This window comes from Choristoneura fumiferana, chromosome 19 (genome assembly GCF_025370935.1).
Source record: "Choristoneura fumiferana chromosome 19, NRCan_CFum_1, whole genome shotgun sequence".
Taxonomy (NCBI): domain Eukaryota; kingdom Metazoa; phylum Arthropoda; class Insecta; order Lepidoptera; family Tortricidae; genus Choristoneura; species Choristoneura fumiferana.
In genome coordinates this window covers 8,237,084-8,381,262 of record NC_133490.1, presented here as the reverse complement: position 1 = coordinate 8,381,262, position 144,179 = coordinate 8,237,084, and the positions used below count along the sequence as shown (strand labels likewise).

General features: G+C 39.6%; 5 protein-coding genes across 5 annotated transcripts; 3 read left to right on the top strand and 2 right to left on the bottom strand.

Moving 5' to 3' along the window:
* The first annotated feature begins 38,787 nt into the window (after positions 1 to 38,787).
* Positions 38,788 to 48,500, top strand: vri (nuclear factor interleukin-3-regulated vrille). Its single transcript, XM_074102544.1, has 2 exons — positions 38,788 to 39,012; positions 46,248 to 48,500. Exon 2 carries the CDS (start codon positions 46,293 to 46,295, stop codon positions 47,406 to 47,408), a length of 1,116 nt encoding a protein of 371 aa, XP_073958645.1. The 5' UTR covers positions 38,788 to 39,012; positions 46,248 to 46,292; the 3' UTR covers positions 47,409 to 48,500.
* A 6,167-nt stretch (positions 48,501 to 54,667) lies between these two features.
* Positions 54,668 to 64,415, bottom strand: LOC141438557 (protein THEM6-like). Its single transcript, XM_074102411.1, has 5 exons — positions 64,267 to 64,415; positions 60,970 to 61,143; positions 59,775 to 59,989; positions 58,188 to 58,376; positions 54,668 to 57,439 (listed from the first exon to the last, which is right to left on the bottom strand). The coding sequence occupies exons 2-5, from the start codon at positions 61,133 to 61,135 to the stop codon at positions 57,308 to 57,310; spliced, it is 702 nt and encodes a 233-aa protein (XP_073958512.1). The 5' UTR covers positions 61,136 to 61,143; positions 64,267 to 64,415; the 3' UTR covers positions 54,668 to 57,307.
* Positions 64,416 to 66,192: 1,777 nt separating this feature from the next.
* On the top strand, positions 66,193 to 68,911 carry LOC141438801 (uncharacterized). Its single transcript, XM_074102773.1, has 2 exons — positions 66,193 to 66,432; positions 67,665 to 68,911. Exons 1-2 carry the CDS (start codon positions 66,246 to 66,248, stop codon positions 68,189 to 68,191), a joined length of 714 nt encoding a protein of 237 aa, XP_073958874.1. The 5' UTR covers positions 66,193 to 66,245; the 3' UTR covers positions 68,192 to 68,911.
* Positions 68,912 to 69,002: 91 nt separating this feature from the next.
* Positions 69,003 to 110,249, bottom strand: LOC141438616 (uncharacterized). The gene is made up of 18 exons (XM_074102482.1): positions 110,061 to 110,249; positions 108,137 to 108,176; positions 102,575 to 102,721; positions 101,526 to 101,760; positions 100,762 to 100,908; positions 100,142 to 100,290; positions 98,417 to 98,542; positions 97,162 to 97,350; positions 96,147 to 96,242; positions 95,507 to 95,683; positions 94,281 to 94,531; positions 93,640 to 93,803; positions 77,896 to 92,993; positions 77,548 to 77,712; positions 74,379 to 74,486; positions 73,493 to 73,628; positions 72,389 to 72,609; positions 69,003 to 71,607 (listed from the first exon to the last, which is right to left on the bottom strand). The coding sequence occupies exons 1-18, from the start codon at positions 110,201 to 110,203 to the stop codon at positions 70,630 to 70,632; spliced, it is 18,570 nt and encodes a 6,189-aa protein (XP_073958583.1). The 5' UTR covers positions 110,204 to 110,249; the 3' UTR covers positions 69,003 to 70,629.
* A 1,451-nt stretch (positions 110,250 to 111,700) lies between these two features.
* On the top strand, positions 111,701 to 142,614 carry RhoGAPp190 (Rho GTPase-activating protein 190). The gene is made up of 33 exons (XM_074102481.1): positions 111,701 to 111,811; positions 112,230 to 112,404; positions 115,822 to 115,934; positions 117,318 to 117,462; positions 117,787 to 117,989; positions 118,447 to 118,689; positions 119,039 to 119,139; positions 119,990 to 120,077; positions 120,567 to 120,694; positions 121,141 to 121,300; positions 122,674 to 122,783; positions 123,756 to 123,942; positions 124,240 to 124,355; positions 125,110 to 125,259; positions 126,036 to 126,138; positions 127,797 to 127,956; positions 128,922 to 129,028; positions 129,876 to 129,970; positions 130,874 to 131,029; positions 131,728 to 131,872; positions 132,796 to 132,902; positions 133,260 to 133,444; positions 134,058 to 134,208; positions 135,221 to 135,339; positions 136,065 to 136,142; positions 136,629 to 136,673; positions 137,895 to 138,004; positions 139,798 to 139,890; positions 140,651 to 140,749; positions 141,159 to 141,249; positions 141,606 to 141,717; positions 142,393 to 142,399; positions 142,480 to 142,614. Exons 2-33 carry the CDS (start codon positions 112,341 to 112,343, stop codon positions 142,612 to 142,614), a joined length of 3,906 nt encoding a protein of 1,301 aa, XP_073958582.1. The 5' UTR covers positions 111,701 to 111,811; positions 112,230 to 112,340.
* Positions 142,615 to 144,179: the final 1,565 nt, after the last annotated feature.

Below are 144,179 nucleotides of genomic sequence, written 5' to 3'. Positions count from 1 at the left end.
AGCACCTTATAAATATGATCAACAGCTTAAGGTAACTCCAGTACAGATGGTTCTTGCCAATACTTTTTGCCGGCCAAATTCTAAACTCTTTGGAAAAGACCAAGCAGCCTTTCTTCTGAATAACACGATTGTTTGTTCTCGGCCTAAGATGTTCTTTCGTAATTTGTAAGTATTCAGTTGACTGGCCGACTGACTCACCTACGAAAAGTCTACAGTCACCTTCGCTCTAAGTAAAATCAACATTAATTCAAATAAGCGTTTTTTTTGCATTAAAATGACATCTTGAATTGTCTACACGTTTACCAAAATTTATCAACGCGACAGTGAAATTTTATAAAATATTCTTCAATAATTCTGTAAAAATCAGGCGTAATTGCTATAAGCCTATTTACTTCATAATTTACTAGTTTTATTTATGTTATTTGTAACACATGTAAAATCCACTTATTTTTTTAAAGGAACTTTAAAAAAAGGGTACACCTTTACTTGTCCGAATTTCATTTGCCCGAATCCCATATGTCAAACAAGCCTTAAGGCTTTTGAATCACATGATTAGGTTAGGTTAGAGATGCGACATTATTATTAGACGACCGGATGGCCAAGTGGTTAGAGTGACTACGAAGCTTGAGGTCCCGGGTTCGATTCCCGGCCGGGGCAAATTTGTATGAATAATACAAATGTTTGTTCTCGGGCTTAGATGTCTTTCGTAATTCAGTAATAGATGACTCCGAATATAGAAAGTTTATTAAGACTATAATTACTGTTTTTTTACCAGACTACAATGACATCTTGACTTGTCTACGACGTTTACCTGTTAGCTCCGATGTTAATTTGAAAAGGTTTTGTAGCGTAATAGTTTTATTCCCCAAGCGTTTTTTTTTTCAGTAGTTTATTATAAACATTATTTACAATGATCCGTTGTTGACTACGAATCGTTTTGGGCATTTTTTGTTATTGTTCAAAGAAACCGCCACAGTGACACTGACAATCATTAAAATTATTGCCAGTGTAAGACATTAGTTCCAATGAAATTCCGCAACATGGCGAATAGTCATATATTTCTGGTCAGCCTTTAAATACGAACTTTTCCTAAAAATACATTATTCATTACTTCTGAACCTACAAAAACAGTGATAATAAAAAATCACAGAAGGTTTACGAACACTGTTTCTTATGCATATCTACAAATCTGCACCTGGAGTGCCGAAAACGCCGATGGGCGTCTAATTTTGCTTTCCCTGGATGCCGCTGACGAAGATGGGCGTCTGTTCTGCAGAAGCCTCGGCATCGCAGCCAAGTACGTAATCTGCACGGCTACTACGAAACTCGAAACTCGATGTTCGTATCGTACCGTCCCTCTTGCTCTCGTATTAAATAGTATAAGTATTAGAGAGACCGCACGACACGAACTTCGAGTTTCGAGTTTCGTAGTAGCCCTGCTAGCGCGCGGCAATGAATGGGTTAAAGGGCTTTACAGACTGCAATGCAGGATAATGAATAGATTTCTTTTTCCCTGAATGGCAACACTGGCATAGATAATAGATCGCTCGTTTTTGGCTCAAAAATCGATTTTGTGATTTTATTTTGCTTAATATACAAAATATACACACCCAATATTATATTTTCTCAAGTTTTTCGCGATTCCTAAGGTCAAAGAATCGAATTGCTTTAAAATTCTAGAGAAATAATGCGTTGTTTGGGAGAAACGTGTCAAAATGGTGTTGTAGAGAGCCATCCTGCTCTGTCTCGTTTTTTTTCCCGTTCTGGCGGTTCACTTTTATATTATAGATAAATATTAGTGAGATTAACTTTGCTATTTTTCATATCATAATTTTAAAACAATAAAATAACGTATCCTATTTTGTTAAAAACAGAAACGACTTCCTATAAAATACCTACCTAAAGAGGCAAATGTAAACAACATTCTGCAAGGAACGGAACGTTTATAATATTGTTAACTCAAGAAATATTCTGTACATTATTTATAGTTTTTAATCGCCAGTTTAGATCAAAATATGATGACCTTAAATCATATACAAATGGTTAAATTGTCAGACGTATTGCTAAGAAAATTGCAATTATTTTGAGACGCTCGATTTTAATGAAAATTTGCACTTTAAAGTTGAATATTTCGCAAACAAATCACTGAATTGAAAAATTGTCTTAGCAACCCCCCGGTTTTAAAAGACCTATCTAACGATGCCACACACTATAGGTTTGGATGAGAAAAAAAATCATCATCATCAAATCAAAAAGTCTCTTTTCATGCAACGCAATTCCCAAAAACCACACATCATTATAAATCTACGTTGGTCAACAAAATAAAAACAATTTACATATTTTCAAGTAAAAATGTTTTCTATTACCATGACATAAAGGCTAGTGCGAGTCAAGCTAAACACGTGCGCAGGCGCACGTGAAGTCATTGCGCAAGACAAGGTCAAATTATGTAACGTCTAATACATTGTCAACATGATATCTTGCTGTATACAAGTTTTATGCGTATATGCATTCGTATACATATTTCAGTGACGTCAATTTGAATATTTATTGGTTACGGTAACCGGTTGCAGAGATCTCTAAATTAATAAAAATATCGTTTTATCTGTTTCATGTTTCTGTGAAAATAATTCTGATAATCAGATGGAAGACGAAGTGATCCTATATTATGTTTTTTTTTCTTTTTGAGATACGGAATCCTGAAAGTATGAAATATAATTTTAACAAATTCTTTAATCTCTCTTAATGTTTATAATATATGATACCATTTAACAAATAAAATCGTGGTGGTGGTGATAGATGGGTTTGTGTGATTTGTGTGTGTTTTTACAGTGTGAAGGTGGAGGAACTGCATGAACACGCATATTTTGCATAAACTTAGCTATCATAAGGTCGCTGGTGAGCAAAGAAATTCTTTTAGTTCATTAAATAAAATCAAACATAGCTGTAATAAAAAACCAAACAATCAGATTAATTGAAATTAACTGTAAATTTTTCGTAGTTCTAGAATAAATAAATAGTAAGTCAATTGAAATGGCTAATATATCGCATCACAAAACATTCATGTTAGTATTCTGTATTATCTATAGAGCTATATATGTTTGACACCTCATAAAAGTAACGAATTAATTTTTAATAAAATAAATTACTTATTTCCACAAATATGCATTTATCTCAAAAATTATAAACTATAATAACTAAAACTAAGGCAAACCTAATGATAATTGCTAACTAACTAAATCCTAATTATGTGTGAAAATGTCTGTTGTGTATTTGTTTACTCTTAAAGCCTTTACGTCTCTCTCTACCAATTCGCAAATTCGGTGTAAGTATCTATTAAATAAATCTTTACATATTAAATGTTAAGCGACCACGTCTCATACATGTGGCTCTTAAGTAATTAATCACTTTTTATCAAGATTAATTTCGATTCCATATAGCAAAGTCATTGAATCAATAGGAAAATAAAACAAAACCGAATAAACTTTAAGAAAAACTAGCTGGTGGAGGCCTAGTTATGTATAGTACCAGTGGACGTCCTACGGCTGATATGATGATGATGATGATGATAATAAAAAACTAACATAACTAAAATAAAAACGAATTACCTACTTAAAACTAAACTAAATATAAAATAACGTTAACTACATAAATAAAAAGAAAACCGACCAAGAGCGTGTTGTACACGCCCAGGATAGGGTTCCGTAGCCATTACGAAAAAATCAAATAATATGTTTCTAAGGATTTCGTATTGTGTACTGAATCTTCCAAGTTTAGATATATTTTATAGCTTAGGCTGCTATTTACTCTTAAAGTACTAATAATTCTCAAGCAATCTTAGCCGCTACAATTTTCCTTATAAATTTGATATACTTACCTACTACCATCCTGAATTATTTCAAATTTTTCCACCCACCGGATTTAGATTTTAGAGGGGGGGGGGGGCACGCTCGATTTTAATGAAAATTTAATAATAATAAATATCATGGTACACTTGACACCAATTGACCTAGTCCCAAGCAAAGCTTGTACTATGGATACTAGACAACGGATAAACATACTTATATAGATAAAGACATACTTAAATAGATATTAAACATCCAAGACCCGAGAACAAACATTCGTGTTATTCACACAAATATCTGCCCCGGCCGGTAATCGAACCCGGGACCTCAAGTTTCATAGTCATGTTCTCCAACCACTTGGCCATCCGGTCGCCTAAACACTCGTCGGTGCACTTTAAAGTTGAATATTTTGCAAACAAATCACTGAATCGAAAAATCCTTTTAGCAATACCCTAATGGTTTTAAAAGACTTATCCAACGATACCCCACACGACAAGGTTGGATGAGAAAAAAAAACACCCCCACTTTACGTCTATGGGAGGTAGCTTTTTTGAATTTTTATTGTACCATTTTGTCGGCATAGTTTACATATATATTCGTGAAAAATTACAGCTTTCTAGCATTGATAGTCTCTGAGCAAAGCCGCGGACCGACAGACAGACAGACAGACAAACATGGCGAAACTATAAGGGTTCCGTTTTTGCCATTTGGCTACGGAACCCTAAACAGTATGTCGTACATAACATTATTACTACACATTACTATTACAGATTAGTATTATAGAGATCGCTTTTAAGCTATAAGACCGCCTATTGTCTACCCTGCATTTTGTCTATATAACTATTATTAACTTGTTGTACTGATTTGTTGTGCTCAATAAATAATATTTTGTATTGTATTGTATATTATATTTGGTTTATTCTAATTTTAAATGTCTTCGATTTTGGGAATAAATCGATCATTTCCGAAATCAGCCAACGATGACATCACAGAATTACCGGCTGTAATTTGGGGCGGGGATTCCCGCTATCAACGCATATCGATAACAATGCCTATGACGTTATGCAGCCGAAATTTAAAAACAACTTTACACGTTATCAAATAAATAGTAGATTGTTCAACAAGGGACTAAAACAAGCCATAATGGCACGAGATGTTATGATAGTTCGAGTGGCATTATGGTTGTTTAGTTTTGCGTTTTCACTTTGAATGCGAAGAAAAAACAATGTTCTGTTTAAAATTACAATATCAATTTTTAAAAACGTACGCTCGACTAATGGACAGGCCATCTGTTCAAAATTCGAATAGCAAAAAACGTTTGTTGCGTGGTTTTTTTTTCTTTTATTGTTCATGAAGTGCCGCTTTAAAAGCTTGCATATTCAGCCAACAGTTTCAAAATTGAAAACTATTTTAAAACTAATTAGACTTTGCATAATAAAATGAATTAATCCTTAATATAATTGAATAGATTCATACTACGTTACGTTTTTTATAATACTTTTGCACAGTTGTCATTTTGAGGTTTATTTCCACGCCCTAAAAATCCGCCATTCACAGACACTGTGTTGGCTGTTTGGGTTTCTAACGTTAATTTAAAAAAAAATACTTGAATCCCTAGAGAATAAAAAGGAGTTTTAGTCGCGATATGCAGAGACTAAAGTAACACTTTAAGAGCATGAGAAGTGAAAATAATATTTTAGTTTGCGTCTATTCTAAGAACTAAATGAAGAACGGGTTAAAGTTTCTGTTGTTTATGTGACAGATGTGTGATATGCACGCCATCTCTGTTTGATCAAACGAATCAAACTGTCATTAATTTTTTAACACTTTTTTTGAGGCTGTACATACAACCTGTAACAAACAGTGATGTGTGATTTTAGATATCTATTTAGTTCAAAAAAATTTCATGTATATTTTTTAACTTACTACCTAAATAAAAAACGAATTCCTTGAAACTGAATGCCAACGTAACGAATAACTGATAAAGAATGAAAGTTTTTTGGGTTTGTCCATTATATTATCTGCTGAAACATTATCAATTACCATCTTGAATATCATTAGGCTTGTTTTGTTTTAATTAACGTAAATACCCATTCGTGATTACAATGTCAACAACATTACACTTTAAGGTATTTTGACCCCGTGAATCTAAATATTCGACGCAGATGATTGGCGCTAACAAGTTTGTATTTATTAGGCTATTGCGCGATAAATAAATTCGTGTGAAGACATCATTATCTTTACTATCTTCAAGTAAATGTCGCACATGCCATTTGGTATTATGTCTTTTAGACATACCAAACAAAGGTTCTTGCGAAGCAATTTTAGAACAAAGAGTTACGAAATATTTGTTTTTTTATCGATCTGTGATAAACACTATCAGAGACTGGCTTAGTCACTCGGTTATTTTAAGGTCGCATATCGAATAAACACGACACGCTGCAATAACACTGGCCACGAACAAACAAAGTGGTCAACGCCATTCGACTGTTGAAAATAAAACAATATTCTACATTTAAAATTTAAAACATCAAATTTCAAACACAACCCAAGCCGACTTATCTTCAAAAATATTTTCAAATCGGTTTTAACACGTGAGTTGAATTGCCTACCATATCATTTTTTAAGCTATTTGTTTGTTAGTTATTATATCAAAGGATACACCGAACATGTATTCCGGTATAAGATAAGAGCAACGCCATAGGTACCTATTTCATACTCCCTTATCTCATGTAATCAACAACGTTCGATAAACAGAATAGGATGTGAAAAATATTCGTAATGAATCACGGTTTATCATACATTACGTCTTAATGAAAAAAATGTGAATATCTTATAAATAATCGACATTGATTCACGCGAATCTTCATTTCCGTTTCCCGAGAAACGTCATGAGTCATAAAATGGGCGCCAAAAGTCGACGCGACGCCATTACGTTGGTTTTTTTTTCTAATTCAATGTCAATGACGCGAGTTAGATGGTCAGATGCCGGTTTCTTATGTAACCTAACGTTTAGACTTGCGTAATACCTACCTATTTAGAGCATAGTTCTGAGAATCATTTAAGGTAAGCAAATTAATACTTTATCTGTATTGGGATTTGCTTGATAAAACGATAAGGAAACAATAGGTATATTACACAATGTTTTTCATAATTGTGTCTGAATGTTGCTGCCGATATCATTGTTGTTCAAAGTTTTTATTTTCTATAACATAAAAACGCTTTTTGTAAACAAAAATATATTTTAGTTAGAGATATTCGGTTCCCAGTAGTTTGCTCATTTTTAATAACAATAACATCCTTACCTAACTTGTTTTTCGTAAATATTATATTATCAAAAATATAAATATTATTTTTAAATGAATATACTTACAAGACTCAACTGTACGACATAAGAGAGTAATAAGTTTTGTAAAACAAATTGTAATTAAGTATGTGTTTTGTAAATTTTTAATACAACCAGCAAAAAACTGTACTTTTTGTTGACTTGTATGTCAACTACACATTCGTACCAAATTTCAAGTTAATTCAATCACTAAAACTCACCTGAGACGTTCATATAGCCGCCCGAGCTGGTACGGCGAGGGTGGATAGACAAGTCGAGGGGAAAATAGGTTTAATGCTCAAGTTTTACACTGCTTTTCACTTCGATTGCGAGGAGATGACGTAACAACAATGGAAACATGTTGATTTACTGGGTAACTTTTATTTTTCAAGAATATAATTATAAATATTTTATTTTATTGATTTATTTCCTTGATTTTAAGTTTTATACAAAATAAAAATGATTACAAAAATATATAGAAACTTTTTTGTTTGTGGCTGTTAACACCTGATTGCCTTGGTCTTAGACAAAGATTTTACTTTATGCACTAGAGCATAAAACAACATTTTATGTCGCCTAGATCCAACATAAACACAAATTTTACGAGCACGAGAAGTGAAAAGAATATTTGTATTGTATTGTATAATAATCAACTATCTTTTGCCCGCGACTTTGCTTTCCTAAGCCATTAGATTTGGCAGTAGGCTTATAATTCCGGGATTTCAATAACTTTACATGGGAATTCCGAAAAATTACATCGTGGTCCCCATTTAGGTACGATTTATGACGGACACCCATGGAAAATCATATCTCTAGTCTAAACTATTAAGACAATATCAGAATAAAAGTAGCAAATGCGTTATTCCACAGCTCCAAGTACACACACACACACACACACGCACGCACGCACGCACACATGACATCTTAATCTCCACACAATATTTTAAGCTGTGCCTATTATTTTTCAAAAATGGTTTACTCTTTCTCCAATCTACAGTAAGTACCTACAAGCTGATGCAATTTCAATACACATTTGATAATATTTGCAATGACTCAGTCATTTCGTTATAAAATCTACATCAAGAGATAATCATCGTACACTATTCTTCTACCTAGAAATGTTTAATTTGAAATGCATCAACTAGAAGAGGAAGTAAGTAATTTTGACTTTGGTTTAACTATTATTAAATTAAATTACCTACATCAAAGCGCATTACATTCTATTAAATAGTTATTAAAAATTAAATTACATCAAAATCGAAGGAATCTTTGTCAAAAAACACAATTGGTATTCAACTACAACAACATGAATACATAAAAAAATATCATGGTACAATACTCGTAATATAGGCGGAGGTGATGAGATGATGTAAGCCGTGGTGGCCTAGTGGTTTGACCTATCGCCTCTCAAACAGAGGGTCGTGGGTTCAAACCCCGGCTAGCACCTCTGAGTTTTTCGAAATTCATGTGCGGAATTACATTTGAAATTTACCACGAGCTTTGCGGTGAAGGAAAACATCGTAAGGAAACCTGCACAAACCTGCGAAGCAATTCAATGGTGCGTGTGAAGTTCCCAATCCGCACTGGGCCCGCGTGGGAACTATGGCCCAAGCCCTCTTGCTCTGAGAGGAGGCCTGTGCCCAGCAGTGGGACGTATATAGGCTGGGATGATGATGATGATGATGAGATGATGTCAATAGCTAAGCTAATTTGTTTGAAAATAGTAGCCATTTACTGATAATGGAAAATTACATGGTGAGTAATATTTTGGCAATCTATGTAGTTAGATTAGATGATGTCGCTCTCCAAGTATTTACGCAGGAAATTCCAATGACCTTCCTTCTAAAACATGTTCTTGTAATGTAACAATTTTTTTAGAAATGTACCCATTCAAATGATTGTCAGTTTTTCCTTCCTAATACAAAACAATGGTTTCCCCTTTGCTAGAAAATGTATTGCCAATATGTATTTTTTTCTTTGCCATTTTTTTCCACGAACCTAACCTAACTAATATGGCTCTATTACACGTCGTAGAATGTTACAGACATAAATGACGCTGTCTCCGTTTAATCCCATCCCACTATTCAAATAAATGCGAAAGTTTGTAAGTCTGTTTGTTTGTTACCTCATCACGTCTAAACCGCTGAACCGATTTACATGAAATTCGGTATACAGATAGTTTGAATCCCGGAGAAGGACATAGGATAGTTTTTATCCCGGAAAATTGCATTGTTCCCGCGGGATAGCGATAAACGAATTTTGCGCGGACGGAGTCGCGTGTAACGGCTAGTGAAACATAATACCTTAGCACCTTAGCAGAAAGTCCGAATATAATCAAATACAAATACGGGGAAGGCCTATGTCCAACAGTGGATGTCCTACGGCTGATGTGATGATGATGATGATGATGATGAAATACAAATGTAGTAAATACAGTGAAGAAACAGACCTTTAACCTTTATAATCAGAGCATGCTACGTGCTAGATATCATTGATAACATATTAATTACCTAAAACCGCTTGTATATACTCGTACCTACTTTTCGCCGACAAAGTCGAATTGCAATAAAATTAGATATTCAATAACAATAAGCTCCTATTACGAGTACATAAGGCTTAGGGGCGCCAATTAACTGCTAAGTTCCATTTTCATGCAGAAAAACCTGTCTTTGAATAAATGAATGAAAACAATATTTATTTTACTTTCTTTTACATCAACACAGTTCTTCACAGAGCCCTGCAGAACTAACATCTGGTAGCATATTAAATATAATGACCCGGATAACGCACGTCTTAAATCGAGTTTAGCTCGACATGTTTCGGGCTAATCCGTAGCCCTTCGTCTTCGGAGCAACGCGACTCAGCGGCTGCTGCAGCACGCGCACTGCTGAGTCGCGTTGCTCCGAAGACGAAGGGCTACGGATTAGCCCGAAACATGTCGAGCTAAACTCGATTTAAGACGTGAGTTATCCGGGTCATTATATTGAATATGAGTGAATCTCACGGTAGTTTTATGTTCAAAATCTGGTAGCATGGTGAACGATTGCGTTACTCTGAAGATGAGCTCTGGTTGAGTTCCAAAAGCATCAGTATAGTTTGGTAGTGGTGATCCCTGCAGAACTGTTTTCACAGTTTATCTACAGAACACGACTTACTTAGGTACTAAGGTAATAATGGTTGGTAACATTGTTAATGTAAGTTTGGACGAACAAAGGCGTATAGTTTTTCTTATAATATTAACTCACATTATTACGCATAATCTTGTATTGGTTGAAATGAATAAATTATTTATTATTATTAATTTTAGGTTAAGTTATTTGGTACTAAATAGTTTTTAGGCTTCTAGACTTACTCATGCTACATAACATGCGGCTTCATATCAAGAATGCAGCTAATATTTCGTAACGAGCCCGTATTGTAATCCAAATCATATGACGCAAAAAACGGTATGTCACATTACACACCTGTGTGTTGTGTTCCAAGCACTTTTTTTAGATAGGGTCAAATTATGCGGATTTAAGGTCACCTCCACACGATATGTCCTTCATGTTTGTTGGCCTGTAATTTAAAAATCCAATTGTGTACCTGCACTTTCTTTGTTATGTAATTTTTTTTGGGTTCATCAAAGAACGCCGTATGTTGTCTAGAGGTCGCTTAAAAGTTACTCGTTTAATGACGTCACTTTAAAAAATGTACTGTATCCGGGTTTTAGGATCCCTTTCAGAATTAATTTCATGATAGTTTGTTGCCTAAATCTATAGAATGTATGATCGGTTTTTTGGAGTATTTTTGTATTTTTTATTTCAACTCCAAATTTGTTACTTTTACGGGTATCCCGTGAAACCATATCGAACATACAAACTGAGACATGGATGCACAGAAAAATCAGAAAAAGAGACCAGCACTGGGAATCGAACCCAGGTCCTCAGCAATCCGTGCTGCGTGCTATAACCCCTACACCACTGCTGGACAGGAATCTAGACACGAACCTGAACTTTTACCTGTATTTTTAACTGTCCAAGGGCTGTATTTTTTGACCGGTAATATGATGAAACTTGAATTTTTACAGTGTTTATCTACTATGGCCGCTACAGCAGGAAATGATACTCGCAATTGACCGGTTTTGTAATTATACACCTGAGAGCGATATTTCTCTTTCTATTTAATATTATAAATGTGAAAATTTGTATGTATGTGCGAGCGTGCATGCGTATGTGTTTGGTATGTAGATAGGTGTACGTCTGGAATAATAAACAATCAAAATAGTTAATTTAATACAGAGTCATAAAAATTTGCACAGGTGTCTGTCATACAAGGTAAATGAAGAACGCGATGTAATTTTGGGAATAGGGAAATATGTATTGTACACAAATTTTCTCCTTAATAATTTAACGTGATACAAAACTAGAAAATACGGTAAAAATAATCAATACCTGTTAAAAAAATAAAAAGGATATGAGCGAACGAAGTTAGCGTTCCATCTAGGTATTTCTATAAAATGAAATTTTACCTACGCTATCTGTGGTCACCGTATAACGGCAAAGTCCATATCGGATCTATCCGTCTAATCGATAATTTAAAACGGCCATAATATTCCTAATTTTTTAGAAAATTAAAAAAAATCTTCCACGACTCGGTTCGGCAAGCGACAAAGATACAACTGTACACCGGAAATAGTAAGTTGATACAGAAGACACGAAGATATATTTGAAGAATTCAAAAAAATGCTTACATGTTCTCTTTTGTCATGAGAATTTAGTAAAGTCCCGAAATATCAAATTGACTGCTAGGATAAAGGTAACAAAGGTAACAACAAAGGTAACAATCAGTAACAGTTACCGACGGAACTGGACTTTGCTCACTCGTGACCTTACGTCTTATTCAATAAATTATTTAATAGCCCGGCTTGGCGAATGCTAATGAAATCCTAAAAACAAATAAAGCGAAGGAAAGTGTTACCGTGTGTACCCAGACATTCCAACCGTCTGTACTTTGTCGGGTCACGTCGTTATCACGCGCAAAGACCGCAGATAACAAGTTTTTCACGCGAAATTTTATCATAATAGGTATGCCCAATGCACATTACGCAATACGTAACAACTGCTACTCGTATACGCTCAAAAACGGCGTAAGTACAACATCTTTATGATTAGTTTTTTGGAATGTATTTTTTTTTCAACTCCAAATTTGTTACTTTTACCCTGGGGACCCGGTTCGATTCCCAGTGCTGGCCTCTTTTTCTGGTTTTTCTGTGCATCCATGTCTCAGTTTGTATTTTCGATACAACATCTTTCTCAGCACTTACCCCCTTTTTGCATGTGACAAAATTAAAAATAGGTGTCCGATAAAGCCATGTTGATGATTTGACAGTTTCGCAGCATTTTTTTTTCGAAATTTGGTTGCTGCGTTTATCAGTAACCTATGGCTGTGAAATGTAACATGATAAATTCAAGGTTTTATTCAAAGCAACACAAAACTAACTATGAAAGCGAATTACATGAATTTAAATGTTGCTATGCAATATTGGAATCGTGTATCTTTTACTCTTTTTTTTTTGTTTGTTCTCGGGTCTTGGGTGTTTAATATGTATTTAAGTATGTATCTATATCTATATAATTATATTTATCCGTTGCTTAGTACCCATAACACAAGCTTTGCTAAGCTTACTTTGGGACTAGGTCAATTGGTGTGAATTGTCCCGTGATATTTATTTATTTATTTACTTGTGCGGTGTGCCACTGTTACATGTGGTGTGTTTAAGTGTAAAAGTGTTTTAGTGATATCGCTTTTTATAAAACTGAAGTAGACCTACACACCCACCTTTCTATATTTAAATTTTAGTCTTTATCTGTCTTTCGTCACCACATTCTTGGTCTCAGATCGTGATAAAAAAAAATGTGACTGATAACTTACGGTATGTGGAATTGAATGAACAATAATATAATAAGCCTAGCGTTACGTCACGCAAAAAGAGGTCAACGATACTGTCACATATTATCTAAAATCGTAGTTAAGGAAACTGAATCGCGTACAAGTGTGGAACCTTGTCGCAATCAATTTCATGACGATTTATTTGCTCGATGTATGGAATGTCAAGATAACATTTACAGCGAAAAGGTTCTAAAATTGGTATATGATTGGGTTTTTTCGATTTTGTAAACATTTTTTGTAAAAGTATAATGACACTTAGTTTTAGTTTATTTATTGTAATCTAACTTTTATATTATTCTATCTATAAATTATTTTATAATTATATTATATTTGAAAAGGCTTTACGGTGAAACAAAAAATATAAAAATATCGTAAGCAAAAATTTACTTAAACGGAATTTTTACGGCTTTTTTTACTTTAGTTGTAGCGTTACTTGGACCAAGTCACACTTAGAATCCTGGTCATTTAAAAATATATTGTTTATGTAAAAGTTTGTGAATGCGTTCGTATGCATGTTACTTCTTAACGTTAAAACGGCTGGCCGGATTTGTATAAAATTTGTTAGCAGCACGTCTAGATTAACATATAGGCTACTTTTTATCCCTATCTAGGGGAATATCGGGATAAAGTAGTTTATTGAATAAAATCTGTCTAGTTAGGAAATACACTTCCGTATTTATTTAAATTCTGGAAGATCAATTCAAAAGCCGCACTTAAATGGGTCACCAGAATAACAAACATAAGTTAAACTAAAGTAATACTAACGAGAAGAAATAAATCATGTCATGAGACAGAAAAGGAAAAAAACCGGCCAAGAGCGTGTCGGACACGCCCAAAATAGGGTTCCGCAGCTATTACGAAAAAATTAAGTAATATTTTTCTAAGGATTTCGTATTTTATACGGAATCTTCCAAGTTTAGGTATATTTTATACCTTAGGCTGCTATTTACTCTTAAACTACTATAATTCTTAAGAAAACTTAGCCGTTATTGTTTTCCTTGAGAGTTTGATATACTTACTACCATCCTTTTTTTTTTTAATTTCCTCCCACCGGTTTAGATTTTATTATTTCACAAAGAATTACTCACTGATTCGAAAAATCGTCTTTGCAAACCCCTAATGGTTTTAAAAGACCTATCCAACGGCAACCCACACTATAAGTTTGGATGAGAAAAAAAATCACCCCCGATTTACGTCTATGGGAGGTACCTACCCTAAAAAATTTTTTTTAATTTTTTTATTGTACCATTTTGTCGGCATAGTTTACATATATATTCGTGCAAAATTACAGTTTTCTAGCGTTGATAGTCTCTGAGCAAAGCCGCTGACGGACGGACAGACAGACAGACAGACAGACATGGCGAAACTATAAGGGTTTCGTTTTTGCCATTTTGACTCCGGAACCCTAAAAATGAGATATCTAATAATGACGCATCAGAGAAGGACGAATTAAATATATCTCTTCTCTTTGGCTTTGCTTTAGACTAGTATTAAATACAGGAAGGACCAGTTATTTAAATAATTAACAGATTCTCATAATTTTACCGGGATTTTCAGAGCCATAGAACACCTTATTTAGTGGATATTCTTAGAAATTATATATTTACTGAAAATCCTATTGGAACAACAAGGAAATTCAAATATCTATAGGTAGTTATAATATTTGCGGTCAGCGAACTGTTTCAATTAATGAAACTAAAATAATAATAAATTACAGAGCTAGTTATCTTTGCCTGGAATTGTTTTAGGCGGCCAATCCTTAGTTAAGGAAAAAGAAAAGGAAAAAGTTTTGTTAAGTGCCTATTTTTTTTAAAATTATGTAAATATTATTTAAAACATATTTGTTCCATATTTATTTTTGTGATGGGATATCTTACATCAAAACAACGGTAAGTAACCATCACCACAAGGAGATAAAAAGGCACGTTATGCGCAAATAATAGTATTTAATGATGAATTAAACATTATACGTTGGCTTGTATAATACAATACAATACAATAACTCTTTATTGCACACCAACACGAAGCGTTGGCAGGCCTCCCACCAGGTGGACTGACGACATCGTGAGAGTGGCGGGAAACCGGTGGATGCAAGTGGCAAGTTGTCGTTCATTGTGGCGTTCTAAGGGGGAGGCCTTTGTCCAGCAGTGGACGTCTTCGGGCTGATGATGATGATGATGATGATGATGCACACCAACACAGTAAGCAGTACAGAAAACACAAGTATATACATAGAGATTTTCTAAGGTAAGCAATAGGCGACCTAATAGGAGGTAATATAAACACACGACGTTTACATCTTTGTAATTTTGTATATACATATGTAAAAACGTATTGGTATATTCACAATGACGTAGTACATACATAGGTATCTACTTTTATACCGACACCAGATTTTTAAGTCAGTTAAATTTTGGTACTTTACCCAAAATTCTTGTAAGATTTGTTTATACACGACGAGTAGCACTCAAACCACCTTAAACTCATATTAACGGATAACTCACGTCTAAAACCGAGTTTAGCTCGACATGTTGCGGCAGCCGCCGAGTCGCGTGCTCCTGAGAAGAAGGGCTACGAAATAGCCCGAAACATGTCGAGCTAAACTCGGTTTAAGACGTGAGTTATCCGTTACAATATCGTTTAATATGAGTGAGTCTCGCGGTAGTTTTATGTTCACCTTAAACTCTTTCAAATTCACTCTAATTCATCCAAACTTACTCAATCTCACTCAACGTCCGCATCCGTCTCACGGCTTTATATTCAATCAACCCAATCGATAAGCAAAATTAAATATTTATCAATATTTTTGTACTAATTTACTGACTGAACGGGATCTCCCCTATCTTGATCTGATAATATAAGTACGTTTAATGCATTTTATCTATTCTGGTGAATTTGTTAAACAAAACAAGGACGTAAAGAGAACAACAGTGACATACGAAGAAAGGAATTTCACGATAAAACTTACTTAACGAAATTCACATTCTGTTTAGCCAGTTGAAACCGGATATTAGCTACAAGTACTAGGTGATTTGGGTCACGATTAAGTTTAAAAAAATCTCGATTGCCACTTACAATTTGTCTTAAATTAAAATTTGGATTCATAATAACAACCAGATGCCTAATACCCTAAAACTCGATAATAGCACGCGACAAAAACCTAGAAAACCAATCTGAAAATAGTTTCATCATTTTCCCACTGCTGGGCACAGGCCCCATCTCATAATGAGCACAATACAAGCAACAATTGTTACGTGTATTGTGGAATGAGTGGGTTTGGGCCGTAGTTCCCACGCGGGCCCAGTGCTGATCAGGAACTTCACACACACCATTGAATTGCTTCTCAGGTTTGTGCGGGCTCTCTTTCAATTCTTTCCTTCACTGTAAACCTCGTGGGGCCTAAATTTCGAATGCGCCCCCGGGTTTGAACCCATATTCCTCTGCTTGAGAGACAATAGGTCAAACCACTATGCCACTTAGTATGGGTTTTTTAGCCTACGTACAGAAAAATATAGAATTTTTCTGAATAGTGTCAAGCTCAGTTTAGTAGTGTCAAAATTTACATTTTTGACAATAATTTACAATCTCCAAATTATTTTTTCATTACGGCGACAGTGTAAATTGAGATAACTTTTTAAAAAGTAACATTTTTAAACACAAAGCTGACCGGTATACTCGGTGTAAATTTAACATTTGACCGTGACCAGCAGGGCTACTACGAAACTCGAAACTCAAAGTTCGTATCGTACGTCCCTCTCGCTCTCGTATTAAATAGTATAAGTGTTAGAGGAACCGCACGATACGAACTTCGAGTTTCGAGTTTCGTAGTAGCCCAGCTGATTAGTCTTTAAGAACGTTAGAAGAGCGTAAGTCTTCAATAGTTACGATTCAAATTTCAGATTTACGGTTAAAATTATTAATTTATTGAAGTGTAAGTTATCCTTTATAAAATATACCTGTTCGTCTTCCATTGGCTCAATTTGTTGTTTTCCAAACTTGACTTTATTTTTTTTGCTAATAAGTTAAAACTTGTAAGTAGATGTTATAAATGATCGTTTATTTATTTGTTTAACATCTTTAGGCATGGTGACAATATGAATAACGTGTAGTTATAAAAACACATACAGTTTTATGCTCAAGCCGATATCATTCAGTTTTTACGATTCCGTCTCACGAAATGTGCTCTACACGTATCTGGGCCTGTACTACGAAGTGCGAAATGCGAACTTCGTATCTTGCCGTCCCGCTGACGCTAATATTATTTAATACGAGAGTGAGAGGGACAGTACGATACGAACTTCGATTTTATAGGCACGCCATGCACTCTTAACGATATCATCCGCCGGGCTCTCTCCACTGCCTCTGTGCCCACGACATTGGAACCTTCGGGTCTCTCTGCCACCGACGGAAAGAGGCCCGATGGTTGTACTTTAGTGCCTTGGTGTTTGGGCCGCCCCTTAGCGTGGGACGTCACCTGTGTAGACATATTGGCTCCGTCCCACGTTAAAGATTTTGCACGGAAGCCTGGGTCCGCCGCAGCAACTACATATTTGCGGCACTTGCAATAGAAACTTTGGGCCCATGGTCGTCCGACACAAAAAAGTTTGTAAAGCCCAGCGCCCAAGTTTGGCAGTGCAGAGGGGCAATGCGGCCTACGGCCTGGGGACGATGCCCCACCCAAGTGGGCGATCTCCAGGGTATTTTTTATTTGTAATTTTTAGTTTTGTACAATTTTGATTTGTTTAGTTATTTTGATTTGTTATAAAAATAAATTAAGGGTACCCTCCCTGCCCTTTGGATGCAGTTCTGTTGGTACAGAGCATACCTAGCAGTTCAGAAAAACATTTAAAAAGTAAAAGCGATCACTCTGAAGCGATAAAAAAGCTGTTTATTTTAATGAAAAATCAGCAGATTAACCACATTAATGTTAAATACTAAGCTTAATATAAAAAGATTTTTTGATTTAAGTATTCTATGTTTTCTTTATATAATGTAATCACAATTTTATAATTTTGACATTGCTATATCTTGATAAGTTCCTACCGTTCGTTCGTTGAAAAGGCCGTCTATTGCTTATAGATATCTTATAATAATATTTCTCCCTGGACCTGTTTTTATTATGTATTGTTTTCTAAGTGAAGCCACTTCCCACTAATATTATAAATGCGAAAGTTTGTAAGTCTGTTTGTTTGTTTATTACGTCTTCACACTTTAAACGCTAAACCTATTTAGATGAAATTCAGTACATAGATAATTTGAGTCCCGGGGAACATAAGATAGTTTTCATCCCGGAATTTTGCATAGTTTTCACAGGACAGTGATAAAATCATTCTACGCGAACTGAGTCGCGTTCAACAGCTATACTATACAAAAAAGAGTCAGTTTTGTTGTTGTTGTTGTTATTGTCAATAGACTGGACATAAGTATAGTCAAAAACCTGAGACCGAGATTCTTGTTTCCCTATCGGTAAGACAATTTACACATGCGATTATTGTGCCGCTTACATTGCAATATTAAAGAAACAAAACATAATAAGGCATGCAAAACAAATCACTATACAATCATAGATTCTCATATTATTTACTAAAACACGTTATTGTACTGCGGTCATTGTGTCGCGCAAGTATGTTGACTGTTTGTTTGTTTGTACTATAGGGATTAAAAACTATTGTATAAGGGTTTATTTAATTGTTACGGCTACTAGTACAACCTTGTGTTGTATTTATGTCATCAGTTCATCATATAACATACAACGTTCACCTGCACAGAATCAAGTCAAAATAACTTTATTCAAGTAAGGGGCTGTTTCACCATCCATTGATTAGTGTTAACTGGCGGTTAGGTGTGATGCCGTCACTATTTGTTTTGTTCGAATAGACGGAGACGGCATCACATTTAACCGTCGGTTAACGCTAATCAATGGATGGTGAAACAGCCCCTTAGGCTATATATAAAAAAATCTACCACCGGTTCGGAAAAACTTCTCATCGTCATCTCAATCATCTCAGATTTTAGCATTTAGGTTTTGGTTCCTACAAGGGCCCGTTGCGGATCGGAAACTTCAAACACCACGTGATGTTTATCTTCACAGAACAGCTGATGGTTTGGAAAAGTTTATAATTTATTTATGTTATTTAACTTATGGATGTTTCAGCTTCGCGTTTCAAATGAGCCATTAGTAAATTTTGTTTCTAAGCTTATATTTGTGTTCCATTGCGACAAAAGCGCTAAACATCTTCATCGTCAGCCGTAAGACGTCCACCGTTGGACATAGACCTCCGTGATAGACCTCCAGTTGCTTCCATTGTAAGCGGGCTGCATCAGGCGCGGTGCACTCCGCGGTATAGGTGCGATTCTGTAAGTACCAAAACACCCCACGCTGGCGTGGGTTAACTCACTAGGGCTACGAGCACCGCCCGGCATGCACGCTCGCAGTTTCGCTCGAACTAGTCGCGCCGTGTAACGCTACGTGTACCCGTGTGATTTTTGCAATGTGTAATTTAATTAAGATTGTCTTTTTTGAATCTTTTTGTATTTTTTGTTTCAGTTCCAAATTTTTTGTTACTTTTACGGTCATCCCGTAAAACCTATATCGAAAATACAAACTGAAATATAGATGCACAGAAAAATCAGAAAAATAAGACCAGCGCTGGTCTTGTAATTTAATGTTGTATTATTTTTTCAATGCTTTGCAACCCTATTTTCAACCAAGCGTTGTTGCTGAATAATAACGACCTTCGCGCGCAGTATTAGAGTTCAATGTTGCTTGGTGGTGCGCGGTGATTTTGCTAATAAAAATTACGTAGGCATATAAAATGGCGGCTTTCGTCAACATTAAAACAGAGAACCTTCTGTAATTGTACTATTATCTATTCTGTGGCTGCCTCCACCGTGAACCTGGTTATGACCAAGTCATCTCGTTGGCCGACGTAGGGAGGTAATTATACAATACAATACAAAACAAATACTCTTCATTATACACCAGAAATAGTAAGCGATACAGAAAACAGATACACAGAGAGAAAATTACAAGGTAAGCTATAGGCGGCCTTATCGCTTAAGAGCGATCTCTAAGAGGCAACCTTTTAATTAGTTATAACAGTGAAAAACTAATAAATAACTGTAACTCGGGTGTAATTAAATTCGTAAGATATAGGTATAGTAAAATGTAAAAAGTAACATCTGATTTGACGTGAAGTATGACGTGTTACAGGATTATGCAATAATAATACCTGTTACGTAATTCAATTTTATACAATACAAGGAAAATACAGCTAGTAAGTAGACCATTATACAGTTTCTAGTAGCTAGGAAGTTTTCATATGCCAAGTTTATTATATGACAACTGGTGCGCAGTAGAATAATTTTAACTTTAGTCTAGTCGTGGCATCTCTACATAATCATTTGGTTTAGAATTTATTTGATACTAGCTTGAGCTCTCGGCTTTGCTTCTGTTGCAGTATAAAAAAGGGTAGTCTTGTATCTCATGCGAATTTTGAAAAAATCTTTCCTAGCGCAACTTTGTCAGGTATACCTTTCATGACTGTCTTTCGCTTTAGCAGTTAAGGCTGTGTCTTCGTGTGATCTATCAGTCAATTATGTTACTCTTTTAAAGAAAACAAGAACTAAAAATTAGCAACATTATAACTAAGTGATTTTCAGGGTATTATTTTAAACTAAAAGTATTATTGCAATAGGCAACTTACGTCAATCCGACCACAATATTTTAAACAAGAGAAAAAATTGATAAAAAGCATGTGAAAAAAAGAATAAAAAAGCGTATTTATTAAAAGTATATTTATTACGATATTTTTACAATTTAAAAAGTATTGTTTTTGTGTTATAATTAACATAATTATGGTTTTTCTTTTTAACAAGATGAAAAGCATAAATGTGTGAATGAAGAAAGAAATATATTTATTTTTCAATGGCTTCTCGCACCCCAACAACAAGTAAAGCAATATCATTCATTTATTTACTGGATAAATAAATAAAATCACGCTAAGTGAACCCATGAACGTAACCGAATGTATAAACCATAAGCAATAAATCTTCAAAATAATAAAAAAGGGGTTATATCATTTTTGTCATAAAAACTTCATGCATGTTCGGGTTGTTTGGTATATTTCCTACTGTAATGTGTACTGTAAGACATCTTATGTAATGTGTTATTTATTCGCATGTTCAAGGTGAAGTGGAAGAATTCAGCATGGCTGTCAATATTGTCACAAATGCTGCTAGTGTGTGGCCTGAATATTATGGTCGCATATTTACACTAATTTAGGTATTTAGGCTACTTACTTATGAAACGTAGACTCAAACGTTACTCTAATTCAATCCACCCCATACTGTTGACACGTGGTGAGTCCACTTTAAATCCAAGGTTCGATTCTATTCGCATAAGTGAGCTCCTTTTGTTCTGCAACTTTTTAAAAACAACCAGTGTTCATTTTACTTTTTTCAATGTCATTTTCAATGTATGCAATACAATACTAAGTTGACAGCAAATAAATAATGATAATCATAAATTTATTTAAGATTGTTTTTTTTTTCTTATTTTTATATCAATTCCAAATTTTTACTTTTACGGTCATCCCGTAAAACCTAAATTAAAAATACAAAAAAGCAAAAAACACAAAAATTGCTCAAGTGGCTAAATAAGAAACAAACAAGCTGAAATATGTGGTGCATAGGGGAAACTTGTGTCTGTACCGTTGACCAGCAGTGGTGTAGCGGTATAGCACGCGGTACGGAATACCGAGGACCTGGGTTCGATTCCCAGTGCTGGTCTTATTTTTCTGGTTTTTGTGTGCATCCATGTCTCAGTTTGTATTTTCGATATGGTTTCACGGGATACCCGTAAAAGAAACAATTTTGGAGTTGAAATAAAAAATACAAAAAGACTCCAAAAAACGATATTTTCAATATAAATTTATTTGTCAAGCACAACAACAGATTTTATTACAATATTTCCATAGAACTCTTATGTCTTGCCGTTAGGTGTACAAATATTTTGATGACTTAATAAAATAAATAATTAAAACATGCAGCATTCATTAAAACAACTCAGTCAAAAATAATTTGTACAATAAATAGCAGTCTAAATAAATTAAAAACATTGTATGTCACTTCCCATCTAAATAAACAATTCTAACAAATTATTACATGTCCAATAAAAAAAAAAAACAAGGAAGTCAAAGTAGATGATACTCGGTAGGTACACTAAGCATATTCATTGAAAAAAAACATTAATTGAATAAAAGCATTTCTCGATTAAAATTTATTGTAAAACTTTTTTTAATTAGTAAGTTTTCAGAACTCTAATAGATGCTGGTATTCTATTAAATATTTTTGGTCCCACCCATGTTTGGTCCAATTATGCATTTTCTCATTAAAGCAGTGTTTACAAGCTATGGCTGTTACTTTTTGGTCATTTCGCCCTTAAAGGCCCCCGTACCAAGGACATTTCGCCCTTAGTACCTACCTACCAAGAGATAGCGATAACACCGCCATGTCTGACACACTGATTTAGCGATAAAACTTTAAAGATCAGTAAATTACCTAAATTCAAGTTCTTTGAAAATGTTACGAAACAAAAGTAGCTCAGTTACATGAGTAGAATAGAATCTTGAATTTAAGCCCCATGGAGTACTATTAGTTATTCTGTGCCCATGGTCGGAGGCACCCTGTAAATTATCTTTGGCAAGTTCTCCGCTCCGCTTCGCTCCCGCCTTAGCCTTCTGAACCTAACCAATCCGAGTCGCTTCTGTTCCGAACCGTCTTGCTCGCTCGCTTCGCTCGCTGGCACAAATGAAATGTCGCAATTCTAACCTAACCTAACCTATGTGGGTAAAATGTACCTAATTCAAAGGCTTGTTTGACGTATGGGATTTATCAGTATATAGTGTCGATACTCACCAATTACATGGATGGCAAATTACATTATGGCATGTGATACTTATGGCTTACAATAATTATGAAAATTGAAATTATTTAAATTAATATTATGGGAAACAAAGATTCTGTCATTTGATTAATATAGTAAACAATGAGTAGTGCAAATGAATTTATAAGAAACAATATTATGGCGGTTGAATATTATAGCACATGAAATTCGGGTAAGTAAAGGTATACCCATATTAACATTACACACTCATGCAAAATTACAACTTTCTAGCACTGATAGTCCCTAAGCTAAGCCGCTATATGGTTAGGTAAAGAAGGGTGAGTGAAATAGTCCATTCTACTAATCGTACTCATATAAAGACGAAAGTTTGTGTGTGTTTGTGTGTGTGTTAGTATGTAAGACGTGGAAACATAAAAAACAACTTCTCCAGAATGTATCCTTTCTTATCACACTAAATAAATCATCAGAGCTGTTTTTTATAGAAAGTGAAAAAAAAATGTAACATTTCGCAAAAAGCATCAGGTGTCAGACGATTGTTGGTGTCGCGAATCGGTAAGTATATTACCATGATAAATGTATTCAATTTATAAATACATTATGTATTTCACTGATGTATGTAATACGGGATGAATAAAAACTTTAAAACATAAGTTTCGATCTTGGCCTGCTTTGATTACCCATAATTTTGACATGAAATTTCGTTTTTATGTTTTGAAATAACTTTGTTTTTAGAACTCTTATTACCAACTGCCTTTACCAACTGGGGGCCTACCACGCTCTCTTAATACGGTTCAGTTTAGGCTCTAAATTGAACTGCATCGCTATTTCGTACCACGACGTTACTTTTGCGATTCAGTTCAACGCACGGTTCAGCGACAGCGATACAGACATTTTCATTCACTCACTTCAAGCGGTTTTCGTACCATGACGCTTAACTTGAGTGGGAATTGAATCGCTTCAGTGTCAAATTTAGCGATTCAGTATAAGTTACTCATTCTGGCAATTCTTTTGGAATTTTAAGTGTTTTACTTGGAATATTCTAAAATTTCAAGAACTTTTAAACTTTTATTCAAGTTTTATAACTTTTCATAGGTACTCACGACATTGTGCTTCTTAACTCCTCATTGATAAAATTAATTTTTCAGTGAGAAAAGAGACTCGTGGATTAGTGACAGCGTTAACATTTTATTTGTAATCAACACAACGGTTGTTACTTAAGAACACGGAATGACCTGGAGTTATGGTTCTCCAAAATAAAGAGGTTTTAGTATACAATATTTGGTTTGCATATAGCGGCATCCCCTTTGCGAGTTAGCGTTTCAGTTTCGGACCAGAGACAATATCGGTCTTTCATTCACTTGTAAACCATTGAGACTCAGCTCTGAGAAATAAACGTCGTGGTACCAATTTCGACGATTCAATTTAGGTGCCTAAATTGAACTGCTCTGCGTTTGGATCGTTTATGAAAAGATCATAGTAGCCATACAGTGGGACGTATAGCATATTATTGGCCGAGATTATGATGATGATGATGACGAATTCATATCCAGGAGTATAAATTCCTCGACTTTGCGGAATTATCATTGAAATCTTGAAATCCTGAAAATTACATAGTGAGCAGCCTTCGTTTACATGAACAACCTGCAATTTTCCATATCTCTTGACCTAGCGGTTAAGATTTCGAGCTTCATACAGATCCATACTAATATTATAAATGTGAAAGTGTGTGTGTTTGTATGTCTGTCCGTCTTTCACGTCGAAATGAAGCGACGGATCGACATGATTTTTGACATAGAGATAGTTTATGGGCCAGAGAGTGACATAGGCTACTTTTTATCTCGGTAAAATGCACAGTTCCTGAGGGAACAGCGCGCGATAACCGAATTCCACGTGGGCGAAGCCGCGGGTAAAAGCTAGTAAGGTTATAAACTGACCACTGCGCATTCCGTTGTGACACTGAATTATACGCACAATTGAGATTGGTTCCCGTATGGCGTAACAATATGTCGTGGTGTCGCAACAACTTGATTCCCATCCGAAGACATATCACATATAACTCACGCATCTCACTCTCCTAGTTGCCTGGCGAAAATGTTCTGTTCACGCTTCTGCAGGGCTACTACGAAACTCGAAGTTCGTGTCGTGCAGTCCCTCTGACACTATACTATTTAATAGGAGAGCTAGAGGGACGGTACGATACGAACTTCGAGTTTCGGGTTTCGTAGTAGCCCTGCTGCTGGTTAACTACCCACTCGTTATTACGGTTCAACTTTTTGAACTAAACAAACAAGTTAAAAGTCCATCGCGTGATTTCCAAGTAAATGCTCCACAATTAACTAGAAACCGTAAGTATATACGTAGCAAATATTTACGAGGCCCAAAAAACGGGGATCCCTACACTATCTGACGTCAAATGTCTAGTAAACAAAGTATTATGTCATAATTCCCACTACATGCCATATCACACGTAATCATTATGACGTGTCGTGTGCAAAAACCAATCATCACACGTTAGTACATCTACTACCGCTATCCCCTTTTCTCTATCGGCGCCGGGTACAAGCGCGAAAAGGATAGCAAGTCAGCTTCGAACGCGAGTCTGTGCTTTAAGGAAACTGGCTGTTAGAGCGATCAAAACAGGTAAAATGCTGAGAATATACAGCATTTTGATTTTTAATACGATACGTATACGGCATTATGATATGGCATATGCTCATAATAAAAATGCAATTAAAATCTCAAATTGAAACCATAAATATACTTGATTTTAAGATTGAATTTTGAACGTCACTTTTTTGACATATATCAAATATGTTATTAGTGAACTAACTACAATAATGTGATTTAGATTTTGTTTCTATTACTCAATACGAAATCCTTAGAAAAATATTTTTATATATTACTATATTTTAATATATTATTATTTTTTTACACGCTCTTGGCCGGTTTTTCCAGTTGTGTTAAATAAAGAGTTATTTTAGTTTAATCTTTACTCACTATCCGTAATATACAATACAATACAATAAAATGACTCTTATAGTACACCACAGATTAGTTATTCTGTAGTAAGTAATAAGAAAATATAATAATTAAGATTTAAGTCAACATATTCTACTAAAACCTATATTCTATTTAAAACCACAAATAAAATTGAATTAAATTGTAAATAAAATTCAAATTACAAGTGAAATAAAATCATAAACTGTTAAATCTATCTATCTATCTAATACCTTTAAACGAGCAATCCATACTAATAATATTCTAAATGCGAAAGTGTTTGTGTGTTTGTTTGTATGTTTGTCCGTCATTCACGTCGAAAGGGAGCGACGCATCGACGTGATTTTCGGCATAGAGATGGTTTATGGGCCAAGAGGGTTTATAGGACATAGGCTGCTTTCCCGAAAAAATGCACAGTTCCCGAGGGAACAGCGCGCGATAACCGAATTCCACGCGGGCGAAGCCGCGGGCAAAAGCTAGGTCTCGTCATGATCATCATCATCATCCCAGCCTATATACGTCCCACGCGGGCCCAGTGCGGATTGGGAACTTCACACGCACCATTGAATTGCTTCGCAGGTTTGTGCAGGTTTCCTCACGATGTTTTCCTTCACTGCAAAGCTCGTGGTAAATTTCAAATGTAATTCCGCACATGAATTTTGAAAAACTCAGAGGTGCGAGCCGGGGTTTGAACCCACGACCCTCTGCTTGAGAAGCGATAGGTCACCACGGCTTAGGTCTCGTATATATATATATATCCATACTAATATTATAAATGCGAAAATGTGTGTGTTTGTGTGTATGTTTGTCCGTCTTTCACGCCGTAACGGAGCGACGGATCGACGTGTTTTTTGGCATAGAGATAGTTTATGGGCCAGAGAGTGACATAGGCTACATTTATCCCTGAAAAATGAGAGAACAGCGCGCGATAACCGAATTCCACGCGGGCGCTAGCTAGTAGGTATATTTTAATCAGAATCTCGGAAACGGCTCCATCAATTTCGATGACAAATCGATCTAGCTTGGTCTTATCTCTGGGAAAACGCTTATTATAGAGTTTTAGGCCGAGCAAAGCTCGGTCACCCAGGTATTTCATCGTTAACTATAATGCCCAACGCTCTTTTTTATTATCTGTGTCCTTTTTAGGGTTCCGTACTCGAAAGGTAAGAAACGGATAATAATCATAGCTCTTTATTAACCTATGTTTGTTTTAATTAAAGCTCGATCATATTTCATATTTTATTTTGGCAAGTTTTGATTTTACAAATAACTTTGAATTCACCGATGCGATAATATTATAAGGTAAAATTAAATCATTCAATACTAAATTAACGGAGGACAAATTAATAAAGAAATAAGTCATTTCGATTTTCACATTTCACGTTACCGGTTGGCGGCAAGTGGATCAATATGAATACAACATCATCATTATCATCAGCCAAAAGACGTCTACTGTTGAGTAAAGAAAAAACAACAAAGTTTCTTGCGGCGCATTCTTCTTGGCAATGATGGTCTTTCCAAAAGCGCTGGTAATTTAAAAAAATACGTGTAAAAGTGCCCATTTTTATTTTATTAATTTATTGACATTATCTATAATAAAACAAATTCATAATAACAAATAATTATATTTTTGACATTGTGACATACAAATCTAGAACATGGCTCCAACTAAAATGAAGACAAATGGAAAGGATGTGGATAAAAGGTTGGTGGACGTTATTTTAAATTTTGAGGAAATAATGAAAGAAATGAGGGACAAATTGAATGGTTGCTATGACCTAATCTTATCACAACAGCACGAAATTACTAGCCAGAAAAAACAAATTGAGGATTTGGCAAAATACATTTACTTACGTGACCATGAAAAAAGATCACTAGAATATTCATCACCATCCACTAATGTCCCACAAATTCCTCAGAGATTTCAACTTTTGAATAACATGTCACTAAATGAGTCCGGTCCTCAGGGTCTGGAATACTTGGATAACACAAGTGACCCACATGACGTTCCCCATAAAGTAGTTCCTGATCGAATCTTGGTGACGGATGGCAAAGTGCAAAACGACAAGAATAAGCTCGCTCATCCTGAACTGGAGCAGCGCCGCGGCCGACCCCGCCGGGCTGCGTCAGCGTCTCAGACGGCAAATGTGAAGGATACCACAGGTGACCCACGCCGATGCATCGTGAAGGAAATTTTGCCCTCTGTGCTGGATGTCACGAAAACAACTTCTCAGAGTCCACCAACTGTAATCAATGCAGGTCCCCAAACAGAAGTACAGCCTGGCCTCCGAGCTGCTGCGCCGCGTCCTGTCAGCCTGCACGTCTTTAATCTTGGAGAAGGTACCACGGTGAAAGATGTTCTTCAGCACCTCCAGACCCAGATGAGCATCACAGATGCTCGCTGTGAGCAGCTGGTAGTCACCCGGGGCCACTACACTTCCTTCAAGCTCGACGTACCCGCTGACAAACAGCGACTGGTAAGAGACGTGAAGCACTGGCCTACTGGTGTATCGATAAGGCGTTTCAATATTGTTTTGCCAAAAAACTTAGAAAGTCCGCCGGCCAAAGCAAGACCACACTAGTTTCAAGTACGAAATTTAAAATAGTGCACCAAAACGTACGATCTATTTGTGGAAAAACCGCGTTACTAGATATCTTAGTAAGTGCTGAAAAGCCAGATGTATTAGCTTGTAGTGAGACTTGGTGCAAGAAAAACGAGATTGATCGAGTTAGGTTATGTGGGTATGAACTGGCGAATAACTACTGCCGCACAAACATCGCGCACGGTGGCACCGCGCTGTTCACACGAGTGGGTATTGTTTATCGCCAGCGAAACGACTTGCAAAGCCTTGCTATTCAGTTGCACTTTGAGATCACTGCCATTGAGATTAGTAATTTGAATTTGATTATTATTGTATTATATCGCACCGGAAATGGTAATTTTGACATGTATTTAAATAATCTGGAACTATTATTGTGTAGGTTAACTGATGAAAATAAGAAGTTTATTTTGGTTGGCGACCAAAATGTTGATTTTCAGTCTGAAAATATCCTAAGACAACGAGTTGAAGAAATATTGCAAAGTTACTCATGCACGAATTGTGTCACGTTTCCAACCCGTGTGACCGCGCACAGCTCGACTTCTATTGACTGTGGGGTGATTCCGAGCGCCTGCGCTCGCGTCACCGTGGCGGCGCCACTTGACACTTTTATAAGTGACCATAATGCGCAGTCATTTATCCTTTCTCTTGATTCACTGCACTGTAGCAAACCTAATAAATATATTGAAAAAAGATTATTTACTGACGAATCATACATAGCATTTTTTACGGACATTGAGAATTATAATTGGAATTTTATTTTTTTGACTTCAATTAGTATCAATGATAAATTTATTAGGTTATTTAACATTTTGACGCATTATATTGACATACATTTTCCCCTTAAAAAAATTTATTCTAAGCAGAAAAATAATGTTCCGTGGATGACTGAAAGCCTCTCAAAACTAATTTTAAGTCATAATGATCTGACGGAGATGAAACGTCAATATCCGGATTGTAAGGTTTTGATAGAAGGTATCAGTCACTATTCGGAATTGATTAAATCTGAAACCTTAACGGCCCGTCAACAGTACATTGAGAGTCGTATACAAAATAGCAGAAACCCGTCAAAGGAGATGTGGCGCGTTGTAAACGAGGAAATATCATCAAAACCGGGGAAACATACCTTTTTACTAAAAGATGAACAGGCCAATGAAATTCCTCCAAACAGAGTACCTGAGCACCTAAACCAACACTTCCTTACGGTAGCATCTAAACACACCCTGCGATGTAACACATGTACTTCTGTAAATTACTTAGTGAATTTCCTACACGATGTTAACATTCCAGACTTTACTCTACCCACAATAACACTCACAGACATAAACCGCGTATTGAGGTCGATGATGAAGACTCGCGAAACTCTTGATGTATACGACATCTCCATTAACACACTCCTGTGTGTCTGGCCGGTCATCTCGGGATTACTGGTTGAGCTCGTCAACAATATGTTTTCGAGTGGAGTTTACCCGGATGTATTGAAAAGCACGCGGGTGTGTCCTGTTTACAAGGGTAAAGGAGACAGATGTTCCGCAGATAGCCATAGACCGATAACCATAGTGCCAAATATCTCAAAAATTATTGAGTCGATTTTATCGGATAGCTTAATGCGCCATCTTGAGACAAATGACCTACTGACTGACAAACAATTTGCCTATAGGAAAAACAGATCTACTACACTAGCTGCGTATAAACTATATGATTGCATTACAACGGCTCTGGACGACAAAAATAAAGTTGCAGGTATATTTTGTGACCTCTCCAAGGCATTTGATGTAATAAATCATCAGTTACTGTTAGAAAAGATCAAACACTATGGAATTAAAAATAAAGCCTTGCAGATATTTAAATCTTTTCTTGAAGACAGAAAACAGACGGTCTCGGTTCAAATTCACGGAAAGAGGGTCAAATCTAGGCCGGGTAATGTTAATATTGGAATCCCACAAGGGTCCGCCTTGGGAAACACTCTTTTTCTGCTCTTTATTAATGATCTCGTTGCCTCTGTTGCTGATGGTCTAGTGGTGTTGTTTGCGGATGACACAACGGTAGTAGTGAGAGCTAGTAGTTATATGCAGCTCGAGGAAAGGATGAGTGACGTGTGCAATCAGCTGAGGGAGTGGTTTGCGGCAAATGGGCTTATTATGAACGTCACAAAGTCCAACGTGGTGCTGTTTAAGACCAGGAACCATGTTGAGACTTCTCATGTTCAAAGTCCACTGCCGCTGTGCAGTACGAGCAGGTTTCTGGGATTTGAAATTGACGCTGGATTAACATGGAAAGAGCATGTGGACAAGCTTTGTGAAAAATTGTGCAGTATCGTCTTTGCCTTACGAAAACTTAGGCCTCTTATGTCCGGGAAAGCCTTAATCCAAATGTATCATGCTCATTTTCATACACTCTTGTCGTACGGCATCATCTTGTGGGGAAATTCGACAAACTCTGACAGAGTGTTTAAAATCCAGAAGCGAGCTCTGCGCACGATGGCAGGATTAAGGCCTAGGGACTCTTGCAGGGACCAATTTAAGAAATTTGGGATATTGACGCATTATTCGCAGTACGTTTACGATATTATTATGTTTACACGCCAAAATATTAATTCGTTTAAACGTGTCAATATCCCAGGCAGAATAACCCGCCAGACCGGGCGACTGCAAGCAGTGCCGCGGCGGTTGGCGCTGCTTGATAAAAACCCGCGCGTCTTGGGCCCTAGGCTTTATGAACGGCTACCCGCGGACATAAAAAATGAATGTTCGGATGAGACATTTGGACGCACACTAAAAAAACTTCTTTTAGACAAGTCATTGTACTCTTTAAAAGAATACAGTGAGATTTTATGTTGACATCATAATATATGCATTTCATTTTTGTTTTTATGTACTTACCTTGTTTTGTACTCTTGTTTTTGTTTTGATATCATTTTTCACAGTTTTGTGAACTGAATTTTAATTTCATATTTAATTTTATTGTATTTTGACATTTTAATTATTTGATTGTTCGTTTGGTTCCTATTGCATAAATTTGACTTAGATTTAAGAATATTCTTGTTTTGCTTTTAATTATTATTATTGAATTTAATTCTAATTTGACATTTTAAATTTATTTATTTTTTATTATCGCTGACTATTTATTATACTTAATAAGATTTATTTATTTTTGTATACATTTGACGATCCTTTTGTGAATTTCTTGTAATTAACTGACATGTGCTTATGATGTATTTTTTCAAAAGGTAATAAATAAATCTAATCTAATCTAATCTAATCATTACCGCCTGTTTACTGAATATGGTTTGAAATTTTGATGTTTCATCGACTGCCCGTAATTTTCACAATTTCGTCAGTCAACCTAGTAGGCCTGCCATTGCTTTATTTTCCGTTTTGTGGTCGCCACTCAAGAATCTTTCTCCCCCGACAGTTATCGTAGGCATCGGAGTTTTCAACGCACGGTAAGACTTTAGCGGGCCATGGACTCGACATTGGCAATAAAATAGAACTCATATTCATATTCACTCATTTATTCAATACTGAAATGCCTTTATCGTGATAAAAAAATCGTGGGCAATATGTGATTCAAATTATAAATAAAATTATTATATTATTAATTATTATTTTTATTTTGTTATTGAATATTTGACGCTGACTCGTATAATCAAAGACAAAATTATAGGATTGTGATATACTCACTAGCAAAACTACCTCATCAATTTTAAATTTTTCATACAACTTTGTATGGAAAGTGATGCAGTATTTTTGCTTGTAGGTATATACCTACTCGACAACATTTTTGTCCTTAATTATAAAATTGAAATCACTACTTAAAGAAATGATTGAGTACGAGTATGAATACGAGTTTAATCTTATTGCTAATGTCGACTCCATGGCTCGCTAACGTCTCACCGTGCGATGATATGTATACCTATAAGGCCCGCTCATTTCCATTCAACTTGCTTAGTCTTCGAGATATGTCAGTGACTTTAGTTCTTTAGCGAATTTCCGTATTCCGAATTCTATCGCATACAGTTTAAAAATTAAATAATCAGTTCACTTAGGAAGCCTATAATTAAAAATTGAATTTTGTAACATCAGTTAATCCTAGTAATATTATAAAGTTATCATTTATTTCTACGTCCTGTTTTGTCCTGATTTCTAACTTTAACCCTTCGTACAACTAACTGCATTTTAGTCCCATCTGTCTTAATAAGCACAAATTCTGCTGAGTTCCCTTCGGCCACTTTGGAAACCAAAGGTTCGAAACCAGTTTAGAAAACCGAATTATTTTACTTTTTCGGAAACCTGGTTTCGAATGAAGAAAAATAATTATGTTTTCTAAACTGGTTTCACATAAAGAATATAGAATCATCAATAATGTTTTTCACAATCGCGTTTTTTCCCAATTTTAATCGACACAGAAACATATAGGTAGGTTTAGGTTATGTTAAGTTCACTTCGGCCTTAAGGGCAAAAACTACACAAAAGTAGGAGCTCCTGAGCGGAGCTTCGTCAACACTGTGTCTGTGTCGATTCTAATTGAAAAAAAAACGCTTCAGTAAAAAAACCAGAAGTCGATCACTAATCCTAGTTTCGTGCAAGAACAAAGTGTTCGTTCGTAACTGGTTTCGCATAAGAACAAAATAGTTTTCGTTCGAAACCGGTGTCGAACAAGACCGAAAAAGTTTTCTACCGAAACTGGTTACGAAACTCCGGTTACGTACGCGGCCGAAGGGGCTGAGTTAAATAAAAAAAAAGATAGCCTTGCATTTTGACGGATACACGTCTTAAGCGTACCATTAACCCCTGGTTTTTTTATTGTGGTTGGCAACCCTGTAGTACATACATTACTTTTTAAAAATGCATGGCTACTACGTCATGCGCACGCGAGTCGCTCCACGTAGAGCCTCTACGTCGTAGGCGCCTACGATGACTCATGTTCCTAGAAACCACGTGTTGTTGTTTATAATTGCATAATTGCATAATGTTTTTTTCGTTATCATAAAATTATGCGTCAAAGGTAATGTGTTGGTTGTACCAATTTGTTTATGACCAAAGAGTGGAAATTTTATTTGTTTTGATAAGAATTTTTCGCTGGTCGTTTTTCTTCTTTGTCGTGTTATTTCTAAATACATTTTACCTTTTTTAGTTTGCTGCTTAAGGTACTTTTTCTAAAATTGGGAAATTAAGGGGTTATTCTTATTCAGAATCACGAGTCTAGGCTAATAAAATGTTTATTTCTTTGTTTTTTTTTAATATATCAGGTAGAGCCCGCGAAAAATACGGAGGGGGATCCATTTTTTTTTGTAACAGTGAGAGTATTAAATGAAAGCTAATAATCAGCCCATTTCAAAAAACAATATACTCGCATACTTTTATATTACCACTAACACGTTATGCCTTTTTCTTTTTTTACTGTTATGTTATGTTATGGACGACGTCTGAAAATAAATTATTTTTATTTATTTATTTTATTTATTAACACAGGAATATAAAAAAGTATTAAAGAAAAAAAACAAAATGTGAATGCCTTAAAAAAACTAAAAAGGAAAAACAAGTTTTTATGATAACAACAAAATATTGAACAAAATCACATTCCACAGTGTCAGCGAAGCTGGTAAGTACTGGATTTTGTAATAAAATTAACTAGGCAAGCGTTATTTTATGAAGGTTCGTAGGTACCTATTTACTAGGGAATTAGAAAATAACATATAATAAACTTTGCTACCGAGACACTTCACTCCGATTTCTTACTATAGTGTCCAATTCTTCCAACACGAGCTAGCAGCTATCATAACAAGGTATACAAAGAGCATATAACCAATGCAGTTGAAATTTAATAATACGCCGTGGTGACCTACTTGTTTGACCGATTACCTCACAAGCAGAGGATCGTAGGTTCGAGTCCAGGCTCGCACACCTGAGTGTTTTGGAATTATATGTGCGAAGTTAAATTAGAAATTTACCATGGGCTTAATGCTGATGGAAGACATCTTGAGGAAATCTACATACCTGCGAAGAAATTTACTGGTGTGTGTAGTTCCCAATCAGTACTAGGCCCGTGTAGGAACTCATGGCCCAAGCCTTCTCATACTGAGAGAAGGCCTGTGTTCTGCAGTGGTACGTACCTAACTGACTGGACTGGACTGGGATGATGATTGATGGTGAATGTTAAGCCCAATGGCTTTTTATACAACAAAAAAGTATTGGTTGCGGTCCTCTTAGTCATATTATTATAGGATTACAGGAAATTCTCTGTTCTGTTGGAAATCTGTGTTCTGTTATTTTCATGTGTTTTTATGTACAATAAAGAGTTTTACAATACAATACAAAATCTAATGTTAGAAAAGTTGAGCTAAAACGATGCAAAGATAAAGCGAATGAGTTCCGGAATTAGATGCCTCGTACCTACATATTACCACTTCATCTGCATTATTATTATATACGTATATATATTAAACATTTGATACATACATAATTTTGACATCAGAATCTGTTAGTTATACAATATGTTTTAACAGAAGCGCCAAAGCTCGCATAGGTACTTTTCACTAGTCATATTTGTCCGAAATCCTGAAACCTTGAATTTTCCTGAAAAATTTAAATGGTCATCCTATAGAAAAGTATAGGTTAGGTTAGGTTTGTTTTACAACAATTCTGAACAATTATTGGATTCAGAGAAAAAAAGAGTTATGACAAACGATCATTCTCACAAACATTACAGTCGGACTTTCAACAAGCATGCGAGCCGATATGGATTTAATTAACCCCCGACGCAAAAAGAGGGGTGTTAGTTATAACTTATAAGTTTGATGCCAATATACATACTCGTATATGTGTCTGTTCGGGGCTCGTTCAACGTTTTCTAAGTTCGTTATGTATCCCCTAATAAAGTTTTGCTTTTCTACTCTGTGGGTTAATTCCTCAATCCAACAACATTACAGATAGGTATGATTTTCTTTGGAATGCATTTGCAATATCTACATCTACATTGTTATTGAAATGTTGTTATTCTATTGTTCAGCAACTAACATCGGGTGTTACTAACTCATTTATTGATATATTTTTTTTATACGACTGGATGGCAAACGAGAATAAATTATTTGCTGTTAGTGGTTTTAAATAGGACACTTTTGAGGTGTTTTCTGTTCATAAAAACTTTATTACCTACCTCATCATCCCAGCTTATATACGTCCCACTGCTGGGCACAGGCCTCCTCTCAGAACAAGAGGGCAAAGCTTGTACTATGGATACTAGGCAACGGATAAACTTACTTACAAGATCCGAGAACAAACATTCGCCCCGGCCGGGAGTCGAACCCGGGATCTCAAGCTTCGTAGTCAGGTTCTCTCACCACTTGGCCATACGGTCGTCAATAAAGAATTCATTTTGAATATATGATCACCTTCGTATAATTTACATTTATAATTTACTTTATTTGTCAAGTCAAGTGTGTGTGTGTGTGTGTGTATTTGTTAATCCTTCACGAGATAATATTCCTACGGGATCTATGTAAGAACCCAAAAATCATAACCGCGAAGTCTAGCGCTATGAAATTTATCACGGGTGTTTTTAGAAATTCCCACAATTTTTTTATGCGGTATCTCGGAATTTCAGTTCCAGGATTAGAACACGAAAAAAGCCGTGGTGACCGAGTGGTTTGACCTATGGCCTCTCAAGCAGAGGATCGTGGATTCAAACCCCGGCTCGCACCTCTGAGTTTTTCGAAATTAATGTGCGAAATTACATTTGAAATTTACTACGAGCTTTACGGTGAAGGAAAACATCGTGAGGAAACCTGCACAAACATGCGAAGCAATTCAACGGTGTGTGTGAAGTTCTCAATCTGCACTGGGCCCGCGTGGGAACTACGGCCCAAGCCCTCTCATTCTGAGAGGAGGCCTGTGGCCAGCAGTGGGACGTATATAGGCTGGGATGATGATGATGATTAGAACACCAAGCCATGGGTAAAAGCTGGCATCACACACACACACAAACATCACGCCTGTATTCCCAAATGGGATAGGCAGAGCACACGAAACGTTACCGCTTCGGAGCCACTTTTAGCAATTTTAGGTTTTAAGTTTGACAAAAACGGTACAATATAGTGACAGGTTGCTAACCTAACCTAACCTAAACCTATATCCTCAGTCGCCTCTTACGACATCCACGGAAGAAATGGAGAGGTGTAATTTTAACACGACACCACACGGGTAAGCTGGCATGCACCTAATAAAGGGGACGGATTAATCGTTATAAAAGTGAACGTATGTTTATTAAAAACTAATCTGTCCGTCGTTGTAGAATCTATCCTGTTCTAAGGATATTTCTCAAAATTAGTCCTTGTTCCATAAGTACGTCATAAAAGGAAAGTCTACGCATCATATTTAATAATGAGGGCTATCGCGTATGAATTCGCCGCTAGAGGCGCTAGTGTAGCGTGAGGTCTCCGAAATGTCAAATCTCATAGTTTTTGGTTGAGCTACGCGGGTTTATTTATAATTAGAATAATTTTGTGAATATTTTGCAATATCTGAAATTAATTATGGCAAATATGCGTTCCGGGGCAATGAATGTTTGTTTTGACATAGTTTTGTCTTTCGGAAACTTTGTCCTCCTTTTTTCCGAACAAAACGGGACTATGCAACACTGTGGCATGCTCGATATTTTTATGGTACGGTTTTAAGTTGTATTAAATATGATTTTAATCTAAACTTTGTTTTCACGCCCGTAATAACAGACTTTGAAAGCCATACTTAAAAACCTCACGCAACAGTGCGCCATCTAGTGAGACAAAAAACGATAGCCCTCATTTAGTCACAAATTGCTCTACATTGGTTGGACACAGCAGTTGAAATATCATGCTGTTGACTTGCATGGTATAACAAAGTGGCAATGCAGTCCATAGTTGTTACAGTCATTATTGTAATATTGCATGCATTTTTGATTTTACAACTTACATGTGGAACTTGCAAACATTCAATTTCAAAAACCTCGTAGGTACTTCTTTTTCAATAAACATAATTTACGTAAAATGTTTTGATAAGCAGGCCACGAGTAAAAAGAAATAGACTAGTAAACGAGATTGGTAATGCGGTGAAATTTGGACTCTCTAACGCCATCTGTTGATGGAATATGTAACTTAACTAAGGCTCGTCTTCTATTTTACGATGAAGTGTAACTAAGTATGTACGTAATTGTCTAATTTTTATATGGGTTATTTTAATTTTAGTTTGCTATATTTTGCTATTTTAGTGCAATTATTTTTAATATGGAGAAACTTTATATTTAATGAATAAATAAACTTAATTAAAGATACCATTGGACGTTTAAATGCAGGTACTCTCATATAAATTAAAGACAAAATGGTCTTTTTACGCATTGGCTTATATTTAATCAAAATTACGTCTGATGATAAACTAACTAATATGCGGTCTCGAATGGAAAAACCCAACACCTATTTTAGTTATTAAATAAATATTCCTTATTCTTATTCTAATAAATGACCATTCATCCTAAATAGGACATACATATATAGGCCAGTTTGTAGCATACAAAGACCAATGGGTAGGGAATTCCATTCCTTAGCTCCCCAAATAAAAACTTTATACAGACCTATTATAATACTCGTTCAGTAAATATTTCTATAGTTTCTTAGCACTTTGGACAGTATGGATCGGTATAATGTTTTTTTTTTATTTATATCTAGAGACAAGTGTTTTTAATAACACACTATAAAATATAGAGTCATATTATGACGTGTCGTCACTAGCTTCAGTTTCAATACTACAGGCAGCCTAGCACAAAAACAAACAAAATTCCAGAAGTCAACAAAAAAAAATATTTTTATTACTGATAATATCCAAAACTTTACCTGATAACAAAACCCACGGATCGAAGCTTATTTTTCTATCATTTTCATGACTTATTATTTATTATTACAACACACAGACACTGAACTGAACACGACCTACGAAAACTGAAACCGAAAAACCCCTTATCGAAGGTTCTCAGAACGCCGTGACAAACATTATGACTCAAGCGAATTAAAAAAAAATCGGGCAACTACTCAATATCATAGTGATTACCTCGTTACGTAAATATCACGCACACACGCGCAGTCACCACTACAGCGGCAAAAACCCACACAAAGGTTACAGAGGTGTGCGTGCAAGCGATCGAGTCGGCTGACCCCACTACAATATTCAGTCGAGCTCTAGACACGAAAGCGACAACACGTTTCAAAAGTTCTAAGAGCTGCGTAGTGAATTTCGTCATACTGTGATTGTGAAGTGAAACATTTTGTATTTTTCTGAAACTGTGAACTTCGTCCTGTGCGTTCCTTTGAGTGGATTTTAAAATTGTTCCCGCTATTTGGATACTTACGTTCAAGGAGGAATTTTTACCGCAAATATTTATGTAAGTATTTTTTTTGTTTTGATTTTGGAATAAATAAATAAAAGATGTAGGTGCCGGAAAAATAATAAGAAAGTGTAGTCGGTGTAAAATAAAATCTACCCTCAAAATTAATCTTTAAGAGAATAAAAAATACTTTACAAATTAATTATAAATCCAATAAAAAAAATAAGCTTACCTAAAATATCCACGATCAAATAAAATAATTTTAATCAATACCTAAATAGAATTTTTCCAAAAAAAATTTTTTCACTTAAAATTATCCAATTGGTTTTTTTCTCACGGACCCCTACCATATCATGCAATTCAAATTCAAATACGTAATGAGTAATACTTGACTCAGAATTTCCTGGTCAAAGAGATCTGACTTCATCACAATGATTCGGCGAAGTCATTGACTCCGCTTAAATTTTTGTTTACTCACTCCCGTGCCAACTCCGTATTAATGTATTAATCACAGGTTTCGCTAGAACGTTCGCTACTTCTGATAATCGATGCTACCTTGTTTTGCGAACACTTCCTCACTTGTTTCCACCATTATCTCTGTTTACGCCGAAATGTTTACAACCGACGCAGACGCTATTTTTATTTTTAATTGCGTTGTGTTTATTCAATAACGTGAATAATCAGGTTTAATGTCGCAATAACATGATAAAAATCGTTAAACCACAACTAAAATAGTCCGATACACATCTATTAAAAAAAAGTCATTGGCTGATAAATAAAACGTGAAAAAAAAACAATATCATTTTTTTAGTTTTTTAACTGGCAGGTAGATTGAAAAGTTGCCAACGAACTTTTATGAGACTGACGGCCAGTTTGAAACAATTGATCGCGTTCGAAATTTGAAATACTTTTTTAAATGGGTAATTGTGGCGTTGCCGGCGTGTTGCAAGCGGCGCTGTCGCAAGCCATTGTCGCAAGTGGTCCAAGGCTCTGCACTCGATATAATTTAAAGAAACATTAGCGATTTCCCGCGGACATCAGGAACCGATTTATATTATATATAACGTTTACGAATTATGTCGCAGGAAATGAAAGCTTTTCTTCGTGAAAAAATATTTTATGTCTAATTTGCAATTTAATAAATATTTGCGATAAATTGACAATGTGCTTGTTTCCAATAAGATTTTTACAGTTAGTTAAATAAAAATCCAATAGAAATAAAGAAAAACTTACGATAAATGCTGAAATATCAAAACAACAAATAAAACTTTTTTTTAAACAAACAAAATGATGATGATAATGATTAAATTAGAAGAAAGGAAATTGAATGAAGTTGAGAAAAGGACAAAAATTTCTTTAGAGGATTTCATTAACTCAACGATATTAGAAATTCTCACAAAGCAAAAAAGCCTTTAAAACCAAATGAGTTAATTTTAATCTATTTTTTAAGTTGTTCAAGCGTATGCTCCCGACACATTTAATTTTTGTAAAAAAAAGAACAGTGATGTCTTTTTAAATTTACCTTCAAACTTTTTTTTTTTTTAAAAAGACGTGGAATTTCACAAATCAACCTTCGCAGAACATAGCCTATTCATACGTTTCCAAAACAATAACCAGCCAGTATCATAACAGTTCGTTCAAAAGTCGATCGATCGTATAAAGGTCAGTTCGGTTCGGTCTATGTCACTGAGTGACGCAACAGCCCTATTGCACAACGCACAGCAACTAACCCAGTATTAGTGTGTACTCCCATTTACCCCTACATTTATCACTCACTCACATTTAGCTCTCACGCTCACGTTCAGGTTTTGACTCATATCTGATACGATAAAGAATTGTCTGTCTGTTATGATAATGTTTATTAGATGATGTAATCAGGAACTTGGCGCAAGGTTGTCCGGAAATGCTGAGGCCGTATGCATTTTTATCCGGTACACGGAACTGCGGATTAAGAAGATCACTTGTAACATAATTGCTGGCCTTGTGTCTAATTAGATGTGTTATTTTGTTTGTTTAGCTCACGAACTCTCTGTCCCAAATCCTCTTGGCACAGCTCTTAGACTTCCACAAACCTCCTACGGCTTTGTTATCTTCAGTCCGCGTACTATGATGAATCTGTTAAAAAAAAAAAGATTTGTTAGTAGGTATAAAGTAATCTGAACACACTTTCGAGTATTGATAATTTCTTACACTCTCCAGACCAAAAATAAGGTCTTAATATTGCTAAAAGTACTTGCACGTTTCGGCCACATTGCAGCGGCCGTGGTCACGAGTAGACCTTTCTTTAATCGACCATCATTTTGAAAAGCCAAAACCCCACAACAAAGGCTTCGTATCATCCAAATTACGTAAGTACGCAGCGCAATACTGACACGATAATTTCATTCGTGCGAGGACAAACGAAGATAACTTGACCTATTTTTTTTATCTCATTGTAACCTACTTACACCGCACGTGGCAATTGCGACGTTCGTATGTACTGTCCACTGATACGCATTACGAAATTAGGACGCAAAAAAAACATTCATACACTTTTATTACCACTTAGTGAGACATAAATTACGCTCGAACTAGGTCTTTAAAAATAACAGATTCTTTCGGGAACTTCGTCTACGTACTCGTAGCGCACAATGTCATGTCATGGCGTAAGCAAAACACTTGACTGTATTTACTTCGGCTATTAAGGGAAAACAAATTGTCTTATAAATCCTAGCCACATTGACTCACACTTTACGTTACTAATTCTTTTGGTAATTCTTAACGATTGTAAGCAATACCTGTAATACTTAACCAAGATGAGTCACTAAGATCACGCCTGTAGTTTCCCAGAACCCAACGGCGTTACGTAACCAGCTGAAATGGCTTTTCGAGGAATCTAGAGCAACAAAATAGGTTAAGTGTTTCTTAATAATGTAGCAATTAACTGCAGGTGTGTACTTGTGGAGCAAGGTCGGCCAAGTAGGACGCGGTATCGCGATAACCAGGTAAACAAAGATGAGGAGGAAGAGCCCTGACACATATGATACGAGTCCCGATTCGTTTCATTGTTACGACACCAGGCCTTGACACCAAAGCATTATCGCGGCGACCGATAGAGGCCGCCCCGAAATAAACCGATGTTGAATCAGGTCTTACCGCGAAAATCGGTCAAGAACAGATTCGTGGATATTCCGAGCGAGCCGACCTTCCGAGCTGACCTCCCAAGGAGCACGCAGGCATCGCAGGAAGCCGCTTAGACAAAACACGCGTCGCCGGCTATCACAACATTCGCAATTCAACATAACTTGCCCTAGACAATGACGATTTGGCGCCATCGGCAGCTGGAAGCAGAACCAGATTACCTCATATTTAGCCACTTCCTTATTAAACAAATTCCTTCTAACATTCTACAATTCAGAACTTTGGAGCGTTATTTTGTCGTGAAATGACGTTGGAAGATGGCGGTGGCCTACTTTTCGCGCGCAATAAACGGCGGGTGGAAAGTTACCGCTGTACTACTTTCTCTACTTTTTCCAAGATGGCCGCCAGTCTATTAGTTTTAAACGAAGGTCAAGAGCGTTCCTTATTGTTATTCAAATGAGGTAACGCCTTAACCGGATTAGGTAATATTTGCATTACAATGTTAAAATAAGATAAAGCTATGTAAATATATTGCGTGTTTAACACACAGCAAACAATCAATCTTTTTCTATCATTTTTCATGTCTGGTTTGCGCTGTACATAAAAACGATAAATATCGCCACGGTCAAGGCTTTGCGGGAAAATAACTCAATTGCATTTTCACGTTCTAAGGTCACGTTTATGTTTATACATGTAACGGTAGTTAGTGCCCTGTTGCGCAACGCAACGTGAGGATTGCACGTGTCTGTGGCCGCGTGACCGCTCACAGTTCACACGTGCTACTGCCGGCCGGTGCCTGCTATTGCCAACCTGGAGCTATCACGCATTTAAAGGGGTTACAACAAATTAGAGCATTGGTTCTTTGGGGTAATTACGCACAAATTGGTTATAACAAAGTAGAGCATTGGCTTTTTGGGGTAATTACGTTAAACGGGGTAAAACTGTGCTGTAAAGGGGTAACGAACTTTATGCCATGACTTTAGTAATAACGAATGCGATGTAAACTCACTGTACTTGTTTTTTAAAGAGTAAATGATTACTTGCTGAATTAAAAGTAGTAAGATAATACTTCGTCATTAAATTTCATAGGTTGTCTCTACCGTTTTCATTGTTCTAGTTGCAAAGTTGGTATGGCAGGGTTTAAAACTTCAGACACTTTTATCAGCGGTTCTTTTATAATCCCTCTTTGATCAGAAAATAACTTAAAAAAATAAACTTGTTTGTTTTAATTATGAATACGTCACATTGGTATTTTATACTTTTTTTATTTTATTATTTTTTAACACCAATCTGGTTTAATCTGTATGAGAATATCAGTGACATATTTCGCGAGGCTAACGTAACGTCACTCTAAATAAATAATCAGTTATCTATGTATGACAAAGAAGACACGAATTGCGTTCAGAGTTGACATTCTGCGTAGCCGTTTAAAAAAACAACGATTACCGGAATTCTGATAAAGAACACGCTTTGTTAACGTGCTTTTATACAAATAATACAATGATGTCCATGTACCCTTGGAAATGAACCGATTACGAATCGATCATGACATCACTCGCGTGAATAGACACTTAACATCTTCATTTACTGTCATTCATTACGTAACGTTTTAGTGATTAGATTACTTGACACTAATTAAATAAGTAGACATCGAGCGCATTACCATTGTACAGAAGTAATATCACAAGCGAGTTGATTCTATTAATACAATTTCAAAATAAAAGTGCCATTATTCACAAAGTCGTGAGCCGTGAATGAACTGTCATTTGTTGCCCAACGCAAGCCTTACAAAACTCCAAACTTAGCCTTGACTCTGCCGAAAATACCATTTGAACCGCTATTAGCGGTGACGAAACATTAATAGCTGTTTCGTAACAGTATTACATGTTTTAGACGTTCATGATGAGAATAAAAAACCGTAATCATATACCGTACGGGCCCAGTTTTCGGTTAACGGTAGAAGAAAGTTGATTAGCGATAACCGTTGTCAAAACCAGCCGGACTGTGTTGTGCAACCGTTAGCGGTCCGGCATTGACCGTGGTCCATCGCGGGTCAACAGTCTGTTCGCGCCTTTGCACTAACTGGCTGAATGTCGAATGGCGCCCTTTGCCTTCAACCACAGACAATTTTATGTGACACTTGCTTTTTTATGAGGACAGTGTGAATTGGCGCCAACATGAAACAAGCGAAAGGAACATGGCCGCTTTGGCATCTATTTATTTAAAAACTTCGAAGCTTCAAATGCTTACAAAAGTCTGTACTGTTAAAATTTTGTAACGGAATTAAAGAATCCGTTGACTATTGGTTACTGATTGGTGCTAAGTAGTAACTGCTCATCACGACCGCTCTTTAACTGTCTGCCTCGAAGCGTTAAGACCGAGCCACCGGGATTTTTTTTATTGACTTGCGGATGGTTACCGTTCGTATTAAAACGCCTGGAAATGTTTAAGCCTCAATCTGATTTGAATAGAGTCACTTTAATGAATTATTCATTAGTGTAATTGAGTTAGTATAAAGATGAGAAATTAAAACCGTTATTATATTGAGTTAGCGGAACGGGATCGCGATTAATTTGTAATACTGGTTTAATTGTACCTAATTGATTAGAATAAACTGAATCTAAATAAAAAAGAATAAATACATATCAATGAAAATGTAGAAACAGCAATCTTAACATAATGACAGTAAAAAAAAAAACTAAATAGATTAAAAAAGCCGTTGACTCGCTTTATTATACCAATAAAACTCTATTAATTAACCGCTGACATTTCGAGTACAATGGCGTGCAATTATAGTTGGCGCGATTTCGAACAGTTAGGTGTAACGGCGCGGGCGCAAGTGGGCCGCGGGTCAGCCCACTGACACCGATCGGCGCGCACTGTACATGGCTTTTTTAACGGATAAAAAATTGTGAGCATTGTCTTTGGTAGTTGAAAAATATTCACTGTGTTCAAAATACCTATTTATTTTTTAAGTAAGTATAAAGGAAATGACTTTATAGTTATTTTAGTCAGTAGTAAAACGCGACGGTTAAATAACGGAGGTTATGTAACGTCCTTTGAACTATTAATAAATAATTGATAATTGATGTTGATAATCAGAGCCGTTGAAACGTATACTTTTGTATTATCACCAGGCACATGTAAAAATCCGCTAGATCATGCAATTTTAGATGAAAAAGCATAATTTCGAATTAATAGTAAACTTCGCGTCGCCAGATCGACGCGTGCGGCGCAACGTGACTGTTTTTTTTTACTTTTTCCAACACTTCCTTGGCAATGGCAACGCAAGTTTGTGAATGGTGTAGCTTTTTAATTTTTTTCTCCTGAAAAAACCGGACGCGTTTAATGACTGCCACAATGGGCGATTATTAGTGATTCTACCATTGTTTTATTGGATAACACAGAAGCGATAAGCGTTTTGGCGTATAGTTTTTTACACTTCCTCCTGTTGTTTTAGCGTAATTGTTCAACAGAACTGAATAGCGCATAACATTCGCGATAGCAAATGAGAGTTTCAAATCCGACTCTAAACTAAAGTATGTCAGTTTATCGTTTGCGTATCAGCTGAGTTAATCGATGTTTATGCATGTGTAAGGTTAACGACATCGAATCAATCGATAATGAACTAGTAATAACAAAATTCTAACGTGGCTTTTTGGCCACGCTGAGCTCAACGTGACCGTGTTGCGAAATCTAAACACTTGCGGATACTTGAGGTGTAAAGTCTCCGTCGACTCCTGAGTCGTACGTGCTCGAAACGGCGAAGAAACTAGATCAGAACTCGGAAGCACGCTGACGCGGTCCGTAGATCGTCTCAGTGCAGTTCAGGCGGTCGACCTAACGAGTAAACTCATTAGTGAGTTAGTGCGTTCGACCTTAACGATTCGGTCCGGATATATCAGTTTTGTAACAAACGGTGTTACCTCTAAATCGGTTTGTAAACTATAAAGGTTAGGAAATACAATTTATTAATGACTCTAGCGAGCATGAAGGGAGTTAAAAGCGGACGAGTGGAGCAACACGGTTTCACAAGGGTGACTCCACGTGCAAGCGCGGATCTTACGACAGCATTTTTGCAAGCACCGTTTTGTAACCACATTACAGCAGTAATTGTTGCTGTTTAGACAACTGCAACGGATTAGACTGACCTTTTTTTTCTTTTGTTGCAGACCCAATTTGTAGACCCGTGCGGACCTAGCGCCGTCCGCCGCAACATGGTCGCTGAGTTCATCCTGAGCCAGCAGCAGCTCCTGAGTTCCGGAGCGCCAAACCTGGGCCCCGCCATGCCGCTCCGCCCGCCGTCGCAGTCCCGCGGCCGCCTGTCCGTGTCGCCGCACTTCCCGATGGACCAGGGCCCGCCCTCCAACGGCCCGCCGGGCGACCCCAATGATTACCCCTCAAACTACGACTACAAGAACCGCAAAGATTTCTTCGGCCAGCGCAAGCAGCGTGAGTTCATCCCGGACAACAAGAAGGATGACGGCTACTGGGACCGTCGCCGCCGCAACAACGAGGCCGCCAAGCGTTCCCGCGAGAAGCGCCGTTTCAACGACATGGTCCTCGAACAGCGCGTCTTGGAGCTCTCCAAGGAAAACCACGTCCTCAAAGCCCAGCTCGATGCCATCAAAGAGAAATACGGTATCTGTGGCGAGACCCTCATCAGTATCGACCAGGTGATGGCGACGCTGCCCACCTGCGACCAAGTTCTGTGCGTCACCAAGAGAAGCAAGCTGTCCAACGGCCCGATCTTCCCTACTCCGCCTCCCCCGCCGCCGGCATCTCTGCCGCCCGCGTCTCCGCCTTCCCCGGTTCCTCAGCGCGCGCCTGAACCCTACCAGGAGCGGCTCCCCGCGCCCGAGTCTTACTACCCCCACCCGGCACACTACGAGGCCCCTGGCGCCGAACGCTGTTCCGTGCTGAACCTGTCGCGGTCGCGCCGCGCCCCCTCCCCGTACGAGCTCTCCTCCCTTTCCGGCTCCGGTGATGAGAACACCGAGCAGTACGCGCCAGAGAACAACTGCCTGCCGCTAAAGCTGCGACACAAGAGCCACCTCGGGGACAAGGACGTGGCGAGCGCGCTGCTGTCACTGCAGCACATCAAGCAGGAGCCGGGCCCGCGGTCCTCGCCCTCGTGGGACGGGGAGGGCTCCAGCGACGAGCGCGACTCGGGCATCTCGCTGGGCGCCGAATACCGGCCGCAGCGGCCCGAGGACCGGCTCGGCGAGGAGGAGGACGCGCATTTGAAGGCCGAGCTGGCGCGGCTCGCCACGGAGGTCGCCACGCTCAAGAATATGATGCACCAGAATAAGGCGCGCGCGCACGAGCACTGAGCGCCCCCGCCCCGCGCCGCCCGCGCCTGACCGCGCTCGCCCCGCGCCGCCGCCGCGCCCCGCGCACAGAAGCCGGCGATTTCGTACAAACTGTCTTCTACCCTCACTCGTAGTCGAAGTTACCACGCTGTAAAGAGATGATTTATATATTTGTATGATACGCGCAGCTGCGGGCGACTAGCACGCTCCGCCTATTTGTAATCCTTCCTAGTAGATGTCGTGTCGGTGTAGTAGCTTGTACGTAGCGGCGATGGGAGACCCCTGCCTGAAGATATGAGACTAATGTTCGGTTTGGACTTTTCGACCAGATCAGACTTATCTACTCAGTGATAGATGTAAAACGAGTTGCATTTTTAGTGACGAGCTATGTTTATGTAATTTAAGTAAGCGCAGTAGATACGTTTCATCTTTTCGAAGACTCTCTAAGAGAATCGATGGCTAAAGACTATGTTCTTGTAAGTTAGTTGTAAGTTTGATCTAAGTACTGTAAGTCCAACAAGATAGTTATTTATAAACTTTTATTGTATAGTTTTTCTCAAATCGGAACGGATCGCCCGGAGTTCCAAACCAAAAATGTCTGAATAGCTGTCCTGATCGCTAATTGTAAGAACGCCTAACGTTTATCCTATCCTATTATATCGCAGATTGTATTGAATAATCAGAATATGATACCAGTGCCTTTGACAATACATACCTACCTATAATAGCTACCTAAAGTTATATAATATTTTTGTACATTTATTAAAAGGCGATTCCACTCAATACCAATTGTAATACAAGTCATTAAGTTCGGAAGGTTGACGAGCGGACTTCTCGACGCTGGACGCCTAGCGTTATTGTATATAGACTAGCTCGTTGGGAAGTTTCGTGAACCTTTTCGACCTCAGACCTAAATGTATTGAATCCTAAGAAGGCTAGTTGAAGTATTGCTGTTCGTAAGTTACTCCTAGTATTGCCCTAAGGGCATGTGATAGGACTGAGAGGAGTTAAACTAAGTATTTATTTATTCGGACCGCGAATTAAAAATTTACAATTTATTATCTTTGTATAAGAGACACATGCGATATGAATAAATTGTGTACATAACAATTATTTGCTGAATTTTATTTTATTCCTACCTCGAGAAAAAAAACAGGCTACTGAAAAATATGGGTTTCATTACCGTAGTACATATATTAGGCACTAATAAATATTATGGACCAACTTATACCAATAGGGAATATGCATGGAACACATATTTTCTCTTAAAAAATACAAAACTGGAAAATAAAACAAATGACGTAAAAATCATCAATATCTGCTGACAAAATTAAATAAGCAAGATAAGTATTATGAGCGAATGATATTCGCATTCCATATCTTTCTAGAAAAGTGGTATTTAGTTAGATAGTTAGGTATGGCTTTCTATGGTCGTCGTAGCATTCATATGACGTCATCGTCAGAGTCCATGACGGAACTCTTTGTTAGATTGTTTTTTTTTAATGCTTGCATCTCTTTTGACCTAGTCTTAAACTAAGCAAATCTTGTGCTATAAATAGATAGTAAAATACCATATATTAGGTACCTAACCTAAACGTCCAAGACAGAGCAAACATTCGTATTATTCATACAAATATCTGCCCCGACCTGGAATCGAATCCGGGACTTATAGCTTCATAGCCAGGCTCTCTAACCACTTGGCAAGAAAGACACTACATACCTACACTTACATACACAACATTTCACTATTGCGTTCATTAAGAGAAGTCTCTTCGTTCCAATCTCCATACAAACGTAAAACTAGGCAACAGAAATAGATGAAATTTTGTAAGTATGGACTCGACGTAATTATCTATGCCTGTGGTTTTTACAGATTTTCATATAAATGTGTAATATTTCAATTACAGGAGCTCAAAAGTCGACAAAAAAAAGATGTCAACTTTGCACGAGAATTGCAGGCTAATAAATAAAGCATTTTTACAAAAATCGAAAACCACAGGCATAGAAAATATACTTAATGCATATCTTGATTGTAAAATATCATTGATTTCTGTGCTGTACTTTTCGTATAATATGAGGACAACGAAACCCACAATTCAACCGCCCAAATCTTGAAAAGCCTACAGCTATCTCCATATAAATTACGGACGTCGTTGCGGAAGGCATGGGGGAGCATGGGGGGGACGGCTGCGAGCGCTTATGTCACGAGCGATAAAGACAGCAATATCCCAAACGAATACCTAACGCCGCCGCGCGGCCGGCAGGGACACTTCTCTTAAGTAAGAGGCAGCAGGATCAGCAAGGCTACTACGAAACTCTAAACTCGAAGTTCGTATCGTACCGTCTCTCTCGCTCTCGTATTAAATAGTAAGCGTCAGAGGGACCGCACGACACGAACTTCGAGTTTCGTAGTAGCCCTGCAGCGCTTGTGCTGGTGGAGCGCTACTGCAAACAAACAACCCACAACTGCCTACCCTGGAATCGAACCAATGCACGCCAATATAGTAGTGTTACACTACTACATTAACATTACCTGTAATGAGCTCCCGTTATTTCGGCGCATCTAATCGGCAGGCTCATAGAACCCGTGGTGGCCTAGGTGGTTTGACCTATCGCCTCTCAAGTAGAGGTTCGTGGGTTCAAACCCCGGCCCGCACCTCTGATATTTTCGTAATTCATGTGCGAAATTACATTTGAATTTTACCGTGAAGCAAAACATCGTGAGGAAACCTGGACACACCTGTGAAGTAATTCAATGGTATGTTTGAAGTTCGCAATTCGCACTGGGCCCGCGTGGGAACTAAGGCCCCAAGCCCTCTCATTCTGAGAGGAGGCCTGTGCCTAGCAGTGGGACGTTAATAGGTTGGAATGATGATAGCGACGCATCTATACGACCAGACGACCGGATGGCCTAGTGGTTAGAGAACCTGACTACGAAGCTTGAGGTCCCGGGTTCGATTCTCGTGTTGGGGCAGATATTTGTATGAAAAATACGAATGTTTGTTCTCGGGTCTTGGGTGTTTAATATGTATTTAAGTATGTGATCTATATTTATATGATTATATTTATCCCTTGCTTAGTACCCATAACACAAGCTTTGCTAAGCTTACTTTGGGACTAGGTCAATTGGTGTGAATTGTCCCGTCATATTTTTATTTATTTTATTTATTTATTTATACATACCAGTGATCATTTTATGACTGAAGAAATACATATTATCCATTTACATCCAAATCATTATATTATGTAGTTACATAATATACAATACAATACAATACAATAACTCTTTATTGTACAGTAAACAGTACAGAGAATACAAGTATATCATAGAGATTTTCTAAGGTAAGCAATAGGCGGCCTTATCGCTTCATCTCTTCCAGGCAACCTTTAAATGGACAGAAATAAGGAATACATTTTAGCAATATACTGTATAATCATTAATGCTAAACTAGCTGAAGCTTATCAATTTAATATTAGATTCAATTCAAAGGAAACTCAAAACTAATTATTCAATATTATCATCAATATATCTGGCGAGATAAGATACAAGTGTCACTTTATCATGACACGTAGGGATTCAATCGGCATGCTACTATCATACCGTCTGCCTTTATTCTCTTTATCAAATTTCATGCAAACTTATTTCGACTATAGGTAAAATCAACACTACAAGTTTAAAAGAAAGAAAAAAAGATTAAAATCACTCCAAATAAGTTTCTGCTAATAATTACATTTTTAATACAAGCTTTTTTTGCTGACTGTAGTTTTTGTTGACTGCACTTGCATTTTTTTTTATTCGACTGCATGGCAAACGAGCAAGTGGGTCTCCTGATGGTAAGAGATCACCACCGCCCATAAACATCTGCAACACCAGGGGTATTGCAGATGCGTTGCCAACCTAGAGGCCTAAGATGGGATAGCTCAAGTGCCAGTAATTTCACCGGCTACCTTACCATCCACGCCGAAACACAACAGTGCAAGCACTGCTGCTTCACGGCAGGATTAGCGAGCAAGATGGTGGTAGCAATCCGGGCGGACATTGCACTAGGTCCTACCACCTGCAAACTACCACTTGCATTGTCATCTTACTTACATAATGTATACCGAATTTCAAGTCAATCCGACCATTAGAAGTGGGTCAAAATGAACTTGTAAAATTTGACCCAAATTACCTTACTAACAAAAAGTTGGGAAACGCCCGACTTTGTCACTTCAAAGCTCAATATCTCAAAAACGGCTGAACAGATTTTGATAAAAAAATGTCTAAGAACCATCGCTAGAAAACCTGCTTTCAATTAAAAAAACGCATTCAAATCGGTCCACCCGTTTAAGAGCTACGGTGCCACAGACAGACAGACAGGCACACACACAGACACACAGACACACATAGCGGTCAAACTTATAACACCCCTCTTTTTGCGCCGGGGATTAATAAAAATCATGCCCTGGATTGATAAGGAAAGTAATGGTGCTTGAATGATTATTTTTTAAAGCTTTTTATTACTGACACAAAAAGAAGGGTAAAAGTTTACCCTGTAGGTAAATCAGCGACGTCGTAGCTCCGATTTTGATGTTTTTTTTATAGCTGTTTCGATGGAGCGGGTTCTTAGTTACGTTTGATGGAAATAAAAACAGTCATCTCCAAGATATTCAGCTTTCATTGGAGCCGCTGACAGAATCTCAGCCAATATTGAACCTAAAAGTTTTAAATCTTGGTCCCACTGCTTTTTATAGCCTAAAATGAATAAAGAAATTTTGACTTTGACTTTGAACAGCGTTTTATTCTTTATACATGCCTACGTTTACATTTCAACGTGTACCAACTTCAACAAAGCGACTATGAGCCGTACGAATATTCTTGTAATGACTTAATAAAAAAACATATCTTATTAGACACAATGAAATTGATAATGATACACCGATAGCAAAGTAATTTGAAGACGATTCAATCGTTGTTTCATTATCATAGCAGTAATTTATAATCCTTTAATAGCATTGTTATTAACGCTTATTGTCAGCTAGTTCTTACGCAAGTAAATAATTTGTTGCAAATATAGCGTTATGTATTTCGTGTTTAAAAATTATAATAATTATACCTCAATTAGCGCAATAATTCCAAAAATGCATCAATTTAACTATGTATTTAAATGGAAATGTTGTTTTAAATGTATCTCAAAGTATTCAATTTCAACAGTCGATTTGTGTCGTTCTATTATACAACAAAGAGTTTACATACATACAACACATACACAACATAGACAATTAAGTCGCCACAATTTCGAAATGTTAAAATGATGATGAGTCCGTACCTATGTCACAGACATGACGAAACTAGGGTTCGACTTTTATCCCTTTCAAAGTCAAAGTCAAAATATCATTATGCACTTTAGGCTATAACAAGCCCTTTTAATGTCAAAAAAATCTACCACCCGTTGGGGAAACCCTTGAGAGATTTTGGCAAAATACATAGTCACATTAGTCTGTTCGTATTTATTAATTTCTCAGAAATTGGTTGTCTGGAAGAGATCGCTTTTTGACGATAAGACCGCCTATTGTCTACCTGATTATTTTATTTTTGTAATGTCTCTGTACTGCTTTTGGTGATCAATAAAGAATATTTGTATTTTATTGTAATTTTCTATAGTTTGCCTCTTTATTAAATTACCACAGATAAAGATGATCGATCGATACGCGCTCAATAATCGTTACAGTGTGTAAAATTAAGACCACGTAAGCGAACATGTGCCCAATATGCAGGTTACCAGGTTATGTTACGCAACAGTCGTGCAAGGAGACATTGAATCTTGCAATGGAACTTATACAACAGACCTTGAAAGAGATAAGTTCTGACATAATCTGTTCGCGGACTGCGAATAGGGTGACCATTACGTATACCAACATTGTATTCTGTTTCTTTTCTTGTGTACAATAAAGAGTTTACATACATACTTACATACATACCCACTGTACTTTGTAGAATTTAAAGGAAAGCAGTCTCCGTGTTTGCAAAAGTGTCCCGTCGAAGTGTTAATTTTTTTTTACATTAACTGACCCATGGGTCAACCGCTATCTCTCCTGATGGAATGTGCAGTTGAGGCCAAATGGCTCACTGGTTCAGTAACAGCCTATTCACTCTAACCTTGAAGAGCCCTAGGTTGTACTCATCGGGAAAAACAGACGATGGGAGCGAATCCCATTCCTTAAATTATTTTTTATTCTTTCCATCTAATGTATTTTTATGTGTATCGAATATATGTAAATATTTTTTTCCTTCTCGCTCTCTCTCTTAGCAGTTCGCATAGATGTTGAGCATCGTGGTTTTCCATCATATTTCATCTGAAAGTTCGTATTTATCGTGCTCTCTCAAATAGTAGCCATCGTACAGTCGTACCGTACATTTTTCATTTTGACATTTGATACTAAATAATAAAGTTCCGTGTTAATGGAAGTGAAAATGTCACTCCTTTAATACAATAATTGCTTAGCAGATCTGACTATTCCCGATGAAAAACCAATATAATAATAATAAATAATAATCCATTTACTTTGAACTCATGTCCATAGATGGTTATACACATCTGTAAATAGACTGCGTTACAGCAGCAAGTGGGTAAAGTTTAAAGAGAGATTTTTGAATAGATGTGCCTGGGAAGTCAGTTTCAGTGACTTCTTTCTTTAATCAAAGTTCCTGACCAATTTATAAGTCGAACAGATTCCGGACTAAATGCGAAAGTACCTGAGAAATCCGGACGGATGGTAACCCTCTTCGCTAGTGTCATATTTATGTGCAAGTTTCAAAAAAGTCAAATAATGGCGACACTCATGTAGTACTTGAACTCGTGTTGGTTGTACAATCAGCCTCAAAATACATGACACTCCAATTTAGCACACCGCCGCAGTAGTTAATAAACATAATCGTCCTGCCGCCCAAATCAAATTTTTATTTTATGAACATGAAACTTTATGTCACTTATGCAAGATTTTGATATCACCAGATAGGAATTCAGGGGGCAACATTTTGTGACAGGTATAGTGCTCCTAATTATATCGCGCGCGATAAACGCAATTATCGAGGCTTTTCCATATACTAGTGATCGCCCCCAGCATTGAGCGTTTTTTTTTTAAATGGAATGGAAGTATAGCGTAAACTGCTTCAACTTTGCCCTCTGGCCCCAACATTGCCTGATTTGATTTAGAGTCGATAACTAAGCACTCCTATAGGTTTTAAACTTTTATCTACACGGGAATTATTATTATAGGGAATAAATTAAAAGATACAGTTCAATTCATTTATTTATTAAGTACATAATTTAACGTTCTTTATGTACATTTATCTGAATAACACAAAAACAAATGATTTAACGTTGTGCTTGAGGAACTTTTAAGGGTTTATTACAATCATGATTGTATTTCAATTTAGACGTAACTTAAATGTCTCAATTTGGATAGTATTTGTACTTGCAATTATGGATGCGGTTGATGTACGATCTGCAATTGTCGACCCGGAACGAACAATAATGTACGACCTGATAATTTATATACTACTGTATAGAAATTACATAAGGACAAGAATTATCAGGTACAATCGCGAACCGGCATAGTTGAGCATCTTTACTACTAATTTATTGAATCAGGCGTTACTCTGCTCCATATCAATGTACTGAAACAATCACTTTGCTCACCTGCGACCTTATGATAGCTACGTTTATGCAAGATATGCGTGTTCAAGCAATTCCTCCACCTCCACACTGTAAGAACACACACAAACCAATCTATCACCACCACCACACTACACGCGCCGCGTTTCGAACTCAACCAGAGCTCATCTTCAGAGCAACACAACCATTCACCATGCTACCAGATGTTAGGCCAGATGCTGTTGTGTTAGCGTGTGTTGAGTCGGAACTGCGTGAACACAGATTTTTTGCATAAACGTAGCCTCATAAGGTCGCGGGTGAGCAAAGTGATTGTTTCAGTTCATTCAACTTGCCACTGTTCGTAATTTTGCCGTGTAATGCTATTCTGTGGCCGTATTGCCTGTTCTCAATCCGCACTAGGCTCGCTTGGGAGCTACAGCCCAAGCTCTCTTACTCTGAGAGGAGGACTGTGCAAAACTTAACTTGCCAGGAATCGAGTGACTATATTTTTTGTCGCTAACACTAAGTATAGGCAGTATTAGGCAGTGCCACCAGAGCTAAGGTCACGCGCACAAGAACATGTAAGAGATCACCACCGCTCATAAACCTCTGCAACACCAGGGGTATTGCAGATGCGTTTGCCAACCTAGAGGCCTAAGATGGGATACCTCAAGTGCCAGTAATTTCACCGGCTGTCTTTCTCGCCACGCCGAAACACAACAGTGCAAGCACTGATGCTTCACGGCAGGATTAGCGAGCAAGATGGTGGTAGCGATCAGGGCGGACCTTGCACAAGGTCCTACCACCTCATTTCATTCATTCTCCTTTTATGCAATCAGTTCTTTTTGTAGCTGTGTGTACGTATCACTTCAACTCTCGTGGCACTATCTATACCTATTTTTTTTTACAATTCTTTAAAAGACATGATTTTAATGGCAATAACAAGGCTCTTTGTAAGCAATAACCTAGCTTGGCTAGCATTTATTTGCCGAATTACCAAAGTAAGGTACATTTTGATATTTTTTTATGATAATTGTATATTCATGGTATTTTTTTATTAAAAGGCAGTGAACATTTTATATCACACGACTATTCTAAAGGACACGGGCACCATGTTTTGAATTTACTCAAAAGTTGTAAAATATTCCATTTTCAATGGATCAATTCTAAGAGGGTTTCTGTGACAAGCTATAAAAGTTGAAAAACCTACACCTTTTTTACATAAAACTGACCGTGGTTGACCCCTATCTCACCTGATGTTAAGTGCAGATGAGGCCAAAGGTATCTCACAGGTTCAGTAAGAGCCTATTCTCCCTAGCCTTGAAGAGCCCTAGTGTAGGTATTTATCCGGAAATATAGACGACGGGAGCGAATTCCATTCCTTAGCAGTTCGCATTATGAAAGATGAAGCAAACCGCTTAGTGCGGGCTAACGGAACACTAACTACATAAGGGTGAAGACGCTCCCCCCCGTCTGGAAGTCCGTTGGCAAAATGGAGATGGAGGAATAAGATCATGTAATACCAGACTTCTTTCATTATAAAGCTCAAAATCTCATCGGCTGAACCCGAACTGAAACTTAACTAAGAAACATCTCGTCAAAATTGGTCCATTTGTTTGGGAGCTACGACGTTCGTTACAGACAGACACTGACACGCCATACTTATAAAAAGTAATGCCGGCAGTCTTTTAAAATAACGATCGTATACTTAATATATTTCTAGGTGTTAGTAGGTAGATACACAGAGAAAGAGATACACGAATAGTCGCAAATTTTTTTTAAATATTAATACGCTTGCTCATCGAACTCGTGTACAAGGCAAACACAGCAAACACTGCGAACAGACTTTACTTGTAAGTATTGAAATACTATCTAACACCCTCTAGAAAATACTAGTAATCTCTTTGTGATATAGTTATGGCTTATGACGAATACGAATTATGAGAAAACACCTAACTATAAACAATATCCACCATATTATATTTCACTATACTTTTAGTATAATATGATTGAAACGCATTTAAATTAGAGGCACCGTGGAGTACAAAATACATTAGAAAATAAACAAATTTATAAACATTTAAAAGAAATTTACAAATAAATAATTTAATGTGACTAGCACATTAGCATTATCACGATTTAGGTACTATATTGATACAATTTTGTGATTTTAGGATAACGTCCGCCGCACGCGACGATTGATCGTCGACTGGAGATTCCGCCTTTGCCCGACCGCCCCCACCCTCGCTCTGTCTCACTCACACTAGTCCGTTAGACGGGTATTCACTCGGCCGCCATGGTGGGGGGGTATTCGCCGCAGCCTATTTGAGGCGCCGGTTCGTAGTTGGTGATAGGCATGTTGGGCGCCCTAAGTCGTGCTGAACTCAGCTCGTTGCTTTGTACCCAGAGCTCCAACTGGAAAGTAAGAAAGGTTTCTTTAATATTTTGGATGCATTACATCTCAGTCTACACACGTCCTACTGCAGGATACAAGTGTATGAAGTTCCAAGTCTGCACTGGGTCCCCGTGGTAACTATAGCCCAAGTTCTCTCAATTTTAGAGGAGACCTGTGCACAGCAGTGGAATGTATTTACGCTGGAAATAATGGTGATGATGGTTTAGCAGTGACGGCCAGCAATCATTAGATACACGATTGATTTGAACGCACTAAAGAAGAGTGATAATCAAAATATATGTAACTACTTGCATTGCAAAAAATGTGACAATACAGAGGAAATTCTAACAAAAGTTTAGTTTTGACACAATGTTCTCTGAGTTTCGCTACAATTTTCTTAATTTCCTTACAACTGCTTTTTCAGTTGTCATTCGTTACAATTTTTTTCCTAAGTTTTCGAATAGAGACCGCGGATTGGCAACCGCAATAGCACATTCACCAATAACCTGATTGGATGGATGACCTGGTTAAAGTCGCGGGTTCACGGTGGATGCAGGCCGTTTCCAACCGAAGCAACTGGAGTTCTTTGGGGGAAGCCTACTTATATCGAACAGTGAACTCTTATGGCTGATGACGAATCTCTTATAAATTCCCCCAGAACACAATAACAGGCTGTTACCCGTCGAGCACTCTGTGGGCACACCTGAAAAATTGAGTTGGGAGATTCTCGACGAGTTAAAAACTAGGTATATTCTGCGATTTCCTTGCCTCAGGAGGCATCTTGCCAGGCTGCGGCTTGCAGCTGCCCGCGCAGTGCAACTGCACCAGCAGCTCGGCTATCGGCGCGGCAGCTGTGTCGATCACCCTCTGCCTGCAGACAGCCACCGCGTGGACGAAGCCCCCGGGACCGACGAACTCGTGCTCCATGAACACCGTTCTGTTGTCCCAGTAGATCACCTGGAATCGTGAAGGATTGAGATCAGGGATGGCGGGCATTGTTGGTGAATATGTAATTTTCATGAAAACAATAACATTCTGATTATGAAATGGCATCTAAGTAAGATTAAGTTTTTTTTTATTTACAAGCTTTTATTTTTAACCCCCGACGCAAAAAGAGGGGTGTTATAAGTTTGACGGTTCGACTAAGTCGGGGGTTTTCCAACTTTTAATTGGTTAGGTTATAAGTAGTTTCACCTATTTATTTGTTTCTTTGGGTCAAATCTTGGAAGCGAAAATTGACTCGCTTCCAGTAGTCCGATCGACTTGAAATTTGGCATACTTATGTAAATTAGATGACAATACCTATACCTATATCTGTTAGTGACAGCTTGGTGATCCTGCCAGGATCGTCTCCGCAGGAGGGAACTCCTCAATGGTTAAACAAAATAATTTATTAGGCATTAGATTTAAATGAAAGCATCTAGGCGTTAACTTTGAACATGAAACTACCACGAGACTCACTCATAGCGAATAATAAACGGAATCAATAGGTTTCAGCCCTTCATCTCCGAGCACTCGCCTCGACGGTGGCTAGTTCTAATGTAGCATGATCAAGGGAAACATCGTGAACAACCTGCCCAGTAATTCAATGGTAGGTATAGAATCACCTAACCTAACCAACAAAAAGTTGGAAAATCCCCGACTTTGTCACTTCAAAGTTCAGGCTGAACCGATTTTGACAAAACCTCTCTAAGAACCATCGCTAGAAAACGTGCTTTCAATTAAAAATGACCGCATTCAAATCGGTCCACCCGTTTAAGAGCTACGGTGCCTCAGACAGACAGACAGGCACACACACAGACACACATAGCGGTCAAACTTATAACACCCGTCTTTTTACGTCGGGGGTTAAAAATTCAGTGGTTTCTGAATTTCCATCCGAACTTGGCCCGTGTAGAAACTACACCTCATGCAGCCCCAGTTGTAGGGCTTACATAATAGACTGATGATGATGATACAAGAGTGGAGTTCCAAAAACCATAACTGACACTATGACAGTAGTACAGCTATATGTACTGAGGCCCTTGCACTCAGAGGGCCCTCGGATCTTATCCAACATACCTACCCAGCAAAGCATCTAATTTCAAAATGAAAAAAAAACCTCCCACGTTTCGTTTTTGTTGCCGTTGAATTAGTTACTGACTTTTGGTATTTTTTTTTATTATTCATAAAAAATAAAGTTTACAATAAGAGTTGCTTAGGAAGCAAAAAAAACGCACACGGTTTATCTGTCGCTGCGTCGATTAAGCGTGTGAGTAGCTTTACTTTCTATGCCCTGGTCAAAACCTGGAAAAATTTGGGATCCCGATTTCTTGCTCCAGAGTTTAGATTATCCAGCTACGCCACTGGACTGACCTTTGAAGTAACAGTGAACCTCGTGAATGGCTTCAAATATCGTCTATAGCGTATAGTAGCAGCGGCCTGGACCACCGCACCTCCTGCTGCCTTGATGTTGGCGTACAGGCCAGTCCGCTCGTAAAAGTCGGCCCGCGCGAAGTCCAACTCGCGAAGGTACCGCGCGTTGTTCATATGGTATAGAAGGGTGTCGATGTCGGAGAGGAGGCACCATGCTGGAAAGAGATAACACTTTATTCAACAAGCCTTCGGTGTTGACCATTTCTGGGTTGCCTGGACCTATGCTAGCTGGCGCGGGCGCATGCCTGCGGGTGCGGGTAGGTACTGGTAAAATTCGTCGCACGCAACTCGTGCAGTTGGTGCTGCTAAAACATACTATACTCCGGCACAAAATTTGGCATATAAAATTATCTAATTTATTGAATCAGGTGTTACTTTGCGGAGGTCCATATCAATGAACTAAAATATTTCCTTGCTCACCCGCGACCTTACGATAGCTAAGCTTATGCAAAATATGCGTGTTCATGCAGTTCCTCCACCTCCACACTGCAAGAACACACACAAATCACACAAACCCATCTATCACCACCACCACACTACACTGACGCGTTTCGAACTCAACCAGAGCTCATCTTCAGAGTGACACAACCGTACACCATGCTACCAGTTGTTAGACTAACCTATTGTGCTCCGTGCAAACCACGTCAGTTAGTGTAAGTCCTTTAGGACCTTTAGACAGCTCATAGAGCCACCCGGCATCCGACCCGCACCGCCTCACCTCGAGAGGTTAGCATTCTTTATATGGATTTGTATGGGCATGCGCTCGCTACGCTGCGTCAACTCCGTAGGTTATCACTGGATCGCCTCGCTCGCGAGATGTCTACGCGCTGACGGCGAGTGCTCCACTCCCTGCTCGCACGCTTGCTAAAACTACGCGGCGTCTTCTATCGTGGACCACCTGTCGACGAATGGACGCCGAACAACGAGGCGGTGCTGGTATGGTGCCGGGTGGCTCTAATGAGCTGTGACCTTATTCACCACGCGCCTAAATCTCTCATACGATCTATATCTTCACTCGCCGCTGTGCCTTTTTTGTCTTCGGTCCTCAGGCACAACATCTGTCTGGAGAGAGATCTCTCTTTTATACTCTCCCTCCCCCCTCCTTCACTATGTTTTGGATTAATTTAGTACTCACATTTAACCTCCGTGGTTTCCAGTAGGCAAGCTTTCTTCCTGAAGTAGCGGGCACGGGCCACAGTGTACGCCATGCGCGCGAAGTATGCCACGTCCACAGTCCCGTAGAGCAGCAGTACGCCGGCCGCCGCCGCTGCGCCCCAGCCGGGCAGGCATACTGTCCACATTATGTATACTGTGGCAGACGAAATATATAACATTACGTTTTAAACTTGGTGTTCATATATATAGTTTTTTTTTTAAAGAAGATACATTGAGATTTCAAATGTGCATCAAATTTTAATAACGAGTACTTAACTTACTTAGTATCGGTTTTGTTAAAAGTTGTATCATAATTGTCAATCTGTGAAGAATATTGTATCGACCGATAATACTATGTTGTATTGTATAGACCGGTTTCCAAGGAGAAGGTTCGTAACTTGGTACATACCTATATTTTTATTTGTAATCATTACCTACCAATTTTTTTACATATATTACCTAATACTAACGTCATATATGGAATAAATATCTTGTTTGTGTGTGTGTGTGTGTGTGTGTGTGTGTGTGTGTGTGTAGATGAACGAGCTATGAAACCTATCTATTATTATAGCTATAGACACGTAATATATAAGTAAGGAAGAAATGAATAACTATTTATTTATGTGTACCTACTATTTTATTTCACTATCTTTCAGAAGCCCTATAGTAATTGCGTTGTAATCAATTGTGTATAAGGCATCTTCGCAATGACAAACATTCTTTTTATATCTAGTAGTCTAACCTATATGTTTCTAACAGTATAAAACAGAGCATTTAATAGGTATAATACAATAAAATGAATCTATATTGTACACCACAATAGTAACCGATTCCGAAAACAGGTACCTACACCGAGAGAAAATTACAAGGTAAGCAATAGACGGCCTTATCGCTACCTGCTTATATATAAGTACCTACCTTGCTGAACACCGCAAATAAGTGAGACTACTAAAGCATAGGTATAAATACTTATACAATTTCGATTCCTAAACGTATTAACGATATAATGAGAGAAGTGGAAGTTATTTATGCGGAGGCAACTCCCTGTTTTTACAGAACCTGTGCCATACCTACTTGTAAACATTGACGTCACGTAAAAAAAACGGCCAAGAGCGTGTCGGGAACGCCCGAAATAGGGTTCCGTAGCCATTACGAAAAATTAAGTAATATTTTATCCAAGAATTTCGTATTTTGTACGGAATATTCCAAGTTCAGGTATATTTTATACCTTAAGCTGCTATTTACTCCTAAACTACCTACTAATATTTAACTATAACTTAACCGTCATAGTTTTCCTTGTAAGTTTTATATACTTACTACCATCCTGAATGTTTTCAATTTTTTCCACTCACCGGTTTAGATTTTAGAGGGGGGGACGCTCGATTTTAATGAAAATTTGCACTTTAAAGTTGAATATTTTGCAAACAAATCACTGAATCGAAAAAATCCTTTTAGCAACCCCCTTGTTGTTGTTGTCGTCCTATGGTACCCCAGTGGTACAAAGGGCCTTCGTGAGACGTGGCCATCCAGCAACCCCCTAATGATTTTAAAAGACCTATCCAACGATACATTACAAGATTGGATGAGAAATAAAAAACAAAAAGTTTTTTTTTATATTTTTATTGTACCATTTTGTCGGCATAGTTAACATATATATTCGTGCAAAATTACAGCTTTCCAGCATTGATAATCCCTGAGCAAAGCCGCGGACGGACAGACAGACAGACATGGCGAAACTATAAGGGGGGTATAAGGGTGTATTTTCGATATAAGGGTTCCGTTGTTGCCATTTTGGCTACGGAACCCTAAAAAGGCAATCCGGTGAAAATCGAGTTATGGAGAGTATGGAGACACGCCATTGCAAGGCAGTTTCGTACAAGTTTGTAAGACTGACACATTAGGTCTTTCCACCAGAGATGTCCTATGCAGCTATATGCTGCGAGGATGCGAAAGTTACACGAAACTATGTGGCCGTTTCCATTAATGCTAAGCTATGTAGCCGTTAGAGGAAGAAGCGCAGCTCGAGTAGTCGCACGCATCCATAGCACGCATCCAAAGTACGCATCCACAGCACGCATCTTTCCATATAAAAAACATAGCTTAGTTGAACCCGTTTCCACCAGTGCTATGCTATGTAGACGAATGAATATGATTGGTGGATATCAAACACATCTATAGCAACGTAGCGTAGCACATCTCTGATGAAGGCACCCTTAAGCCGCACGATCGTCAGTTAGGACACCTTTCGAGTTCGAGAATTTCGAGTATATGTTTGATCGCGTGTTCGTACGAGTAAAATTCGCGTTAACCTACGATGATCGCGCATGCGCGTTCTATTACGACGATGCCATAAGCTTACGTCTATCAATACGGAACTTAAGCTATCAACTAAGAAAATTTTAAAATCTCATATTGAATGATTCAAAAACGGCTCAATGTTTTAGAGGATTGCGGTCATTTTTAATATTATGATTTAAATCGATTTCGAGCTTCTCTAAAATCAAGGTACGCGGAACAAAACCCGGATTTAAATCAAAAACGGCTGAACCGATTTTTATGATAGCTAAGAACCGCAAGGAAACTCGATTTCGCTTAAAAAATCGCATCGTAATCGGTCAATCCGTTCGAGAGCTACGATGCCACAGACAGGCAGCCATTGGCGTTACATTTATAATACCCCTCTTTTTGTGACGGGCGTTAAAAACCAGACCTACCAAACTAACCTTGTCATAAACCTTGTTATTGGCAAATAAATAAATTAATTAAAGTTAAACGCCTGTGGCCACTTTTTAGCAAAGCTGCTGAAAATGCATTCTCAAAAGAAAATAGGAATTCATTTTATACTATCATTACATATTATGCAAATTGGTGGAAAAGAAGTCCAATTAGAAAATTATTTAAAATCTATAAATTTCTCGGATGAAAGTGGTGAAAACTTATTTAAAACAAATTTGGACCTACCACCCTACCAATAGGTGTATTTTTTTTCTGGTATATTTTCTTGAGGATCGAATACAGGATTCTAACCCCCCATAACCTTAGTAGAAAGAAAATCTCCAGAAACATGCCGTTCTTAATACCGGCACATAACCTTGGAAAGCATGGCTAATAATGGCTATACTTTTTTAAATAGTCAGGTCGTATAAGCACAATAAGTATCTCAAACTCCAGATACTAGGATAGATAGTCGGCACCGTTTGAAAAGCAGGTTTGAAAAAAAAACCTTACTATTTTAAGCAACTATTAACAAATCGATTAAAATGAGGTTAGTACTTACGAATGTTTTTAAAGCCGCATGTTTGAAAAACTGTTTAATTCACTAGAATCACGTCTAGACGATAAGAATTGTTAGAAAATAGTGATTTATATTTACGGCAAAATTGCAAAGGCAGTGTCAATCTGAATATTTTCACGTACAGTGGTTGACAGAAGAAGGCTGCGCGCGCAGCGATCGATAGAGCGACATAGTGACATAAGGGCTTAACACACGGGGACACTGGCAATTTGAGTTCTACCTCCTTCCATACGTGCCACTGCTGGCCACAGGAAGTCTAGGTCTAGGAGGGAATTCTATCACCTATGTTGTTAATCATATCAGCCGTAAGACGTCCACCGCTGGACATAGGCCTCCCCCATAGACCTCCAGTTGCTTCGGTTGGAAGCGGCCTGCATCCACCGTGAACCAGCTTTAACAGGTCATCCGTCTATCTCGTTCTTGGACGTCTTGCGCTGCGCTTGCTGATCTTCGGTCTCCATTCGAGAATTTTTCGGCACCAACGGCCAACCTGTTCTGCGTGCTATATGGCCTGCCCCTTGCCACTTCAACGAACTAATTCGCTTGGCCATGTCCACGTTCTTCTACGTATCTCATACGTATCTCCTCATTTCTTCGGTCCCGTAGAGAAAACCCCGGCATAGTTCCCGGAGCAACTCTGAGCCTATTCATAAATAATAAGACCTATAGTGACGCACGTCTCGGATCCATATGTCATCATCATCAGCCTTTGTCATCACGCGGATCCAAGCTGATTCAGAACTTCAAACTCACCATTAACGTACTTCACAGTTCTATGCAGATGCCCTCGCGATGTTTTCCGTCGCCGAAACACTCATGGCAAATTTCAAGTGTAATTTCGCACATAAATTCCAAAAAAGTGAGTGTGAACCCAAGTTCGAACGCGCGACCGTTGAAGCTTGTGGTAAAAAAAAACTACTCTGCTACTAAGTCTTCGATCAACAATTAGTACTAATTGTTGATCAAAGTAAAGTACTTGTAATTTTCTCTCTGTGTACCTGTTTTCTGTATCGCTTACTATATTTCTGGTGTACAATAAAAAGTCATTGTATTGTATTGTAAAAAAACTGTACCTACCTAATGGAATTTCCTACAGTTTCATTATAGTCTGTTTTTTTTTTTAATTCGTTGCATTCTTTAAGGAAGAACTCCGCGTAAGTACTATACACTATACCTATTTGCGACAGTAGGCGGACATTTTCGAGCATAAAATCTAGGTATTTTATATTGGACACATATTTTTTCTTTTGTCAATTAAACAAAAAAATATGAAGATATAAGTAGCTAGTTAAAGTTCCGCGACTTCCGCGTGACGTCGTTCGCAAAACGTGGCGCACGGCGTGACATCACGTGCCCCCGCTCCCGTACTATGGTGTGCTTCATCTTTGGCGTTTTTTGTTTGATTAACAAAAGAAAAAATACAAGTCCAATATTTTCTACGAGTATACGAACCGCAATAGAGTAGATTTTGTGTACAGAAACAGCCGTTGCCGAAACGAAATTGTTAGGTAACTGCCGGTTTTTGTAAACCGAAACCAACTGATTCGGAAGCTGTGTAAAGAATTTTTCTGCTAAGTATAAAATCATGTTGTTTCTGTAATAAATAAATGACTAAAACCGGTAGCCGGTTGTTTCGTTTCAATACGACACCGTTATTATTACGAGCTAAAATAAGTTGAACCGTCTCGTACGATGAAATCGCTTATAAACTAGCGAAGTCTTTCTATGGCACGGCCTTCAAGGACCAAGTTTAGTTGGTCGTCATAACACGGCATCGACGCCACCGACCACGATATACGGCACGAAGCGTTTGACCTCGGCTCACTACCCATCTCGTTCCCACGCTCAATGAAAAACAGAGAAGCAACACACGACACGGTCCGATAAGAAACGAATGCCCACGAACGTCAGTGACGGGACGACCGAGCGTGTGTAAACACAAGTTTTATTTTTTGCTTACAATGGGAAAAGAGTGTAAATTTGACGTGATTCAATTGATTCATGGAGTTGAACAACGGCCATGTCTTTGGGATAAGAGCTTAGAGAATTACAAGGATCGCGTAGAACGGAGGATTGCGTGGGAAGAAATATTCGCATCGCTAGATGATACGTATCAAAGTATGTCGCCTGAAGAGAAAAGGCAAACGGGTAAGCGAACTTGAGACTTGTTGCGTAGTATATTTGGTGCTTTTTTGTTCGACGTTATTTCGTTTGACGTTGTTTGTTCTCGTTGTGACGTGCCGTGACGATTTTGGTAGAGATATTTGCTAATCAGATTGAAATGTTAAATGTTCAAAAAAATCATAGGAAATGCAAACTGAATTAACTAGATTTCTTTCGAACTATCTTTTATCAGTTTAGTTTTTATTATGAATTATGTTTTTAAATATAAGCGGATTTGTAATTGTCAGCTGTCAATGTCATCTGTCACGGCTGTCACTGGTCATACGCTTTTTCATGTCGGGTGTGGTTAATTTACGCCCGAATAATTCTCGACCCGAAATGTGTAACCTTAATTTATGTCACTATAACGTCATCTTAGCCTCTAATTATTAGAGTCTAATACGTACCACTACAGGGCACTTAACAAAGGCCGTATTGCCTAATGTTTCAGGCGCTCGCGAACGCAATCAAATGACAGTTTTTTAAGTATACGAAATCCGTCAGAAACCTTAGGCAATACGTTCTAAGGTCTACACTCTCAGATTAGTAACATTCTATTCGTGTAGGTACTGTAAACAAATTACGTAAGAACACTAATTTACAGCAGGGCTACTACGAAACTCGAAACTCGAAGTTCGTATCGTACCGTCCCTCTCGCTCTCGTATTAAATAGTATAAGTGTCAGAGGGACCGCACGACACGAACTTCGAGTTTCGTAGTAGCCCTGCAGGATGTGTATTGTATGCACATTCCGGATCGACAATTATTGGGCGTACATTAACCGCATCTTTCTTGTCCATGGAATCAGAATAGTACCACTGAACTTTGCTATTTTAGTTCAAATTGCACCGTTTTAGTATTACGAGCATAATATACAAACTTATTGTCACGGTGAACTTGAAGTCGACGATTCCAGTTCTAGAATTAAGCTGCATCAAAGGACCTAAAAGAAACTGCAAAAAAGGCAAAGGCATCCATCCCATACAATAAGATCTAATGCCCGGTTCACATTATTCCAGTAAAATCGTGCCAGTAGCGATACATTGCGAGGTCACACTCACACACAATACAAATGAGTTAGGTGCACAAGATTGATCGAGTACCGCAGTGTCATGCTACTGGAATAATGTGAACTGGGCATAATGTATTCTTTTATTTATTACTTTCGAAACGCTCTGGTGTGACGCATTCTGAGCTATGAATCTATCTTTTTCCAGGAGAGCACATCCTAAACAAATGGGTAAACATACGGGATACGTTCGTCAAATCCCTCAAACCAAAAAAAGGTAAACCTAAAAAGAAGTACATTCTCTACGACCACTTGAAATTCTTGCTCAAAGTGAGACCAGAAGACGAAGCAAATTTAGAATACAGTACAATGGAAGTAGACAACGACGTACCTATAGCTGTATCCTACCTAAAGTTAGAAGCTGATGACGCGGAGCACAGCTACAATCAGCACAATACTAGAAAGAGAAAGAAAGTAAACTATGATGAAGATTATGTCATACCCCATAAGTCAGGGAAAGGGTACACGGATGACAATGGTATAGACTTTGTGGAAGTGGAGGAGTCCAATGAGAATGATGCGAGGGTTATGAATGAAGATGAGGCTTTTTTCGCTTCCCTGCTGCCTACGGTTGTGAAGTACAATGAGGACGAACGGTTGGAGTTCAGAATTGAGGTTCTTGGTGTTATGAAGAAGTTAAAGGAGAAAAGGAATTGGGCTGCGGATGCCGATTAGGTTTTTCATTTGAACTAATAATGTTAAGTTATAGAACAACATACTAATAGGCAACCTGCTAACCTCTTCCAAACGCTATTACGCACGATAAGATCGTAAAATGAAGCCAGAACGGTATTGGAATTTCGAAAAATTCGTTCTTATTTTCTACAGTACGTGCATGCATAACGTGCGTTGTGCGTTAATCTTGCGTTGATAGATTAGATCAGCTAGACAGTGGACAAACGATTTTATAAAATACGTACGTAATAAGTAATTTTTAATTTTATTTAGAAGCAACATTAAAAAAACTGTCTGTGCTAAAATTTTAAGCTTATTTAAATTATCGACGAGTTTTTTTGCTGACGGTACTATCATCGCGTTTATCACTATCACTGTCAGCATCATTGGTCAAATTTAAAGTTAATTGATTCACAGTAAAAGTTTAGCAAATAATTGTTTGCTATTTCTCCGAAATGTGTATTACTTAATCATTTTTGCGTTTTTTACCCGAAGCAGGTACTATCAGCCGAAAATGAGGTCTACCACTCATTCATAGGAACTTGTTTAAAAATTGATAGACCACTTATTTGGCTGCTTGTACATTGTTTTTATAAGCCTAAATAGGTCATCTAGTGTAGAACATAAAATAGTAGGAGACGGATGAAAAAGAACAAAAACTTTGCGTACCAAATTGTTGCCACATTCAAGTATTTTACCTCAAAAATGTGAGTTACGAAAAAGTGGTGCCTTCACTAAATTTCTACTATATATCATATTCTACACATTGATAATGGTTTACACTTTAGACGTTGAAATTAAACTCATAGAATATTTAATAGATAAGTTTTTAATTATCATTTTCTCTTTAGCATTTTAAAAAATAATGTTGACAATAATCACAAAAACGCAATCTGGTGATTTAAAAAATAAACGATGAAACCTATACATTAGTTATTAGTTTCATTTATAGCTATTAAAACTTTTAAATTTCTACATATTATATGAAACTATTATAACAAAACGGAATACTGAAAATCGTCACAGGCGATCACTGCCTTATAAAGAACAATAACAACTGGATTATACAAAACTTGAACCTTAGTGTTAGAAATGGCAGATTCTTTTACCAGAAAAAAAAATATGCCAATTTTTCAAAAGAAATACGCCTCAAGTCTGATGTAAATATCAAGTATTGCCATCGCTCAGACTCTAGCGCGGAGACTGTTGACTTTATCTAACAAACACTATCTTACGTCTACTGAAGTAACTTCCTGAACTATGGGTTATATTGAGTCGGACCCAGCGAGATACGCCAGTTACAATTCTCTATAATACGGCTGTAGTGACAGCTAACTTTACGTTTTAACGTCCTCGTATGTACAACGCGAACGAGCCCGGTAGCTGCGCATAGTAGTCGCTCCGCAAGTGTCTCCAAAGGGTCTATGTACAGAAGCGACCTGAATACTGGGCACGCGACCCGTACGGTCGGCACGAGCCCGGGGCCTGCCGTACCAACGTATTTCATACTATTATTATACCGGTACAATAGTGACTAGACGGTCCCCAAAACAAAAATGGGGGACAAATTATTATTTACACGTTTTACACTATGAATACCAAATTCACACTAACTTAACATTATATAAACGCTCAGTTTATTGTGTCACGGGAAACATCGCCGTCGGCGCAAGCGAAAGGGGAAATTGTCTACGGTTTGGCACCGATTAGTTTTTAGATAAACGAAGTCTCAAAAATAAATTGCAGTCCCACGAAAAAGTCCATCTCGTTACAAAATCAATTTGTGCAGGTTTCCCTTGGAAGTTGATAGGCAACTTAAGCTAGGCGAATATAATACAGTTTATGGAGTAAACGTGAAACGCTCAGAATTAAATGGCAACACGAAAGACACGCTAACACATCCCGGTTAAAAATGCCTCTATGAAACCTACGCGTAAAATAAAACATACATTTTACTGCGTAAGGAATAAATTCACAATGAGTATGGCGTGAGTCACTATCGGAAACGCTTAGCCTAAAATGGAGGTAACCTATAGAAATACGTTATTTTTTTATACAATACCATATTATTACAATATGTATACGGATATATTACATGAAGAAAAGTTTAACAATAAAATACAAAAGTCTCACATTTTATTCAGCATTCCCGTCAAATCGTTATAAAATTATGAGATACGTCTTTTGAACTGACCGGTGACAACTAAGCCTTCATGAAAATTATACACTTAACACCTACAAACGGGTCACTTTAACTTAAACGTAATTTTTAATTTAAACATCAACAAAATAAAATCACTTAGCGAATCTGCTGCGAACGCTTACTTACATTATAAAAATTATATACAAAACAATTTTTTAACAATTTCTTTATAATACACCTACAAAAGAGTCGAATCCTCGTCGTGTAGAGATCGTATTCAGTCTGCGCGGCGCGGTCAGTTGGTGGCATTGAAGTCGAGGGTGGGCTTCCGTTGGCGCGGCTTCTTGGGGCGCGGCGGCGCGGGTGAGCCGTTGCAGCAGTGGCAGCCGCGCTTAACCACGCCGCGGCCGGACGCGCGCCGCCGCACCTCCAGGCTGTCCGGGGACCTTTCCCCCGCCCGCGTCTTCCCGGACAGACTCCGCTCCGCCTCTCCCTCCATAGGATGGTACAGACGCTTCGGGGGATACGTGCGGAGCGGGGGGTGGGTGTCGTCAGCGGAGGAGCCGTCCGCGCTGCCGCTTCTCTCCCGCCCTCGCGCTTCTTTAATCACGGAGTCGAGTCTCATGTGCGTTCCGACTCCGCTAGAATCAGTCGAGTTAGTTTCGTCAAAGGAGGGACTCTTGCAGCATTTGTCACTGTCGCTGCTGAAGTCCAAAGGTCTGCGGCTCTCGGAGCGTTCGGAGGCCGAATTCGACTCCCAGAAGAGCTCCGCGTGGCGCTCGGGAGACGATCTGTCATCATCAACGTCAGCCATAGATTCTAAAGTGGCGTCTCTGGAGCTGTCCTCTGCTATCATTTTGGCGTCGTCGCCAGCTATTAAATTGTCAGGCTCGTCGATGAGGAACCTGGTGTCCCTTTCTCTCTTGTCGTCCTCATAGCAGACTCTTCTGATGACTTGTGTGGCGTTGCCCGAGGAGTGGACTATTGCGGACGTCGTGTTGGTGAGATGTAGTTCTCTGGAGTCTGTGAGGATGTTGTCGAACCTTGTCAGGCCGTCGTCTTTGACCAGCACGGAGGAGAGATTGACGTCGTTGTTGTGGGAGCTCGGCATGTTGATCATGTTTTCTATTTCGTATTTGACGCTGTCGGGCGCCTGCGAGATGACGGTGGCCTGCGGCGCTGCCATTAGGACAGTGGCCGGCGCGCTGTTCGAGTGGAATATCGTCGATGTGATGTGACGGCCTTTTAGGCCTGTTATCGTAAAGGGTTGAACCTGGAAATGACAATAATGTTTATTGCAGAGGTATGAGAACTGGGAATTTTACAAATGATTACGTCGAAGTGACTATTTTTTACCCGACTGCCCGAATGAGGGTTATGTTTTTTCGAGCTTAAAGGTTGTCGCACACGTAACCGCTCGGCGAATGTAAGAAACTCCATACTGTAACGTACACATATCGGCATCGGAACAGCATCGCCTCGCTTCGGCACAAGCTAGTAATCCGCAAGCGGCGCGCGGGCAACTCGCTTGCGTCTCGCCGCCGGAACGGGGACGCCCCACCGCTTGTCTCTCTAGCAGTTTCGCTTAAAGCGCGATGTCACCTAGCCGCAGTCGCGCGGACATCTCGGAGGTGCTGAGCCGTTTCCGTTACGTGCTTGCGTATGGTTGACGGCGAGCAGATGAGGTGAGGCGGCGCCGATCCGGTGCCGAGCGATTACGTGTGCGACAACTTTATGTATGTAATGAATGTCTATTTCATTGGTCCTCTCTGTAGCCTAAAATTCGAAAGTCGGTCTGTCTGTTTGTTCTCCACGTTTCTTAGTAGAGATAGTTTGAGACCCTGGGAAGGACAGTATAGTTTTATCCCGGAAAATTGCACAGTTTCGAAATAAACATAAACGAACTCTTAGCAGACGGGGTTGGATAAAAATATTTTATATTGTAACAATATGAGTATCAAACGAAGGCTAAAAATGAGCCCATCCCAAACTGGTAATTTTTGAGCCAGTCACGTTTTTGAATGAATCTAACTTCAGGCTGATGGTGAGCTCACCTCGGCATCAGTGGGCTCGCTATGGAAGGTCGTGTTGGGGTGCGACCTCGCGAACTCCTCCTGGTCCAGCGCTATCGTGGCCTGCATGCCGTCCCCGCTCACGGCCACTATCCCGACGTCGCTGAGCCCGAGGCTGACGTCTATTTCCCGCGGGATCAGGTGGTCCGTGGCGATCTGGTCGTCCATGTCCGGTTGCGGGATCGTGCTTTGGAGCGGTTGAGCTGGAATTAATATTTATAGTTTATTGAATCAGGCGTTACTTTGAACCAGTGAACTATAAACAATTCAAGGCTGACCAGAATTATAACAAAACCTCGCCATATTGCGGGAAACCAATAGAACTAAATTCAAATGTCATCTGTCTATTGTTGTCAAAGTTTAACGTTGTTTGCGCGTGGTATTTTAAAGTGTTATTTTGTATTTTTGTGCGTTAAAATGCCGAAGATTATAGCCTTGGAAGGAAACTAATTCACAATGTATAAAAGTATTTTTCATAGAATAAGTCAGAGGGATTACAAAATATTCCTTTATTCAGTCATTACAGTAATTAATATGACTGGTAGGTATCGTATAGCAAGTGTAAAGAATGTTGCAATATAAAACGTAGAAGTCCTGCCCTCGCGTAAGGTTTTTTTTATATTCCTAGTCAGCCTTTACTTTGTTCACTCGCGACCTTATAATAGCTATGTTCTATATATCCGTTTATATATCCGTGCAAAATTACACCTTTCTAGCATTGATAGTCCCTGAGCAAGCCGCGGACGGACGACAGACGACAGACAGACAGACAGACAGACAGACAGACAGACATGGCCAAATTATAAGGGTTCCGTTTTTGCCATTTTGGCTCCGGAACCCTAAAAAAATATACATATGTAGAAACTTCTTTGTTTGTGGTTGTTTACACCTGATTGCCTTGGTCTTAAACGAAGATTTTACTTTATGCCCTAGAGCATAAAAAGTAATTTTATGTCGCCTAGACTAGAAGATCCAGCATAAATACGAACTTTACGAGCATGAGAAGTGAAAAGTAAATTGTTTATAGTTCATTTACCACATTTTATTTTCCATGCATTGCTATTTCTCTATGTTGTTGATACTTACGCGTGTGCGAGTGATGCTGGTCCTGATTATGGTCGTGGGCCGGCGAGGCGGCAAAGAGGAGTTCCGCTTCGGGGAAGAGCTCCGATGCGGACGGCGAGTCCACGCCTAAGTCTTCGCACTCCTCGGACAAAGATTTCTGGAACAATTCATCAGCATACTAAGACAAAGCATTCGATTTGTTGGCAATTTTTTCTTAAACCCAGTTTAGATTTGTAAGAAAAACGGTACAAGTTGTATTACACTGCGAAGTCGTACAAGGAACGACTTTAAAGTGGTCATTCGAGCGCAGCAATGTAAAGCAGTGTTTTCACCAGAGATGTACGACGATGTGTTGCGAGGAATATGTTTTTCATTAAACAATGGAAACGCTTCATTTACCTCGCATCGCTCCGCTCGGCTGTTTCCACCAGAGAAATATTGTAAACAAGGTGACTGAACTGATGTGAATGTTTAGTGTATTTTGTTTGTTAAATGAACATCACATCACATTTCACCGCTTACACCAACACCTTCTGCACGGCTGCCTGGAACCGAAGCCCCTGCCCTTCCTCTTCTGCAAGGGCTGCTGCTGCTTGTTGGCCCTGGAGCCCCTACTGCGTCCAGCCTTCGTCCAGCACCGGCGACCTGCGCTTCGGACCCTGATCCAGGGAAGCCTTCCCAAGAAACGCCTTCCAACTTAACTCTTTCATATCCGCGACCCTCGAGTTTCTGATTTCTGTCAGTAAAGCCTTAGAGGCTAAATATACGTCTCACTGCTCTACCCTGACAGTGCATCACATCACATTTTTTCTCCGTGTACTTATCTGTTTTCTGTATCGCTTACTATGTCTGGTGTACAATAAAGAGTCTTTGTATTGTATTGTATCATTATAAATTAGCTACTTACTTGCAGTCGCAATTCGTGCTCCAGTATCGCATACTTGTGTCGCAATGCGGCAGCCGACACGTGGGAGAGCCGGTGCTGCCGCTGCGTGCCATCCTTCTTTTGTACTACCTACAAATCATAAGGACATTAGACGCTAAGCTATACACTTTGGTACTGCTACTTTAGTCATAGTTTTAGTGCCTGGCGGCTTTAAATTGAGTTTAAATAGTCCACTTTGGCCAACAAATAGCTTCAACGTAGCAAGTCTTTGTGATTCTCGTAGCGAAGTTGTAAGCAACAAAGCGAAAGGCAACCAGACAAAGGCCTTATGGTGTAACGTGTGGGCTCTTGCCATCGCTTTTTTCATCTCTTTCTGTCACCAATTTACACCGTTAGACAGAAAGAAATACTGAATGCGATAGCAAGCGTCCGCGCGTCAGGCAATACGGCCTCTGGCCCCTGTACCACAAACGTTACAACTGCTATAATTCTAAATAATTGTTACTTGTTTGTACGAGAAAGTCAACAATTTTGTCAATCTCTAGCACTTGTAATTTATTTGAATGAGTGATGAGTGTATCCGGGTAGAGTCCATTCATCGGAGCATTAGTTATTTTGTACACGTATACTAAATCTAACTAGGTCTCTACTTAATATTTAATGAGGGCTATCGTTTTTTGTCTTTCTAGATGGCGCCACTGTTGCGTTTGGTTTCTAAGTGTGGCTTTCAAAGTCTGTTATTACGGCCAAATCATATTTAAATACACCTTTAAACCGTACCATAAAAATATCGAGCAACCACAGTGTTGCGTAGTCCCGTTTTTTTGGGAAAAAAGGGATTACAAAAGTTTCCGAAAGACAAAACTGTCTCAAAACACAGACATTCATTGCCCCGTAACGCATAATTGTCAGGTAAAATGCAAAATATTCACAAAATTATTCTAATTATAAATAAACCCGCGTAGCTCACCCAAAAACTATGAGATTTGATATTTCGGAGACCTCACGCCACACTAGCGCCTCTAGCGGCGAATTCATACGCGATAGCCCTCATTATCGACGTGGGTGGACTAAACAAACCATTTTGTCTTTATCCAAGCGCTAAGCCCTCGTGTGTGAGCTGAAGAAGCTAACAAGAGGTGTCTATTTTGCAGCAAAAGCTGAAAGCCTTCGCATTAGTTTTAAAATCACATATTAGTTTAATTTTTGCAGCTTATATTACTAGATTTAATTAAGTTTCGACATTACCTAACGATTAATGAAAGATACCGTACAATGAAGATCTTTAGGCTGATTCTACTCGGAAAATATTTTTTGCTTTTAATTATGTGAGGCTCGGATAGTCTGCTTCAAAAAAAATTGTAAAAAGTAAATAAATAGTAGTTCCTAAAATTAATATTGCCGATTTTATTTATGTCCATTTCCAAAAATTTCTGCTTCTCGCTATGCCTACATATTCGACTGTTTCCAATAATGACCGCTTTCAAAAGCTAGAGTACTATTTATGGATAACATAGACAATATGCTACTTACTTGTCTAATTAAAAAGCAGACATTGCAGGAATTAATAAATATGACAATGCGTACATTTTATAATACAGACCATTCCGGGAAATAGACATTATAAACAACGGAAACTCATAACAGACATAATAGGAAGCACATTTTTCTGGAACAGACGTAGGTCAGAAAACAGACCATATGGGCCTTATCAAGGTTCATTTATTTGACTATGAATCAATCTAGAAAGAAGTTCTAAACTGATTCAAAGTGACAATGCTACTATAGGAAAGTACAACCAGCCTAACACAAGGATCATGCACGATTAAGATGCAGGATAACTCGACAATGGAAGACGAATCCGCGACCAACATGCAAAATAAAGACATTTAGAGTTGAAAGTTCTAACTAATCCACGAATGAGAAGAAGCGCAAACTGTGGTCTTATTATCCACCATCCCTTTCAACCACCATCTATTACAGTTTGACAGAAAGAGATGGTGATTGCGCTCAACAGGTGAGACAATAAGCCTAGTTCTGAACGGAATTTAATAAAAACAACATCTATTAAAATCAAGGACGATAACGGTAAATAGTTAAGTTCCTACAACCAATTTGATCGTAATGTGAGAGTATGCTATAAGATTATATAGAAGCGACATCTAAACTCTTTCGAACACGACTTCAATCAACCTTTTTTCAGACTGGACGAAATTTTGGCAGCAACTTTGACATTAAGTTGTCACTAGAACGGTCATGATTTAATTAGAATGTATTACAATAGTGATGCGTGAAATATTTTCAAGCATTTCATGCTCGTATTCGCGCTTATGTATAGTAAAGCAAGCTGCAGTAAGCTACGAATGTCGCGTCCAAGCAATCTTAAGGCAACTGACACCAAAACGAAAACGGCTGACAAAATAAATGGAGGCGTGCAGGGTTACTACGAGGCTCTATAGGGCTCCCTCAGCCGCCGCTTTACCATCGGAGGGCATTGAACGTCGATACACAAGTAAGTTGATTTTGGTGTAAGTATAGATACCAAAATCTTAAGTTAAAGCTTTCTGGGGACTGTAATCTTGGTGCAATCGAGATATATCACCGTTTTGAGATTGCATAGAATTACGTTACATTTCCCATACAATATCACGATAGACTGGCTTCGATTGAAAGGCTAATTTCAAGCGATAGCTGCTATCATTATCTCTCGCATAATAAGTTGGCCTGTTGTTATATGTAGCGCCTTAACTTGTTATTTACTTTACCTAAATAATTCGTTGCAGTTGGCAAAATAAAAACGTGGGTGAATCTAAAAATAAATCTAAAGTATTGATACTATCGACCGGGGAATTTGTTATGTGGCTTAAAGCAATTCTCGCTAAGAACAGATGGCTAGCTCATATTGATTATTATTGGACAGATTTAGTGAAACCGTCTCAATCAAAAAAAAAATATTTTAGATCAGTATGATATTCCACGTTCAATGCTGCACTGTCATACAAAAGGAAAGAAATTGTTATAAAATAGACCACTTTTAACGACGGCAAAATTTTAAGCACTCATGTGAACAATATTATATTAGAGAATAAAGTTGTAAAAAGGGGTCTACAAAATGCCCCTAGCTTGATGGTAAAAGCCGGCGCTGGGGAGCCCGCTCTGAGGGGTCTGCGACGGCTCTACGATAGATCACCTGGTAGGCCTTATCGTCGCAATCGGACGCGTCAATATCGTAAGCGCAACGCGGCGAATCGTCGTGCGAATCGACGGCGTAAGACTTTTTCGAGTCTACGTCGAACATCTTATCAAATATCCTTTGCGCCTCCATATCGGGACTGTATCGATCTGGGATCGGGTCCTGAAGTTGCAAAATTTGTGTCACACGGGTTTACGGTGTTGCTATAGTATACTCGATTGGAATCATCAGTTCGGTCTTAAACTCTAATTTAATTTTTACTGAAATTTTACATTTTCTTATCCAAAATACAATATCCACTGATAATTCCAAGTATAATAAAGATAAGATTAATGTAGAACTCACCAGCACGGTGCGATCCATGTTGTCAGTGCGCACGGTTTCTTCGTAGGAGTATTCGTGCGCATCCGCTGAGGAGGGGAGGTTCCAGGGCTCGGAGCCTTCCGGACTGGAGCCGCGTTCCGGCTTCACCTCGTCCCGGTCCGTCCAAGGGGAGCTAGTGGCTCGAGTGTCCACCAGCTCCGGCGGCGTGGGACCAGGCGTTGGCGAAGCTGTGCTATCCGGGGGTTGCACAGATGCCGCCGCCCCCGTCGCCAAGTTGAAGGCCTGAAGATTGTGCAAAGCGGCGGTAGGCAGCCGGACGTGACGGACGCCCGGTCGCGCCAGAACCGGCTTCAAACCCCCCGGCCCTATCAACCGCTGCAGCAGTAGAGCGTTCGCGGCGCCCCCCTCCCCACCCACGGTCAACAACTTCGGCCCCCGGTTCGTCACTATCGCGATCTGCTGGCCACCTTTCACCATAGAGACTGGTAAGATATAGTTCGCTGGCATGAGAACAGCTGTAGCCGGTTTTCCAGTCGTGCCCCGGGCCACGGTTATTGTTTGTCCATCGGCAACTATGACGTTCCGTTGAGGTTGAGGACGTGCTTGTGCCGGCAGCTCTTGGTCGAAGGTTATCTTTCTGGCTACTTTCCGTGGGCTGTCTTGAGGTGAGTGGCTGTCGAGACAGCTCTCGGTGCAATCGCCTTGCGAGGTGCCACAGCTGCTGTCTTCAGACCCCATGGTGCGACAAGTGTCTTCCCCGTGTACGGGGCTCATGTCGCGAGTTCCAGAGCGACGAGAGCTGGAACTCTTCTTACGCTTCGATGACCCGGGATTGGACGGTGGATTCGATCTCCTACGCGGTGCTGGTTTGTCCTTATCCGGAGAATTCTCCACCTGTTCTTTGTATTCGGCTAGTATATAAAGTATTCGTTGTGTTGTCTGTTCGTCTTCCAACGGTTTCTGAGATGACGTTTTTGGCGGAACTGAAGAAGAATTGAGTTTCAGAGTGTTAGGCGGATTCGAAGACGATTTAGGCCGCGATTTAGATTTAGAACCGACCTTTGCCGGTTTAGGTTGAGATGTCTCGGTGGGTGATGAATCCGTGGTAACCGTGTGTGCTATTTGTACGTGTGTGGACGATGTGGGCGAATCGGCGATGCCTGTGGAATCCGGAGAGCGTACGTAAGTGGACGTCGTTGGGGTAGTTACAGTGGCTTTTCTGTTTACATAAGCTACGTTAAGCGATTGGTTGTTACCAATAGAATACAACACTTGTTGCTGTGTTGATTCATTTGAACAGTTGCTTGAGCCCGTACCTTCAGTAGCGTCGGACGAATTAGTGTGTAGCTTGAAGGAGTTGTTATTCGTATTTGAGCTTGGCTGTACTGTACTTCTTTCTTTTACTTGCTCTAGTACCATGTCGAATTCGCGCAGTTGTTCAAGTGTCGATGAGCACATCTGAGACTCTGATGACGACGATTGACTTTCCGACGTTACTTTGATCGGGCGGCTTGCCTGTGCTTGAGGTAATCGGATCGTTTGCTGGCCGAGCGGTGGCGCAGCTGTTAGCACCAACTGCTGGTACACGGGTTGGTTCGCCCCGCCTATAACGTTCCTTTGAATCTGGAAAAATGATGGCCTAACAACTCTAGCGCCTGGCACCATCTGAGGAGCTTTGCTTAGCATTGGCAACTTAATTCTCATTTGCGTCAAAACTGGCTGTGGTTGAGGATTCTGTGCGTTTTCATTGGATGAGTTCATGTGACTATTGTTATCTTCCTGCGAACCTTCGGAATTGGCTATAGTCTGGCTTTGAGGCACGATCTTGATTATGGAAGGTTCTACTTCTCCTTGATTGGTTGTTTGCGGTTTGGGGGTGTCTTCGTTTATTAGTTCCGTGCTAGGAACTGTAATCAAGTTTATCGTCTGGCCTCCGCCGATGTTTACTGGTATTTGACGAGTGTAAATAACACCGCCATGCATTGTTTGAATGTTCATAGGAGAGATGGTTTGTTTGATTTGTTGCACCAAGTTTGATGGAGATTGTGACGTCACTGCTGGCTGCTTCCTTAATAGCAACGGCGGACTGCTTATTTGACCAATGTGCTCCAAATTTATTGCATTATCTGTTGCATGGCATTCAGTAGTTTCGTTGTTTGTGCTCACTGGCTGTATATGAGTATTAGAACTAGCAGATTCGCCTTGTTTTTGGTTGCCCTCCTGAAACACAGGTTTCCCAAAGGCTTGATTAAATTTTGGCAAACTTGTAGATTTTTCTATCGATGGTGTTTTACTTGACGAGTTCTGAATGAATTTAGCGTAGTTTTCTTCGTATATAGAACGTGACTTTATTTCTTGTTGGCTGGCTGCTTCTTTACTAGACGCTGAGCTTGTAGGAGACGGGCTGAGATCTTGCGATTCCGTCGGTTTAGCTGGAGGGGTCTGAACGTTTGGCGTTTCAATAGGTTGTAGTCTCAATACCATGCTTCTTTGATGCGGGGCGTTCAGTTGAATAGCTTTTCCATCAGCAGATTTACACACAAACTGCACCATTTTCTGTTCATTAGATCCTTGAACGTTTGCGAGGTTGGTTAGAAGATTAACTCGCTTCAAAAGCTGTCCAGGGCTTGCGTTCTTTTGGTTTCCAGTGTTGACTATGTGAAGTAGTTGATTTCCGCCTTGCTGGAGGCCCGTGTCGACTAAAGACAGACCACTGAAAGAGTTAGACTGCGATGTGAGCGTCCCATTCGAAGTCTGACCCGATGAACCTTTGTTTTGCACTATGTGCAACACTTGCGTCGCATTTGGATTGCTTATGACGGATTGTTGGGAATTGTCAACGAGGGTAATCTGGTTGCCTGACGCATTCTTGCCTTGCACGATATGTAAAACTTGGGGCCCCACCGGCGTTGATCCCGTCTGGTTATTTTCGCCAGAGCCAGTCTGATTTAACGGTGGAGGTAAGATTTGTGCCAGCGCTTGCTGTAATGACATGGCGTTGATTGATGTCGTTTTAGAGTAAGTATTGGTCGTCGCCTGGGTGGTGTTGACTGAACCCTGTCTTATCTTCTGGGAAAGTATGTTCACTAACGCATGCGCTCTGGAGTTGTTGATAGATTCTGGCGTGGTCGTAATGCCAGCTGCGTTCATGGCGTGTGCAATTTGATCAGTCTTTTCTGATGTGCCATTTTGTTGCCTTTGTTGTGTAAACGCTTCAGAACTGTTTTTCTCAGCCGCATCATAATTTACATTATTCCCATCTGATTTTTCCGTGTGATTTTCAAACGAATACTCTATATGTTCCGGAGTTGTATTGGTGTAAGTATGCACATCTGAGTTATCAGCCGAATTACTTCGTTCTTCGCAATCTGGCATTTCTTGTTTTATTTCTGGTCTTTCTTCAGCCTTTATCTCCATTTCTAAAGAAATTGTCTGTTCAGTTATTTCTATATCGTTTGCGTCATGGGAATCTTGGTTCATTACTTGATTTTGTTGAGCATATTCTTGAACTAACGGCAAAGTTAAATCAGCTGTTGTGAGTTCTGTATATTCAGTTTTAATTTCGGATTGCGAGTCATCGTTGGGGCTATTGTCTACTGAGCATTGGGAAGGGCTCGCATCTGACACTTGGGTCACACGCGGGTCACAAGTAACAGGGTTTTGAGCGGCTGCGCTCACAGGTAATTGGCCAACTTGCACTACTTGGACTACAATTTCTGATGGAGCTGGTCTGACATGTTCCAAACTGCAAAGATCGAAAGGAAAATCTTTAAGAAGTTTGTCACTGTGTTTCGATTTATTTTGCTGAATCCAGTCAGATTTCAACTCCACGGTTGTTTTCTTGAAAAATGACCGTACTTTATCCCGCAGTTCTATGAAATTTACGTATTGCCGTATTTTCTTTAGTTGATCGTCTGTGTTCGTTTTGAGAGTTTTGTAGTCGTCGTAATCCTCGGACACTAGGAACGGCTGAGATTGTTTTACGTCCGACAGAGTCGCAGCCGAAATATTTGAAACACCACCTTTCTTCAAATTTTGTATGACTCTGCCGGACCCCTCACCAAAACCCATATTGAAATTGGTGTCGAAAGCTTCATTTGATTTGTTATCCTGATGGGCGTCCGTTTTTTCGTATTGGTATGTTATTTCTTCAGCCAATGTCTGAGTAGCTGGGTCTGGTTGGTAATACGGAGTGGGTTGCAAATCAACGAATAGATTTTCGTCGGCACCATTTGTAGGAATTTCTGTGCAAGTACCACTAACAGGCCAATTTGATATCATATCGCTAGTGTCGATATATTCTCTAGGAAAAGGCCGTGCGAACGAAAAATTAAGTGAAGAATAATATTCCAACATCCGGTTAAATTCTTTAGCGTAAGCTGCATCAATAATATTTTTTGATGTTTGTATTGGACAATCAATATTTTTTCCTTTTCTGTACCTCTTTTCTATTATTCTTCGATCTCGGTCATTACACTTTCTGTATTTAGATTCTAAAACATTAAAATCCCTCATGTTTTTCTTACGTTTCAAGGATCCCTTAGAGTACGTTACTTTTGGTATAATAACGCAAAATTCAATATTGTGTAAATCTTCAGCCAAGTCTTTAAATTCATTCGTATCTTGACTTGAATCACTTTCTTGAAAAACTTCTAAGTTGTCACTTGAAATATTACTTGTACTGGATCCAGATTCGTTAAGGGTAAACACGTAACATTTTCCCATAATAGGATCTTCATATTCAATGCCTTTTAAAGTCACGCCAGAACCTTCAGTACTAACAGGTGAAACAATTTCTGGATCTTCTTTGCTTACTTCAAGATTTGAAGATGTGACATCTGTTTCAGACACTGTGGTATTTGTTTCATTTTCTGTAGTGATCACGGTAAGCCAATCATCTTCTTGAATAAATTCATATTTTAATTCCGGTTTTGATTTTATATGAGAAGAAGCGACGTTCGTGTCGTCATTACTACTAGACTCTTCTTTATCTACATTGACCTCTGCTTTTATTTTGGGACTGTTAGAGTTTTTTAGTTGATCACAGATACTAGTGTTGGCTTCGCTGACTTTTAAAGTATCATCGTCAGTCAAGACTTGACTGTCTTGATCAAGTTTACTATGATTATCACGTTCTTCATTATTTACTATGGGATTTTCTTTCCTTTTGGATGGTTTGGTATAATCATGGTAATTAAAAAATATTTCTTTGTTATCTACAACTAACGGTGATCCGATTGGAGACACATCACTTTCTGTAGTAAATTCACAACTGCTAACTTCATTCGTATTTTGAACAATATCGGTATCTTCCTCACTGCTTGTATCGACGATCTCGACTTCGCATCCTTCTTTAGGTATATCATCAGCTGAAATTTCACATAATAGAGTATTGATAGGTATTAAATTTACATTTGAATAATTTTGGTCAATTTTTTCCTCAGTTTCTAGTTTACAGTAGTGGATTTCCGTTACAGCTTGTTTAGATTCAAATTTTAGCAGTTCAGAGTCTCCTTTCTTTGATGATTGACTTATCAGTACAGGGCTATCGTCTGGTTGATTCTTCTCAATACTTATCTCCTGTATTATGTTACTGTTGGTCTCAAAGTCCTTATTTGTGGACTCTTTTTCAATATTATCTTCGCAAGGCAATGAATTTTCAAATCCCGCCGCATTGCTCTTAATTATTCCTAATTTCGAATTATCGATAAGTACAGAACTTGCAATAATATCTTTAAGTACATCAGATGCCATGTCATGAGATAGATGTTTGTCGGTATCACTAGCTATTATTCCTCCCTGTTTTTCGGCGAATTGACAGACTCCATTCACTATTTCTTCACATCGCTGCAATAAGCAGTTGATTATATCTTCTACTGTACTTTTGATTTCCGTATCCGTATGTTCAATTGGATCTGCTTCTACAGAGGGATCAGTCATTGACGTAGAAAGAACATTAGCACTTTTTGAGCGAGCGAGCGAGCTTTTTGGGCGAGTTGGATCAATACTTTCAATATAAATCTCATTGCAAGCATCACCAGTTTTTTCGATACAATGTTTATGTATTAAACTTGCGTCATTTGAAACAAGTTTATTTTCAAGGTCGGAATATGTTTTGGAGTAGTTTTCATGGGTCAACTTTATATTAAGATCTTTGATTGTTTTCTCAGATTGAATTTTAATTTCATAATTATCTGTGTTTGACTGTTCTTTAAATTCTTTTGTAAAAATTTCGTTTTCAGCCTCCTCTGTACTAGCGGCAACTTCAAGAGAGACGTTAGAATCGTTGGCTTCACTAACAGACGTTTGACCGACAAATGTTGCCTCGGATAGCTTTGTTTCTAAAATGTCTTCGGATGCCATTTTTTCGTTATGTTCAGCCCTATCTTCAGTACTATTAGTGATAGGTTTAAGTTCTAAAGTACTTAAGCTTGAGCCATTGTCTTCATCTTGGCTATTATGTCTGACTTCTGCTGAAGGAGAGTTTTCATTTTTGTGTTGGGTTTCTTCAGTAGACTTATTAGCTTCAGTTATGAATTCTGAAGTACCATTAATTCTAACATCTGTGAGATTTTGAGTAACGTCCAATGACATGTTGATTTCTTCGGATATGGCAATCTTTGCGCCGAAGAAATCTCCATCATAGGAATTAATCGCTTTCAAAGCTAACGTTTCCAATTTGGGTATTTTACTACTAACTTTGTCATCTCTTGTTTCAGTTTTTCTTTTCAGGTTATTAGGACTCTTTAATGATTTTCTTCTAGCCTCACAGGCAACATGTAACCGATTCACAACCTCAGGATTGTCTAGGCATTTCAAGGCTATGGTGACCAGTTTAGGTGCTTTAAAAATAAATACAGCGTTGTCTTCATCAACCTTAGGACGATAATAACATGTGTTTATAATTTCATCAACTTTTCTGACCTGGTGTTGAGAAATACCTGTAATTTCTTGAATTCTGTACGTCACTTTTGTCATCAACCATTCAGAACAACAAGTTATCGGTAATAATTCTACCTTTTTCTCTGAAATATCATCGTGTATGTTTTTATTATATAGAGATGCCAAAACCTCGAAAATTTCCATTACTGGTGAACTTCGACCATACCCAGCGTCCGTACTTGGTTGGCATATAGTATCGTCCCATAGATTTAGTATGGATAATGATGGGCAGCGAGATAACTTCGGAGAAATTGAGTCTTCCTCGACGTCAAAATCAATAAAATCTTCACCACAATCTACAGTTACTTCATCGGCTTCTTTTTCTTTGGGGTTTTCATTTAATTTTAAGTTGGCCTTTACTGGTAAAATATCACACCTTTTGAGTAAAACGTAACACTCTTTCGCTCGCTTAATAAGTGCGTACTTTTTGACAAGGTCATCACATTTTGATACTTTAACAAGACATTCCTTCATCAATAAAACAGTCGTCTTGATTGGGTCATCTTTGGATCCTACTTTCTGCTCCGCAACAACGTCTTGTAGCTGTTTGGTTTCAGCTACGCCGAGATCTTTCAACAACGCATTCTTCAAATTTTGTACAGCAACAATATTATCAGGAATCACGGTATTTTCTTTTATTGGTACGTTTTCATTTACCGCAACCCCGAGATCTTGCAGTAGCAAACTCTTGAACTCAATAATCTTCTTTACAGGTTCTGCGTTTTCTTTAGTGCGGATTTCAAAACTATCGTTTGAAGAGTCATCGATTTCAATGACTTCCGAGTTATTTAACACGGTCCGGTCTAGAGTGACACGTTTCAATATCAAAGGAATGGGCAAAAATTGTTCATTTGGATGTTCAATTGCCTTAAAATTAACTGTTGGCAAAATTTCTTTAGTACTAATCAGAGAAGGTTGGATATCTGGAACTATACAGTTTAAATTTTGTTCTTTCGAAAGCAATTTACTTTTAGTTCTGGCAAGTAATACATCAGTTCCTTGTGTATTAGTTGGTTGTTCATTTGACTCTAAATTAACTGCTGTTGCATTTTCTATTGTGTTGCTTGAAGGAACATCGCCAACTAAAGAACTTTTATTTTGTTCTTGCAAAAGTAATTTACTTTTAGTTCTGGTAAGCAAAGAATTTGCAGTCAATGGAAGAGAACGTGGCTTTGGCTTTGTTCTATTGCTTTTAAAAATATTATCTCTAGACAATTTTACTGTACATTTTTGAACAAACTTCTTTTGATGTTTGGTAAACGTCGCTATATTGATTTTCGTATTATACTTGCCAAATTCAGTACTGAAACTGCGTGTATCATCATCTTCATCATCACTGATTAAATTAACAGTATCAATGGGCGTGTCGTCCTTTTTCTTTTCTATAACGTCAATTCCGTGTATTCTAATGCCTAATAATTTATTTGGATTATTTTTAGGAGTCGTAGAAACCTGTTTAATATTTAAAGTATATCTTTTTCCTTCAGACAAACTTTGCGTAAGAACGTTTTTCATTGCAGGGTCAGCAAATAATGTATCATAATCAATCTGCTTTTTGCCAAACACTGTAGCTTTAAACACTTTTCCATTAGGAAGCTTTATTCTTACACATTTTTTATTTGGGTCATCATTGTTTTCTATTGGAATTTCTTCGATAATGTAGTCTTCTTTTCCAAATTCTGCCATATTGCTCTGTCCATTATTAGATTTATCTTTTAGACTATTAGCTGCTTTCTGGTTACTGTTATCATTTTTTGAAAAAACATTTTTTTCGTGAAATACAAGGTTTTCATTCACACTATTACCGTTGTTAATTAAATCGGATACTGTAGGAGTTTGATTTGACTCTACCTTTTTTAATTGTTCAGGATTTTTAACTATAGAAATAGTATCATTAATCTTTGTTGAATGAACGTCTGTTAATTTTTGTTCCATAAAGTTTGAATTTTCCTTTACCGTGATATAAGATCTGTTGTTATTATTTTTCACCTCCGTGGTCACTGTAGCTACAGCTTTATCGCATGTAATTTCAGCTAATGGTACAGTTTCGTTTTTATTTTTAGATATTTCCTTGGTTGGCAGTATTTTTGTCTTGTCTAAATTTTCTATAATATTTTTCGATGGCTCTGATGTTTCATCTTTACTACTTTTGTTATTTATAATGGAGTGGTTATTTTTTACGATTGCAACTGGAGCACCTTGTTTATCTCTGTTGTTATTCTCTGCTAAGGCTTGCTTATCATCAACTACATCTAAAGAACACTGATTTTCCGTTGCCTTTATTTGATTATCGTCGACTACAACTGGAACATGTTTTTTCGCTGCCTTCAGTTTGTCATCACCAAGTATAACTGGATTAGATTGTGTATCATTTGTCTTTAGTTTGTTACTATCAATTATATCTGGTTTAGATTGCCTCACATGTATCTTAATTTTGTTATCGTCAAGTAATACTGGTTCGGTTGGTTTCATCTTTGCTTTTACTTTATCATCAGTAACTACGACTGGTTCAGATGGTTTGACCTTTGCTTTTATTTTATTATCATCAACTGTTACTGGTTCAGTTTGTATTATATTTACATTCCTTTTCTCATCACCAGTTGTAGCTGATTTAGGTTGTTGTGCTTTTTTCTTTGGTTTGTTATCACCAACTATTACTGGTTCGGTTAGATTTGCCTTTGCCTTAAGTTTTTTGTCATCAACTACAACTGGCTCAAGGTCTGTTTTTGTAACATTTAGTTTATTGTCATCAATTACAACTGGTATGTGTTGGGTTGTTTTAAACTTTATTTTGTTTTCACCAACTACAACTGGGTCAGGTTGTTTCGTTTTGATTTTTAGTTTATCATTGATTATAACTGGTCCAGATGAATTAAGCTTAATATGTAACGGTGGAACAGATGGAGGTTTACAAATAGATTTTGTTTCAACAGCTGTTTTGACTATGGTATTATCCGATTTATCACGAATTTGTTTTGAAGGTTCTTTAGTATTAATCGACAATACAGTCTCGTTTTTATTTTTTATAGTGATAACGTTCGTTCGTTCAGAACTTGTTGTAGCCGATGTACTTTTGATGATGAGTTGTTCTCCGAGGTTATCTTTAAGTTTCTCTATTAAAACAGTTGGCACGGCTGTATTCTGGATAGGTGTCGCTTTAATTATATCCAGAGATGAAGGCTTCTCGTTACTTTGTTGCAGACTATTTTCTACAACAGTTTGTGCTTCTCCATTTTTTTCCGTGTTTTTGTCAAGATCTGGCTGAGCATTCTTTGTTTTAGGTGGTGTAGGTGCCTTCAAAATTTTGGAACCAGATAACTCGTTTTCAAAGTCAATTAATTCTAAACCTGGGATTTCTTTGCTTCCACTTTCACATACTTCTTGATTTTTGCTAGTGTCTAAACTTAACGATTTATTTGTTTCCGTGGACTCATCTTTGACTTTTTTATCCATAAGTCTTTTAGAAATGCGCTTTCGCGTGATATTATCTTTCGTGGTTTTTTCATTACTTTTTTGATGATCGCTTGAACCTGCAACTTTTGCTTCTAATTCAGCCACTTTTAGTTTAACTTTATTCCTTACGTTTTTACTTGGTGTTAATTTCTTTTTCAACGCATTAGATGATCTTAAAAGGATGCGACGGCACACTTTGTTATTTTCTTTCGCGCTTAATTTCTGGTCTGGATTTTCGATATTTTCATTATTTGTTTCGGATTTGGGGCTTTCTACGTTTGTCACCAGCGTATCTTTTTTGTCTACAACAATTTTTGGTATAATTTCGTGGTTCGATTTTATAGTACCATTCTTCGGTGTTACGTGTAGTAGTTTGTTTACATTAACTTTTTTACCCAACGGTGTGTAAGATAGGGGTATTGGTGGATGTCGAGGGTGCTTAACTTCCCGATTCATTAACGACTGACGTTTCATTTTCAGTCTCTCTTCATCTTGTTTCGTCTTTACTGGATTTCTATCAACTGATAATCTTTGTGTTCGCAAGTCCCTATCCGAAACGTCGTTTGTGTGATTTTCCTGCACTTGTGACAATACTTTTCTCTCATTGTTTTTATTAAGGGCCAAATCTAAATTAATGGATTTTTCAACTGTTATGTCAGAGTCGTGTTTAATTTTATCGTCTACGACTGGATTAGTCTTGTTTATGCCTGCTGGCTTTTCTTCATGTTTCACATGTTGATTCCCATCAGGCAATGCGCCTGTAACGTTAGTGGTTGTAGTCATCGCATTACCAATAATGACAGGGTTAATTACAGGTGCGGCGAACTGGGTCGTTTGGTACACGGCAATATTAGGCGCGGTGTTTACAGCGACAAAAGAATTTTGAGTAATATTGCACAGGCCTGCATTGACTTGATTTTCACGGATCTGGATCGTTGGATACGGATTGTAGACTAATTCTTGACTAATAAGCACCATAGGTTGTGTCGGCACAGATGTTATTATCAAATTCGTCGGTTCCATGCGAGTATTTGATGGAATATTGGCTATATAATGGCGAGGTTCAGTCTGATTACTAGGTGTATGTTGGTCATTCGTATTAGAACAGAGTACAGTCGGTCTGCTTTCTGGCAAATTTAAGGTATTAGATACAGCAGGATTGTATGTTATTACATTCGTATAAGATGCTTGGGAACTAGTGTTCACAGCAGTTCTTGTGCAATTCGTCTCCATTCTCTTTAAGTCAGACACAATATTAGACAATATTGTCTTTGAATCAACAACTCGGGGTTTCTCTTTTGGAATGTCAACTAGTTTAGTGCAAGCATCAGCATTCGTTTTCGAGTTACTGCAAAGGGCTTTAACTTTTGTAGACACAGCTGGAGCTCGATATTCCTCATCTGACGACAATTCGCCAATTTCTTGGCGCAAGTCATCATCCATTAATTCTTCAAGCAAATCGTAGTCGGAATTACGTATCCCGGATATGAAAGGGTCGTTTTGTTTCGGTAAATTCGAAGTAAAATGCTTATCCGGTACTTTAGTTCTTTTAGAAAGCTCAGGTGTCTTTTTAATAGCCTCATTTTCATTAGGCGTTTCTGGAGCTTCGGCTTGTTTTTCTATTGGAGGTTTGCGCGAAGACGAACCAGATCTAGAGCTGTGGTGCTCGCGTCTCTTTGAATCGGAAGCTTTGCTTTGTGAGGGATTAGAGCTAACTGCCTTTGTACAGCTTGTCTGTGAACTAGAACTACTAAGGGAATGTTTTCTTTCTTTCTTTAGCACCATATCTAAAGCGTTAGGGCCTAGTGGAGCAGTCGTGTGAGCTCTCAGAGCATTCATCACGCTCTTCCAATCCTGTTGATTGTCTTCAGATTCTTCAGAATCAGTGTTCTTCTTAGTGCCAGTTAAGAATGACGTTGTTATATCTTTGTCGTTCGTTCTTTGGTACGTTCGGTTAGTTGCAACAGGTACTTGTGGTTTTTCTACTTTTGGTTGTATGCGACTTGCAGGTCCAAGGTCAAATCGTGAGAGATTTGTTTTAGCTTTAGGTGCTATAAATGTTTGTTGGTTTCGCAATAACAACAACAAATCAGCATGTTCTCGGTTCACTGAGTTATCTGATGTTGGGTTAGTTACAGTACTAGAGGCTTGGCTGCTTCGTTTACATGTTTCTAACGGCTTCGCATCTAAAATACTAGTTAGTACAGGAAAATCACTTTGAATATAACTACTAGATTGTTCAGGTTTAGGAAAAGTCTGCATATTGACGTTGTTCACAATAGTATTTTTTTTATCCACTCTCGATATGCTCACTTCGTTCTTTATATATTTCGCTTTACTGATCTTGTGTTCAATATTGTTCTTATTTAGTTCCAAACTGAGAGCTACAGGATGATTTTTGAGCTTGCTTTCGCTTTGCTTATTTTTATGCATGTAACTGAGACGCGAAAATGTGTTCGGTGCATTCTCAGTCTTCTTCTGTTGTATCAATTGTTTGGCACTTGGAGGAGTGAGATCTTTTTTCTTAGCAGATGCCGATGTGTTAACAAGTGATACTTTAACTTCTTTATTTAAAGGTACGCTATGATCAGCTCTAGAGTTAACGCCGGCATTAATAGTCTTTTGCAGTTCCTTTAAAAACTCTGTAAAATTGTTATCTACTCCAGATTTAGACGCCTGTTGTTGTGCCTTTATATTAAGCTGCTTTGGTGTCGCGTCTCTTACGACTGGACTAGTTTTCACTGGATTTTGTACTATTCTACCAACTTGACATTGCAGTTTATTATCACTGGCATTAAAATTACACTGTACACTGGGCTCACCGGTATGCGAGCTCGCGTACGTTTTGGTATAACTTGTGTGCCCCAACCGTGAATCGTTAGGCGTTTGTAGCCACTTCGCATCATTCGCTCCATGATTTTCTGTACGAGTATCCTGCATTATGCTAGACGTGTGTTCCTGTCCGTGTCTTATAACTTCATTATTCAATCTTTGATTAACTTGAGTATTTACTTCTGGTGCCCTGGACTGATTGATTTGTACATAATCCTCTGGTACAGTATGATAGAATTTTATTACATCTTCTCTCGCTTTTATCACAGCAGCATGCTGTTGCAAACTGTAGCTGTTGAAATTTGGTGATTGATTTTGCACTACGTTAGGAGATTTGATACATGCGTTGTTTTGAGCCCTTGGCGAATGTTGAGAGTTCGACGTGGCATACTGACTGTAGTAATAAAAATCACTTATGTGTTTTTTACTCTCATCGTATTTCAGATCGTCGTTATTTGTCAGATTTTGCATTGATTTGTGGAATGGTTGGGTTGTGAGTCTGTTCACTGGAGTTTTAGGTGGAGAGATGTGAGGTGAGGTATATTGTCTATCGACTTGCTTCGATGGAGAAATGTAGCTAGAGTTGATGACGCTAGTTGGTCGCGGTTGTTGATTCGACATATAATTATTGTACTGCGACTGTTTTTGATGAGTATTAGGCATATAATCGCTCAACGCCTTGTGGCTTTCCCGGGACGTATTAGAATTTTGCACGACATTCTGCGTCGAGTTATGCTGAATATACCTCATATCCTGTTGCTTTTCTGCATTATAAACGCTCTGTGGACTCGGTAACTTGTCTGCCTCTTTAGCCTCATTGTAAGGTATTTTAGGGACATATTCTTTAGTCGGATCTGCAACATTCAGTAAGTTGTTGACCTCATTCTTCATTGCTTCTAATTCCTGACACTGTTTTTGAGTCATATGGATCTTGGGTCCTTCTGGATTATATATCTTCATGCCGATAAGCGAATGCGTTCTAGCGCTGGTACTTTGCTGGACCGGGGTCTGACTCTTTGGTACACTTGGAGCTTTTAGCTTATTCCTTCTAAATTGTAAGAGTTTGGTTATACTATTCCTTACTTTGCTGCTGACCACGTGTCGACTGGCTAATTGGTTAGGCGTTAAATATGGCGATCTCGCTCTACTCGTGTCTGAATCGTCACTAGTGGTCTTGACACTAGGTGGTTTTGTAATTTTTGCCGGCTTCTTAGCTTTAGTAATTGATGGCTTTCGCTGAACGGGGACAGTCCGAACTGCTGGACTTACACCGTCCATAACGTTTTGGGTGTCTTCACTCTTTCGAATGACTGATTTCAATTCGCCCACAGACGGACCGCCAATTAGGATGTTAGGCCCGTTAGTGTCTGAAACCTGTGACAATTTCCCTTGGCTGTCGTAGTCGCTGTCAGTGACGCTGACTCGGCTTGACACGTCATCTCTTCGTCGTTCCTTCTTCTTTCTCACTCTTTTCTCCCCGTCCTGCACTTGTGATGGCATTTCAGTCACCTTCATGCCTAGCAGACTCGTCAATGAATCCGGAGCGGGTTGGTCAGACTTGTTCTTCTTTCTCTCCTTTTTGAGTTTCTTATCCTTGTCTTTCCGTCGTTCTTTGCTAACGTCTTTGCTCGAATCTCGTTTATGCGACTTTTTCTTTCTGTGCTCTTTGCTCTTTTCTCTGTTTGCTCGTTTCTTCTCCTTCTTGGCATCAGAGATGATGCTGAGAGGATCGTCCTCTTCGTCCGATGACGCTAAGCTTCTGTTTTTCTTTTTGATGGGCAACTGGTACGACTCTATTTCACTCTCGGGCGCGCTTTCTGTGAGCTCGGGGTCGATGAAAGCATTTTGCCATATCTCTTCTGGCTCTTCTACCTGGACGAGGTGTTCGTAACCTGTGAAAAGAAAAATAAGAGATTAACAAAATTGTTAGTGTTGTTTGTGTTGCGGGGACCCTAACAAGTCGAATTAGCAGTCATCCTGTCAAAAACAGTTTATCTTACTTTTAAACTTCTTTCATATTAGGTAATAAAAATTTACAGTCAAGTGCCTCTCAAGTCTCAACTTTTGAGTTTTACATTTGAAATTCATCATTCGTTTTACGGTGAAGGAGGGTTATCTATTGTTTTCCCGAAAGTTATATGCCATAATTTCATTTGCCCGAAGTTCATATGCCCGAAACTTCATTTGCCCGAATGTTTCGTTTACTAGAAAATTTAATTGATATATTCTGTTTTTCCCGAAAATTAGATGCCGTAATGATACGAATGCAATACGTCTTGTTTTCCATATTATTAAAAGCAATAATATTATTTAATAGAATATTCAAACGCCATACTAAAACAGTGTTTATTTTGATTATGATTGATTCAAATTGCTTTTTTCTATTACTAATCTATCTATTATCTTTATTATCCGGGCTGTTATAAAAAAATACCTAACATCACGCAGTTGCAGCTCGAGCTAGCACTGCCTGCCTGCATGCAGGTTGGTCAGTATTTTTCTTTCTCTCTTTTTCGGGAATAGGCATGAATGACATACCCTTCTCGATGCCGTAGTACGCGTCGTTCTCATCGTCCTCTTCCTCGGGCAGGTGCTGGAAGGCCTGAGGGTCGAGGTTGAGGTATTTGAGCTCCGTGGTGAGCGCGCGCGTGCCGGCGTGCGTGCGCTCCATGTACGCGCGACAGTTCTCTAGCAACAGCTCCCTGGAATATATAGATTCAGGCGTTACTTGAAATCCATATCAGTTGAATAATTTTTTGTTAAAAAAAAAAATAATTACTAGCTTTGTTGGCTATTGTCTTCCAAACCTCATACTCGTACTAGGTGTCAAGTAACCCTAGAGAAGTTTCGCTTTGCGGAGAAAATCCAGGCGGGGCCACCAGAATTGTTTTGTCTTGTTGTAGAGGTCATACATCAGGCTGACTCATCGTCTACTTAGTCTGAATTTTTGTAAAGTAATTGACTTCGTTAAGTTTTTTCACGCATGAGGTGCCCTCATAGGTCTTTGTCGCCCCTGGAGTTCGATACAAAACACTTTGGGTATCACTGGCTTATCTGTTTAAACATCTTGCATGGACGCCACCACAACGCTTCAGTGGTATCGTCTCGATACTAAGAGGTAAAAGACTATCAGTATAGTCTACAGTTGAAACAGTTCTCAATGATTGAAGGTAACTGACCTGTCCATATCCCACAGCAAAGTCTTGACTCTCGGCCCAGCCAGCAGAACCACCAAGTCCTGGCCGAGCTCAACGCTCAATCCCAAAGCCTCTCCCTCCGTCAGGATGGCAGTGGACAGCACGTTGGCTTGGCGAGGAGCCTGCTTCAGCTGCAGCGTTTCTGACGTCTTGACCAGGTTGCTTTGGGAACGGCTGTCATTGGCCCAACTGTTGAACTCAGATGAGCCTTCGGGCTTGAGATCTAGAGTGTCCTGGAAGGTAAAGGTTATCTGTCTAGCAGTGGCGTAGCGTCTGTTATTTCTGTGGTAAAGCCGAAGCAAAGATTGCATACATTCTTTTATAAATCATGTATATCCTGTAGTCCAATTTTGTAAATATTGGGCTAGCCGGTGGAACTAGGGTTCTATGGACGCTTCGCCGCTACTGCCTAGTATACATTCTGAGAGGCCTGTATGAGAGTGTACAATGTGTACAATATGTACAATATGGCGTTCTTGGCACTATACGCAGCTATGCTCTCGCGGCGATATTTTTGCGCGCTCGCGACGAAAGCGTTGCGGGCTCCCTTGGGCTTCAACTGGCCAGTTATCACCAGTGTAATAAGGCTCTAAATGTTGCAGCATAGCCGGCTGTCCCATCTAGTCGGTAGGTATATCTTTGGAAGCGTTCAACTATTACGTAACGCAAGGTGGTCTTATAAATGTTACAGTTCGTTATAGGGGTGGAACAACACGTTACGTAACAAAAAACAATCTCCCAAGTTGGCAAAACAGGGAGATTTCCATCATCAGTTGTTCTTGACCTATAAAGGCTCTAATGCTGACTTGCCAACGCAACTGTACCAAAAAATGCCTACTAAATTTAGAAAACTGTTAAATGGTGGTATGGTTAAAGATCGCTCTGAAGCGATAAGGCCGCCTATTGCTTAGTGTTTTCTGTGCTGCTCACTGTGTTGGTGTGCAATAAATAATTTTGGTTTTAAGTAACATTTAGAGGGAGGTAAAGAAAAACGTTACAGCGCTCAAAAATCTCCAACAATTGCGTTACTTAACGCATTCACTGCCACTGACACATATATGCGTTTTCGGAACTTCGCCCAGTGCCGCTATCATAACACTATTCATACATTTTGAACGCACATGTGCGTCGGTGGCACCTGTGCAAGTCAGTTGGCAGTGAACGCGTTAAGTTAAACGCTCCCTTTAGAGGTTCTAAGTGTGTGTTACCGAGGGCGGCGCGAGCGGCGGCGTGCCGCGCACGCGCTCGTACATGGCGTGCGCGGGATGCACGGAGAAGGCGGTCAGCGCGCACTCGGCCTTGAGCCGCGCGCTGCCGCCCAGCAGCGCGCCCAGCTGCGTGAACCACGACGCGAGCGTCTGCTCCGCTTGACGGGCCTCCGATTGCTGCAAAACACGTCACAATATTTACTAGTGGTGATCTCTTACCATCAGGAGAGCCACTTGCTCGTTTGCCATCCAGTTGAATTAAAAAAAAACCTGTCATGACAGCCAATGGAATGCACACTTCTATACATGACCAACATTCCTACTACTGCAATGGAATTAAAAATCAAGTTGATTCGTCGCTGGTTTTTCTGTGGCGTCAGAGCACGTCACTTCGTATGTTTTGTGGCGGTGAAGAGGTTAACGCCAAGAAGATCTATAGGTGTCGTGTGCGGTTGTGCCTACCACGACAGCAACGCTCGGTGGGCTTAGGTAGGACGTGTCAGATATTTTTGAGATATATTACGTCCCGCTGTGGCAGGTGACCGTACAGTGCTTCTAGCTTCTTAATGTCTTGACAATTTGCCGTGTTTTGACTAAACATGAAATCAAGTAAATATAAAATACTGTCACATGTAAATACCTTGTCCTCGTCTTTGAGCCGTTCCAGTTCGTTCATGCCGGCGGTGATCGCACGCACGTACAGCTCACACACAAACGGCATCATGTCCTCCGAGCACTGGTGACAAACAAGCATGGTAATATTATAAATAAACTATCGGTGCATGCCTGTAATGCCACATTAATTAGGAACATAAAGGCTCTCGGAAGAATTTTCCATATTGCACGATCTTACGCTGCCAATCGGGAAACAAATATTGAGCAGAGCTTACCTTATAAATGGGATGATTTCCTAGAACTTTCTTTGATTCCGTAATGCTATATAGTGGTGCTACGTCTCGGAAACTACGCCATTTAGCGCTGACCTGCGCGTGCATGGCTGAGCACAGCGTGTGCAGGTGTCGCGCGGTGGCGGCGGGCGCGGCCAGCGCGGCCGTGGCGGCGGGCAGCCGCGCCGGCGCCAGCAGCCGGCAGCGCGGGCAGGGGGGCGGGGCACTGACCTGCGCGTGCATGGCTGAGCACAGCGTGTGCAGGTGTCGCGCGGTGGCGGCGGGCGCGGCCAGCGCGGCCGTGGCGGCGGGCAGCCGCGCCGGCGCCAGCAGCCGGCAGCGCGGGCAGGGGGGCGGGCACTGACCTGCGCGTGCATGGCTGAGCACAGCGTGTGCAGGTGTCGCGCGGTGGCGGCGGGCGCGGCCAGCGCGGCCGTGGCGGCGGGCAGCCGCGCCGGCGCCAGCAGCCGGCAGCGCGGGCAGGGGGGCGGGGCACTGACCTGCGCGTGCATGGCTGAGCACAGCGTGTGCAGGTGTCGCGCGGTGGCGGCGGGCGCGGCCAGCGCGGCCGTGGCGGCGGGCAGCCGCGCCGGCGCCAGCAGCCGCAGCGCGGGCAGGGGCGGGGCACTGACCTGCGCGTGCATGGCTGAGCACAGCGTGTGCAGGTGTCGCGCGGTGGCGGCGGGCGCGGCCAGCGCGGCCGTGGCGGCGGGCAGCCGCGCCGGCGCCAGCAGCCGGCAGCGCGGGCAGGGGGGGCGGGGCACTGACCTGCGCGTGCATGGCTGAGCACAGCGTGTGCAGGTGTCGCGCGGTGGCGGCGGGCGCGGCCAGCGCGGCCGTGGCGGCGGGCAGCCGCGCCGGCGCCAGCAGCCGCGCCAGCGCGCGCGCGCAGCAGTACAGCGCAGACCGGCTCACGCCAGCACAGTACGGCACCACCATGCAGCGCGCTATTATCACCTGCAAACAGTCATTTCATTAATACCGCAGTATTGAACAAAGATTTACTTCAGAGATCGGAATGCCGTCATTCTGCAAAAAAAAACGGCCTCGTACAAAAATAGACGCTTCATACATAGTACAGTGTGTGAATGGTAAATAAGGAATTACGAACGAGATCTATTAGAAGCCCGAAATCGACACACCCGTGCGACATACAGAGGAGGCCTTTGCCAGGAGGCATGCAGAATTAAGAGATATACTATAAAAATAAACAAAAAGAAATGAAAAACCAGAACAACTAATTTGACAAGAAATTTATACTTTGTCAAATAAAAATGAAACAGATAAATATAATCAAAATATGGCAATAGTAACACAAAGTCTGAAATAAATCAATAACACCTCTCCCCACCACGGCCCGTCACCGAGGGAGAGAATGACCACCACCCTCGAGCGTAGAAGCTGTAGGAGGTCCTTGCCAAGAGGCAAACTGAATTGCACCCAATTCAGAATAAAGGGAAAGAATTAAATAAATAAATAAATAGCATGGGACACCACACCAATTGACCTAGCCCCAAACTAAGCAAAGCTTGTACTATGGATACTAGGCAACGGATAAACATACTTATATAGATAAATATACATACTTAAATACCTATTGAACATCCAAGACCCGAGAACAAACATTCGTATTATTCAACAAATATCTGCCCCGGCCGGTAATCGAACCCAGAACCTCAAGCTTCGTAGTCAGGTTCTCTAATCACTTGGCCATCCGGTCGTCAATTATGATTATTATGTATTATTAACATTACAGGCGACGTCAATTGGGCTCTAGGATGGCGTACATGGACAATACTATTTAAATTGCATCAAAAAGAGAAAATTTAAAACAATTATTTGTAAAAGTCGCAGAATCATGAAGGCATACACCGCGTGAAGCGTGTTCAAACGCAGGCACCCGCTCATCTAATAGAGCAGAGACGCGCCTCACACAGCGCTGCTCTATTAGATGCCACGAAACAGCACACCGTGCACCGCGCCGTGCACGCGCGAGTTAGCGAAGGCCGGGACTGAGCGTTACCTGCGCGATCAAAGTGGCGACTTCCTTGGCGTCCTTCCACAGTTTCTTGTCGCGCGGCGACGTCTCGGGCCGACTCCGCAGCCGCTCCACCAGCTGGTAGCCGTTACGCAGTGGCGTCTGCTTCGCCTGCCAAATAATAGTACATTAAACAACTGCATACATAAGCCATTGGCGAACAAAATGCCAGTTGTACGCTATAAAATATTGCGGGCACGTCAATAATTTTCTAATGCACGTCGCAGGTAATTGTTACTGAATTATTGCCTAATGTATAAATTTTTTTATCTCTCCTGTTCGGAAAGTTTAATTTTCATGGGTAGGAAGCCGGGTGGAATATTGCGTTTTCATCTCTAGGGTGGAAAGTATTTTTTTTTTAATTTTTCGATTAGCCTCGGAGTCGAAGATAATGAGGGCTATCGCGAATGAATTCGCCGCTAGAGGCGCTAGTGTAGCCGAAATGTCAAATGTCATAGTTTTTGGGTGAGCTACGCGGGTTTATTTATAATTAGAATAATTTTGTAAATATTTTGCAATATCTGAAATTAATTATGGCAAATTTGCGTTCCGGGGCAATGAATGTCTGTGTTTTGAGACAGTATTGTCTTTCGGAAACCTTTTTCCTCCCGTTTTTCCGAACAAAACGGGGACTATGCAACACTGTGGCATGCTCGATATTTTTATGGTACGGTTTTAAGGTGTTTTAAATATGATTTTAATCTAAACTTTGTTTTCCCGCCCGTAATAACAGAGTTTGAAAGCCATACTTAAAAAGCTCACGCAACAGTGCGCCATCTAGTGAGACAAAAAACGATAGCCCTCATTGAGTTACGTCAATGACACTTTTTTTCTCGTTTCAGCATGGCCATCTAGATGCACGCACGTCGTGACCAAGGAGCTTATATACAACAGAGGAGATTGAACGCCGAACATCCGTTTAAAACAAGACATTTGATCTTTAGTACGGTATATGTTCGTGACGTAGTACTGAACTAAAGAAAGAGATGGATTTCAACAATAAAAAAATATCAGAACAAGAGTCACTAGAAAACGATTTTACGAATTCAGTCTCAATGAGGGCTATCGTTTTTTGTCTCACTAGGTGGCGCACTGTTGCGTGAGGTTTTTAAGTATGGCTTTCAAAGTCTGTTATTACGGGCGTGAAAACAAAGTTTAGATTAAAATTATATTTAATACACCTTAAAACCGTACCATAAAAATATCGAGCATGCCACAGTGTTGCATAGTCCCCGTTTTGTTCGGAAAAAAAGGAGGACAAAAGATTCCGAAAGACAAAACTGTCTCAAAACACAGACAATCATTGCCCCGAACGCATATTTGAAATAATTCAAATTCAATATTCGCATTTCCCTTTCAAAAAAACTCGATGGACCAGGAACTAACATCTTGACAGGCCTCACGCTTAACGGCGGATTCATTCGCCTAGCGTTGAGTGACACACTCGCAGTCAAACGGTTCACAACTTAAAACCACAACAATGAATAAATTAAAGCAGAAAACAGTATTTCTTTGTAAATGAACAAATCAAAGTGTGAAGCCAAATAAAATTTCCATCAATATCGACAAAATGGGGGATATGACAATGTTCGTTCGTGCGTATAGTATGTCAGCCAAATGTGAGCTACTGTGTTTACACTGTCCTGTGTCAGCGTTCCGGGGATACGGGCTGGCAGGCCAGGCGAGGTCGCTAGTCCGCGCAGCGTCCACCGTGAACACTATGGCTCCATGTACTATGTCGCTCAGCTCAGTTGTACACTCCTTGTTCTGCCGCGCGAACGTTGGCCGACCAAGGTCGCTGCGTCGCAGCCGCCGCCGCGTGCGCACAGAACAAACAATGTCACTATAGTCCACCAACCCTACAACACCGTGTCGTGTCGCCCGGCCCCGACGGTGCCACCAAGGTCGGCAGTCGCACGCCGCCGCCAGCGTGCGCCAGCCGCGTCACGAATATGGCCGCTCCATCGTCAGCCATATAGTCCAGCTGAGCCGCTCACTGGTTACACTGTACCTGTGTCGTGGTCGCCCGGGCGTCCAACGTGCTGGCCAGAGGCGCAGGTCGCTGCAGTCGCGCGCCGCCGCCAGCGTGCGCACCCGTCACGAACTATGGCGGCTCCATCGTCAGCCATATACCAGTGGCAGCCGGCAAGTGTGAACACTTCATCGTGTTCGGGTGCCACGGGAATAGCTCCATGAAAATGCTGGCCAAGTGGGAGGTCGCTGCAGTCGCGCGCCGCCGCCAGCGTGCGCCTGTCGTCGTGCCGTATGCCGCGCTCCATCGTCAGCCATATAGTCCAGCTGGCAGCCGGCTCACTGTGTGTACACTGTACCTGTGTCGTGGGGCGGGTCGCCCCGGGCGCGCTCCATGACGGTGCTGGCCAGAGCCAGCGCGAGGTCGCTGCAGTCGCGCGCCGCCGCCAGCGTGCGCAGCCGCGTCACGAACACTATGCCGCGCTCCATCGTCAGCCATTCTAGAACTGATCACATACTAATATTATAAAGAGGTTCATTCATAAATCTTTTGACATATAAGTGACAATAAAAGTTTGTGTGATTTTTTGTTACTCTTTGACGCTAAATGGTAAAAAGTTTTCATCTTCAGTGACCCTGTCCCCGTGGGGTTAAGCAGCAATGCCCCTAAAAATGCGTAGTTCGTAGGTGTAGTCGACTAGTTGCCCTAAAACGGTGTTTTAGCGAAAACCGGCTACTTAGACTCACTTTGATCTTCAGTGAATAGCTCCCCGCTGGAGTTAAGGAGCCTTTCCATCAAGGGATACGAATAATTTGTAGGTGTCAGCGACTGGTTGCGCTAAAACCTTGTTTCACTCACCCTGTTCATCAGTGACAGGCTCCCCGGTAGTATTAAGCAGCCATTCCAGCAAGGGATGCCTTCAAATACGCATAATTTGTAGATGTCAAGCAACTGGTTATGCTAAAATGGTGCCACAGGCTACTTAAAACTTATCCTGTTATCGCCGAAAGGCTTCCCATGGACTGAAGCAGCCTTCCCAGCATGAGATGCCCGCAAATACGCGTAATTTGTAGTTGTCAGCGACTGGTTGCGCTAAAACGGTCTACTTAGCGGTCTACTCACCCTGTTCGTCAGTGACAGGTTCCCCGGTGGGATTCAGCAGCCGCTCGAGCACGGGATGCCCCCACGGGTTCTCGAGCACGTCCCGGAACCAGCGCGCGCGTTGGAGCAGCAGCTGCTCCCAGGGCAGCGGCGCAGGCCGGCCCGCCGCGCCCGCCGACGCCTCCGCGATGAGCTCCTCGATCGCCGCGCCGAGCTGCGAGTGCTCATCGCGGCTCTTTGGGTCGCGCCATTCCGTCTGCGAAGGTAACGGGGGATTGTGAGTAGATTGGACGACTAGCGTTCGAGTAGGTTCACTTCAATGAGTACATCGATGGGTCTCTGACTCAACCTCGTACCCATATGATATGAAATTGGAATATCTACTTTAGGATGTGTATCTAAAATGGTTCGAATTTCGTAAAATTTAATATACGAGGCTGAGTCAGAAACCCGTGGTTATCCGTGTCGTCTTTCAATAAAATGTGTAAACTTCGACTATTCTAAAGAAAAGCGGCATACAGTTGTGGAAGCGCATTTCTATTATCTTGTATAGCAACAGCTATACTAGAAAGAAACGGCTGAAAAGAACAGCGTGCCCCGGGTGGCTCCGCGTAAGTCCGGGCCCCAAACTGGGATCTACTCTGCTGACAACTGCCACCCCGACTATAGTCCGACACCGAATACGGTAGAGTATGTAATGAGGGCTATCGCGAATGAATTCGCCGCTAGAGGCGCTAGTGTAGCGTGAGGTCGAAATGGTTTGGGTGAGCTACGCGGGTTTACAATATCTGGGCACGTTCCCAATGAATGTCTCAGTTTTGTCTTAAACCTTTGTCCTCCCTTTTTTCCGAACAAAACCTTTGCACACTGTGTCGATATTTTTATGCTACGGTTTTAAGGTGTATTAAATATGATTTTAATCTAAACTTTGTTTCCACGCCCGTAATAACAGACTTTCAAACCATACTTAAAAACCTCACGCAACAGTGCGCCATCTAGTGAGACAAAAAACGATAGCCCTCATTGCGGCGTCATCCGTGGCTGCTCCCGGCCTGGCCCCCGAGTGTTACCTGCAGCACTATGAGCGCGGTGTGTCGCTGCAGCCAGCTGAGCAGGTGCGGGTGCGTGGAGTGCGCGGAGTGCTGGTGCAGACTGTAGACGCGGCGCCACGCGTCGCACAGGTGGCCCGTGCGCGCCGACAGGGACCCGCGCGCGCGCTCGCCGCGCCGTTAACTCAGACTGCCAACGCGCGCTCACGCACTCTGAAGTCCAGTGGACAGTAGTCCCTGTTTGCACTTATTTTCCGTTTTGCGAAAGATTTAGCGATTAAAATCGACTGAATTTCTACCTGTCATTTTCTATGCAGCCCTGTGTGACTGCCACTGTTACAGTTATTGTCTTATAAGGCATTTGTAGTTTGTTACAGTCGAATACCGTATTACGAGATTAAGACCGGCCTATGCCTAGCTAAGAGCCTCCGCGAGTGTTGCACGGCTTAGTGCCCGAGCGGCGTGCTTGTTTCATGTCATCTAATAGAGCAGCGCTGCGTGAGGCGAATCTCTGCTCTATTGAAACCTATTGAAACGGCACGCCGCGCCCGCGCCAAGCCGTGCACTCACGCAATTTAGCGGAGGCGCTAAACTCTAAGCCTGACTAACACTATATTAGTCTAAGGGGCTGTTTTACCACCCATTGATTAGTGTTAACTGACGGCTAAATGTGATGCCGTCTCCGTCTATTCGAACGAAACAAATAGAGACGGCATCACATTTAACCGTCAGTCAACACTAATCAATGGGTGGTGAAACAGCCCCTAAGTCTCTAAGACCGTTAATGGAAAGAAAAAATAAATTTATTTGCCAAAATTCGTAGTAAATCCACCTGCACAAATCAAGTTACCAGATGAACTTACAAACGCTTCATACAAAGTATTACAAAGCAACTCTGTTTGCATATTCTGAAGGTACTCCTTTATAAAGCCTACGAGCTAAACAAGTTACTGTAGTCATTCAATCGTCTGAATTTTATTTATTGGTGACCAGGAGTCTAAGTACCTGTTATCAAATTGATATTATAAATGCTAAAGTTTATATGCGAGTGCGTACCTATGTATGGCCAAAATTGTGATGACGTCACGCGGTGGTTAATATGGTGGCATAAGGCCTGAATACGATTCATTTTCTTTACAGTTAAAGGTTTCGCAGCAAATAGGGAAACCAACTCTGCCATTTTCCCACTCAACAAGACTAATTCCGCAGATATATCACCAGAAAATTCCTCAATTTCATCAGCAGGTGCATCACAGGCGAGCTCACGTATCTGCTTCCTCAAGTCATTAACATTTTTACTCGGTTCATCACCACGAATTTTTACCTCATATACGAGCTCGTCCTGATGCAACAAGTTATAATTTATAGGTCTGTCCTCCATGACAGAAGTTATACCCTAAACTTTGGCAAACAGTCCGTACGTGAAAATGTAATAAAGGGTTTGTCGACCACCAAACAAATGAGAGCAATTTCCTAAGTACGAAGAAGGGTTGCCGACCTAAGGTTCAATGAGCATGTGATCATTAAATAAGTAACCCTTCGTGCTAAAACAGTTAGACTAGACGGATTTAGTTCCAATGTAGATAGCTATACGTAATACCATGACGTAAATTTTTGGAAATGTCGGTGCCTTTAGTTCTTCGGCGAATTGCCGTATTCCGACAAAAATATAAACGTGGCTATTTGGCACATTTGTCGTAAAACTCAATTTTCGGCTTCCAATTTTATTGTACTACCAGCTTACCAGCAATTCGTCTCAGTTATTTTTGATCGCAATTCCATTTGCAATCAATAAACTCATTACCTATTTAGAGAGCTAAAAAAATACTCGGACAGATTGATTTATTCCTATTCTAATCCCGGTAAAAACACCGCCGGGAAATCAAAACGAGTGAACAATTAGATCCCTGGGTAGTTTATATATAAGTGTGGGAAGTAAACTACATTCGGAAGAGTTTAGTAATTACGCTTGGACGCCCGGGGGTGATTAGATACTGTACGATGTGAATAGTAAACACATTCTTAATGTATTTAAAAAAAACTATAGTAGGTTAAGCAGAAGGTCGTGGGTTCGAACTTAGACTTGCACTTGAGTTTTTAGGAATTTACGTGCGAAGTTACACATGTGTGAAGGGATCTGAGGAAACTTGGATACACTCAAGTGTGTAAGAAATTCAATGGTGTATGTGAAGATCTTAAATCGTACTGTGTCCGCGTGGGAACTACACATTTACAATTCAGTGCGATTCTTTGATTGCACAGATAGTCTAGTGGGTAAAAAGAAGAACTTTCTATAGTTTGCGCGGAATAAATCTGGATAAAAGTTGATTGACCCCATTACGCGCATACGTTTGCGTTTTCCTTGTGGCAGGGGCGCGAAACCCGGTCGCCTGTCACCGTCATTCCGTGTTCGGCAAGCGCTTGCGTTAGACGTTGGTACTTGGAAAGTTTCACTTTGTTGTTGATTCAATTTTAAATTGTGATGATTGATGCTATTTTGTTTGTTAATAGTTTATTTGATTGAGCGATAATGGAGGCGGATGATATGTATGTGATGTAGCAATAAAACGAATTGTCTTAAAATACTGTTTTTTTAATAATCTTTTTCATTTCAATTAAGCTCTTTTTTATCATCTAATGTTTAAAAAAGTAGCTAGCGTAATAATTAATAATGTTTGTCACATCTGCAAGATCATGCGATCAGCCCGCCTGCTACTACGATACGCAAGGTGAGGCGTATTTGCGATAATTGTCATAGAATTTTTTTGTATCCTATCGTTTGGGAAATTGGTGTATATTAGTAGATAGGTGTCAATGCACTTTTATTCAGATTTATTCCGCGCAAACTATAACTAACTTTAAGGGGCTGTTTCACCATCCATTGATTGGTTTTATTTTACGGACAAATGTGATGCCGTCTCCGTCTATTCAAACATAACAAACAGAGATGGCATCAGATTTATCTGCCAAATAAATTTAATCAATGAATCATGAAACTGGGGGTAAGTCTGTAACCATCCCTGAGATCTTATTATATAATGCACTTGGGATCACAATTATTTCCACCACTTCTTTCTGTCACAAGGTATAAGATGAGGGTAGAAAGAAATGATGAATACAATCGCGAACGTCAGCGCGTCAGAAAATACGGTCCCAGCTGGGCCCAGTTTCTCGAAGCGTATTAGTCTAATTAGTGTTTTGCCTCATTTTCTCATGTAATTTATGAGACAAAACCAAAACACTAATATTATTATTTAAAATCCTATAGAGGTGTCCCACTGCTGGGCAAAGGCCTCCCCCCATGTCCTCCACTCGACACGGTCTTGGGCGATCTCTGACCAGCTGCGAAGAAAGGCGTCCAGATCATCCCGCCATCGACGCCTGGGTCTGCCACGCCGCCGAAGTCCGTTTTGTGGTATCCAGTCTGTGGCTATTTTAGCCCACCTATTGGGTTCCATTCGGCTGACGTAGCCTGCTAAGTGCCATTTCAGCCTGGCAGTCTTGGCACCCACATCAGCCATAATATTATTAGATTAATATGCTTTGAGAAACAGGGCCCTACCTAGTCTAGATCAAGTGCTAATAGTAATTTCTATTTGACAACTGATGAAGTACTGAAACATCAACTCTTACTTATCTGTTTACATTACACTATGACTTTATTCTCAATATTTACACATTCTGTATATGTGCCACTTCATCAAGTGGTGGCAACATTGGAAGTTTGAACTGAGTAAATGAGATTAATAAGAACACATATGTCTGTTTTTACATTAATAATAAATATAAAGTAAACTGAGCAGTTTTTTTTTTAAACTGAAATTGCAGTAATTTGGCAACTATTAATGTGTCAGATAGCATAATGGAAGCACAATGAGCCATTTAATTTTTTGAGTTCATTACTTTCAGAAAAAAACGGAACCCTCATAGGATCATTTTGCTGTCTGTTTGTCTGTTCGTCTGTCAAGACCCTTTATCTCAGGAACACATGGAAGTGTCAACTTGTCAAGCGGAAATTAATATCAACTACTCAGGTCTGCTACGTCTTGAAGCAGTAAAAACGAAGTTCTAAGTCAATGCAATCAAAACAGTCATTAAAAAACCGGCCAAGAGCGTGTCGGACACGCCCGAAATAGGGTTCCGTAGCAATTACGAAAAAATTAAGTAATATTTTTCTAAGGATTTCGTATTTTGTACGGAATATTCCAAGTTTAGGTATATTTTATAGCTAAGGCTGCTATTTACTCTTAAACTACTAATAATTCTCAAGAAAACTTAACCGTTATAGTTTTCCTTGTAAGTTTGATGTACTTACTACCATCGTGATTTTTTTCTAATTTTTCTGCTCACCGGTTTAGATTTTAGAGGGGGGGATGCTCGATTTTAATGAAAATTTGCACTTTAAAGTTGAATATTTTACAAACATATCACTGACGCGAAAAATCGTTTTAGTAACCCCCTAATGGTTTTAAAAGACCTATCCAATGATACCCCACACAACAAGGTTGGATGAGAAAAAAAAATCACCCCCACTTTACGTCTATGGGAGGTACTCTATAGAAAAATTGGTTTTGAATTTTTTATTGTACTATTTTGTCGGCATAGTTTACAGATATATTCGTGCAAACACTATCTAGCATTAATAATCCCTGAGCAAAGCCGCGGACGGACGGACAGACGGAAGGACGGACAGACAGACAGACATTTTGGCTACGGAACCCTAAAAAAAGCAGTTTCCATACAAATTCTCGTAACCACAAAAATTATAAAATACAATAAAATACAATAACTCTTTATTGCACACCAACACAGCAAGCAGTACAGAAAACAAAGGTATACAGAGAGAGGTAACGAAAACAATAAATGTGAAAAATCATAATTCCTTTATTTGTCTGTTGGTATCAGTAACCATCTAAAATGACCCCACATTGCATACATGTTGCTTAGGAGAGGGGCTCTGCCAACACTGGAAATTTAGCGTAGGTTTGTAAGGACTAGATTGCATAATAACTATATAAGCAAAATGACTTAGTTTCATAAGATCTTGGTAGCTAAATGTCTAATTGTGCAAACGCTTTTATAGTAGAACGCCTGGGTTTAAGATTGGACTTAGTTCTATAATGTTTTGTTGGTATAACGCACAAATACCAAAATGTCCCAGTAGCAAAACAGCAACATATTCAAAACATACTGATAGTAAAAACGACTAGGTATGCTAGACTAGATTAGATGGTTGAATGACAAAGAAATCACAAACAGTACTTTGTGAAGGAACTTTTTATATTTTTGATAAAGAAACTTCAAAGGCAAGTATCTGGTCGGTCACTTAAAATCAAAGATAATGTCGGAAACCTAATGGAACAATAACTACTTACTCATTCCTACATAAATAAAATTCATCTAATATTACCTAGTCATGCAATCATGACGTATTGCTACCAAGACCATATGCTATTCAGACATTGCCTTATTGCTTCATTCTACAACCAAGACTTTCTATAATTTATAAAACTTTGACTTTTTATAATTTATTAAGTTACACCATAGTTGTTGATAATAGTACAACTAAGACATTCTACTCACTGGGGCATTCTGCAGAAAAGGCATTGTGCTTACTAAGGCACTATTAAATTACGACGTTTTGTTTACATAACATTAATCAAACATAGCGCAATATATATGAAATCTAGTCCTAACAAACCTAACCTGGAAATTCATAGATACCTACAAATTAGTTCTTTGTCTATTTTTAAATGATAAGTCCTAGGCCTAACATAGCAAAGAAATTCAAATACTATTTAGTTAACTTAGTAGGAGAACAAGCTTTTAATCTTAAAAAAAGGGAAAGTAAATCACAGAGACAAAACCCCTTAATATTTGAAAGAGCTACTGAAAGTATGTACTATAACCTACAAGAATATGAACTGCAAAATAATAGCTAATTTTAAATTTCACTTTTAATTATTGACAAAATCATACTATTGCATGATGATAATTTCACACTAAATAAATAAGTAATTAAAAATCACTACAACACCTTTTATTGAGATTTTCATCCACATTTAAAAAAAATATGCTGAATGTATGTATGTATGTATGTATGTAGTCCATTCTCTGATAGTTAGTGATCATTATCAACATGCACTTTTTGTAGCAAATTAAGGTTGAAAAAAAAACAAGTATTTTAAACATTTATTTCACAAATTATTTATTTAAGTAAAACAAAATTTACACAGTATTACAGCTGTAAGCCAATTCACTGTAAAATTAAATTAATGTATGCAGCTAAATACTTACTCCAGTTCAACCCATCAACTTGAAAAAAGGTCAGATTCAGGTGCTGATGACAGAAGGGAGTTATGACACGTTAGTGCCCGAATAACAGGGGAATTATAATGCAACACAGTACAAGTCTTTTGTACTTCAAGCAGACTATTGCTTACATGGTCTGAGATTTTTTGGGGAAAATGGGACTGCCAATCTTACGAGCATCGTCACCAGATCACGGCAATCTAAATTGCCTCGCAAGATGTCACAATAATATGACTGTATAATTATGAGATATTTATATACATATTTATAATAATTTATCCAAATTGTACTGATTTTAAATGATAAATTTTTTTCAATAGAATTTGCTGTCAATGACAAAAGTGAATATTCAAATTTAATTGTTTTTTCTGCCAACCATACCCTTTGCTACGAAAAGTGCATGTTAACAACAATAACTACTAATAATAAACAATTCAAATTTTCAGTGATGTTAAGTTAGTTAACAAAATAAACAATTCAGTTCAAGGTCAAAAAGCACATTCCTTCCATAACCTAGGTTAGATGAATTGAAATAGAATTGGTAATAGTTGTACAGACTTGCAAACATAAAGAAAATTAGACAAAACTATGTAGTGGGACTGAAAATGTCACATTTTGTTAAAATTTTATGTACGTAATTTATATTGCAAGCTAGGTAGGTATTCCTCATAGGTATAATTTTAGACTAAGCAAATTAAGTCTTCATTCCTGGCCAATCAATCAAGTTATGGCTTTTAACTCGGTAAGTAAACAGCGTGAGACCGGCTGGTAGTAGGTACTTATCATTCGGAAAATAAACGCTCTACGTGACTTCTGCCTACTGTGATATGGCTGTCAAGAAGATATGATTCATGGTATCTTATGTTGGATAAACTTTGATATCAGAACTATGAAAATAACAATAAGACGAAGCTAAATCTTTTATTTGCTACCATACAATTTATTAATTGTAATTATGATGTTATATGTGATCAATTACGTGAAATATAAAGACCCCATTGGATGGAGTTCGCATTGAGTAATAATAGGCAGACGGAATGATAATAACAAGTATGTTATAGTAAGAAGTTGATATTACTAGGATTATTTAGTTGCTGGTTACAATATTTCAGCCGAATTTGTGAGCAATCCATCAAAATATATGAAAACAAGACTTGGAAATGGACAAATATGGCGGCCGTAAAGTGAACTTTACCTGAACGGCGTCGCATAATGCATACGTCGCATTATGAATAAAAGAATGAGACTTACCTTATAAAGTTCGATGTAATATGTTTTGCCTTTGTGGCCACTTGTTTGATTACTTTTCACGTCTTTTCCATCATTTGTAGAAGTCATTTCTCAGGAAAATATCGCGGGGAGACATTTATGCGCTTGTGTTTTCCGTGGAGCTGTCAAATTCAGTATTGCAAGTGGCGATAAAAAATACACTGTATTAGGTTGAGTTTCCATCCTCTGAAGTAATTTTCTTTACTTAGTAAGGGTATCGACACGATTTAAATCGTATTCACATATACTTAATACCTGAAGTGTATCAATTCATAGATACTTAAAATAAAGTAAAATAATACAACATTCTGCCTATTCTATTCGATTTACAATAGCTTTCGCAATTTTATTATTTCTGTTTTGAAACAGGTCATGCCACATTTACACATTCGTGCGAGTTAGATGTTCAGATGTTTAGTTTTAGTTTTGAGTAATAAAGAGGTAATTTTATTAGATTTTAAACAAGGTTTTCGGTCTCAGAATAAAAAAATATTGTTAGCAACCATTTATTCACCATTTTAAATGATGATGATGATGATTTGATGATTTCATGTCATGTGATCATACTAACTAACTCTTATGGACTCACTCACTAACAATATTTTTTATGTCTGTTTTAGTGTTAAGTATGATGATGGATGTAATACCTAAAGTAGTACGTCCATGAGTATGATTCGCTAACAGTATTTCTGTGGACATCTGTTATTAGCTTTTTGTTTGGTACCTAAATCTTATTGCTGTTGCTGCTGTTGCTGTATTTTATTGCGGTTGATGCCCCATATAAATATAATAAATAAATGTGTGTGTTTGCTGGAATTGGACAAAATTTAATAGATATATAAGTAGGTAGACCTTGAAAATAACACAACCAAATTCAAACTCAATGAGGGCTATCGTTTTTTGTCTCACTAGATGGCGCACTGTTGCGTGAGGTTTTTAAGTATGGCTTTCAAAGTCTGTTATTACGGGCGTGAAAACAAAGTTTAGATTAAAATCATATTTAATACACCTTAAAACCGTACCATAAAAATATCGAGCATGCCACAGTGTTGCATAGTCCCCGTTTTGTTCGGAAAAAAGGGAGAACAAAGGTTTCCGAAAGACAAAACTGTCTCAAAACACAGACATTAAATGCCCCGGAACGCATATTTGCCATAATTAATTTCAGGTATTGCAAAATATTCAGAAAATTATTCTAATTATAAATAAACCCGCGTTGCTCACCCAAAAACTATGAGATTTGACATTTCGGAGACCTCACGCTACACTAGCGCCTCTAGTGGTGAATTCATACGCGATAGCCCTCATTTCGATGGATTCATTGTTAAATTCTGGAATTTTAGTTCAAGTAATAGATCTAAAAATTCACTCAAGCAGAGCCTCGGGTAAACCTAGATGACAGATGTAATCGCATAAGAGGGCGAATGTGTGACTGTGGCATAACTGCTGGAAACAGTGAGGTGCTGTGCTGTCTGCTGTGCTCCATTCCATGCCTAATAAAAGAAAAAAAAAATGGTTGTCAATGGATTTTTATATTGAAAATTCATTATGTTGGCTATACTTCAGTACAAAGCAAAGCTGTCTGTCGCAGAAAGTGCAGCATTTTTCTTTTGATCAATCTCTTTTTTCTTGTGATAAAATGTGAAATAAGCTAAACAAATCGAAAGCTTAAATAATGTATGTGTTGAGTTAGCAGTATTTATATGTTAAATTAGTTAATTTAACTGTAGATGGTCGCTCTAATTGGATCTGTCAGTGTAGGAGTTTGTGGCGAACACAATAAATTATTGCTCTATCATTCCAACTGATGGAGTATTTTGTCTCATTATGGTCATTCTCACCGCTTAATTAACATCTAAATAGTTTCGTAACGCGCATACGTAGTTAAATAGTAGGGCGTGTGTGTACGATACTCGACACATCTGGTGCTCGCTCGGCACAACGTTTTCACGCATTCTGGTATTTCTCGTTTAAATTTATCGTCATACCTATCGCTGTTGACCATTTAAATATTACTTTAATTATTAACTACACTCGTTATCCTTTGGTTAGTAACGGAGATTGACTTATTGTTTTGTTATTTTCGTATTTGCAGCCTATTCCTATCAAATAATTTGTGGCGTTTTCAATGAATAGTGTTGTGATGAGTGTTTCAAGTTATTTTGATTGCTGCTTCCTCTATATTTTCGAGTGATAAAGCTATAAGATGGCAAAGAAATCGGATAACACTGGTGGAAAGCTGATCACAGTTTCTGTAGTTGGACTGTCTGGTAAGTAAATGAAACTCCCTGTTCCTTTTTTAAATAGTTTGTTTTCTAGATATTATTGTAAACCAAAACTGGTTGGATATAGCCCAGGATAAAAAGATTATGAAGTAAAGAGGTAAAGTAGTTAGTTCTTTTGTCTTTTCTAAAAATAGATACACAACTAAGCCCTAAACTAACAGTGTAGTTTTGGAAATATGAATTAGGGAGTAGATTTCTCTAATTGAATTTTTACACACTTCAAAAATTATACATTATCAATCCAAATGGTTATATAAAAGTAACATCTACAGTCCATTTATGAACTAAACACAATATGTGACAGAAATCTTAAAAATGCTCATCAAAGCCATAAATGGGTTAATGTTGGCTGTCCTATGACTCGAGCTGATTTTTCATAGACTATTTTGACCAAAACATTGGCATATCTAGGGTTATTTTTCAGGGGAGCCTGGCCTGGATTTTTGTTTGATGATATCAGTATTATAGAATTTTGAATCAGTAGCTCTTTCTGGGAAATTCTGAGTTGGAGTGTAAACACTGTCCATGTTGTTTAATTTTTCAGTTTTACTAAAATAGGGGTGTACCTACTTTAATCATTTTTAATTGAATTTGTTTTAGTAATTTATACACTTATACCTACTACTATTTTTATAAGTGTGAGCTCTACTAGGGATATGAGCATTGACCCCCTTTCTGCTCTAGATCTTTATAGGGTAGAAGATATATTTGTAACACATAAAATCAGTATTGGTTGGTCCATGTACCATGTTATAATGCTGATCTAAATTTAAATGTAATAAGTACATGGATTAAGAATGAAGAGATAGACAGAGTTACTTTTGTATTTATAATATTAGTATGGATTGTTTTTTTTTTCAAGCAAATAAGTTGGAACTCCACATTTTTAATCAACATCTGTGTTGTTTTATCCTTGCTAATATTATAAATCCGGAAGTTAATCTGTCTGTCTGTTCGCTCTTCATGCTTAAACTACTTAATCAATTTAGATGACATTTATTATGGGATAGTTTGGGGTCGATCAACTTTTCCCTGTACCGCGGTGCCATGGTTACGTCCCTTGGACAACTCTTTAAAACCATGAGTTTCTCCATGTTTTCTGTGGTTATAATTCATAGAGCGTACATTTTTGTCCTAGTTACAAGCCCATTATTTAATGGACAATCTCCTAAGCACATTTGTAGCATATATCATAGCAGTTTTTTTAAGAAACTCTGTCACTGTTGTCTCTCGGACAACGGGACAGAATAACAAACAAGAAAGAGTTGATCGACCCTTTGAGACCATGGAAAGGACATAGGATAGTTTTTATTACAGAAAATTGCACAATTTCCTCATAATAGCAATAAACAAATTCTGGACAGACAAAGTCAAGGGCATAGGGTAGTCTTCTATGTTTACAGTTAACAATCTCTTCTCACCATTTTCTGATAAAAACACTGAATGAAAGATAAACATGCCTTATCTTATTACAACCTTGAACTACCTGCCTCTCAAGTTTTATGAATCACTGGTTATTATGATATGTAAACACAGATATACTAGAGTAACATGATGATAGCTTGATAAGATTTTGTGGGAGCAAAATGTTTTTTGCTGCTTTATTTAATATGTAATTTGCCTATGACTGACTTTCTTATGAATTTGTTTCATTTCCAGATTGACTTATTTTAGGAAGCGCATAACTAAATGTTATTCCTAGTAACATTTTGTAAGTTAAAATGGGCAATTTTTAACACAGAGTGAGGATATTTGAGAGCAAAATGTTAAGAGAAACAACTGTGAGATCTATTAGTAAACTCATGATGATTTGATTTAAATTATGAGTTGGATTTATATATTAGAACTATCTTTTGCCTGCAGCTTCGCCCGCGTGGTATTCGGTTATCGCGCGTTCTTCCGGAACTGTGCATTATTCCAGGATAAAAAGAAGCCTATGTCACTCTCTGGCCCATAAACTATCTCTATGCCAAATATCACGTCGATCCGTCGCTCCGTTTCGAAAGACGGACAAACATACAAACACACACTTTCACATTTATAATATTAGTATGGATGGATTGAATGACCACTTTAGATGCACTGCCAACTTGGATTCAAAGGTCATGTGACATGAATTTCAGTATTAAAAGACATCTAATTTGATTTCCTTTGACTGATCCATACAATAAAAATATCATGTAGGCTGATAATTATTTCACCCTTAAATATCAACGGTGTAGTACCAATACCTCTTAATTGACCGATCTTTAACATGCAATTGAGAACCTTAAAATCTCCTAGCTAGCCTGTAAAGTTGCAAGTTCGAAATTTATCAGTTAGGCGGTGTTGATTTGATTCTTTATCGTAGACATATGTATTTACCATACACAATACAATGACCTCTTAAAACTCCATAAATCTTCATTAAATATATATTTTTTCAATACAAATGTCTTGGTCAATGTCCAAAAGGAAACACTAAACGTTAATAGCTTGTGAATGGTTGTATAACCATTGTTGGCCTGTTGTTATCAACACCTCTGCTTCCTGTTGTATTGTTGTTTATAATCTGTGGGAAGTGACAATTTCTTTCACAATGTCTTTTGATTGTGTTTGAAAAAAAATAATTTGGTGACTTTGTTGTTAGGGGGTCTGTGGAACTTTTCTATGTCATAGTATGGTGTTTTTACTTGAATTGTGGACACACAATCAGTCCTTTTTTTTTTTAATCTTGTATTTTAACGAGGCTTCAGTACACCAAAAGTGACTATGCCAGCCTCATGGGGGGCCTCAGATACATGTTACACACTCTCTTGTGCCGAAAACTAGTCTCTGGATGCAAAGGCCCGTCTGATGAACTTGTAAATCCGCAGTCCTGGATTTGTCAATAGGCCGTATAGGCCGCGGCCTAGGGGCGGCAGATTTCAACGAGAAAATTATTTTAGAAAGTTACATAGGGCGGCGGATATAAAGTGGCCTCCTAAAAAACATAAATCCGCCACTGCACACAATACACACAGCATACATTAAAATAAAGCTTCAATCAATTCAATTTCTCTGCAATCTGGCCATCTTCGAATCTAGGGTGAATGGGCTTTTATTAGGCGTGTTCCATCTTAGTTCACATCTGTGCTTACCATCTGGCGTAATTATTTATGGAAAAACGCAAGCCTATCACTATAAAAAGAAAAAAAAAGGGTATGCTTTGAAGGGAGACGGCGCGCTAAAACCGCGCTGTTAGCCGCATTAACATCTGCCACAGCGGAGCGTGCAAAAATATCTGACACGTCCTTCCCACCCTAGAAATAGAGTCGTATCAGATATTTATGCACGCTTGTTGTGTCAGATATTGGTGCTGATGACTGTACATAGTCTTATGGCTTTTTAAGACTAATTATCAATCTTAAACTTTTCTTCCAGGTACTGAAAAAGAAAAGGGGCAACTCGGCGTGGGCAAGTCCTGCCTCTGCAACAGATTTGTGCGAACCCACGCGGACGATTACAACGTGGACCATATATCCGTGCTGAGTCAGGTAATAGACACATTACCTCATTCAAATATAATTTGCTTATGGGCTAATCCGGCACTGCTAGTGAAGAGCTACTGCAGGGCTATCCTCACAATTAAAATCGAGACAGATTGTACAACAAATCGGGATTTAAGGTTTCAAACAGGGACAAGAAAATACTTTTTCTTTTTCAAAACAAAAGCTCAATTTTTCCTTTTGCAACTATAATATTACTTACTAGTAAATCTTATATTACATAGGTACAGTAATAGTTAAACTTGCTAGAATTAATTGACATTTAGCGTCCTGATCAGGTGCAAATCCAAGTCCAAGTCCCGCGGAATTCTTTCTATTCTCCCCACTGTAGGCAGCATCACAATACAAGTAATAGGCAGTAGTTCGACTTTATAGTAGCGCCCGAATCGACGCACGCACACAGCCAAGCGTCATTTACACGGCCGCTAACCAATCTTCGCAAGACAAAACTACGCAGTGCCACGCCGCGCGCCGCGCAGTCCGGTCGCTGGTCGAGTGCTGTGTCGCGCTGCCCGCTCTATTCGCCCCCGTTTCGATTCCGTAACGTGGCTATAGCGCTCGGTAATAACTCTTCATAAGAAGATTTTTTCGTGTAATAAAATTCAACAACAAGTCGCTTCGAACTTGCCGCAATAGACGCAACTTTTTTTCTATTACCAACTTTATAATTTAATTATTAAGTAAATAATCATAAAATTAAAAAGATGGAGAGACGACATCTGCCTAACACTGGGACCTTACTGGACTAGGGTAGCAGAAGACAGAGCTCAGTGGAGAGAGCTGGAGGAGGCCTATGCCAAGAGGCACGCTGAATTCAGAGACATAATATAGAATAGAACACTGAAACACGTACTGCTGAAGTTGTAGAGAATTCAGAATAGAAGGGCTTTATTATTATAATCATAAAATTAACATATGTTTTATTCCTACACCTAAAACTACACACATACAATAAAAATCTACACACGTATGTTTTGCTTTTTGTAGAAGCCAACCCTAGTGCTCCGCGCAGCTGTAGGTATAAATTTCAAGAAAATGGCTGAGTCAATCTGCTGCCTATTACTTGTATTGTGGCAGCATGATAGGCAACGCTAGTGCTGGTCGCTTTCTACTGCGGCGCAAATTACCAACTGCCTACCCTGAAATCGACCCAATGCATGACATCAATGTCATGCATTGGGTCGATTACAAAATTAGATATCAGTTACGCCACCTTAACGTTATTATATAAGCCAATATAAACAAAATTAATAGCCTGCATTGGCATACCTGTACCTGGCCTTCAGTCTATCGTGACTATGGCCATTGCAACGTGGTTTAAACGTCGAGATATTTCCCGTGTGTGTCTAATTATGTTCATCGATCCAACAGTCGGACTTCAGCGGACGCGTGGTGAACAACGACCACTTCTTGTACTGGGGCAGCGTTCAGAAGGAATACGATGACCAGGAGTACAGGTTCGAGGTTGTCGAGCAGACGGAGTTTGTGGACGACGCCTGCTTCCAACCTTTTAAAGGTTTGCACTTAGATTTTGTAGGACACTTGACACACTTTAGTTCTTCGGTGGAATTCCGTATTCCAAGTCGTCCATGTACTTTCTCAACCTCGTTGTAGGTGTCTTTATTGACGTTGCACTAAAAACCACCGTGCCAAATTTCAGGACTCTATACCTAGCGGATGAGATTTCGAAATTTGATCCTGCAGGAATATCGGGATAAAAAGTAGCCTTTGTATTATTCCAGACGTCCAGCAGAAGGAGAAACAAGCATAAACACACACACACACATACAAACTTTCGCATTTATAATATATTTATAGTTCATAATTCATAATTTTACAGTCGGCAAAACGGAAGCGTACGTGAAACGATGTGTAGCCACAAAGCTCCAATCGGCAGAGAAACTCATGTACGTCTGCAAGAACCAGCTGGGAATAGAGAAGGAGTATGAACAGCGCACGCTACCGGACGGCAGGCTTTCCGTGGACGGCTTCGTGTGCGTTTACGACGTGAGCCTGGTACCGGGCCGCAGCTGGGACAAACAGGTATAGTCTTTACACAGGTTGTAATTTATCCAAAGGGGCATTAGAATTGCATCACCTTGTGACTGTAGTAAGGAATCTGATTGCAAGTTCACCTTTAACATTGAGTAACACAATGGGGATAAGTTTCTAAACGCCACACCAACAACAAGCAAAATAAGCACTAAAAACAAGTCTGCCTGAGTTAAATCAGCTGAGCATAGAAAAGGAGTAAGAAAAGCGCATGCTACGACGGCAGGCTATCCGAGGACGGCTTCGTGTGCGTTTACGATGTCAGCCTGGTACCGGGCCGCAGCTGGGACAAACAGGTATAGTTTTACACAGGTTGTAAGTGTTCCCAAGGGGCTTAGTGGGATTGCATCACCTTGTGACTGTGCTAAGCTCGTGGATACCCATAACATAAATAGAATTATGCACAAATCGTTGACCAACCATGTTAAATTTTTTGATTTTTTCGCAGAACGAAACCCTTGCCGCCTTACTCCAGAACATAATCAAGTTGAAGAAGCCAGTGGTCCTCGTGACGTCGAAGAATGACGAGGCCTGCGAGCAAGGCGTCCGCGAGGCTGAGCGGCTGGTGCAGAGGAAGGAGTTCAAGGGATGCATACCGATCGTGGAGTCTTCCAGCCACGACAATGTTAATGTGGACCAGGCGTTCTTCCTGCTCGCGCAGATGGTGGATAAGTGCAAGGCTAGGATTAAGGTGGGTTGTAGTTCTTCATATCTGCCGTAGGACGTCCACTGTTGGACATAGGCCTCCCTAGACCTCCAGTTGCTTCGGCTGGAAGCGGCCTGCAGCCACCGTGAACCCGTGGCTTTACCCATTCGAGAACTTTTCGGCTGCGACTTCTTATGTCGGTCATGATCTCGGTCGTCCACCCAAGCCTATATACGTCCCATTGCTGGGCATAGGTTTCCTACAGAATGAGAGGGTTTGGTGGGCCGTAGTTACCGCGCGAGCCCAGTGCGGGTTGGGAACTTGAGAGAGGGGGCCAGACAAACTAACCAGAAATGTGTTTTCGTTCACGTTTGAAGCTGTTTTTGTTTGTCAGGTGGCCAACTACGCAGAAGCTCTGAGGATAAGGAGGGAGACGCTGGACTTCGTGACGGAAGCCTTCACGCAGCTCATCAGGATACACGTGCAGGATCACAAGTAATTTATACCTTCATCTCCACACCCATTGCTGGACACTAGCCCATCCATCCATCCCAGCCTATATACGTTCCACTGCTGAGGCCTCCAGTATTAGAGAGCTTGGGCCGTAGTTCCCGCGCGGGCGCCGTGCGGATTGGGAACTTCACATACACCATTGAATTGCTTCACTGGTGTGTGCGGGTTTCCTCGCGATGTTTTCCTTCTCCGTAAAGCTCGTGCTTTTATAAATGTAGTTTCACATATAAATTTCGAAGAACTTGAGATGCGGCCCGGGGTTGAATCCACGCAATCCAATCCCTGCTTGAGGGGCCATAGGTCAACCACTAGGCCGCGCGGCTTTTTCGTGGCGTGGCACAGGCGTTCTCTCAGAATTAGAGAGGTTGAGCTATAGTTCTTACGCTGTTCAGTGCTGGAGGGTTGTTTAACGGGTGTCTACTGGTTTCCTATTGAGGTATTCCTTCTTAGAAAAAATCATTATTTTAAATACTGGATTCGAACCTCTGATAGGTTAAATTCCTTTTTTTTAAGACGATGGAAGCATTCTACACTTCCACTGAACGTAGATGTAGTTAGTGTTTAGTTTTGTAACTAAGGGACCCCATATATATCCCTGTATTATTATTCTTTTTTTGTATTTTTTTCTTTTATTTTATACTGTAGTTTTTAAGTATTTTATTTGTAATTATTTTATTTTGAAAAATTGACTTTCTGCCAAGTTTCTTGCGGCGCATCCTTCTTGGCAATATGGTCTTCCCGAAAGCGCTGTTAGTTTAAAAATGAAGTGTAAAAGTGTCCATTGCGGCCTATTTACAAAATTTGTTTACAATACGCATTGTTTTTTTTACAGGGAGATGTGGTCGACTGTTAGTAAAAGGTTGTGCCATTACCCTGAGTGGGTGAAGTTCGTTCAACAGTTTGGAAACGATGGGACACAGGTATGAATAAATTTCGATAAAGGAGTCGTTCCTCCTAAGATCTAATCCTCTAAAATCTTGAATATCGCATCAGATGGTTGGGTTCGTTCGAATAAACACGTAACCTATTTTTCATCTGAATTTTTAGTTGGAAACGTAGTTCTTTTCAGCGTTAATCCGTATAAAAACATTAAAAAAACCTAAAGTTTGCATTCCATCTCTTTCTGGAATAATGAAAATTAGTATGGACTTTCTGTAGTCGTCGTTGCATATGATGGCATAGTCCATGTCGGATCTCTCTGACTAATTGACAATTGAAAACCTCCATATCTTTGTGTTTTTTAAGATGTTACAAAAATCTGAATATACCGTGTTTTAAAACACCTTGCGTATTTAAATACTTCTGCTCTTTTCAGTTGAACTTAACCAGCCCCGTCTAAAATATACCGGTTTTTTTTATGACAACTTATTCATAGGTTAGTCTTGTCTTGAACATGATATTTGTTGCAGGTCGTGTTCCGACGACACGTGCGCCGCCTCAAAGAGGAGAAGTCTGCCAAAAAGCTGCGCAAACAGCTCGCCAAGTTGCCTCAAGTGCTGGCGCGGATGCAGCTGCCCACTGAAGAGCTGAATGAGAAGTTAGTGCCATATATAGAGCAATAAAGTCAAAGTCAAAATATCTTTATTCAATTTAGGCTGTAACAAACACTTTTGTCAAAAAATCTACCACCGGTTCGGAAAAACTTCTGTTGAGAAGAATCCGACAAGAAACTCAACGAGGTATCTTTTATGGTATAGTCTCCATCAGATATTTCGGAGCGGCGAAGGTGATGAAAAATATCGATACATAAACTCTAATACCTTAATAATAGAATGCATGAGCGGATATTTTTGACCACCTTACAGCCACAGCCCATCGTACAGTGTATATTTTTTATTTTGATATTCGACTATTTATTAGCTCATTTAGTTTAGCCAATTGCAAGCAAGACCGTAACGTCAATAAAACCTCACGATACTAACGCCATCTAGCGATATTTCGTCTGCATTTTGCCCTCATTCACGTGCCCAATGATCCTTCCAGCGACTGGCCGATGGTGGTCCGGCAGCTGCGCGCGCACCGCGACTTCTCTGTGTACTTCAGCGGCGCGCGCTGCGCCGAGTCGGGCTCCGGCTCCGGCTCCGACTCGCCGCTCACGCACGCCGACACCTTGCCCGTGGGAGAGCGCGCCACGCGATACCAGGTCACTTGTAGTGATGACAAAACAAACAGCCGACCAACTCGCTGGACACTATGTTTTCTATACCTATACCCTTAGAGCAACGCGGGCTTCCTATCGGAAGGGAGCAGCCTTAGCGGTAGATTACCTTTAAAATAGTTCTGGCGTTTGTTGTTTTGGAAATGTGCACACAAGTGTAGTTCCGCACACTTGCATGCAAAAACAAAACTGCCACCTGACTGTAATGACGATGTAAACACACTAATAATTCAACAAAATAATCCAACAAATACTCTAATAATTCGTTTACAGATGAACTCAAAACTCACACATTGACAAGTTGTTCATCGGCGAGAAGTCGGATTTATCGCTTGACCGATCCGAAATTTATACAGATTAGCGGACTCGATGTTGGTAAACGAATCCGACAGTAATATTGTAATAAAATGTACGACTGTTGTTTAAATGTAATTAAATAGCAATAATACGATAACAATTAACTTACATGTGAAATGTTACACTGTCTTTTTGCAAGCTTGATGTCCCAGATCTCTTTTTACAGCAGAAAACTGAACAATCCGGCATTTTTAGCACTGCAGCGTTCACTCGCGCGACTCGATTCGGTCTAGTTTGAAACCCGAGCGCGCCTTGTTTTATAAAATTCGTATGCCCAGTTGGGCATGTACTTTGACAGAGGGGAACGCGGCGAATGGCTACTCCCTTAATAATAATAATAATGATTTTTATTTCGGACAACTAAAAGGTCCAAAGGGACCATCCATAAAGTACGTCAGACCAATGGGCATTTAGACCAAATCACTTGTAATTCAAAACTACCGTGGTCCTTGGGTATGTAGTAATAAATACAAGTTACAACTAATCATTTGAATTTTTAGACTCGTATTGCAACAAAAAGTAATAAAATGCACTTATAATATTAGTTATTAGGACTCATATTTTTCACTTGTATATTATAACTCGTATTTTGTTATTATGCAACAATAATTTACAAGTAACAACCAAAATCACTAATATTATTAGCTTGTACTTATTCACTTGTATATTTATCACTCATATGTACACCCACTGTAGGGCACAGGCCTCCTCTCAGAATTCGGGCCCAGTGCGGATCGGGATCTTCACACACACCGTTGAATTGCTTCGCAGGTTTGTTGTGCAGGTATCCTCACGATGTTTTCCTTCACCGTAAAGCTCGTGGTAAATTTCAAATGTAATGTAATGTGTGTCATATTTTATTATGCAACAGAAAAGTACAAGTTACAACCAAAATCACTGATAGTATTAGCTTGTACTTTATATTATGCAATATGCCCCAGATATATCATAGCGGGCGAGGTATATAACACCAATACTTATTGTCAACTTCACTTTTGCAGACTCTGGGACAGTCGCAGAAGATTCCTTACGAAATCTTGGAGACGAATGAAGCGTCTTCTGTCTTCAAAACATTCTTACACGAAGCTCAGGAGGAACAGAGGAATTATGAGTAAGTTACGCGTTTATCAATTCGTTTGGTCGACTATTTAGCTTGGGAATCGAACCCGGACGTTTTGAAAAATAAAACTTACATTATTACTTACGGTAAATGTGTATAATAAATGATATTTTATAATAAATAAAAAATAATGTGAACTATTTTTATTAATTCTAGATATCGTGTCTCGTGGTAAGCAGGTAACATTTCGTCACTAGTTTGAAAAAATCTCGTATCTCAAATCAATACGTCAACAAAATTGAACCTTGACCCAATGGTCATAAAGTGCACCCTGAAAAGTTATCCATCTTGAGATTCGTTTTTTTTTAAATTAGTGACGATTTCTTGCTTATGACCCACTACACTATATCAATATCCAAATAGAAATAAAGTAAGTTTAATTTTTCAAAACTTCCGAACTCGATTCTCGACTTTGGAGGTTAATTGGAGTCTTTTTGTATTTTATGTTTCAACTCCAAATTTGTTACTTTTACGGTAACCCGTGAAATCATATCGAAAATACAAACTGAGAAATGGATGCACAGTAAAACCAAAAAAAAGACCAGCGCTGGGAATCGAACCCAGGTCCTCAGCATTCCGTGCTGCGTGCCATACCCCTACACTACCACTACAGTACAGACACGAATTTCTCCTATGCACACATATCTCAGGTTGCTTTTTTTACTACGCTACTTAAGCAGCAGCACTAGCGACATCTATGTTTCGCTCTCATCGAGAGACGTTACATTATTTCGGAAATAACCGCTCACCCAGACAAGAGATGTCGCTACTAAGCAATCAAATAAAAAATTAAAATATTGTTTAATTTTTAAAATGTACGAATTCAGTTTTTCTTGTTACTAAAATCGATGACATGGTTCCTAAGAAAAGATCTTCGTGTGTCTTATAGTTTAAGACTTTCCCATAGCAACAGATCTAAATGTTCAACGATGTATACTGAAATGATGTTTTTTTTTGTGTCAGATGGTGCCAACAGTTCAAGCGTTTACTGGAAGAGACGGGCTACGTGACGCCAGGCAAGCAGCTGTCGGAGGTCAGAGTCCTCCTGATGGGCCGCGAGTGCTATGAGGCTCTGTCCGAGGAGCAGCAACAACGCGTCTACGACCAGCACCAGCGGCATATACAGTCGCGTGCCAAGCATAACTTGCAGGTTGGTAATGCGATATCATGTATTGACGGTTGATTTACTGTCGATGACTACTAATAGAAAATCGACGATTTGAAATTACACGTCCCAGTAGAAAATTAATCATAGTTGGTATCGTACCGCCCCTTTTACTCTCGTATCGAATAGTATAAGCGTCTGAGGGACGGAACGACACGAACTTCGATTTCGAATTTCGGAGTCCCGAGTCCCGCTGGTCTGTTGCCGGCCTTTGAAGAAAGTTTAAGCCCTTTCCTTGAAAACCCCGATGTCATAGTTACAATGATTGTTTCACTGTTACAGGAGCTGTTGCTTGAACACGCAGACTTGTTCTATCATTTCAAGAGCATATCGCCGACAGGCACCATCACTCAGGAGGATATCAAAGAGATCACCGATGTATTGCAGGACGATTTCAGGTATGAGATAGTCTTAGCATACTTCTTTGGGGGCGTAGAAAGTTCTAGAAAGATGTTGGTTAAAAGATCTTGTTATAAAAACCCGACGTAACCCCAAAGCTAGTAAAGACTCGTAAATATACTTAAATAGATAGATACATGATTGGTTTTTTGGAGTCTTTTTGTATTTTTTATTTCAACTCCAAATTTGTTACTTTTACGGGTATCCCGTGAAACCATATCGAAAATACAAACTGAGACATGGATGCACAGAAAAACCAGAAAAAGAGACCAGCGCTGGGAATCGAACCCAGGTCCTCAGCAATCCGTGCTGCGTGCTATAACCCCTACACCACCGCTGGACAGGAATCTAGACACGAATTTTTCCTATGCATACATATCTCAGGTTGCTTATTTCTACTACGCTACTTATGCAGCAGCACTAGCGACATCTATGTTCCGCTCTCATCGAGAGACTCCAAAAAACCAATCATAATTTGATTGCTTAGTAGCGACATCTCTTGTCTGGGTGAGTGGTTGGTTCCGAAAGAGTGTGACGTCTCTCGATGAGAGCGGAACATAGATGTCGCTAGTGTAGATAAAAGTTTAAAACCTATAAGAGTGCTAAGTTATCGACTCTAAATCGAATCAGGCAATGTTGGAGCCAGAGGGCAAAGTTGAAGCAGTTTACGGTACTAGGATATCCGGTCGTCCATAAAGATGTATCACCATCTGAGTTTCTCAGTCATCTGACAACAGTCGCCATCCCCCTCAGATACAAGATGCTGGACCGGATGGAGCAGGACCGCAAGCTGATGCTGTTCCAGCACCTCGGCTTCGTGCACTGCCCGATGCGGGAGCACTGCCCGGCCGGCGCCAACTGTTTGGACGCGGCGCTGCCCGTCATACTCAACACTAGAGTCGGGTGAGTGCGGGGTGCTTCGTCAGCTTCGCCTGTACACGTCCCACTGCTGGCCATAGGCAGAAACTCGGAATAAGAGGGCTTGGGCGCCAAATCACGCGAGCCCAGTGCGGAATTGGGAACCTCACACACACCATTAGCAGGTGCAGGTTTCCTCGCGATGATTTCCTTTGATTTAAAATGTTATTTTGCACATGAATTTCGAAAACTTTCAGAGGCGAGGTCCGGATTTGAACCCACGATCCTTTGTTTGAGAGGTCATAGGTCAAAGCATTAGGCCAATGTCATAGTCATAGTATATGAAAAGTAAAATGGAATATCGCAAGATGGCGGTAGTATAATGATTTTTTTTTTATTCGACTGGATGGTAAACGAGCAAGAGGGTCTCCTGATGGTAAGAGATCACCACCGCCAACACCAGGGGGATTGCAGATGCGTTGCCAACCTAGAGGTCTAAGAGGTCTCTCCACGCCAAAACACAACATTGCAAGCACTGCTGCTTCACGGCAGGATTAGTGAGCAAGATGGTGGTAGCCATCCGGGCGAATTCTCATGAGGCCCTCGTCAAATTTCGATTATTAGATTTTGAAACTTAATGTCAATTAGTAAAAGTTGACATTTGATTTGACGTATATCCTAAATTTAGGACGTTGGGCCTTACGAAGTTATTACAACTAGACCAGACGGGACTAGGTTTATACAAATACCACACGATACTAGCGCCAACTAGTCTGTCACAGAAACCCTAATTACAATTAAAATGACCATGATTTCACCAGGTCGTTGACGTCGACGGGCGAGTCTCAGTGCCTGGCGGGCCCGCCGGCCGCGCCCTGGGCCCTCACCGCTGACTCCAATCAAATCAATGTCATCATACTCGGCGTGAGTACTTTTTGATCATCTTGTTCCCACAGGATTAATCATCATTATCATCATCCCAGCATGACAAGCACATTCTTCGCAATTTGTCCTTCTTCCTCGTATATTTGTGGTGGAAATTCAGCCGTAATCTAGTCTTGAAGGATCCCTGGAAGACATCGTTCAAAGGCGTTAAGTTGCAACGTCGATACGGTCAAACTTACAGAAATATTGCACGACCTTAATGCTATGCCAATAAAGTCGTGTAAACATATTTTTGCAAGTTTGGCTATATTGTAGGTAACTGTACATAATTGAGGAAATAAACATGTTTATATTGTATTTACGTTTAGTCTGTTATCTAAGTCAGTTTGTTTGTTACCTCTTCACGTCAAAATGCTGAACCGATTTAGATGAATTTCAGTATATAGAGAGTTTGAGTCCCGGAGAAGGACATAGGATAGATTTATCCCGGAAAATTGTATAGTTCCCGCGGGATAGCGATAAACGAATTCTACGCGGATGGAGTAGCGGGCAACAGCTAGTATTTTTATTGTGAATACTTGTTTAGCAAACATGCCAACTTAATACTCTTTAGGATTAATGTCTGTTATGTAACGTTATTGTGTTTGTTTGATTTTTAATACATAAATAATAGTACATTACTGCAGAGGCCATGAAGTAAGGGATTGATGGACGAGTTCGGGGTAGACGGCCGAGTCGTAGACGAGGCCGGATAAAACGAGTCCAGCAATCCCTGTTCTGGCCGAGGCTTGTATAGTGCTTTTCTCAAACAATGTGAGGAAATATTTCATCCATCCATCCATCCATCCATCCATCCATCCATCCATCCCATCCATCCATCCATCCATCCATCCATCCATCCGTCCGTCTGTCCGTCCGTCTGTCCGTCTTCCGTCCATCCGTCCGTCCGTCCATCAGTCCGTCCGTCCGTCCGTCCATCCATCCGTCCTTCCATCCGTCCATCCATCCATCCATCCATCCATCCGTCCGTCCGTCCGTCCGTCCGTCCTTCCGTCCATCCGTCCGTCCGTCATCAGTCCGTCCGTCCGTCCTTCCGTCCATCCGTCCGACCGTCCATCAGTCCGTCCGTCCGTCCGTCCATCCATCCGTCCTGTCATCCGTCCATCCATCCATCCATCCATCCATCCATCCATCCGTCCGTCCGTCCGTCCGTCCGTCCTTCCGTCCATCCGTCCGTCCGTCCGTCCGTCCGTCCGTCCATCCGTCCATCCGTCCGTCCGTCCATCAGTCCGTCCGTCCGTCCGTCCATCCATCTGTCCATCCATCCGTCCTTCCATCCGTCCATCCATCCATCCGTCCATCCATCTATCCATCCATCCATCCATCCATCCATCCATCCGTCCGCCCATCAGTCCGTCCGTCCTTCCGTCCGTCGCATCGCATCACATCGCAAATGCTTACAGAGTAGTGGTGGTTGGCTGTTTGTAATTTTTCTTTTGTCAGTTTAATGTAGTAAGCAAATTAAAAAGTTAGAGCAGCGGACAATAATGGATTTTCATACATACTTCATGGCCTAGGCCAAGAAGTTATGTAGGGAGGTGGTAGGCAGCCATAAATGAGAAACTTCATGTCTCTATTTCGTGATATTAACGCATACATTTCCGAGCATGTTTGAGAAAAATAAATGTTCTGTTCAGGTGGAAGGCGTGGCGGGTGAGTTCGGTAAACGCCTTTTGGCGGGCTGCGACTCGGAGCGGCGCGCGGCCGTGCAGGGCGCGGCGTGGCGCGTCGAGCAGCGCGTGCGCACTGACGACTTCAGCGCGGAGACTACTAACATAGACGACTTTACGCCTAACGGTAATAACCTCTCAGCCTCCTTTATACTATAGCACCAAATCCCTCACACATACCCTCACCGCACTCTCCGTACATCGTGTGATGTAGCAACTCGTAAAGTGTCGTTTGCTTACTCTGTTTCTCGGCTTGGGATTGGATTATCTTTCTCACTCTCTCAACTTTCAATCAATTTCTCTCAATTTTTTGACGAAATGGGTCTCAAATTAACGCTCGTGACCGCACAAAACTTATTAATTTTGTTCAAAAAAATATTTTGTTAAGATACAACTGAACCTATGTCGATATAACATTATTTACTAGTATTATCGTCGGGAATGCGCTGTTAAAATTTGTCGGGTTCCTGGGGCCCGCGGTGTATAGGACTTATTGTAATGTGACATCGAATTCTCTCACAAGTGACATAAAGACATGTCCATAAAACATGGGCCGCAGGAGGTTAATACAACTGCCTCACTCATCATAGGTGTCTGGGGATACTTTTTTCCCAAGACAGTTTTGTTTGAGCATTTCAATATAGGCATATTACTGCTGAGTCAAAACATAAAATTTTACAAGGGATAATGAGTATCCGAACGATCTTCTGATGTGTGTAGGAACTCATATAGGTATTTGAAAAATTGGATTTTCTAATTTTACTCTTTGTTTCACTCGCTTTCTGTTAATTTCAGAGTTGCCTGCTGTGTAAATACTAAATGTGTAGTTTTCTATAGTTGCTGTAGTAATAAAAAAAAATAAGCGAGTGTGGGACCGCCAAATCTTTTTTTTTGTGGTTGTTAAGCCGAGTTAGACTTGCAAGAAAAATTGTGCAAGTTGCATTAGATTGCGGCGCTCGATTGACCATTACAAACTCGTTGGCTTTACGGCCTCGCAATGTAATGCAACTTGCACGAAGCGAGGTCCTTGTCCTTCCGCGAAGTTTAGGTAATTGCGATCTATACTTATCATTAACCTTTGATTGTGAACAGGTTACTTCTGCGTGTACCAAGACCAAGAGTCCTTTGAGTACATACGGGGATGCGCCGAGAAAACTCTGCTTTCTAGTCTAGAACAGGAGGACAAGTTGCCTTTTCAGGTTAGTTCAATAGAAATGTAATACAACCAGCAGAAATGGAGGTTATGGTGCACAAAATGATCACACCACTCCACTGCCGAGGTAATGAGAGAGTGTTAAGATCATTTTCAGCACCACAACTGCTCATCTACTTCTGCTGCTGAGACTGTACAACGTGTCTCTACTCTCTACCCTCTGGCCAAAGATGAATAGAACGTGTTGATTTGGCTATTTCTAACCTATGTACAAAGCCTCATACCAAAACACTACAGTATTAACGGAGAAATAACTGATTTACTATTTAATACTTCAGAACACCAATGTGTGTTGCCAGTGATGACATATGGATCCGAGACATGGTGCTTCACTATAGGTCTTATAAATAGGCTCAGAATTGCTCAGCGAGCTGTGGAGAGAGCTATGCTTCGGGTTTCTCTACGGGATCGAATCAGAAATGAGAAGATACGTAGCAGAACAAGGGTCACCGACATTGCCAAGCGAATTAGCTCGTTGAAGTGGCAATGGGCAGGCCATATAGCACGGAGAACAGATGGTCGTTGGGGCCGAAAGGTTCTCGAGTGGAGACCGCGGGTCGGAAAGCGCAGCGTAGGATGTCCGCCAACGAGATGGACGGATGAGCTGGTTAAAGTCGCGGGTTCAAGGTGGATGCAAGCCGCTTCCAACCGAGGCACTTGGAGGTCTATGGGGGAGGCCTATGTCCAACAGTGGACATCCTATGGCTGATATTCGAATATCCCTGAGAAGGATCGCTACTCGGGATTTCATTTTTTGTCCATAGAGTGGAGACACGATGAAATTTGACTGGTGTATACAAAATACACGCTGTATTAACTCGATTGATTCGCAGGGTTTGCCGTTGGTCGTGATGTTCGTCCAGGACGAAGGCATGGACAAGAAAGAGCTGATGAGGCTGCAAGAGGAAGGGCAGAATCTTGCCGACAAGTGAGACCTTTGATATTTTAGACTCTAAAAATTTAGAGGAATAGGAAGTGTGCTGGTATTTTTTATTTTGTTCAAATGTTATGTTGTCAGCATCCCTAAAATTCGGACAAATCGTTTTCGCTCGTGCTCTATTATCCGGACAGCTAAGGAGTGGAATTCTCTGCCAGCTTCTGTGTTCCCTGATCGCTAAAATCTGGCCGTCTTCAAATCTAGGGTGAATGGGCACTTGTTAGGCTAACGTGCTCCATTTTAGTCCACATCTTGCTCACCATCAATCAGGCGTGAAAGTGGTCAAATATTTCGGTGTAAAAAAAGCATCTGTATTGCTTGACAAACTTGAGTTTTGAAAGATATTTTTAAATAAGTGATTGAATCAGGCGTTACTTTGCGGAGGTCCATATCAATGAACTAAAACAATTACTTTGCTCACCCGCGACCTTATGATAGCTACGTTTATGCAAGAAATGTGTTCATGCAGTTCCGCCACCTCCACACTGTAAGAACATGCAAATTACACAAACCTAACTATCACCATCACCACACTACACTGACGCGTTTCGAACTTAAACAGAGCTCACATTCAGAGCAAAACAACCGTTTACCATGCTACCAGAGATGTTAGATATATTTAAATATCTTTGAAAAACCCGAACATGTGGACGTTTTAAGTTGTCAATTAGAAAGATTCGACATGTGCAGTCGAGTAATAAACTTGTGAGCAAAAATTTGATCAAAAATATCTGAACACGCTTCTACGCCGTTAACAACAGAGTCGTGTTCAGATATTTTTGATCAAATTTTTGCTCACGACTTTATGAACTCGAGTGTACTATGACGTCATATTCCACGATGACCATAGACAACTTACATAAACTAAACTAAAATAAAAAAACTTTTTTTCAGCCTCCATTGCTCGTACATGGAAGCGTCAGTGAACGAGTTAGGCACGGAGGCGCTGACTTCCGACGCGATCCAGGAGCTGATTCGTGCGAACAGAGAGAAGGCCAGCTACGCGCATCTGTATAGGGATCTTATCGTGTGCTTCGATTCTGACATAAGGTAGGGAGTTTTGAAATGAAAATTATTTTCCTTGCTGTTTCACCATTATTGACCTTATTGCTTGCCCTTTTATTGGTCTTTACTTTTTACTTCGTGCCAAAATTTGGAAGTGTTTCTATGTTAGATTTCGAGCCATAAAATTGATAAAAAAGGTTTATTGTTGATTAGAGTAATGTAACTAAGAATGTCCGGATAACAAGTCTGCCCTCGTAACGAAGAGCGCTGTAATAGCTATGCCGGGTTTTAACTTTTTTTTGAATAAATGGCCTGTATATGTGTATATCTATAAAATTAAAAAAATACATGTATGTAAATATTGTAGAAAGCCTGAAATTCAGTAAGCAAAAACGGAGTATTTTCATGAAAACTATATCGATCCTAAAACAAAACGCGATTATTAGCACTTTCTAGTAAAAAAAACAGTACCTTTGTTCCATGTTGCAGAACTATTTTCATGCCAAAAAACGTAAAGATAGACTTATTGAACATTTTATAACTATATATATTTTTAAATCTAGTAAGGATTAGTAGATTTATTAAAATCTACTTTTCTCGTTTTCCGTGAAAGCGTCATTCGCGACCGCATTCTTCGTTACGAAGCGGAAATTTAAGAAAGCTGAAGAAATGTCTATCTCTAATTATTACTCCAATAGAAGTTGTTACTCCTGAAGCGTCTTTATCTCGGCACTTGTTCTCAGAATAATGGTGTGCATGTTCTGCGACGACCCGTACTCTCCGGAGCGCGTACTGAGCCCGCTGCTGCTGCACCGCGCGTGCTTCCTCACCGGGGACCGCTCCATCGTCATAGAGACCTTCCTCGGGGACTCCAAGCGGAAGGTCGAGGTGAGAGCACGAGCCAGCTACGAAGAAAGCTTCCAGATCAATGTTGTGTATGCTCTGTACAAGTGTGCTTCCTCACCGGGGTCGTTCCTTCGTCATAGAGACCTTCCCCAGGGACTCCAAGCGGAAGGTCGAGGTGAGAACTCAAGCTAGCTACGAAGGAAGCTTCCAGAACAATGTTGTGTATGTTCTGTATGAGCGTGCTTCCTCACCGGGGAGCGCTCCATCGTCATAAGACCTTCCTCGGGGATTCCAAGCGGAAGGTCGAGGTGAGAACACGAACCCGCTCACTATGGAAGTTTCAGGAATTTCGTTGATATGACAATTTGTAGTCCCAATTATTCTCTTCCTTGCGAAACGAACTCCATATATATTGTACTAGCTTTTGCCCGTGGCTTCGCCCGCGTGGGATTCGGTTATCGCGCGCTGTTCCCTCGGGAACTGTACATTTTCCGGGATAAAAAGTAGGCTATGTCACTCTCTGGCCCGTAAACTGCCTCCATGGCAAAAAACGTCGATCCGTCGCTCCGTTTCGACGTGAAAGACGGACAAACATACAAACACAAATACACACACTTTCGCATTTATAATATTAGTATGGATTACTAGTAAAAAGTATTACTCGTACTAGTAAAAAGTATTACTCGTACTAGTAAAAAAGGTCCTTGAGTTTTATTTAGGGCCAAGTTAGCCTGCATGTTACGACACTGCTTACGAGCATGTGTGATGGAAATTATGTGTAATAGAATAGTGCACTCTGGTGACTGATACAATGCTTGCGTGCTGTTTCTTACTATTGAGAAGGAGTGACAAATGAATATACTCTATCGTGAACGAAAGACAATATCTTTATCTTTAGTCAGCACGCACTACCGAGCCCCGTGTTTCCTGATTCTAGAGTTTAAATATTATGTTTTCTTTCACAGGTTATAATATCGAGTTTCCACGGAGCGACGCAGTTCAGAGAGGAGCTTATACATGGCTTTATACTCATCTACTCGGCCAAGCGGAAAGCCAGTTTAGCGACTTTGAAGTAAGTTGGTCCGGTTTGTGATTTTAGTAAACGTTCTAGGTTCTTTGTGAAGTTTAGATTAGACGTATAAACGTGAAAAAGAAGGATTATACATTACAACACAACAACACGAAGGCGCGCCCTTCCACATTTTATAATTGTAGTTTTAAACGTATCCGTACGACAAGGTTTATGTGTGCGTAGCTCGAAAGTGTCCTCAGTCGCAAGCGTACCGTCAGTCACGCACACTGAGACTTAAGACAACGTGTAAGTACGAGGTTTACTCGTGCACATTGATAATTAGCTGTGGAGGGGCGCGCCTTCGTGAGTGAACAGATTTGTAAGAGTAACTGCTTTCAACTCCTTATTTATTTGCAGTGCGTTCTCCATGAACATCCCCAACTTGCCGATACAAATGGTGGCGGTGACCGACGGCGGCGGTTCCGCGGCGAACGCGTTCTTCGGCACGGACTTGGGGCACGCGCTCATAACGGAGGGGAACGCCACGGCGGACCGGCTCGCGGCTCACTTCACCACTTACACCAGCAGCGCGGAGAACAAGTGTGAGTGTGGCCGCGGACGCGTAGGAGAACAGTTTTAGGACCTGCTTCACCACTCATTGATAATTTTTATTTGACAGATCAATTTTATGCCGTCTCGCGTCTATTTGGAAAACTTAACACTGACGGCATCACAGATATCTGTCACATAAAATTAATCATTGAATGGTGAAAAAGGGGGTCTCGTGCCATCTCGTACCGCCCAAATGTGCAATGTTTTAAAGTTAATTATTTCCAAATATCTTGATAATGTCAAAATAATCGTATGTAATGCTAAGTCCGTAATTCTACTTGATTTCTTATTTCTACTCCCGAAATTCGTACAATAAGACTGGCCACAGTGAAAAAAGGAGTTTAAAACAAAATACAACCTGCGTTTAAAGTATGTCACTATACTCGATATCCCATTACTACTTCTACTTTTGATTCCGAACAAATTAAGGTAAACGTCCTAGTGCTCGACACGATGCCCAATCTTGCTGTCATCTCTATTGCTAATGTAATGATATAAGATTAAAGATGCCAACGTTTACTTTACTTTCATATTAATTAATTTTGTATACATTTGGATATACTCTTATTCCTGTTATTCTTAAAACCAACTTTTCACCCACAGCTGCCTTCTATACGCCCTTCTTCAAGGAAGTATGGGAGAAGAAGGGGGAGATCGAGCGAGCGTTCCGCATGGAGCAGCCGCACAACCTGCCCGACGTGGCCACCGCCCGCCCCAACCCCCCGCCCCACGACCGGCACGCGCCGTACCACAAGTAAATTTGTTTAAATTATATCGAAATTGGAACAGATTAAAAATACTATTTCTCGAAAAGTTGACCATTTTCAGTTGTATACTTAAAAAAATCCTGAGGCTATTTCAACACAAAAAAAAAGTAATATTGTGTTTAAATTTAATGTATGCAAAACATTGTGGTAAACGTGATAAAAAGTCAGATAATCTTTGTTGTTGGATCCAATAGTAAGTTTCGATGAAGTTACAAAATTACGATTGTTTTCTCACAAGATTTCGTGACGTTTTCCTGACGTCAAGAAATTTTGGATGTTTTATGCGGTTTATGTTGATGATTTCTTGACCAAACTGATTTTTAGTCAATTTCATGACTGTACAACTTTTTGAGGAATACTCAAAAACTACAAAAGTATAGATGTAGTGAATAATGTATTGCCGTCGTATTTTGTCGGAAAATTTCGTATTTATCTTGCTTACTCAACTAGCTTACTAAAGTTTACTGAAGCTTGTTGTGAAAGAAAGATAAATTACGAACTTGTCGAACTAAATACGATTCAATAGATTTGTATAAAGCTATAATAACTCCTGATAATTTGCTATACTCAACGCCGTATATAGATTCCAAAAAAACTACTCGTGTTGCCAATACAATGAAAAAAATTTGCATCGGTAAGTTTTAACTTTAAATAATGTACATAAGTAATTTATTTATATATAATTGTAAAGCTAAAATTAAATGCAACTGCATAAATACGAGGATGCGTAGAGGCTGTGTAGTGTAGTGGCACACGGCGGCCACGACTTACAAAATACGCGTTCTTGAACCTACACAAGCACGACGAAGTCTGTACACGCGTCAATGTGTGCGTAAGATAGGAAATACAAAAATGTTACAAAAAAGTGCCGAGTACAAAGGCGGACTTATCCCTAAAGGATCGACAAATAGAGCAAATCATTTGAACAACACACACACACATTTGAAAAAATAGTTTTGTTTGAAAATAAATATAACATTCAAAAATGCGTGTGTGCAGAATGGAGCACAAACTGACGAACTCGCTGGACCTGTTGATCGGGCCCGACTCCCGCGCAGACATCGACTCGGAGTACAGCGACACACTCAACAACTCAAAGAACCGAGGCTTCTTGAAAGGTAACTGTTAAAACCTGGCTAAATGCTTTATCGTCACGTCAGCCATAGGACACCCCATTGTTGGACATAGGCCTCCTCTATAGACTTCCAATGCTTCGGTTGGCAGCAACCTACATCCATGATCCCATGGCTTTAACCAGATCCTCCGTCCATCTCGTTGGTGGATGTCCTTTTCGATTCGCGGTCTCCATTCGAGAACTTTTCCGCCCCAACGGCCATCTGCTGTCCTTGCTATATGGCCTGTCCATTGCCACTTCAACGAGCTTATTTAAATTGAGTTCTAATGTAGCAATACACAGATTTTTACTTTCAAATTGTATTTTCGAGTGAAGTGATTTTAAAAATTGTTTCCCTGTACGGTCGATGCCTTTTGTCAATTTCGCATAAAAGTTCGAACATGAAGTGACAACGACAAGTTGACTTCGACTGTGCCCGGATTGTAAAGGCGCGGCCACATTCATATCGCTCGACGTTCGTTTCCAGCGTCAAATCTGGTCACGTGACATATACCTAACGATAAAGCTGAAAAAGTTGAGCTTTATCGCTGGAAAAAAAAACACGTATTTCGGCAAAAACACTGTTATTTTTTTCATTCACACCGATTTATTTTATTTCTACCACCTGTCAAAATCACATTCGAAACGGGGTCACGTGACCAGATTTACCGCTGCAAACGAGCGACGAGCGACTGCATGTGGCCACACCTTAATGTGGCCGTGTCGCAGGTTTCAGCGTGTACCCCCCGCCGAGTACGCCGCCGGAACCGGCGCCGCCCGATCACCGGATACACGCCGATTTGTCCCGTAAGTGTTCTTTACCAGTTTACCATTTATATGCTCACTCCAAAAACTACTTCGATCGATAGGGATCGAAACCCACCGAAACCGTAAATTTTTCTAATATTTTGAAATGATCATTCTATAGAAAACATGTGGTTAGGTTGGGTTTGTTTTATAACAATTTTGAACAATTATTGGAATATGAGAAAAAATATGCGAGCTGATATGGCTCAGTCTATGGTATACCTACCTGATCGGAAAATCCCCTTAAGATTGCCATGAATGTATGAGTAGGTCCTCGGTATTGACGGGGTCGCTTTTACTAAAAAAAAAGATGCATATTAATAACTGATCTGATCGTCGACTTCTGTCTAATACAAAATGTAGGGTTAAGATTGAGAAGGAAAGTGAAGGTGACAGACAAGTTTATACAATTACTCGTACAATGGAACGTTTACTGTTTAATTTGTTTGTTAAATTAGAAATAAAAAGATTGTATGTAAATCGCAGCCGACCTCAACTGTTCCGAGGATTCGCTCAGCACCCACGAGTCAGGTGATTGCATGCGTTATTACATATAGTTGAAGGTTCAATTTTGTGTGTAGATACACCGTAATATAGGACATTGTTACGTTAATTGTACCTTTTTTGTTTTTATGCATGGAAAGTAAAGTAGATTAGATTTTTGTTCTTTTTTATTGTAGTTTTTTTTTGTCAGAACGTATTAAACGGTTGTTTCAACATAGTGCTTTTTTCGTTTTTTAAATGTATATTTAACTGTAACTACAATTACATAGTGTGCCTTATTTATTTTGAAAAAATTCAATTCAACCTATTATTAGTAGATGCCCTGTACCGTTATCTAGTACAGTACTCGGCCATAAAGATTGCACTTCGGTCTTTGGAAAGAGACTCGGCTAATTTCGGCTTCGTAGAGCGTTGTCACCCACTACTTATGTGACGTTTGTCAGTCGTTGTACAGCTGCAATAGAGTACGGATTCATTTAGATGAAAATATATGATAAAGAGTTGTTGAAACCCCCCAATACTTTAAATTGTACGATGGCATCTTTAGGAAAAAGAGGGAACTATCCTTTTTCTAGTAGTTGCAACATTGTTGTTAACATGTCATTAATTTGACGTAAACTAATTAAGTCCATAAAGGTGCAGTATTTATTTGATATAAAACGTCACTTAATAAATACGATGATTGATGGACAGTGGCCAGTCTTCGGAATCGTCGTGAATAGCCAGTTGTCTTTTTCCGAAGACCGATGTGCAATCATTATCCCCGGGTATTGTATTAAGTCATTTTATATTATTTGGGCTTACGATCGTTAATCGGATTCAAAAGCTTTTAAAAGTGAACCTTAAAATAATTACATCAAAGAAACTAAAAAAAAAATGTCGCGTCTGACCTAAATTTGAACTTTAGACCTCCATTTTTCAAGTCCATTACTTACATTATACCACCACGCTGATGGATAGCTCTATCGAAATTAGTTATCGATCATATTGCGAGTGAAATTAACACTAACTCAAAAACACTATATATAGGATAGGATAGCTATGAGTAGATCGATTTTTCATTCGAACACCCCTCAATCGAAATGTTTTTTGTCAGTTTACGAGATCCCCATTATAAATAAGTAAAGAACTATGAATTCGTTTTTGTTAGTCTCCGAGATCACCGATATAAATAAATAAATGCACAAGAATTGCTCTATTTTAAATATGTTATTTGTTCCCGTTTTAAGATATCGTTATATTGATTAGATGGCGGCGGCGTGTGGCAGCCTGCGAGCTACGGGCACCGCGCGTTCACGACGGGCCGCGCGCGGCCGCACCCGCCGCCGCCGCGGCAGAGGCACTCGCAGACGCTCAAGGTAAACGCCACGCCGATGTTGACGCCGCTTCCACAGTAGCCCTATCTCACCGGGGCACCATGGATACGTTCCAATTAACGCCCGCAACATGAATGTGGAATGTCTGAAAAATTTTGAAACGCTTGGAACTTTTTATATCAATAGGAATAACCTTTCTAATTGACAGAAAAAGATATCAGGTTTTTAAGTAGCATCAATTAATTTTAAATGAAAGAGTTTTCTATACCGCCAAATTACGACAGTCCGGTCGGTTACGGGTTGTTTCATAGTGCAGAATAAAAAACATTAAAAAAGAATGTATGTGTCCTTGACTCGATATTATTATTATTTTGGTACATTTGACATTACTCTTGACATTGTTTATTGATTCAGAATTGTTATTATTGATTGAATTGTTATTATTTTTATTAGATTAAATATTGATTAGTGATTATTATTTCTTATGTTATATGATGTTATTATTTGATATTATTTGGGTATTTTATAATTCGGGAATATAATTGAATGAATTATTGTTAATTTATTAATGTATTAAATAGACTATTGCACGTCTCTCCGAGACAGGACATGATGTACTGTTAACTAAACATATACTGATTTAACATCTATGTAATAACTCATGACCTTGCAATAAACATTTAGAATTTGTTTTTTTTTTTTTTTTTTTTTTTTTTAATATTTTTGACAGGTGACACTCTTTACCGGCTCGGATAATACCGACATGGAACTCTTTCATTTTTTTAATTAATTGATGCCACTTAAAAATCTGATATTTTTTTCTGTTAATTAGAAAGGTTATACCTACCGATAAAAAAAGTTTCAAGCGTTTCTAAAATTTTCATCCATTCCCCATTCCTGTGAATGTATGGTTGCATTATTGACAAAACGAATAAGAGATAATGACTCAAGTTCTGATAATATCGCTCTTATCTATCATCTTTTTCGAATTCCCCCCTCGTTTTGGTGAAAGCCCGCTCTGACCCAATATTGTGTGGGCAAAGTAGGCGCGACGCGGTCGTAAGCAGTGGCGTCATCTATGCATTGGCGTGCATTGTGTCAATGAGGGCTATCGTTTTTTGTAGCTGGCGCACACTGTTGCGTGAGGTTTTTAAGTATGGCTTTCAAAGTTTGTTATTACGGGCGTGAAAGCAAGTTTAGATTAAAATCATATTTAATACACCTTAAAACCGTACCATAAAAATATCGAGCATGCCACAGTGTTGCATAGTCCCCGTTTTGTTCGAAAAAAGGGAGGACAAAGGGTTTCCGAAAGACAAAACTCTCTTAAAACACAGACATTCATTTGACTCGGAACGCATATTTTCCATAATTAATTTTCAGATATTGCAAAATATTCACAAAATTATTCTAATTATAAATATAAACCCGCGTAGCTCACCCAAAAATATGAGATTTGACATTTCGGAGACCTCACGCTACACTAGCGCCTCTAGCGGCGAATTCATACGCGATAGCCCTCATTCCAGGGTAGGCAACTGCTAGTTTTTTCCTGTAGCAGTGCGCCAACTCCTACAAGCATATGCTTGCCACATCATCTATGACGTCGAGCGATCGTTCGCGACGATCACGGGCCTTAGGTGGAACGATAAAGTTGGTATTGTAATCGATTCGTTGCGGGCTTTTAGTGCAACGTACCACATGGCGGCGCAACCAGTCGCCGCCATCAACAAAATGTGTATACAGCTCTATGGAGGATATCTTACCTGATGTCCACTTGGTTGCACCACAGAATGATTACAAATATGTGTAAAATTATTGTATTTGTGTTGCAGCAACCTGGGAAATTGGACTTGAACAACTATGCGATGGTGAGCGACGCACTACAGCAGATCACCATCGGACCACCCCATCCAAGGGAAAGAAAGGTATAGAATATAATCAAGCCAGATCCATCTCGTCCGGTATCCCGAAAATGTCTGAAATAAGATTCTATTACAGACTTGATTACTTAGATACAGTAAGAAGCGTGTTAAAATGCCTAAATTACTTAGTAACCTTTTTTTGGCTTTGCCGTAGTCGAGAGATACCTAATTAATTAAAGATGAGAATAGGTTTGTTTTGCAAAGACCTCATTTTGGCATTCAGAAATATTTTTACTTAATAATATGAAGCCGTGGTGGCCTAGTGGTTTGACCTATCGCCTCTCAAGCAGAGGGTCGTGGGTTCGAACCCCGGCTCGCACCTCAGAGTTTTTAAAAATTCATGTGCGGAATTACATTTGAAATTTACCACGAGCTTTGCGGTGAAGGAAAACATCGTGAGGAAACCTGCACAAACCTGAGAAGCGATTCAATGGTTCGTGCGAAGTTCCCAATCCGCACTGGGCCCGCGTGGGAACTATGGCCCAAGCCCTCTTGTTCTGAGAGGAGGCCTTTGCCCAGCAGTGGGACGTATATAGGCTGGGATGATGAATAATAATGTGCCAAAATCACGCAATGTTTTTAATACAAGGTATTTTGAGTTTATAAATATGTAATCAGTAATGTTTCAGTAGATGATTGGATTTGACTGAGTTTGGATTTAGTTTGACTGAACAGTTCTGCAATTATTTTTCAGTATTTTTAACTAACTCTCACGTTAATCGCTCCATTCAAACGAGGCTTTACTGTCTTAATTGTTGTACAGTCGCAGCGGTCGGGATGGTCGCACTCGAGCGGGCAGGCCGGCCACCACCACCCCTCAGGAGTCAGCTCGGAGACGGAACTAGACGCGCAGTATGCTCAGGTATGTCCTAAAATGATGCGGCTGTATTTGGCTGAATAACAGAATAATTACCTTAACATTTTGGGCTAGTGTTTAAAGGATCACCAGATGTTATAACTTTTAAAAAAAAAAAAAATTGGATAATTTAGTGGTTATAGAACCTGACCACAAAGCTTGAGGTTCCGGGTTCGATCCCGGTCGAGGCAGATATTTGTATGAAAAATACGAATGTTCTAGAGTCTAGGATGTATTTGTCTTGGATGTATTTAAGTATGTCTATTTAAAGTACATGAACTAATACTTTGCTTCCATTGGGACTAGGTCAATTGGTGTCAATTGTCCAGTGATATTTATTTAGCCATTTCGACTGATAACATTGTTAATTGCCTTTATTTTTTTAGTGATAGTAAATTTGGTATTATTGTTTCAGATAAAAGAAACGAATGAATACATGGAAGCGCCATCTATGATGAGACTAAGGAGGCACAGAAGGCACGAGAAGACGCCGCTACATCAGCCATGTATGTTATCATTTATTTTGAGACGTTAAGACGTCTAAGACGCGGCCAATTTAGTTCTTTGACAGAGAGTTTTGAAAATCGAACTTGGAATCGATTTGATCCTATCTCTCGCTTTTATCGTGTGCGTTGAAGTGAAAGTAATAGATCAAAGTCAAGTTCAAATTTTGCTATGATTGCAATTATTATGTTTCTGTGTCACAAACCGCCTTATCCCCCCCTCCATAAATGTGTGACGTAGTTTACGTAAGACCCTAATTAATAATTGACAAAAAAAATGACAAAAATTCTGCTTACGTAATACCTGAATGACCCCCAAAGGAGTGAGTCAGTCTTCAACAGCACAGTTTTTTCGGCAGCTTTCTCTGAGACGGACAGTTCGGGGTCGAGCGAGGCGTCGGGCGGCGCCGCGCGCCTGCACGCGCGCCGGCGGCACAACGCGCACCACGCGCCCAAACACTACAAGAAACGGTCAGACACACACACACACACACACACGTCCACCGCACTACACTTAGGGCTACGTGTCCTCGTCTACATGGTGTCCCGTTGAGATATAGCACTAAGGTTCAATTCGCACGAGAGCTAAGACGTTGCTTTAAAATAGCGGTGGCGCTATTTTAAGTCAGTTTCGACTTGCCGTCCACCGCTCATTGTCAAAAATCCATCTGTGCTCGATAAAAAGTATGAAGTCGGTTTACCCGACTTCAAAACTGTAACTAAAAACTTTTTCAAACTTTTTGTCAGAACGTATTCAATGGTTGTTTCATAGTGCTTTTTTCGTTTTTTAAATGTATATTTAAGTGTGACTACAATTACATAGTGTGCCTTATTTATTTAGAAAAAAAATCAATTTAACCTATTATTATTAGATACCCTGTACAGTTATCTAGTACAGTACCCGGCCATAAAGATTGCACTTCGGTCTTTGGAAAGAGACTCGGCTAATTTCGGCTTCGTACAGCGTTGTCATCCACTACTTATGTGACGTTTGTCAGTCGTTATACAGGTGCAATAGAGTACGGATTCATTTAGATGAATATATATAAAAGAGTTGTTGAACACTATTACCTATAGGCTACGTGCACGACAGCAACGCCACCTAGATGACAATCCAACCATCACAACTGCACGTTCAATTTCCAGGCTTATGGTTGGTTTGGTGTTTTTTTTTATGTCAATAAATGTTGTGAGTTTGAGTTTGATTGAGTTTAGTTATGTTTGAATGAACAGGTCACTGGTAACCTGGTGGCGGTTCAGAGTCCACGCGTCCCCAAACTGGGCATGTTCGTGGGCCCGCCGGAGCTACCTACTGGCTACCGCGCCAGGCCGTCGAGGACAAAGTACTATCCTTTTACAAACAAATAGAATACAATATAGATACAACTAACTATACTAAGTGCAAAAGCCGTAATAGTTAATTCACCTATTTTTTTTCATCATTTATTGTTAGTAAAGTAGCAGTAATAAATACCTAATTTAGAGAATTTTTAAATACAAATGGGGGGGGGGGTATTTATCTATATTATAATAATTTCGTCCAGGGGTACGAGACGAACGAAATGCACATCAAATTGAAGAGCGTAAAAAATTAGTCGATCCGAGTCGACAACATATATCCGCAAAATTCGGATTATGGAGAATTTCGTTAAATTCTAATGGCACTGACAAACAAACCGCAGTCGCCAACTTGGGTAGTTAATATATCAAAATATCAAAACTCAAAAACTATCACCAACTACCTTCAACTATAATATTCCTCAGTTGTTGACGTTTGTTCCGAGTCGACAACTTGTAGGTAGAAATTCGGATTTAGCGAGTATTTTCAATAAAAAATGGAATAAATTACTGAGTATATATATGGCGTTGCGAAGTAAACAAACATGTCAAAGTCATCACATCAAAGTGGCGTGAGTATCACGTCATCACGTGTCACAGGTTTGCATTCGTTCTCCATTGTGACCTTTTAAGGGCCCCACACACGGTACGATTCGTCGATTTTCATCAGATCGATCGTACAAGACGGATCGTACCTTATATGGGGCCCTTAGGTCTATTTCTTTGATTATGAGACAGACATACGTAGTCGGTCCAAAGTTCTGTCACTGGCACATTATTTTTAAATTTAAACATGATTTTTAAGAAAATTTGATTGAATTCCATTTTTGAATGTTTGTCAATTATTTTAAAACAATAAACAGTCATTCGCTGCAATTTCTCACGATGGAGTGGAACGTTGAAAGAAAACCGAATAGCTGTTTAGCATTGCACCGCTGTGGGCATCGCGCCAAGTACCATTTTCAAGTTGCTCAAAAATGTAAATATAACGCTTAGGTTTGTGTACCGTACGATTGACAGGTACAATGAAGTCTCCAGTGTTGAGGACAAGAAAAAGAATTGGCCGGCCTCGCTCTACAAACACCAGCAGTGGTCAAAGCGATCAGCACGCATAGCAAGAAATCCTGTCCGAAAACAGAAGTTGATGGCTTTGCAGATGGGTGTCAGTAGAAAAAACGTCAAAAAGGTTTTAAACGAAGATCTTAGTCTGCGAGCATACAAAAAATAGAGTGGGCACTTACTTAATGCCCGTCTAAAAACAAATAAGGTTTAAAAGATCCCGGAAGTTGTTAAAGCGGTACGCGAAAAATCGACACCGTGATATCCTCTTTACAGACGAAAAGATTTTCGATATTGAAGAGAAGTACAATAAACATAATGATAGAGTGTATGCTAGGAGCTCTGAAGAGTATTCTCTGATCTTATTACGGGCCAACTGAGGTTCATTTTTGCGAAAAAGGGGTCAAAATCAGTGCGAAAGTGTACCAAGAGACGGTTTTGGATAAGCATGTCAAAGATCTGCCCAACACGCTATTTTCAGGTCATAATTTTGTGTTTCCAGCAGGATTCTGCGCCAGCACACAAAGCCAAGACCA

Bases quoted from the DNA above. Each gene is read 5' to 3' on its own strand.
- vri (XM_074102544.1), top strand. From the start codon at position 46,293: ATGGTCGCTGAGTTCATCCTGAGCCAGCAGCAGCTCCTGAGTTCCGGA.
- LOC141438557 (XM_074102411.1), bottom strand. From the start codon at position 61,135: ATGTGGACAGTATGCCTGCCCGGCTGGGGCGCAGCGGCGGCGGCCGGC. The intron at 59,990-60,969 runs GTGAGTACTAAA...ATCTCTTTCCAG, and splicing joins GGAAACCACGGAGGTTAAAT to CATGGTGCCTCCTCTCCGAC. The intron at 57,440-58,187 runs GCAAGGAAATCG...CTTACTTTCCAG, and splicing joins CTGGCAAGATGCCTCCTGAG to TTGGAGCTCTGGGTACAAAG.
- LOC141438801 (XM_074102773.1), top strand. From the start codon at position 66,246: ATGGGAAAAGAGTGTAAATTTGACGTGATTCAATTGATTCATGGAGTT. The intron at 66,433-67,664 runs GTAAGCGAACTT...ATCTTTTTCCAG, and splicing joins TGAAGAGAAAAGGCAAACGG to GAGAGCACATCCTAAACAAA.
- LOC141438616 (XM_074102482.1), bottom strand. From the start codon at position 110,203: ATGACTTCTACAAATGATGGAAAAGACGTGAAAAGTAATCAAACAAGT. The intron at 101,761-102,574 runs GTAACACTCGGG...TTACCTTCGCAG, and splicing joins CCGCGCTCATAGTGCTGCAG to ACGGAATGGCGCGACCCAAA. The intron at 77,713-77,895 runs GTGAGTTCTACA...TTGCAACTTCAG, and splicing joins ACATGGATCGCACCGTGCTG to GACCCGATCCCAGATCGATA.
- RhoGAPp190 (XM_074102481.1), top strand. From the start codon at position 112,341: ATGGCAAAGAAATCGGATAACACTGGTGGAAAGCTGATCACAGTTTCT. The intron at 121,301-122,673 runs GTCACTTGTAGT...TCACTTTTGCAG, and splicing joins AGCGCGCCACGCGATACCAG to ACTCTGGGACAGTCGCAGAA. The intron at 139,891-140,650 runs GTATAGAATATA...ATTGTTGTACAG, and splicing joins CCCATCCAAGGGAAAGAAAG to TCGCAGCGGTCGGGATGGTC.